At 54.0% G+C, this 104878-nt stretch overlaps 5 protein-coding genes and 2 long non-coding RNA genes across 12 annotated transcripts in view; 4 read left to right on the forward strand and 3 right to left on the reverse strand.

Annotated features, from left to right (window-relative positions):
- Positions 1–3510: 3510 nt before the first annotated feature.
- Positions 3511–29764, forward strand: EIF3L (eukaryotic translation initiation factor 3 subunit L). Its single transcript, XM_079141192.1, has 13 exons — positions 3511–3632; positions 4111–4159; positions 5149–5359; positions 9134–9213; positions 12636–12697; positions 15501–15570; positions 15769–15842; positions 20248–20419; positions 22456–22610; positions 23499–23669; positions 25395–25892; positions 28659–28739; positions 29562–29764. The coding sequence occupies exons 1-13, from the start codon at positions 3600–3602 to the stop codon at positions 29598–29600; spliced, it is 1695 nt and encodes a 564-aa protein (XP_078997318.1). The 5' UTR covers positions 3511–3599; the 3' UTR covers positions 29601–29764.
- A 10958-nt stretch (positions 29765–40722) lies between these two features.
- Positions 40723–66468, forward strand: MICALL1 (MICAL like 1). Its single transcript, XM_079140716.1, has 16 exons — positions 40723–41016; positions 45240–45288; positions 45606–45747; positions 50941–51032; positions 51621–51763; positions 52988–53430; positions 54602–54659; positions 55420–55784; positions 57268–57674; positions 60729–60863; positions 61357–61483; positions 61561–61651; positions 61744–61817; positions 63615–63729; positions 64379–64425; positions 65828–66468. Exons 1-16 carry the CDS (start codon positions 40871–40873, stop codon positions 65947–65949), a joined length of 2556 nt encoding a protein of 851 aa, XP_078996842.1. The 5' UTR covers positions 40723–40870; the 3' UTR covers positions 65950–66468.
- A 922-nt stretch (positions 66469–67390) lies between these two features.
- On the reverse strand, positions 67391–74117 carry LOC306661669 (UPF0193 protein EVG1). Of its 5 annotated transcripts, XM_079140763.1 has the most exons (7): positions 73943–73978; positions 73709–73817; positions 72559–72621; positions 69499–69681; positions 69178–69309; positions 68972–69072; positions 67391–68792 (listed from the first exon to the last, which is right to left on the reverse strand). In XM_079140763.1, exons 2-7 carry the CDS (start codon positions 73749–73751, stop codon positions 68721–68723), a joined length of 594 nt encoding a protein of 197 aa, XP_078996889.1. In that variant the 5' UTR covers positions 73752–73817; positions 73943–73978; the 3' UTR covers positions 67391–68720. The 5 variants fall into 5 exon arrangements, with proteins under 5 accessions (XP_078996889.1, XP_078996885.1, XP_078996886.1 ...); XM_079140759.1 differs by having other exon boundaries at positions 68972–69309; positions 69499–69705; positions 73943–74117; XM_079140760.1 differs by having other exon boundaries at positions 68972–69309; positions 69499–69705; positions 73933–74117.
- A 146-nt stretch (positions 74118–74263) lies between these two features.
- On the forward strand, positions 74264–82148 carry POLR2F (RNA polymerase II, I and III subunit F). The gene is made up of 5 exons (XM_079140764.1): positions 74264–74410; positions 75498–75567; positions 77252–77382; positions 81654–81725; positions 81977–82148. The coding sequence occupies exons 1-5, from the start codon at positions 74391–74393 to the stop codon at positions 82065–82067; spliced, it is 384 nt and encodes a 127-aa protein (XP_078996890.1). The 5' UTR covers positions 74264–74390; the 3' UTR covers positions 82068–82148.
- Positions 77876–81647, reverse strand: LOC306661679. Its single transcript, XR_013763935.1, has 2 exons — positions 79159–81647; positions 77876–78505 (listed from the first exon to the last, which is right to left on the reverse strand). It is a non-coding gene; the product is annotated as an uncharacterized lncRNA (long non-coding RNA).
- Positions 82149–83941: 1793 nt separating the features above from the next.
- Positions 83942–95339, reverse strand: SOX10 (SRY-box transcription factor 10). The gene is made up of 4 exons (XM_079140736.1): positions 95145–95339; positions 94198–94703; positions 89693–89961; positions 83942–87481 (listed from the first exon to the last, which is right to left on the reverse strand). The coding sequence occupies exons 2-4, from the start codon at positions 94623–94625 to the stop codon at positions 86778–86780; spliced, it is 1401 nt and encodes a 466-aa protein (XP_078996862.1). The 5' UTR covers positions 94626–94703; positions 95145–95339; the 3' UTR covers positions 83942–86777.
- Positions 95340–96246: 907 nt separating this feature from the next.
- The window catches only part of LOC306661678, a 43035-nt gene continuing 34403 nt past the window's right edge, over positions 96247–104878 (forward strand). The window contains exons 1-2 of one of the 2 annotated variants that reach the window (XR_013763933.1): positions 96247–96382; positions 96878–97038. This is a non-coding gene — a long non-coding RNA (uncharacterized lncRNA). Of the gene's footprint in view, positions 96383–96866; positions 97039–104878 lie in introns of both variants that reach the window. The other variant, XR_013763934.1, reaches the window with a different exon arrangement.

The following is a 104878-nucleotide window of genomic DNA, read 5'->3' on the forward strand; positions in this document are numbered from 1 at the left end:
TCTCTTTTTTTTTTTTCCATTTCCACCCCCGTCGCATCATGGGAAAGACGACGGGCAGATGCCTTAGCCAATCACGGTAAGATGATCTGCAGCCAATCGCGAAGGAAAGTGGAGAAACCACAGTACGTGTGCATATGAATGTGTTTAAAATGAGTGAAAGAAAAAAAAAAAAAAAAAGAACTTCCCGCAAAATGCATACTGCAAGTTGGAAAAGAAAAACATTAAGATCTGCCAGGTTTTGTGGCACAAGCCCCAGCTCCCGGGGAGGCCGAGGCAGGAGGATCGCCAAGTTCGAGGCTAGCCTGGCCGTTTAGCCAAACCCTGTCTCCAAAAGTGAAAAAATTAAAATGTTTAAAATTTGGAGATATTAGCACGAACTATGGAGTAACAGATTCTATATTTATTAGGTTTCCTTTCGACAGGATTCGTTTGGTAACCCCAGCATTGGTTACAAAGAATTATAATCCAGCGTCCTTACATCAGAGTAACGCTTCAGTCCAAGAGATAGTCACTGAGCCAGGTGTCTTTGCTCACAGTCCACCGGGAGAAGTCAGAGTCCCGGAAACAAGTTCTGCAAAGCAGATAAGGATGCTTTTAATTACACCTCACATCTCCTGGGTGCATCTATTTGTATGATGTCTCGCAACCTCTACCCCACAAATTGTTCTGTAAGGTAGGCCAAAAATACCGTCCCCATTTAGTAAATGAGGAGCTGAAATCAGAGATAGGAGACTCTTTAATGATTGCCCAGCTCTCTTGTGAGGAAGTCTGTGCAGAGACAAAAGTTCTTCCCAAATGCAAATCCTCTCATTCCACACAGTTAAAATGCAATCTTTCTTTGAGGGTTGGACAAGCACTTCCAGATTTTGCGGCTCTTACAGGACACCATTGTGAAAACTGTCGTTATCCAGACTGGGGGGAAATGCTGTTTTCATTCGAACCTTCCTCTTCTGCCTCATAACTTATTAGGACATATACCAACTCCACTTGTAGCTAGAAAGAAGAGAGATAAGAAACCTTGTTGAACACATAACACTTATTAAGTACCTAACATACACTATATCATTTAATTCTCCATCTCAAGGGCTTTAACAGGTATATTTCTTTTTTCTTTTGTTCATTCTGTGCTGGGGCTTGTTCATTTCCTGCATGCTAGGAAAACACTGAGGTATACCTTCTGCCCCAGATAGATACTATTACACCCACTTGACAGATCGGGAAACTATGACTCTAAGACGCTATGTGAATTATCTGAGGATAGAGTTAGAAAGTTGAAGAACTGAGATTTACCCAGATCTGTCTGAGGCCAAAGTCTTCTCCAAGACACAACTTTTTTTTTTTTTTCTTTCTTTTTTTAAGCATTGACCTGAGCAACATCCCCAGACCTTTTTTTATTTTTTATTGTGAGACAGGGTCTCACTAAGTTGCTTATAGCTTCACTAAATTGCTGAAGCTGCCCTCAAACTTGTGATCCTATACCTCAGTCTTCTAAATTATTGGAATTACAAGTGTGCACCACCATGCTTGGTTATTTGATTGATTGATTGATATATTGATTGATTGAGACAGGTTCTTGCTAAGTTGCTTACTAAGTTGCTGAGACTGGCCATGAACTTGTAATCCTCCTGCCTCATCCTCCTGTATGACAATTATAGTCATGTGTCACCATGTTCAGCTACCCCTTACCTTTTTTAAAATTTTATTTTATTTTATTTTTTTATTTTCAGTGCTGGAGATTGAACCCAGGGCCCTGTGCTTTCAAGGCAAGGGCTCTACCAACTGAGCTATATTTCCAGCCCTAAAATTTTATTTTGAGAAGGGTTTTTCTTATACTGTTTGGAAGTCAGATTTACAGCGGCTTTTTATTTAAGAAAGCAGTACATCGGAGACTTTGATCTCATGGTTACAGGAAATGGAGCTTGAAATGAATCCAGGCAGACTACAAAATATGACTAGTGACTTTCCCAAGTCAGACAATTTCCTGCCTCAAACCCCAGGCAAAAGCAGATCAAGAGAAACAGCAGCATTTCAGTTGCTAAATCCTCTATTCCAGGAGCTTTGGTTTGCTCAGTTTCCATCTCTTTGAAGTCCTGTTCTTTTCGTTAACACAGAAACCTTGCAAAGTCAAACACCCTGTGATCAGACATTTCATGGTCTGTAATGGGGTTCCATCTCATCTTCTTTTGGGTCAAAGTTGCATTTCTAAGCCAAGCCAGCTTAATGTGCTGCCAATCAATGGACCAAGTGTCAACTCCAATTCAATTGCACAAATATGGGTTGAGAACATAAGCAGGAAGCGTGAGGAGCTTACAACCATACAGGTGAGATGATGGGGCTCAGACAAGAATGACAGAGACAAGGTGGTAAGGCCGGGAGAGTCGGGACTATTTTGGAGGTTAAGCCATCAGAATTTGCAGATGCACTGAATGAAGGCTATGAGAAAGAAAGGAGGTGGTAAAATGGATGTGAAGCTTTTGGTTTGAGCAACTGAAAAATAGAAGTTTTCATTAACTGAAAAGTGGAAAACTGCAGGCGGAATAGCAAATCAGTTCAGTTTGGCCATGTTAATTTTTTTTTTTTTTTTTTCCAGGGCTGGGGATTGAGATAGTCATTTCTTAGATATTCTGGTGCTATCTCTACATTTGTGAGCTAAAGACAGAAAACTCTGCCTAGAATGGGGAAGAAAGGTAATCCTGTTTCTCTTAAGATATGGAGGAGAGGAGAAATAGGGAAGGCGAGGGAGCGCGGAAGAGAAACCTGTCCATCTTAGAAATAAATTACAGTGGCAGAGCAGCAAGGGCTATCTTCAAAGCATAAAGTGGACCACTGTTAAATTTTTCTCTAGCATTTTAGGTTTTAAAATGTTATTGATAATTTAGAAAAACTTCTTCCATCATCACATTTCTTTTTTTAGTAAATTCATGAACAAAGGGTTGGGGACGTAGCTCAGTAGCAGAGTGCTTGCTTAGCGTGAGGCCACAGGTTCACTCCCTAGTACCCTAAGGGGCGGGGGGAAGGGTCCTGCGCTCTAGGGCGCTGCCGAGGTCTGCGGTCCTCAACTACAGCTGGCCTCAACTTTGCCTGCCAACCTTAGTGTCTGAGCTGGTGGGTGGGGGGGCTCTCGATGCCTTTTCACTGCGTGGAACCGAGAATCAGCTGTTACACCTGGTAAAGTCAGTCTTTCGAAGCTATTTCTCCTGCAGGCAAACAGCTTACACCTAAATCTAAGGCCCCTGCGGCTGCATGTCCCTCTTCACGTGAGAGGCCGCTGGGGGAAGCCGACAGCCATCTTTTGTGTGGCATTCTTTGTAGTCCCTCTTTCTATCCTTTGCCAAACTATTTCATACCCTTATTTCGAGATTCACACAAATCCTCTGGAGTCCTATTCTCTTAAAGGCCTCTACTTGAAGAATGAAGGAAAACTTAGGTGACTTTTTAAAGTCTTCCACCTTCTTATCATGGCTGCCTCAATGTGCCGCTGGCTCGGAAGCACTTCCGGTTTCCGGGCGACGCGAGCTGGGCCTGACTTCCGGCCTTGGAGAAGCAGGCGCGGACCGCTCTTTTCGCTCTTTCCTGTTGTAGTGTTGAGCGCCGCAGTCATGTCTTACCCAGCCGATGACTATGAGTCTGAGGTAACGTGGCCGAAAACGCGGTGGGCTTGGCGACAGGGGCAGGGCTCTCCGGGTGCCCGGGGACGGGACGGTGTCTGGGCCTCCCTGGGAGTCTGCGCGGACGGCCACCATCGCTGGCTGCCTCCCGGCGCGGCCCTCGTGCTGCCGCCCCAGCGCCCGGCCCTTCATCGATCTGTTCCTGCCCGCCGGTTTCGCGTGCCCGATCCGCTTGCCCTCCAGTCCCAAGACCGGGCGGGTTAAGGGGTGCTGTTTCCAGCCGAGCTCTCGGGCTCCGTCTGCTCTGAGCCCCCCGAGTCCCACGCCCTGGCGCTTTGCTCCACCTTCGCTCCCGCAGTCTTATTTCTCCCATTTCTCGCAGGCGTGCGGATTCTTGGAAAGTAGGGACTGTGTCCTGTCTTATCTGCCTTTGTACCTTTAGCCCGTTTTGGCGGGTGTTTGGGTTCACCAGTAGGTGACCGTCCTGTCTCTTTCCTTACAGGCTGCTTATGATCCCTATGCTTACCCCGGAGACTATGATATGCACACAGGTGAGGCCACAGGTGTGTCTGGCTAGCTCAGTTCTACTAGGGATTGGCACCCTTTTGAGTGTCTCAGAACCAGCACTGACAGACACCTGTTAAAAAGTGCTTCTTGATGTCCAGGTATGGAGTCGGTCATTAGCCCTCAGTGGGAGGGAATGTGGAGAGCCTAATAAACCAGCCCTTTTTTTGGGTTCCGTATCAGTCTCAGAAGAAAAGGATTACTGACCTAGCTGTGGTTTCCTTGTTGATTTACTTATTAGCTGAAAAAAATCATTTGGGGTTTTGTTTTGGTGCTGGGCTTGAACCCAGGGCCTTGTGCATGCTAAGCACATACTATACCACTGATTTGTACCACCAGCCCCAAAGAAGAAAATTGTGGTATGAAAATTTTAAGTGATTCGAACTAAGCCCAGATTAAATCTTTTGAGGAGCTTTTGAAGTTTCCTGAAATGTTGAAGTGACTTGGCTTAACTCAGTGTTATGTTTTATACTTTATGTGCAGTATTTCATTTAGTCCTTGGGACAGTTCTATAAAGCATGTGCATTAATATGTGCTCAATTTGTCTTCTAAAGATGACAAACTGAGCAGAGAGAGGTTAGTAACTTGCCGCAAGTCACTTAGTTAGAGGTGACAGTTATTCATTCAAAAAATACTAAGTACCTATTATCACTTCCCAGTGTCTCCCCTCTCCCCCAACACACACTACTCTTCTGCATACAAGTACATCTGTGTACACGATGGAAGTTTCTTTACCTTAAAACCTTTTTAGATTCTAGGAGACAAAATACAGTAAGAAGTAACTTTACATTGTTATTTTAATACTGGTAATTTTAAAGGGCAATGATAGTGGAAGTGATTTGGCAGTTTTATGTCTTTGCTTTTAAAGGGAATTATACTGGTTTTTATAGACTTGACTTTGTAGGGTGGTCTTGCCCTTGTGTGCGTGACATGAATTTGAAAGTGCTCTGAAAAGTTGATTGTGTTCAACCCGTAGGGGATCCAAAGCAGGACCTTGCTTACGAACGTCAGTATGAACAGCAGACCTATCAGGTGATCCCTGAAGTGATCAAAAACTTCATCCAGTATTTCCACAAAACTGTCTCGGATTTGATTGACCAGAAGGTGTACGAGCTTCAGGCCAGTCGTGTTTCCAGTGATGTCATTGACCAGAAGGTGTATGAGATCCAGGACATCTATGAGAACAGGTATGGGCCACTGGCTGAAAGGGCCTCTTTCTGGGAGAGACTAGTCTATTGGTCCAGCTCGTACAAAAAAGGGGAATCTATAGTCATTTTTCTATAAAGAGGGCTTGGGGGGTCTTCGTGATTTTTTGGGGCTGGAGACATGTTACTCGGTTAGACTTGGTCTCCCCAGAAGCTTCTAGATGACATAAAATAATAACATTACTAATAGTTATGGTAATATCTGTGTAGATTGAGCAGTGTTCAAGGTGCTTTTTCTGTATTCACTAATTTACCTGTCACAATGATCCCATGAGGTGGATAGTATGGTTTTTCTCATTTTATAGTTGAGGAAACAGTAAAGAAATAAGTTATGTTGCTAATTCAGTGGACATGCTGAGTTTTCAACCTGCATAGTCTAACACCAGAGCCTAATTTCTGAACTATGCAACCTTTCATCGGATACACAGATAAACCAAGCTGAAGTACTTTTGAGGGGACTGTGCTTATAAAGTAGAGACTAGACAGGTCAATCAGAGATGAGATAGTCAGAAAGACTTCACTAAGGAAAGAAGCAAGTCCTGGAATGATGGACAAGAATGCAAATAGCCAAAGACTGATTGGATCAATGAATCCAAGTTGACTTCTGATCTGTTTCCTCGTTCTCTGGGTTTTTCTTATTAGAAGTGCATAATGTATTCAATAAAAATATGTTGCCAATCACATCAATCACTTAAAAAAATTTTTTTGTAGTTGTGATGAACAGAATACCTTTATTTTGTTTTATTTTTATTCAGTGCTAAGGATTGAACCCAGTGCCTCAAATGTGCAAGGCGTGTACTCTGCCACTGAGCTACAACCCCAGCCCACATAAATCATTTTTTTAATTTTTTCAGCAGCTATGTTTTTTGTTTAAAGTGAGAAGCAAAGCCAGGAGTGTTGGCACACATCTGCAATCACAGCTGTTTGTGTGTGTGTGTGTGTTTTAAATATTTTTTTTTTAGTTATAGATGGATACAGTACCTTTATTTTATTTGTTTATTTTTTATGTGGTGCTGAGAATCGAACCCAGTGCTTCACACATGCTGGGCAAGTGCTCTACCATTCAGCCCCAGCCCCAGCCCATTACTTGGATGTTTGAAGCAAGAAGATTACAAGTTTGAGACTACCCTGGGGAACTTAGCAAGATCCTTCTCAAAATAAAAAGGACTGGGGATCCAGCTCAGTGGTGGAGTCTCCCTGGGTTCTATCTGCAGTACTACCAAAAAAAAAAAAAAAAAAAAAGAGAGAGAGAGAGAGAGAGAGAGAGAGAGGTGAAAATTTATCTAAAATGTTGTTTTCTTATATAACCAGAATTTTAGAACTTTTTTTTAATTAGTAGTGCTGGGGATCAAACCCAGTAACTCAAGCATGCTGGGCAAGCACTGTACTACTTAGCTGTGCTCTCAGCCCAGTATTGAAAACTTAATGCGATGATGATTCTTCTTCTTCTTCTTTTTTTTAGTATTTTTTGCTGTAGATGAACACAATAGCTTTATTTATTTATTTATTTATTTATTTATTTATTTATATGGGGTGCTGAGGATCGAACCCAGGGCCTCATACATGCCAGGCAAGCACTCTGCCACTGAGCTACAGCCCCAGCCCTATTCTTTTTTTGGACTAAGTATTCTATGTCTCGTGTGTGTTTTACATGTATAGTACATCTTGATTTTCTTACATCAGAAATACTTCATCTTTACTTAAATTTCACTAAACTTAAGAATTGGAAAAGTAGATTCACATACTCAAGTCAGTCCAAATATAGAAATTTTCCAGTAACCAAGTTAACTGTTAGTTTTTAAATTTAAAACTAGCTGAAATTAAAAATTTCAGTTCTTCAGGCACAATAGCCACACATAGCTAGCAACTACTGTACTGGGCAGTTGGACAGATGTAGATGGTTGTTGAAGCTGAGTGTGTGGCATACCTTTCCTTAGGAGAACGTAGTGAGAAGAATGGCTGGTTCCTTGGGAAGAGCGTTCATTGAGGGGTGTGCGTGTGCAGGCTCAGTGGCACACATGTAAGCCCAGCAACGGGGACACTGTAACAGGAGGATAGCAAGTTCCAGGCAAATATCAACATGGTGAGAGCCTGACTCAAAATGAAAAGGATTGTGAATGCAGCTTAGTGGTAAAACCTGGGTTCAGTTCCCAGTACAAAAAAAAGGAGGAACCAGTAGAAGTAAATCAACAGAGAAGTGTCACAGGAGCCACATCATAGGAGGAGACTTTGAAGATGGCAATGGTCAATACATGTTTGGTTCTAGACCAGGCACAGTGGTACATCTCTGTAATCCTAGCTGTCTGGGAGGTTGAGGCAGGAGGATGACAAGTTCAAAGCCAGCCTCAGCAACTTAGCAAGATCCTGTCTTAAAAGAAAAAAGTGCTGGGGCTATAGCTCAGTGGTAGAGTCCTCTAGATTTAATTCACATTACCAACACACAAGGAAAAAAGAAGAGATGTTCAGTGCTGTAGTGAGGTTAAGGTGGGAATGGAGCTGTGTGTGGTGCAGGCCTGTAATCCAGCGGTTCAGATGGCCAAGGCAGGAGGATTGCAAAGTTGAGGCCAGCCTTGCAACTTAGAGAGACCCTGTCATAAAAAAAAAAAAAAAAAAAAAAAAAACGGAAGAGACAGAGAGAAAGGAGCCTGTTGAACTTGGTGACTTAGAGGTTCCTTGGTAATCTTAGCAAGGCCGCTTTCAACAGAATGTGGAGACAGCAGCCAGATGGCAATAGGGTGAGAAGAACTGATTGGACAGCTGTTTTGTTCTTTGTTTTGATGGGGGACTTGAGTGTGTTCGTATGACAGACTGAAAGAGCCAGAGGGGAAGGGGGAAGTTCAGATAGCTTCTGAGGGTTTTAAGAGAGGGAGCTTGAACAGTGGTCTCCTGTAGACTCATGTAGGAGCAGCATGCTGGTACTGTGGGCATCAGAGACTGATTGGCTTCCAAGTTTGGAAAGGGTCACAGTTACTCTAGGAAATGGAAATTGTACACAGGGACAGGAGTAGGGAGTCAAAAAAAACAGTTCTCAATGCCGGAATGGCAAACAATTAAATGTGGTTACTGTTTGCAATCCAGAAGTGGGAGGTGACCCTGAAAGTTTGGTGGGTGCCAAACTAACTGATGTAAAAGGATGTTGAGTGTACAAATTGAATATCCTTTAACCAAAATGCTTAAAGACCTTAAGCATTTTGGATTTCAGATTGTGAAATGTAGGCATTACATGATGATTTATCTTAGGGAGGGGACCCAAGTCTAAACATCATTTATGTTTCATATACACATAGCCTGAAGGTAACTTTACATAATACTTTTAGTATGCTTGTGTTTTTAGTTTCAGTTTCTTTGTGTGTGTTGCATGCGTGTGTGTGTTTGCACACTGGGGGTTGAACTTGGGGCTTCACACATGCAAAGCTTTCACTTTACCACTGGGCTACATGTCTAGCCCTGTGTTGGCATTTTGACGGTCACCTTATGTGAGGTCAGGTCAGGTGTGGGATTTTTCAGTATGGAGTCACATTAGTGCTCAGAAGGTTCTGGATTTTGGAGCATTTGAATTTCCAGATAGGGAACCTTAAGCTGTATTAAGGTTGTGCCAGGGGCTGAGTGGGTTAAGGAAAGTGGTAGACTGGGAGGACTCTGGCTATTTCTGTGCCATCTTCCCTGAGCCTGGGCTCTGATCTGTAAAATGTGAGGATTGGCTCTCTCAGGTCCTTCCTGCTTGGGAATTCTAGAATTTTTCTGCTTGGTTTTCAGCTGGACCAAGCTGACTGAAAGATTCTTCAAGAATACACCTTGGCCTGAGGCTGAAGCTATTGCTCCACAGGTTGGCAACGGTAGGTATGAGCTTTTTGTGTCTAGTGTGCTGAATGGGGTGCTGTGGCTGGGATCATTAGACAAAGCTCAGGAAAGTTTGTGCCTTTTTTCCTCATTTTGTTTCCCTACAACCTAGTATGTGATAAGTTGTTAGTTAAATTACTTGTGGAAAAGAGGCTGTATGATCTAAGAGGGAATAGAGTCACGTGGGACTCAATTCCTCCAGCAACAAATTGTGACAACGTATGAAATGTTGTCCACCAGGGAAGCTCATTAGAGACTCAGTATGCAGAAATTCTACCAGAACCTGGTCATTAGGTGCCCTCTGCCTGTAGTGGAATTCCAGACTCCTTGAAGGAAAACTGGTGTTCATCATAAACCTTATTTTTGTGTCGAGTCCTCCCTGCCACATCCTGCATGGAGGAGGAAAGGGTTCACTGCCAGAGGAGGATGTTGGCGGTTTTTCTATTACCGGAAAAACTTACCTACTCGATGAACACACAAGAGTCAATCAATACTCTTTATGAGAGAGGGTGTGACGGTTCTGGCCATGCCTACCCTAGCTTCTTTACAACCATGAATAGCCCAACTCTTCTTCATTTATAATATGCTGGTAAAAGGGGGCAAGGAGTGGGAGGAGCTTCTGAGATGGACAGGATAGGGTGGAGTTAGGGGAGCCATCCTCTTCGGGGGAAAATTCCAGAAGGAAACAGGGAACCACTCCTATGCAGCGCCACATACTTCCTGGCAGATCCTAGAAGCCAGGCCTCTGTTACATTGGCTCAACCTAGTTTGATTCTGCTAAATAAAGAAGGCTTCCCACTTGCTTGCCTGACAGTTCAGGGACCACAGAGCACCCTTATCTGTAGGGCGGTGGAGACCGTCCTGAAACCGAGGTCCCCAGAGGCCAGCCCTGGGAGCAGCTTTCACTCAGCATGGTCGCGGGCCTCTGCTCACTCTGCTGAAGCTTCATTCCTTAGAAAGCTGCTTCTCTCTCCTTCCCTCCTCTTCTTCCATGGGGATTCAACCCAGGGGTACTCTGCCACTGAGCCACATTCCCAGTCTTTTTTTTTTTTTTTTCCCTTACCAGGGTTGAACCCAGGGGTACTTGACTACTGAGCCACATTACCAGTCCTTTTTGTTTTGTTTTGTTTTTGTTAAAAAAAAAAAAAAATATATATATATATATATATATATATATATAATATATAAGTTGTTAATGGACCTTTATTTTATTCACTTATTTCTATGTGGTGCTGAGAATCGAACCCAGTGCCTCACACAATCTAGGCAAGCGCTCTACCACTGAGCCCCAGCCCCAGCTGGTCTTTTTGTTTTATTTCAAGACAGGATCTCACTAAGTTGCTGAGGCTGGCTTTGAACTTGGCAATCCTCCTGCCTCGACCTTCCAAGTCTTTTTCTTTCTTTTTAGTGACTGCATCATATCAATAGGACACATTCCTTTAAATAGCACTTTCTAAATCAAAGATACAAATACTGTGTGTGTGATTTTGATAGTATCATATTACTCTCTATGTGGCTATTATTGTTATTTGCTGGTTTGTTTAAACAACACAGAATAGCAGATGTCTAAATAATGGAGGAAATAACTCCAGAAGAAATCAGAATTTTGTCATCCATGTACTTTTTCCCTCTTCGGTGGTCCTGGGGTTTGATCCCAGGGTCTCGCTTGTGCTCGGCAAGAGCTCTACCACTGAGCTGTGCCCTCAGCCCCAGCATGAGAGAGTTTAGAAGTTGTTCAGTCTCTGAAACCTAAAAGGTCAAAACTGTAGATCTGTTCTGTGTGTGCACAGATGTTCATAATAGCTTTATTTACAAATAAAGCCCAAAACTGACGCCCGTGTGAGTGCCATCCATGAGTCAGTAGGTGCACAAGCTGTAGTACGACGTGGCCAATAAAGAGGACTGGACCATTGATGCACTCTATGAAATCGATGAGGCTCTGTGTTGTTTTCTTTTTTTTGCGGTGCTGGGGATTGAACCCAGGGCCTTATGCTTGCAAGGCAAGCACTCTACCAGCTGAGCTATCTCCCCAGCCCAAATTGATGAAACTCTTAATTATGCCGAACAAAAATAGCCAAAAAGTACATATGGTATGATTCTACTTGTCATATAACATTCTTTTTTTTTTTTTTTTTTTAATTCAGTGTTGGGAATTGAACCCATGATTTCACATGTGTTGAACTACGTGCTCATACCTATAACATTCTTTTTAAGAAGCAAAATAATGTCTAGCAACAGAAAGGAGATCAGTGTTTGCTTGGAATATGGGAGGGGAATGGTGGGAGAAAGGAGTGTACAGAGGGACACGAGAAAATTGTTTGTAATGGATGTGTTTTTTAACGTTGCAGAGAATGTCACTGTAGCCATTTATTTTATCAGTTCCCTATAGGCTGTTTTCAATCTTTTATTACAAACCATATTGCAGTTAATGACCTTGTACATACACCATTTCACACATGCAGGCATACCTATGGGATAAGTGTTCAGAAGTGGAATTGTTGGGTTAAACCATGCACTTTTACTCTCGATAAAGATCACCAAATCACCTTCCGTAGAAGTTGACCATTTTTCATTCCACCAGAATGACAACAGTCATTCCTTACATCTTGCCAAGAACTGGTGTTTTCCAGCATTGAATTTTTGTCTATCTACAGGTAAGAAAGAGTATCTCAGTGTATTTTCAACTGACATTTTTCTTACAACAAATGAAGATGATCATTTTTTATACAGATTTAGATACATGTGTTTTGTCTATGCAGCATTTATTCATGTCTTGGCCCATTTTTCTCTCGTTAGTTTCACTTTCCAGGTACTCTTTCAATATTAGAGAAATTTACCCTTTGTCTATATGTTATAAATATTTTTTTCTCAGTTTGTCATTTATCTTTTGAAACTTTTAGATTGTTCTTTCTTTTTCCAACTGGGTCACTCTTTTAAGAATTACTACCTATCTTTAGCTGCAGATCCTGGCCTTTTCTGGTGTGGTAGATCCTAAATTTCTCCTGTAGCTCTAGACTGCATTTTGCCACCAGGGTAATGATGTCACTCAGTTGATTTTTCTCCACTGTCCAGAGTGCCGGGAGTACATTCCCTGTGATACTTAGGATATCCCCTCCAAAACAGAGCACATAATGATCACTCATGCTCCACGATGTCGCTAAGGTAGTAACTGAAGATGTGGGCCAGTTTGTCCACGTCATGTCCGACTTGCACATCATGCTGAACCTGTCCATTAATGCTGTAAAACCCATCACGAGGATCCCCTGGGCAGTGGTGAGCTTGGGTTCCGATCCCCAGGGCTTCCTGAAGACCAGCAGGTTGGGAAGCAGCACCGCCAGCCCAGCCTCCACAGGCCACAGAGGTGGTGCCACCTCCTATTTTGTAGATTATTAAAGCATTCTTCTGCCATCTCTTTCAGATGCTGTTTTCCTGATTTTGTACAAAGAACTATACTACAGGCATATATATGCCAAAGTCAGTGTGAGTATTTTAAGTGTTACAAGCAGTTTTGTTTTAACCTTGTGCCATTTTCATCCCTAGAAAATAGTCACTAGTTTATATTGGTCTCTATCTAAAAGCATTTGGCATGTTTTCTGATCTTTCTTTGAGGATATGGTGGAAGGAAATGATTTAGCCCAGAATTCTGGGTACTGTTGCAGACAGACTAACACCATGCAGTCTCTCTGTCCTGTTTACTTCTCCCTGCCCACAGTTCTCTGATAGGGCACTGATCCCCATGCACTGGGTTACCAGCTGCCGTTCTCATAGGGTGTTTCCAGGTACCTTCTGCTCCCCCTCCTTGGGGTGCCTCTGCTGAGTCTCCCTTCCCTCTGAAGTGTATATAACAGGATCAGTGTGTGCCAGGCACAGCGCTAGGAACTTGGCACAAATCTACACATCTCTAATCCTCAGTGGCCTTTCCAGGCTGATGAGAGAAGTGCAAAAGGGGTTACTTGTCTTCAGATTTATAAAACTGATACGTGACAAAACTTCTAGAACCTAGGCACATCTTGGAGCAGTGTTCTACACACTGCCCCAGCTTTGGGCACTTGGTGGATTCTGTTCTTCCTGATTTCTGAGTTTTAGGGTGTCCCACGTCTCTTGGTTGCCATACATATTGATGACTTATTTCTCTTGTTTGCTGGTCTCTCCTCTGAAATCGAGAGTTGTGAGCAGCTGGCTATTCAGCACCTCCGCTTGGCTGTTGGATAGCCGTCTCCAGCTCGTTACTCCCAAGACTGAACTCTTACTTTCCCTTTAAACTCACCACCATTTGTCCAGTTAGGCTGAGGACGTTGGCGTCACTCTTGACAGCTCTGACCTGACGTCCACCATGCAGCACAGGCTCTTCAGCTGTCTTCAGCACACTCCTCCGCCGCCTCTCTGCTTCCCTGGGTCAGGTCCTTATCTCTTGCCTGATATACTGCAATAGTCACTTTCTGCCCTTGTCCTCTTAAGTTTATTCTCGCTTAGAAACCAGCGTGATCCTTTTGAAATGAAGCCTATCAGGTCTCACAATCGTACTGTGACTTCCCATAACACTTAGAAGAAAACCCCACTTTTGAGCCATGGTCCCGCCACCTCTGGCCCTTGACTTCTTGCCAGTTTCATTTCCTGCCTCCCTGGCTCCCAGCCTTGCTCTGTGGCACTTGAGAGCACTCAGCACTAGCACATCATGGTGGTGGTTTTTTTGAGGTCTCTTGCTTTTTTCTCAGGGGAGGGATGTCACAGAAAAGCATTTGTTGTATGAGGTGCTTTTTTTTGGGGGGGGAGTGCTAGGAATTGAACCCAGGGGTGCTTCACCAGTGAGTCCTGCCCCAGTGCCCCCCCCATACATATATAATATTTTTTAGTGGTAGAAGGACACGATCCCTTTATGGACATGATCCCTTTATTTTTATGTGGTGCTGAGGACCGAAGTCAGTGCCTCACACGTGCTCGGCACAAGTGTATTACCACTGAGCCACAACTCCAGGCCTCTTTTCATATTGAGATGCTCTTAGTCTATTTTCTAGTCTGGTCTTGCACAGGAAATCCTCCTTCCTCTGCCTCCTGAGTAGCTGGGATTTTAGGTGCGCTACCATGCCCAGCTTCAAGTGCACCATTTTGATTGAATGTGACTAGCCACGGTCTTTTGTTGTGCTTTGCAGAGATTAGCCACAACCTTTTGTGTGTGTTTACTTGTCAGTAGGGTGTGGTGGTACACAACTTGGGAGGCTGAGGCAGGATTTCAAGTTTCAGATTAGCCTCAGCAATTCAGTGAGATCCTCAGCAACTTAGACTCCGTCTAATAAGGCTGGGGATGCATGTCAGTGGTAAAGCGCCCCCAGGCTCAATCCCCAGTAACAAAACAAAAACCCACCTTCTCAGAACCCACAGTTAGAAAGTGGTGGGGATAAGGGCTGGGGTTGTGGCTCAATGGTAGAGCGCTAGTCTAGCATGTGTGAGGTACTGGCTTCGATTCTCAGCACCGAATACAAATAAATAAAATAATGATCCGTGAACAACCCCCAAAAAATTTTTTTTAAGAAAAGGTGGTGGGGATAGGACTTCAAGGCAGTTCTCTGCTCCACCATGAATATGTTGTTCACTGTGTGGTTCCTTAGCCCAGGAATTGTTGGTCTTCAGTTGCCAGCAACAAAAGTCTAAATCAAGGGTTAGCAACCTTCTCGGAAGGGTCACAGTGGCCACAATGGCTGTGTTTAATCTGCTCAGCTATACCTTTGTAGCAGTCATAACCAATATGTAGCCAGGTGTAGTGGCACATGCCTGTAATCACGGCCACCCAGGAGGCTGAGGCAGGAGGAGCACAAGTTCCAGGTCAGCATCTTAGACCCTGTCTCAAGGAGCTATAGCTCAGAGGTGAAGCACCCTTGGGTTCAGTCCCTGCTAACACACACACACACACACAGTATGGAAGCTGTGTTCCACTAAAACTTCTCTTATAAAGTGTAGGGGTGGGGTGGATTTGCTGACCTGCTGGCCCAGCCTCTTGTGCTTGGCACTGACAGGCCTTTCCATTCTTGGCCCTCTGTAGTCCACTGTGCCCGGTGCAGCCTGTTCTTTGACTCTGTTAACTTCAGGTGCCGTGTTTTTCCTGAAACACCTGGCCTGTGGTCCGGTGTTCAGTGCCCTGTACACTCACTGTCTTCGCTTTCCCTTGAGCATTTTTGCATACTAAGTGGAGGGCAGACAGAAGTTCTTGTGTGTTTGTTCTCAGCCATCATGGTAGACCTTGAATAAAACATGTAAGTATCTGTCCTGATGTCTGTTCTCTTTACAGGGGGGACCCTCCTTAGAGCAGAGGTTTGAATCCTATTACAACTACTGCAATCTCTTCAACTACATTCTTAGTAAGTCAAATTTGGCCAAGGGGTGAGATTATGATGAGGGCCTCCAGCTCTTTTTAGCACAATTTTTAATGTCCTGATGGAAAGAGGGGTGATCTTAGAAGACTTAGTCCTTAGGGGAGAGAAATTATAGAGAATATTCTGCAACCATACAAGGGTGCGAAGTCATTGCCTTAAATCTGAATTCTCTGGTCTGTACAGATGCTGACGGGCCTGCCCCCCTTGAACTACCCAACCAGTGGCTCTGGGATATCATCGATGAGTTCATCTACCAGGTATCTGGTCAGCTTCAACCTTAATTTGAAATAACTGCTCTAGCAGGGAGCAGCTGTGAACTTTGTGTTGTTTTTTTAAAAAAAAAAAAGGAAAGGAAGAACATGGTGTAAAAATATTCCTGTGGAAGTGTAAAATACCCTGTGGCGGTGGACACCCTGATCAGGTGGCTTTCTGAAGAGAACAGTGAAGCCTAAGCCATCCCACCGTGAACTTGGAACTCAAGAGAATTGAGGTCCTGACTTTAACCAAGATCTGGCCTGACCTGAGGTGGTCTGCCAGGCACACTGGTCTCAGACTTTTTAGCCATACGGAAGTAGGTTCCCATCTGGGGGGTTGCCACTGGGTATCTCTGTAACAGTGACATTTTATTTGAGCTTTCTGAGTCTCGCTTTCCTTGCCTACAAAGCAAACATGAAAACTGAAGTGTTGGGTGTCTAGATTGTGGTGGTGTGTGTTTGGGTGTAGGCTAGGTCAGAATGCAGTAGCACATTTTATCCACAGGGAGGTGCCTCGAGTGCTGACTTTGAGGTTCCACTGAGAACCTGCCAGGCGCACATACAGTGGCCGCATAGTCTGGAGGTTAAAAGTTCACTGTTGCTCTCTGCTGGCCTTGAATGTTGGGCACATTGCTTGGCCACACTGTTTCCTCATCTCCAGAATAGGGATTGTCGGGAAGATTCCTGGGATATTACATATGATATTAATGATGATGGTCAATAACATCGTTCTCTTCCATCTTCTTTTAATTTGCCCAGTCTTTAAAAACTATAGTGGGTTCGGTGCAGTGGTGTACACCTATAATCCCAGCAGCTTGGGAGGCTAAGGCAGGATCTCGAGTTCAAAGCCAGCCTCAGCAATTTAGCAAGGCTCAAAGCAACTCAGTGAGACCCTATCTCTAAATAAAAGATAAAATAGGGCTGGGGGTGTGACTTAGTGGTCAAATGCCCCTGAGTTCAACCACCAGTGTGTGTGTGTGTGTGTGTATATATGTGTAATGGGATTTGGAAAAATTCTTTCTCCCTATAAGTTTTCATTGTTTTTTTGTTTGATTGCTTTTGTGGTACTGGGGGTGGAACCCAGGGGTGCACACAGCTAACACACAGCTACACCCTTTTTATTTTTCATTTTGAGACATGGTCTTACTAACTTGCCCAGGCTAGCCTTGAACTTGACAGTCCTCCTGCCTCAACCTCCCAAGTCACTGGAATTATAGGTGTGCACCATTGCACCCAGTTTTCCGTGTTTTGTTGAGACAGTGTGCCTCTTTCTGGGTACTTCAAGAGAAATTGGTATCTTAATAAAGATGATTATTTGCTGGGCATTGTGATACACACCTGTAATTCCAATGACTGGGGAAAATCTACACTATAACAGTCATGTAGTATTCAAACCTCCCAGTCTTCAGTAGCCTGATGTATGAGAGGTACCTGACAATGAACTTCTAGTCTCCAGCAGGTGTCTCAGGATGGGATTTGCCCCACCTAAAGATGGGAGATACAGCTTCCAGGATTATCCAAGATGGCTGCTCTGGCTTCCAAACGTGTGGGCAGATGGGGAGCTGCAGCTCAGGGTGTGGGTGTGGTCAGCTGGAGGTCCTGGAGGTGGGGTGTTATCAGTCTGGTTGTGGGATCCTGGAGATGGGATGCAATCAGTCGGTCTGGGGGTCCTGGTGGCAGGGAGCAGTCAGTCGATGTGAGGGCCCCAGAGGCAGGAAGTGATCTGTCAGGCTGAGGGATCCTGGAGACAGGGCTCAGTCAGTCCAACCAGGGGTCCTATGAGTCGTGGCTGTTATCTCAAAATGGTGGCAACCATGTGTAACCAAACCTGCAGGTACTGTGACAGTGAAATTCCAGGCAACAGGCAGCTGGTGCTCCACTGGCAGTGGGGTGATGGGTAGGTGAAAGGCAGCAATGGACAGGCAAGTGGCAGGCAAATGGCGGATGGTAGGCGCCAGACAGTGAGCAATCTGCACTCAAAAAGTAGTCGATATGCTGGCTGACTGCAGGTGATCGCAATAGACAAATGGGGTAAAACAGCAGGGGATCAATAAGGTGCAAAAACTGCCTCACCAAGAAACAGATATCCTCTGCTTGAACCCGAGTTATGAGTTATGGAGGACAAGGAATGCAGCCTCTTTGTCCCTCTTAAGATAAGCTTTATTCTTCTGGCTCAGCTGGTGTGCTCCTGTTAAGAGGCACGTGGGACTTGCTGTTTCCACGAAGACTCTCCAGCGAGGGGAGGGAGCACCTCTGCGGTTCCTCCTGGCTAGGTGCATGCCACAGAGGGCGAGTGGCCCTCCTTTGATTTATCCTCTTTTACTAAGCACGGTATCTGTGTCTCACTACTGATTAGAAGTTTGTCTCGGGACGTGTCTGCCTTGCCTTTGCAGAGGCATCACCAGCTACTGTCTGGAAGGAAAGGCACCCCGTGAACTTGGACAGGGAGACTTGAGTCGTATCGTGCTCTGTTCTGCCATTTGCAGACTTGGAATGCTTAAACTTGTCTTCATAGAGACCTGCCTTTCTTTGTTTGATTTTTGACATGCTGGAGATGGAAGCCCAGGCTTGGAGGGTGCTAGGCAAGTGCTGTTCTACTGAGACACACCCCAGCCTCCTCAGTGTGTATTATGGATGTGTCCTATCTGGTAATGAACATGAGGACTGTCAGTTTCCACGATTACAGTGAATCCGTAAATATCCTTGTGTATACATGGTATATCTCTAAGGATTGCTTTTAAGTTCTTAAAATCCATCTTATAGAGGTATACTTTATTTAAAACAAATGCTCCTGTATAAGTATGTAGTTGAGGAGATTCGACTGTGTATCCTCTACCAAAGTCAAGGTGAAAAACGTTGTGCTGGGCACAGTGCCCTTCCCCCTTTGTAATCCCAGCACCTCAGGAGGCCCAGGCAGGAGGATCACAAGTTTGAGGCCAGACTGGGCAACGTAGCGAGACCCTGTCTCAAAAAACAGAAAGGGCTAGGGATGTAGCTCAGTAGTGGAGGGCCCCTAGGTTTAGTGATGTCCAGTACAGCACTCTTGAGTACACACAAAAAAGTAACATAATCACTTTAAAGTTTAATGAATAGTAACACATTACTCTTGCAAAGAACTGTATCAAAGTGCAGTATAACCAACAGTGTTTCAGAGCAGGGATTTTTCCTACTGAATGTTGTTCTGTCTAGTTTTTATATTTAAAGGGAAAGAGGTGATAATCTTAACTTATATTTTTCTGATAACTAAAGAAATTGAGCACTTTCCATGTGCTCATCAATAGTCTTGGCTTGTTTTTCTCTTGAATTGGTTTTTTCCTTCTTGATAAATGAGAATTCCTTAAAATCCTGTGCATCTTTGTATGTGTGTGTGTGTGTGTGTGTGTGGTACTAGAGATTGAACTCGGGTGCTGTACCACTGACTTACCTCACCAGGCCTTTTTTATTTTTGAGACCAGTCTTGCTCAGTTTCCCAGGCTGGCCTGGAACTTGTGATCCTCCTGTCTCAGCCTCCCTGGTTCCTGAAACTATAGGCATGTGCCACCATACCCAGCTTGGAGCTTATTCTTTAATATAAACTTGGAAACTTTTTGCCCTGTACTTTTAGAGGAAGATAATATTTTTTAAGAGCAATCCTAGGTCATCCAAGACCTAAATTCTGGATCACTGATTTACAGGCCCAGTGCACACCAGAATCAACTAGGAATTTTATTTGAAAGATTCCAATTGAGTAGGTAGGTCTGTAGTGCTATTCTGCGTGACTGATGGAGCCACTGTCCCAGATAATTCCTGTGGTGTGTCCCCGTGGGTACCTTACGGTTAGCCAGGCTCTGGTTGGTAGCGGTGACACAGACTGAAAGCTGCTGGTTGACACGCAGACACCTCCCGCTCAGTTCCACACCATCATTCATAACTCTGGCTCTGGTGGCCAGCCCACGTGCGTAGGTCCACTGCAGACATAGCTGTGGTGCTTCTGGCAGCCAGGTCAGCTGAGGGTGAGACTTGGAGGCATTAAGTGGCTTCAGGTTGTTTTTTTTTTTCCTCACAAATTGCCTCAAGTCCTCGAGATTTTTACTTAACCGTAGGAATAAGTAATATCAACAAGATTTACAGCTTAATAAAGAATGACTTTGGCAAACCACAACAGTAAAACGGTAAGCTGGGTATGTTGGTGCTTACCTGTGCTCCCAGCTACTTGGAGGACCACGGCAGGCGGATGGCTTGAGCCCAGGAACAGGAGGCCAGCCTGGGCCACACAGCAAGACCCCATCTCAAAAAAAAAAGAAGAAAGAGCAGCGTTACTAGGTGTTCAGAGTGAGAAGCGGCAGGCCCACCTCCACCTTCCCCGACAGTGTGCACACGGACTGTCACTTGGGTTTGTGCCCCTGACAGCCCACTTCTTCCTGTGCAGTTTCAGTCATTCAGTCAGTACCGCTGCAAGACTGCCAAGAAGTCAGAGGAGGAGATTGACTTCCTTCGTTCCAATCCCAAAATCTGGAATGTTCACAGTGTCCTCAATGTCCTTCATTCCCTGGTAGACAAATCCAACATCAACCGGCAGCTGGAGGTGTACACAAGCGGAGGTGAGTGCGCAGGCTGAGGAGAGCCATGCCCTCTGCCCCACGGGGCAGGTGCTGCCGTGGAGCGGGAAGCGCCATCTTCTCTTAGGCAACAACCGCCAGCTCTTGTTTGCGTGAACGGGAGCAGGGGGTTGATGCTGGGCTTGTCAAGTCATTGGTCAACAGATTGAACCAGCCCTTTTTTTGTACTGGGAATTTAACCCAGGGATGCTTTACCCCTAAGCTAATTTCTGGCCCCTTGTTTTTGGTTTTAATACAGGGTCTAAGATGCTTAAGGCCTTGCTAAGTTGCTCAGGTCAGCCTTGAACTTGGGACCCTCCTCCTGCCTGTCAGCTTCCCAAGTTGCTGAGATTTCGGGCTTTCACCGCCATGCCTGGCTGAATCAGTTGTCTTTTTTGTGACTTGAGATTAAGCCTAACATCTCAGACCCACGCTGCATGCACTCTGCCACTGAGCTATATTCCTGCCCCTTTTTAAATTATTTTGTTTCCAAATAGGGTATTGCTCAGTTGGTCACACTGGCCAACTGAGGAAAATTGGAATTTTCCTGTCTCCTTCTGACTGGCTTTACGGGCATCTGCCACCCAGCCTGGTTTGAACCCACCTTATTGAAATGTCCATTTGTAAATTCTTAAACTGTTTCTCCAAGGGCTTTTGTTTATGTTAGCATTTCTCAAACTTCATGGTGTCAAGACCACTTTATACTCTTGAAACGCTGAGATCCACATACTTTATTTTTTTCAGTGAAAATGGCATTTTTGCACATTTCTTTGATTTCTGACTTCGTAGCGTGGAAGATAGCAGTGGTCTTGTTCCTGCTTCTGCATTCAGTCTCAGTAGCCTTTTCAGTTCGTACACATGTTCTCATCCTCTGTATCAGGAGTAGTATGTATCTCTTTGAAACTTGACAAGTGGTAATTTTGTATAAGGTTAGATTAAGGTTATTGGTATAGCTGGGCACAGTGGTGCACACCTGTCATCCCAGCAACTCAGGAGGCTAAGGCAAGAGAACTGTAATTCCAAGGCCCGCCTTATCAATTTAATGAGACCCTGTCTCAAAATGAAGAAATAAAAAGGGCTGGGAATGTAGCTCAGTGGCAGAGTGCCCCTGGATCCAATCCCCAGTACAAAAAAAAAAAAAAAAAAATTATTGGTCTGTTCTGAAATTTAAATAAGTCTTACCCTTGTCCAATTTTACTAAATATTGGTATACTTAGTTATAAAAATCTTAACAATTGTTGGCACATGTTATTACACATCTTTTTTTAAAAAATCCCTTTTTGCTGGTGGTGGTGCTCAGTGTAGAGATATGCTAGCACGCTCAAGGCCCTGGGTTCAATCCCCAGCACCAAAAGAGAAAAGTCACATTTGTTACGCACTGACCTCAATCAGGCAAGTCTTTATGTGGAAGCTGTTGAACTCGTAGTGGCAGGTACACATTTTACAGAATTTTAGTTTTGCTTAAATGCTCAAATTTTAAACTGACAGAGAACACTGTCAGTTGTTTTCATTGAAGTGTGATAGGTTTATCTCATTGATATTTGAGAGACTGTCTTCTAAATAACCCAAATCTGAATAACCCTAGTTTGCGTTTGTCAGCCATTCTTTCAGTTAAAAATGGTGCTGTCTGATGAAGAGGGACTAGTTCTCTCAGGAGCAGTATAGTGGCTTCTGGCCCAAGGCTGCCTGGCTTGTGTGATGTCTTCACATCATCTGGCAGCAGCGACTTATTAGCAGCCTGGCTTTATCTGAAAGGAGGGACTGGGTGAGAGTTGAGAGGCCTCTCGAATTCTCAGGTGTGTTGGGTTGAAGAACAAACAGAATGAACTGCACCTGCCCAGCTGCTGTTGGTAAAGCTGAGATTAGCTCAAGGCCAGGCGTGCTGCTGCTTATACTCCTTCGAAGGCTGAGTCAGTCCCTGTTAATGGAAGCTTTAAAGGCTGGCGACAGGCGAGGAGTTTACTGAGTGACGTTCCAGCCACAGGCTTGCCTTTCCTTACTTGCCCCTGCTGAAGCATTCATACTGTCTTCCCTCTCAGGTGACCCCGAGAGCGTGGCTGGCGAGTATGGACGGCACTCCCTTTATAAGATGCTTGGCTACTTCAGCCTGGTGGGCCTTCTGCGTCTGCACTCCCTGTTGGGGGATTACTACCAGGCCATCAAGGTGCTGGAGAATATTGAGCTGAACAAGAAGGTAAGTGCTCGTGACTGCCAGCCCAGCTTCCCAGAGCCAGAACGTCTGCTTTGAGATGGACGCAGGTCTCTTAGGACACATTTCCAGGAGAGGACTCTCTCCCAGGCCATTTGAGAATTGAGAGTGAGTGGAGGTGTGTAAACCACTCCAGTGACCTGCGTGATTTGGGTGGTTAGTGACACGGGGTATTCTGCAATCTTTCGGTTGTGCTTTTAAGCAAAATGGTGATGGAAGCGTATTACTATTCAGTAGCACTAAAGAATTAACAAAAGGTTTAGTTCTGGCTGGGTACAGTGGTGCACGCCTATAATCCCAGCTCCACGGGATTGCAAATTCAAGGCCACCTGGGCAACTTTGCAAGACAGTCTCAAAATTTAAGAATTTAAAGGATTGGAGATGTAGTGAGCTGTGGAGTGCCGTTTGGTTCAATCCTTTGTACCAGGTGAGGGGGGAAAAGATTTACTTCTAAGATGGTGTATTTATTGATGTGATTTGCTGTGGAGTTTTTCCTGACCTCGGGAAAATGGGTACTTGTTACTTAGCATTTGGTTTGTGTGCATGTATGTGTTTCTGTCCTATCTGTCCATTTCTATATAGGAGTTATTTTAAAAAGCAAGGAAAAATAAGAAACCGAGATACAGAGGGTTTTAGAGTTAAAACATTTTAGGGGTTCCCTGGTCCATCTTCATGTCATAGCTAAGCAGACGAGGGCCTCAAGTCTCAACTTTATCAGAAACTCGGACTCTAGAGCCAGTGCTTCCTCTGAAAGTTCAGGGCCCCTGCAGAGGGAGTTCTCCATGTTCTACCCCAGCTGCCACTGGACCCTGCTGACCTGGGGGTCCTAGCGAAGTAAATTGGGCCTCATGAATCTGTCTTCCACCTCTGCAGAGCATGTATTCCCGGGTGCCGGAGTGCCAGGTCACCACATACTATTACGTTGGTTTTGCATATTTGATGATGCGCCGATACCAGGATGCCATCCGGGTCTTTGCCAATATCCTCCTCTACATCCAGAGGACCAAGAGCATGTTCCAGAGGACCACGTACAAGTACGAGATGGTAAGGGCTGCCTCTGCACGTGGCCTTTCTGCGACTGACTCCCTGGTAGTCTCCTCTGACTGGACATGTTTTTTCCAAGCCAGTTGGTGTTTTTTGTAGTCTATTTTGTAGTTTTTATTTGTTCTCTTTAGGTATACATGACAGCATATTTTGACATGTACATACCTGGAGTATAACTTCCTGTTCTTGTGGTTGTATGTAACAAGGAGAATCCGACCCAATCCCATTGTTTTAGTCCGCTTTTTCGCTGCTGTGATTGAAAGACTGACAGAACAATTGTAGAGGAGGAAAAGTTATTTGGGACTCACGGTTTCTGAGGTCTTGGTCCACAGACATCCCACTCCATTTCTAGGTGCTGGAGGAAGAATGTGGGGGAGGGAAGCCGCGCACAAGATGATCGGGAAGCATGGAGACTCTGCTTGCCAGATGGAAAATATGTACCCTCAAGGCACTCCCCCAGTGGCCCGCCTTCAGTCTCCACTCAGTTAACCCCATCAAGGGATTGATTCACTGATTGGATTAAGGCTCTCATAATCCAATCATTTCTCCTCTGAACCGTCTTGCATTGTCTCACACATGAGCTTTTGGAGAACACCTCACATCCAAACCATAGCACCAACTGTAAAAGTATGCATACTTATGAGGCACAGTGTGATCATTCAAGACATATATATAGTCTGTAGTGATCACATTGGGGTAATTTGCATTTGCGTGTTCCTAAATATTTATCTTTTTGTGTTGGAAACCTTAAAGATCCTCTCTTCTAGTTCTTTAAAAAATATAAATTGGGGATGGAGATTTAACTCAGTGGCACAGTGCTTTCCTGAAATACAGGAGGCCCTGAGTTAATTCCCAGAAGCCCCAAAATAAATACATAAGTAGATTGTTGTAAACTGCAGTTCTCCTCCTGTACCTAGAACACTGATGCTTCTTCCTCCTGCTTTGGTGCCCATTCTTTGACCTCCTCTTGCCCTTCCTCTTCCTGTTGGCTCGTGGCTATTGTGCTGCCCTCTGCTTCCATAAAGTAAACTCTTGTAGATTCTGCCTGTGCATAAGAGCATGTGATGTTTGTCTTGCTAGGCAAGTGCTCTCCCGCTAACCTACCCTCCAGCCCTTGAACAGGATTCGAGTTGGAGGGGGTGGGCATGTAGCTCAGGGAGGAACTCGTCCTAGGTTCACAAGCCCCTGAATCCACTCCCAGCAAAGGGAAGAAAAAGAATTCCATGTGGATACTGCCTCCAAGCAGTTAACCAAGGAGGAGGGTGGACTCTGGACGTGTGGTCGGGAGGCGACTTTGACGTAGGAAGGGGAGCACGAGCAGAGGGGCAGGGCTTAGAGTGTGCTGAGGGCTCAGGGCAGGGAGGAGTGGGAATTGGGGGTGAGACTGCATCCCATTACCAGGTGAAAGAGGAAGCCTCAGGGTGGCACAGACTGAGAGTAGCTTGATCCCGATGGTAGAGAAGGGGCTGACTGGAGAGGCTGAGAGAAGTCCCAGTGGGGAGGCCAGGAGATGACTGAGGCGGACTTGACCCTGGGATGGAAGCCCAGGAGAGCTGGGGGAGGACTGGAAGAGGCCGGGGAAGTTCAGTGACTGTTGTGTGCAAGATGACATGAGAAACGGAAGCTCTGCAGAGAGCAGCTAGTGGGGAAGCGGGGCCAAGAAGGCAGGGGGGACTCAGAAGTCCCTCTCGTGTGACTCCGTGCTCACATCCACCCCACCCCTAGATTAACAAGCAGAATGAGCAGATGCACGCGTTGCTGGCCATTGCACTCACCATGTACCCCATGCGGATCGATGAGAGCATCCACCTGCAGCTGCGAGAGAAGTACGGGGACAAGATGCTGCGCATGCAGAAAGGTGACCCGCAGGTCTACGAGGAGCTTTTCAGCTACTCCTGCCCCAAGTTCCTGTCACCTGTTGTGCCCAACTATGACAACGTGCACCCCAGTTACCACAAAGAGCCCTTCCTGCAGCAGCTGAAGGTGTTTTCCGACGAGGTCCAGCAGCAGGCCCAGCTCTCCACCATTCGCAGCTTCCTCAAGCTCTACACCACCATGCCCGTGGCCAAGCTGGCCGGCTTCCTGGACCTCACCGAGCAGGAGTTCCGCATCCAGCTTCTTGTCTTCAAACACAAGATGAAGAACCTCGTGTGGACCAGCGGCATCTCCGCCCTCGATGGCGAATTCCAGTCGGCCTCCGAGGTCGACTTCTACATCGATAAGGTATGGCCGTCCCTTCGGCGCTCTGTTCTTCTTCTCAGCATGACCAACCAGGTGTCGCGCTGCGGCCAGCTCTTACAGGTTAGACATAGCCAAGGACCAGGTGAGGCTGGAGCCGGCCGAGGCACACCGTGCTCAGGAAGGTTTGCCAGGACAGGGAGTTACAGGGAGAACGGCAGGCCAGGAAGTAGCTGGCAGAGAGCATTCTGGGCAGAGGGCCCAATGAGAGCAAAGGGCCAGGGCAGGAGTGCGCCCTTGTGTTTGAGGGACAACTGCGTTGTGGCCATGTGGCCCAGGAAGGGAAGCTGTGGCAGGAGACAAGGTTGGGAAGGAAGAGGGGATCCTCTGTGGGCTAGCAGAAGCACTTTGCAAATGGGCCGCTGTCGCGACCGTAGCCTGGTGCTGCCTACGTTGTGTATGTGTGGTGGACTCACAGCATGGAGTGCTTCCGTGACGGGCTTCCTTTGCTCAACATTGGCTTGGAGAAGATTACCCTCCATCATGGCTACGTGCAGCTGGGATTCAGCAGTGGTCACTGCCCGGCTTGCAAGAGTCCCATATCAACGGCCGGCTGTTCATCCCTGTTGAACCTTGGGTGATTTGGGGCTATTGCAACAAGTATGCATAAGATCAATTTAGGAGGCTGAGGCAGGAGAATTGCAGGTTCAATGCCAGCCTGGGCACTTAGGAAAACCTGTCTCAAAATAAATAAGACTAAGGATATAGCTCAGTGGTAAAGTGCCCCTAGGTTTAGTCCCCAGTACTGACAGGGTAGGAGAGGAGTATATATTTTAAAAAGAGAGAGAAACATGGAAGTCACAGTGAGTTCTAACATACATTAAATAAGTATTCTGCCCAACAACTTAGGAGGCTGAGGCAGGAGGATCACAAGTTCAAGGCCAGCCTTAGCAATTTAGTAAGACCATGTCTCAAAATATAGAAAATAAGTAAAAAGGGCTGGGGATGTAGCTCAGTGGTGAAATGCCCTGGGTTCAATCTCCCCGAGTCCTCCCTCAACCCCACCAAAAAAAAAAAAAAAGATGCTAGGAGGGGCAGAAACAGTGTCCAAGAGATGTTGGCTAAGACTATCCTAGAAGAGACCACAGGTGCCTGGTCCACTGATTCTCTAATTCTCATGAGCCTCCTGAGTGTGAATGGGGAGGCAGTGCTTCACAGAAAGAACCATTCCAGCAGTGTAGGGTATTTGAAATCTGGAAAAACTCTCACAGAAAAACAGAATGACTTAATTTTGGTTTTATTTTTTTGGTACTGGCAGTTAAACACAGGGATGCTTTGCCACTGAGCCACATCTCCAGCCCCTTCTATTTTTTGAGACAGAGTCTCACTAAGTTGCTTAGGGCCTTGATAGTTTTAAGGCTGGCTTTGAACTTGTGATCCTCCTGCCTCAACCTCCCCACTGGGGTTGCAGGAGGACCACCACGCACAGCTCCAACAGCTCAGTTCTTTTGTAAAAGTTCCGTAGGGATCTGGAGGGATAGCTCAACAGTAGGGCTCTCCCCAGCATGCTGGAGGCCCTGAGACAGTCCCTTGTACGGCAGTGGTGACAAAACATCTCATTAGGACAAGAAATGCTAGCTCAGTGGTGGAGCACTTACCTCGTGTGCAAGGAGATTCTCTCTATAGCACTGGGAAAGGAAGGAAAACGGTCCCACTCAAACATAAAGTCACAATGGTGGAAACCCCTGCTGTGTTGCTTCATGTCCTTCCAGGAAAGAACACAGTACATGCACAAGCATATGTGTATGATGAAAACTTTCTAAGACCCTGTTTATACTACACCCACCCACACGCACAGATTACACTGTATCTGGTTTGAATATAGTTTCTGGGGTTTTTTTAGTACCAGGAATTGAACCCAGTGGCACTTAACCACTGAGCCACATCCCCAACCCATTTTTATTTATTTTGAGACTGGGTCTCACTAAGATGCTGAGGGCCCCATTAAGTTGCTGAGGCTGACTGAACCTGGAATCCTCCTGCTTCAGCCTCCTGAGTCACTGGGATTACAGGCGTGCACCCAGTGAACACACGTTTTTGATTTTTTTGAGTGTATATCTAATTATAGATTTGCTGGTTCAGTTTGGATCCTTTGGTTTTTTTAAAGCTCATGTTGTGCTAAACTAAATAACTTTCATTTAGATTTTATGGCTTTTGAACAACTTGGGTTTTGGCAGAACTTAGCTAAACCTGACACGAGCAGACTCTCCAAAAGCGAAAACACATTTGTAGTGGAACTTTTTCAGTGTCGTTTTAGATCGTGCTTTCACTAACCAAATAAAGCCACCTCTCCCGCTGTCTGTTCTGTCGGTCACCTTCCATCCCTTCCTCAGTGCCGGCGAACCGCCCTTGGGCACTGTCAGTATAACCTGCTACATCCCTTTGTCACCTCGGTGACCCCGCCTGTCTAGCCCAGCCACCCAGATGGTTTAATAAGGTGCTTCTGCCAAGAATTAGCAATGTGGTTATTACAGGTAGAATTTTGCTCTGACACTGTATTCAGTTAAATGAATACTGTGTCCCTGGTTTCAAGGCCCCACATAAAAAAAATTTAATTGCATGTTTTTACTGTTCTTGCCAGCTGGCTGGTAATGCTCTTCAGACACCCCACCCCACCAACACACACCCTTGCTTTTGAAAAGTACTGTTGGGTTTTATCTAGCACTTGGCTTCGTCACCCTTCTCAGGTGGCTGTGCTGTAGGTGAGCCTGCCCGTCCACCATGCTCTTCTCCTACTCCCTTTTCCCACAGGACATGATCCACATTGCAGACACCAAGGTGGCCAGGCGCTACGGGGATTTCTTCATCCGTCAGATACACAAGTTTGAAGAGGTGAGAGGTCAGAGAGTGGATTGTTGGCTGGGAACAGCCTCTAGGAAGTGGGTGGGGAGCTTCTAAGTTTTTATTTCTCGTGTCTGCTTTCAAGAAAGCTTGAGATTGGCCCTTGAAGTGTTGGCGCTGGCTGGCTGCTCGGGGCTGGGGAGGGGGCGTGCCCACAGGACTGCTGCCTCAGCCCTCTCTGGGCATCTCTTCCCAGATCTCCTCTGCCGTGCGTGGCCGCTCTGCTCGCCCTCCCTGGTATTTCCTAATATGGGTGGATTTGCTGCCTGCTCTCGCCCATCCCTCTCCCCTCCCCACTTGTCCAGACAGGTCTGGCCAGTTCCTGCAGGCTGGAGGACAGGCTGCTCTGTCCTGACAGGCTGCTTACGTTCTGCGTCTTGCCCTAGGACAGGTCTTTGGGGTCAGGCCAAACAGCACAGAAGTGTGGGGTCTCCTGTCGTGGCCACCACTGGAGCCACTGCATGCTGGTGTGCTGAGTCCAGCAGAGGCTGGGCTCCTCCCACAGGGTCCTGAGAGGGCCCAGTGCTCTCTACCTTCCTTCCAGTCGTCAGGGGCACACCTGTTGGGGCAGTGGGCTGACTGGCTTCCTGCCAGGATCCTGAGGCTCAGCTGGAGAGTAGCCAGGCGGAAAGTGGACAGAGCAGCGTAGGGTGTGGGTGTGTTGAGTGGCAAGGGGACTTGCCACATGTGGTGGGCACCCACCCAGAGACACCTCTTCCTGGCCTCAGGGGCATCTGGGAGTGTCCCGTTGGGTGTGCACACTGCAGGAATGGGTTGGGAAACCCCTGTCTAACTCTGCATTTCTTCTTCTAGCTTAATCGAACCCTGAAGAAGATGGGACAGAGACCCTGAGGACACTCGTGCTCCGGTCATTCGGAGCCTCTTGATTTTGTAGGTGTGTTTCGTCACCGTGAAGCCTTTACCCAGATCAGTCATCAGCTGAGTTGAACTCCATTCAAATTAAAAGAACAGAAATGCTGGAAATAGGTCTCAGTAAAGGATTTTGGGAGCCAGTTTGTCGTTTCATCATCTCGTTATTGTGGGGAGAGACAAGGCAGTATTCCTGGGGTCCCGCTTTCCTGGTGCAGTGGTGACCAGCTGCCCTGAGGTCTCCGTCCCTCTTCACAAAGCACTGTATCCACAGGTGCCTTCACATTCCGTATCTTACATGAGATACAAGTGACCTGCTGTGATTTTCAGGGCATGTTGGTGGCATGCTTGGTCCTGGGAAGAAACTTGTAGGCACCTCCCCCTGCCAAGAACTGTCAAAAGAGGCCTCTAAAAATACTGCCTCTTACAGCTTGACCGTAGTAGTCATTCCCTGCTTTGCTGATGAGGAAATGGACCCCTAGGTAATTAAGTGACTCTGTCAAGGTTACACAGCTACAAAAAGGCCAGGAGTTGGCACCACACCACCACTTTTTCCAGTCCTCTACAGGTTGGCACCTGCTGCTGGGCAGAGCTGGGCCTGCTCTGGATGAATGTGTGGGCTCTTTTTTGTTTTTTAATGTGCCAAGGGAATGTAGCAAGAAGGCCACTTCTGGGGCTGCAGCTGTGGCTCAGTGGTGGAGCACTTGTCTGGCCTGTGTGAGGCACTGGGTCTGATTCTCAGCAGCACAAAAAAATAAATAAAGGTATTGTGTCATCTACAACCCCAAAGTGACCAGTTGGGCCCCAGCATAACGGCACATGCCTGTAATCCCAGCTTCTCTGAGGGGCTGAGACAGGAGGCTCTTCAAGTTCACAGCCAGCCTCATAAATTTAGGAAGACCCTCAAAAACTTAGCAAGACTCTTTCTCAAGATAAAAAGGCAGGTGTGGTTTTACATGCCTGTAATTCCAGTGGTTTGGGAGGCTGAGACAGGAGGATCACCAGTTCAAGGCCAGCCTCAGCAACTTAGCAAGACCCTGTCTCAAAATTTTAAAAAAGGGCTGGGGGTGTAGCTCAGTGGTAGAGTACCCCTGGGTTCAATTCGCTGAACTATAAGCAGGGAAGGGTGGGAGTTACGGGTCCAGGGGGAGGGAGACACAAGGCCGGGGACCCAGCTGAGGATCGTACATGGCAGTAAGGGCCAAGACTGAGTCTGAGCGAGGTGGAAAGCCACCCTTCACTGCAGAGGTGGCAGAACTTGTCCAGGTTCCCAGAGGGAAGGGTAGGGCTAGGATTTGAATCCAGGTCAGCCCAGTTCTAAGGCTGAGCTGTCTGAGGCACAGCCCCAAACCGCAGAGGAAGAAAATGCGTCTTCTCCCTTCATATGTAGCAAATCCAACTTCTGTGAAACCTGGCTTTCCAGTCTTCATCTCTACCCGTCGGAGCCTCGTGAAGGCCGTCGGGACCTGCCAAACGTCTTGACTGCCTGCTGGAGCCCCCAGCCCTCTCCCTGGCAGGGTAGGCGCTGTGCACTGACTGCCCAGAGCGTCCCGCCCTGCCTAACACCAGTCCTGGCACCTGACGGGTGTCATAAGCTCAGACTCACCTGAGCAGCTCCCCGGCCCCACATCAAAATCCCCTGCTCACGTCAAGGTCCCCTTTCTGTACCTCAGTGGTGGTAAAGTGCTGGCGGTGGGGCCTCGCTGCACTCCTACCTTGCTGGGAGACAGGCCGTCTCAGGAGCCCAGGGCCACACAGGCCCAGTGTGTGTGAGGGCCTGGCTCCAGGCCACCTCCCGGCCCAGCAGTGCTTGGGAGGGGGCAGGCACCGCTGCACTCCGCCTGGCACCGCGGGAGGAACGTGGTGCACTCAGCAGCTGCAGCGCGCTTGCTCCGTCTTGCCCAGAGCAGAGCAAGCAGGTCCAGAATCCTCCCATGCATGATGAGAGCAAGAGCAAGGCGTTTACCACCAGGAAATGGGGAGCACCGGGTGGTGTGTGACCAGAAGTCTCTGCGTCAGTACAGCTAGTGGGTGTGCAGGCTCGGGCTTGGTCGGACCCGGCTCTGAGTCGACGCCACGTACCAGCTGTGTGTGTGGCCCAGACGACCTAACTTCCCAGTGCCCTACCTTTCTCCTCTGTCAGACGGGGATGGCACCTGCCTCAGGATCGTTCTGTTGATTAAATTATGTGAAGTTCTTAGCGCAGCACCTGGCATGTAATTAGGGAGTGGAGGTCATTGTTAGTTGGCTATGACCTTGGCAGAAAGGTCATGTGTGGAACAGCGGGGCAACTTCCTGGTGCAGCTGGGGCTTGTGACCTCCAGACACCAGGCTTCAGGTGAGTCAGGTCAGGACTGCAGTGTCCGGTGGTAGAGCACCTGCTTAGCCTGAGGGAGGCTCTGGGCTCAGTCTCTATAGCACAGGGAGGGCCAGTGGAGAGGGAGTGAGTGCAAAGACCAGTTCACAGGTTGACACTTAGCTAGAGCAGCCCAGCCACAGAGGAGCCGGGCTTTACGCACAATGGCACAATGGCGGCAGCAGGCGTGGAGATGGAGGACAGGGCTTGGATGTGGGGCTACAGGTAAGGGAGAAGCCTGGTTCCCTAGCCTTTGCAGCTGGATGGTGGCAGGGCAGAGTCCTCTGAGATGGGAGCAGGTTTGGAACAGGAGGTTCGTGCAGGTGGGTAAAGAACTAGGTTACAGCGGAATCTGAGGAGCCTGTGGCACAACGGTGGCTGGGCTGCTCCAGACAAGTGTCTTAGCCTCTCTGAACTGGCCTTTGCACTCCCTCTCCACTGGTCCTCCCTTTGATTTGTCTGTGTCCCCCGCCCTCCCTCCGTCTTGCTCACACACTAGACTGTGAACTCAAGATGGGGCTTTCCTCCCAGTCCATCCTGGACCCTAAGTGACTTCTGACCACCTCGACTGCACCAGGAGGCAGTGGGCCAGGCCGCCCGAGGGCTGCAGCCCTGCCGTAATAGAATCCTGGGTGACCTCTAGGATCTAAAAACCCTGTGAACACCTCAGAAGAGGGAGGCATGACCTGTAGCCATGACCCTGGCAGTGCAGAGGGACCTTGCTGCATGAATGATTGGGGTAAGTGAGTGGGGACCAAAGGGGACATCTGGGGTCTGCGTAGTGGCGGAGTTGCCTTAAAAGCCTCTGGACCCCAGAGGCGTAGGCAGAGTGGGGTGCCTGGGCAGATGGACGGTGCCCTCCCCAGCACAGCCTTCAGTGCAGGAAAGCTGTGGCTGCCTGCCTGGCCCTTCCTCATGGTGGCTGCCCCTGCCCCAGCCCACCCTGCAGACTGGACACACGGTGTGCTGTGGCCTGGGGTCAGGAGCTGGCCTCCGGTACAGGGGAAGGGCTTCAGGGAGAGGCTGAGAGGAAGGCAGGGGACAGCCAGTGGTGAGGTCCAAAGCTCGACCGGCGCTTCCTGGGGTCTTCCGGGAGGAGGGGGTTAGGGAAGCAGCGACTTGTCCTGGTTCCTGTAGCTCCGCATTCCTACCAAGCCGGCTGGCAAAAAACTGGCTTTTCATTATTTCGGGCCCCTCCCTAACCCTACCCAGTCACTTGATCAAAATCAGGGGCTACAGCCCGACATCTTCCTCGGGCCAGGTGCTGGGAGACCTCGGTCAAGGCTGGGGGCTGGCAGGGAGCTCCTGTGGGTGGGGGTCCAAGCCCGGATGCTGCCCCTTACCGCTGGGAGACTTGAGGCACATGGCTGAACTCGGCTTCTGCTTCCTTCCGGGCAAATGGGGCCAGCCGTCCTCCCACCAGCGCCTTTCTAAGTCCCAGCTCCTGACACTCGGGAGGTGACAAGGTGCTAACTCACATCCCACCACAGTGCTGTGCTGTGTCACCTGGGGGTGAGGTGTGGCCAGCTAAGCGACTCCCAGAGCTCCAAGGCACAGAAGTCTCACTTTCTGTTTCTCACAGCAGTGGCTTTGTGACAACCCTCCTGTTGCTCAGTCCCCTGAGAGGTGACCAGGCTGCATCAGGAGGGCTTAGGAACTGCTTCCGCTCTGTCCACCTCTCACCTGCCAAGGGGCCAGGTGGAGAAGGGAGGGCTCTAGTGGCCTGAACCCCAGCTCCACCCTAAACCACAGCCAAAGCATAAGCTTGCCGTGCAGACCAAGCCCACACCAGGTCCCTGGGCCCCTTTGCTCTCCTACAGAGCAAGAGCAGCCCGACCCTTAGGGCCCAGAAGACCACATTAGCACCCAGGCCTCAGACCTGCTGCCTTGCTGGGAAAACCCCAGTACTAACAATATGTGTCACGTTTGAAAGGGAGATGGGATGTCCCCAGAAGACCAAGGCTGGAAGCTCCAAGGCTGGCTGTCCGGGTTGGCCTTCAGCATCATGGGTCAGTGCCTCTGTGCTGTGGAGCTGGTGCGTCTGGCAGGGACACATCTTGGTGGTGAAGACCATTTGTGAGCCCAGAGAGAGTTAGGCTGAGTTGTGACTGTACCTTGTGACGTCATGTCTTCCTGCGGGCTGTGTAACCTCTCTGAGCGCATTCTCACAGCAAATGGATAGAATGTGGTGGAGTCTAGCTCAAAGGGTCGGGAGGACTCGAGGCAGTTCACGTAAGGAGAAGCCGCACAATAGGTGAGAGGCTGGTGCAGGTAGGGTTCAGCTGTGTTGTGGGCACCTCACAACCCAATGGGCTCCGTGCCTACCTCAGCACGTTCAGTCCCTTGTGAGCAGCCCACGGAGCCTTGGGGTGGGAGGGTTTAGAAACAGGCCTTCTGGAAGCCCCGTAGCACTTTGCCCAAGTCTCCATCACTTCCTGTTCGTTACAGACTGTCTCCACCCTGGCTGCCGGTCCCTCCTGCACTCAGCATGGCGTCCCCCTGAGGTCGTAGTTAATGTGGAGGATGGGATTCTGGGGGAAGCCAGCGCTGGCTGGCAGGGGATCGGGAAGGAGGCGATGTCTGGCCAGGTCTTCGATCCTGTGTGGGCTCCCCTCCCAAGTGCCTCTGTGACCCTGAGTGGCCACCTCCCCTCGCTCCAGTGTCTCCTCTCAGCACACAGCGGGAGCTTTGCTAGATCAGGGAATGTGCCAGATCTGACCTGTCAGTAGCTTCTCCGACTTGACTCCATCGTGAGACAGCTCCAGAGGCAACTGGCTTGCTTATTCCCGTGACAGGCAGCACGTGGTCCTCTGTTCCCCAGGGCTTGTTGGAAGTTGTTTTTTTTTTTTTTTGGGGGGGGGTGGATAAGGTGACGAGCCCCATCCCAGGAGAATGTTTTAGAATGTGTACATGTAGAGGCAGGGGGGCCTGGGGAGAGAGGCCACCTGTCCTCAGACACAGCTGCGATTCCAGGGACCCAGGCCCATACAGATGCAGGGTGCTGTGCTGGCACGCCCGGCGCTGCCTCTGGCTCAGCGAGGCAGATGCCACTCCTGCCCCCAAGCTTCCCACGTCTTCCACTGGTCCTCGCCCTAGCTGGGGAGGCCCCACAATGCTCCCATTGTCCACTGCCCTGCCAGGCTGCCCCCAGGGTACAGCTCAGAGCCTAGGCAGGGCCTGGTTCCTGGGGTGAAAAACTAGAGCGCTCAGACCCACAGGGGAAGCCATGGACCTTGGGGGATCCTAAGCCAGGGTCCTGGAGTCTGACTCTCAGAGACAGACTTAGAAAGATGCAGTCCTGGATTAGAAGCCACAGGTGCCGTGGCTCCAGTCTGTCCAGCCCTGACCTGTGGCCTGAGCGTGGGGCCTACACCCTTATCTCTTTTTCTCATCATAAAAGTTATACTTGGCCCTTCCCTTGTGAGCCCCTTGTCTCAGCCTCCGGAGCTGCTGGAATGATAGGCATGTGCCACCATGCCTGGCTTAAAATGCTTTTTTAAAATGAACTAGTGCTTACTACTGTAGCCAGAGCAGAAGTTTAAAAATTAACTAGTGGTGAATATGAGGTCCCTAAAGTGGTTGATTCAGAGACAAAGTGGATGGGCTGGGGTCATGGCTCAGTGGTAGAGCGCTTGCCTAGCACGTGTGAGGCACTGGGTTCGATTCTCAGCACCACATAAAAAAATAAAGATATCGTGTCCATCTACAACTAAAAATATTTAAAAAAAAAAGAGAGACACAAGTGGACTGGTGGCTGTGGGGGCTGGGAGAGGGCCCCGGGAGCAAGTGAGTCGTGGGTGTGGGGATCCGGAGAGGGCTGGAGGTGAGACGGCAGGACAACGTCAACAGCGAGCTTTGGCTGGAGAAAATGACAAATTCTATGTCACTGTACATTTTACCACAATAAAAAAATGATTACTAAAAGAAAGCTATGTTAGCTAATTGTTATGCTAGCTAATTATGCTAAGTGAAAAAGCCAGACCCAAAGACCACATGTTGGCTGTAGGATTCCATTTACATGAACTATTCAGAGTAGGCAGATTCACAGAGACAGAAACCAGATCAGGGGATGCCAGAGGCTGGGGAGGATGTGTGGAGGGTGGGGGACTTAGGAGTGATTAGTAATGGGAACATAGTTTTCAGGGTGACGAAAACACTCTAAGATTAAATAGTGGTAATGGTTGCACAACTCTGTAAATATATGAAAAACAATGGAACCGTATGCTTTAAAATCATGTTACACTATTGAATTCTATCTCAGTACAGCTGTTATTTTAATTTTTATTTGGTATGGGGATAGAGCCCAGGGCCCAGGGCCGCTCTACCACTGAGCTACATCCCTACTCCTTTTTTTTTTTTTTTTTGATGCACCTTTTATTTACTTATATGCGGTGCTGAGAATTGAACCCAGTGCCTCACACATGTGAAGCAAGTGCGCTACCACTGAGCCACAGCCCAGCCCCGATCCCCACTCCTTTTTATTTTTATTTTGAAACGGTCTTGCTAAGTTGCCCACACTGGTCTCAAAATTGGGATCTTTCTGCCTCAGCCTCCTGGGTTCCTGGGATTATCGTGATCCACTGTACACACCTAGCACTACAGTTGTTAATTTTAAAAAGTCAGGGCTGTGGCTCAGTGGGAGAGCACTTACCTAGCATGTGTGAAGCGCTGGGTTGCTCCTCAGCACCACATAAAAAAATGAAGGTATTGTGTTCAACTACAACTAAAAAAATAAATAAATAAAATAAAGTTAAAAAAAGTTACACCTTTTGGTTGTTACAAATTAAAACCATAATTACAAAAATAGAGTCTGCCATAACCCTCGATATCACTCTCAAAGTTAAACACTGATAGCATTTGGACAATTAATCCTTTTTTCCAGATGTTTAAAATTCTCTCTGTATTTAAGTGTTTAGATACGTAAATATACATTATATATATACACACACACACACACACACACACACATATATATATATATATATATATATACACACACATACACATTTTATACACATACACACACACACGCACACGTGGGGTGAGAAAGAGAGGGAGGTGTGTGCAAACTCAGGATTCTGCCGGATATGGTGGACAGGCCTATTATCCTAGCTACTCCAGAGGCTGGGGCAAGAGGATCACTATTTTTGGGCTAGCTTAGACAATTTAGCAAGACACTGTGAAACAAAACAAAAAACTGGGATCCTATGATACCTATTACATTGCTTTTTTTTTTTTTTTTTTTTTTTTTTCACTTCTTTTGAGGATATATTTCCATGACCTTTTTTTTAAAGCAATGGTGTCTGGCTGAGCAACCGAGCTGGCCTTGAGCTGCAGGGTTCAAGTGATCCTCCTGCCTCAGGGACTGCAGGTGCTCCCCAACCCTCCTGGCCCTTCCCATGACATTCTTAACAGCTGTGTGATTTGGGGGTTTTTTGGGTCTAGCTGTATTGAAGCTTAGTCACCCAGTACCTTACTAAAAAACACACATACATTCAGAAGCCTGAGGCAGGAAGATCACAAGTTCAAGTCCAGCCTGGACAACTTCGCAAGACCCAGTCTCAAAATAAAATTTAAAAAGGGCTGGGATGTAACTCGGGGTAGAGCGCTTGCCTGGCATTCATGAGACCTGGTTTGAACCTCAGCACCTCCATGCTCAGGCTGTTCCCAGTGCTTTGCTGTCAGTGGGTAAAATCCCACCCGCCTTGTGCTGGGGATGGAACCCAGGGCCTGACAGGTGCCAGGCCAGTGTTCCACCACTGAGCCACATGCCCGCCACCATAAACATCCTAGCATGTAAGTCGCAGGACCCCTGGACAGCACTTCTAGAAGACAGAGTCCTGGGAACAGTGGACCTGCTGCTTCACAGTGGCAAACCTTCCCCTCTATAGATGCTGCTAACATTGGACCTTGGGCAGGTGACCTCCAGTAAGTCAGTGGCAGAGAGTAGATGGTGGGAGAATAGGTAGGCGGGCATCTGCTCTCACCCCCAGGAACACGTATCTTTGTCCCCCGCCTCTCCCCCTTCAGGGTGGGTCCTCTCCCTCTTTCTCCCCTGTGCTTGGCAAGCGCTCCACCGCTGAGCTACATCCCCAGTTTATGAGTTTACCACATCTTCTTTCCTTTTTACTTCTCTGATCTTACCTTTGGATCTGTGTGCGAAAACAAAAGCCAGCGGCAGGTCCTGGTCACGGTGCACTCATTCATTCTTACCAGTGCTCCTTAAATGTGAGCTTTCTCCACCCTCCATGGGTGCTTTTCTTCTTTTCTTTTTTGGTACCAGGGATAACCCAAGGGTGCTTAACCACTGAGGCACATCCCCAGCCCTTTTTATATTTTACTTGGAGACAGGGTCTTGCTATGTTGCTTAGGGCCTCTCTACGTTGCTGAAGCTGGCTTTGAACTTTCCACCCCACTGGCTCAGCCTCCTGGGCCCCTGGGATCACAGGTGCACCACCGAGCCTGACTAATGGTACCTTTTTCATCTTGCCTACACTTCCTCTTTTTAAACCCTCCTGCAAAGAGTGGTGGCTGCAAGAAGGGTGCGCAGAAGGAAAGTGCAGCCCCCTGCCTCCCACCAGAACCAGCAGCCCCCTCTGGCTCCCACCGTCAGAACCCAAGGCCTCACACATGCCAAGCAAGTGCTCTCCCGCTGAGCTACACACCCAGCCCCACTTAATGACAGTTAAAAAATAAAACAGAAAAGCACTGAATTAAGGGCTCAAGTCCCTCAGTCCTAATCCTGAAATGACAGCCTGATTTCAGGCAAGTGGCCTGACTTGCCTGCCTGTGGCCTCTGGCCTCCCCTGTGAATAGGGACCCGCCCTCCTCCTGAACCCTGGTTCACAGTCTGCCCAGTGTCCTCACATCCATTACCTCACCTGTTTACCCACAGGTTACCCTGGGAGGCAGGCAAAGATTATCATCCCCATTTTACAGGGTAGGAAATTGAGGTTCACGGGGGAGAGTTGTCTGGCCTGTAGTCACCCAGCTGTGGTCACAGAGCTGTGGTGATGCAGGTCCTCCCTTCAGAATGTGGTGAGCTGACTCAGGCTGAGTTTATAAAGCCCACAAGGGCTAATGGGGCCCAGAGGGCTGTGCTGTGTAAGCTGTTATTAAGGAAATGGGAGGGATCCAAGTCAGACTAGGAGCCCTTTAGGACAGGGGTACAATTCCTTTTGGGATTTTTCCTTTTGGGGGGTATTGGGGATGGAAACCTGGGCTTTGTGCATGCTATGGATGTGCTCTGCCACTGAGCCACATCCCCAGGCCCTCCTGGATTGCAATGAGTGTCCTAGTTGGTCTTTGAAGACCAAGGTCTGATATCAGAATCCTGAGTCTAAATTCATGATTTAATGGGTGCACCTGGAACTTTGGTTTCCCGGGAGCTGCTTTCTACAGTGGACAGGACAGAAGGTGGCAGCTCAGGGTTGGTAAGGAGCCAAGAGGACTGGCTGGGCATTTGAGTCCTGGCAGGTCTTTGCTGAGTGGCCTGAGAACCCACCTCTGGGCAAAGATAGTGGCCTTCCGGCTTTGGACAAGTCCAGGGGTATGAGGCTGGTCCAGGTTGACAAGCTGGGGTCCCTAAACTCTGGGTCATAATTATACTCTGGACCTGGACTCTGTTGACTTTGAGAAGGTGGAATTCCCCAAGTTGACCTCTCTGATAATTTGCCCAAAAAGGCTCAGATGACAAGTTGGGTAGAAAAGGATTCAATCGATCTCATCACATGCTTACCAGGTACCAGGAACCAAGTTAGAATGTAGGGGGATCGGGCATTTTATATTTCCATCCTCTCAGCCACCTTTTAAAGCAGGAACGATCCCTACTTTCAAGAAGATCCCTACTTTCAAGAAGCGTGGCAGCTGAGATCCAGGCAGGCACAGGACCACATGCTGGGGAATGGGAAAACCAGGATCTGAGCCTGGGAAAACCAGGATCTGAGCAGGGGTCGATGACTCCCAAACCCACTTCCAGATGACTGAGACCTGTTCCTTCTCCTGGAAGCTGGTGACAGACCCATTCCAACTAGCCTTTGCACGGGTCAGAGTGATGTCACTGCCTGCAGCTGATCATCTGCCTGCCTGTGGTCAGCAGAGGCCTGGGGGAGGGGTCCTCCGGCCGGGTTTTGAAGGGGCCAGCGGATGGACAGTGGGGCTGGGGAGCTTCCAAAGCAAGATATGATGGCCTGCTTCCCACAGGTCCCTCCAGGGACAGCCAGCTCGCTGCCACTCTAATCAGGCCAAGGGACCCCAAAGGGGTGTGGGAATCTTCTGAACTGGCACAGGGGTGAGGGGAACTGTGCAGGATCGGCTGCATGGACACCTGGGTAGAAGGTGGCGGTGGGGCCCGGCAGGCCGTCGCGGGAGGGGACGGAGGAGGCCAGAACTGGCTGGCTGGTGGTCGGGGTGCTTTACGGTGGTGGGACGGGATGAAGAAAGGGGGCGGCCTCCGGGTCTGCAGGGAGGCCGCCTCAGGCCGGGGCGGGTGGGGCTCTGGAGGAGTCCGCGCGGAGCCGGCTGCGGGCCGGTGGGGAGCGGGAGCGGCCGGCGGGGCAGGCGGGAGGCGGGCGCGGGAGCGGAGCGCGGCGGGCGGGCGGGCGGGCGGCGGGGCATGGGGCGCGGGCCGGCGGGGCGGGGCCGCGGCGGGGTGGGGCGGCCGCCTCGGCTCCCCGCGGCGCGGGCGGGGACGCAGGCGACGGGCGCCGGCGGCCGGCCCACAATGAGGGCAGCGGGCCGCGGTGAGTAAGCGGCGGCCGGCCGGCCGGGCCACGCGGGCGGCGGCTGCTCGGGCAGGTCGGGGCAGGCCGGCGGGCGGGGCGGCGGGAGCCGAGCCGCGCCGCGCGGAGCCAGCGAGGACAGCGGGCCCGCCCGCCGGTGCCTCACTCCCGCCGCCATGGCGGGGCCGCGGGGCGCGCTGCTGGCCTGGTGCCGCCGCCAGTGCGAGGGCTACCGCGGCGTGGAGATCCGCGACCTGAGCAGCTCCTTCCGGGACGGCCTGGCCTTCTGCGCCATCCTGCACCGGCACCGGCCCGACCTGCTGTGAGTGGCGGGGCGCGCGGGGCGGGCGGGCGGGTGGGACCGCCGCCCCCCTCAGTGACGCGGTGGCAGGCGCCGCCCCGGGGACGCAGACCCGACCCCGCCGACGGCTCCGGACGCCGGGCGGGCCGGAGACCCCCGCCCGGCCGCCCCTCCCCCACCGAGCCGCGACCCCGCCCGCCCGGACGCCGGCCGGCCGGCCCGGGGCGAAAGGTCGCCCAGCCCCGCAGGCCCTGAGCCGGTGGAAGGAGGAGGGTCCGCCCGGGGACCCGCGGTGTCTTGGACGCTGAACTCCTCTCTCTGGACACACGGAGTCCCCCTTTTCCCTGTTGGTGCCCAGGACGCACCGCCCCAAAATCTGAATAGGAGATCAGAATCTGTCCGCCCAAGATAGACTTCTTGGCAGGTTTGAGCGAATCTGAGAAACTGCGGACTCTGGGGTCCTTTTGTAAAAGAAATTTACATCTGTTAGGGAAATCTGCATCTGTGGGGGCAGACTACCGGAGTCCAGTGGCTCTGGGAAGGAGGCTGCTGACTGCTTGCTACCCGAGGGACCTTCTCTGCACGACCTTCAATGCCTCCCCTCCCCCAGCCCCAGAAACCCCAGCCCCAGTTCCTTGCCGTCTCTGGATGCTAGAGAAGGCCCAATCCCACTCTTCTTGGAGTCCCACATTTTGTGGCTGACATATGTCCCTAAATATAGTTTCTCTTTTGTTCAACTATTTTATGTCAATTTAATGCATAGGCCAGCCAAACCATCTAGAAGCCACCCTCCTTCCCCACACTCCCATAAGGCACTTAGGGCTGATCACCCTGTGGGACCTCTTGCTCTGGGAGGATGGGTGAACCCTCACTTCTGATGCCCCAGTGCACCATTTGGGCACAGAGGAGCCCCCTAAATTAATGATTGCTGGATAACAGGAAGCACACCATGCCCAGAACACCTCCCCTTGGGAATCAGACCTGTCTCCCCAGCGTGAGCCCTGTGCCCCTACCGTCCTCAGCAAGGCATGAGGTGGGACAGGGAAGAAGAGCTCGGCATGTGCCTTGGGTTCACCAGTTCCCGTTGAGAGCCATCAATCAGCTTTTCCAGGCTTTGAAGTGGCCCTTCCTGCCTGGAGCTGCCCAGTGAGGTTCTAATAGGAAACTATTCAGAGCCCCAGAGCAATTGACTCAGGCTTCTGCCTCTACCTTCTCTGCTGGCCTGAGACCTGGAACCCCTTCCTTCATTTCATTCATTCATTCATTCATTCATTCATAAAACGATGAGTGAAAGTTTATCTGGTGCCCACCATTTCTTTTGCTTTTGGTCTTTTCTGCAAATTGTGAATCAAAAGCCCTGGTCCTGAGCTCTCTGTGCTTACAGTCCCCTGGCAGGACTCCCTCCTGCCCTGGCCTGGCAGGGCCTGGAGTCTTTCTGTGGTCTTTCACCTCCAGCCTGCCCTGGCAGGGCTCTGGAAGAGTTGGCTGGTACATGCTCCCAGTTTACTCTGTCGTATGTACAGTGTCTGTGGGGTGGGCTGGGCCCTGGAGGAGAGGATTTTGGGGGTGTAGATGTAGAAGGGAACAGATGAGGTAGGGACATAGGTGGCCTGCTGCTTGCTGTGGAGCACGTGACACTGTGCTAATGGAGTTCAGGAGCAGGGGCTTGAGATGGAGGAGAAGGGGGCCAGGACTGGATCCTGTGTTGGAGCAGAGACTCTAGGGCTCTTCTCTTCTGGCTGGGGACCGGTGGTGAGACAGGAGGCAGGGACAAAGCCTAGAGTGGTAATGGTCTTGGGTGTCAAGCTAACCTGTTTGGTGGCCCTGAGCCTGTTGGCATCCTTGCACATGCAGGCTACCTGGTTCTTTCTTTTTTAATTTTTCTTTTTTTTTGGTACCTAGGATTGAACCCAGGGGTGCTTAACCACTGAGCCACATCCAGAACACTTTTTTATATTTTTATGTTTTATTTAGAGACAGGACCTTGCTAAGTTGCTGAGGCTGGCTTTGAACTCGTGATCCTCCTGCCTCAGCTTCAGGAGCTGCGGGGATTGTAGGCATGCAGCCCTGTGTGGGGCTAGACGACCTAGTTCTTAGGTCTAGGAAGTGTTTGGGTTCCTCCAGGCATCTGTAAGGTGGGATTGATTCATAAGAAGATAGATAATAGGGATTGTTGTGAGGATGAAATGAGATAATAAGCATTCAGTCACCATTAGTTATTATAAGCAGTGTTATTAGGCAGCAGGGAAGGATGACAGTGTTTTTACTCCTTCATTCAACAGTATTTAGAATGGTCTGTGCTGGATACTGTACCAGTTAATAGAGACACCAGCCTACAAAACAACACAGCTGGATGTGGTGGTGCACACATGTAATCCCAGCAGCCTGGGAGTCTGAGGAAGGTGGTTTGCAAGTTCAAGGCCAGCCTCAGCAACTTAGCAATGCCCTGTCTCAAAACAAAAGTAAAAGGGGCTGGGAATGTGGCTCAGCGTAAGAACCCCTGGGTTCAATCCCCAGTACCAAAAAAAAAAGAAGAAGAAAGTGTGGAGGAGAGAGCGACTTCCCTCCCCAAGAAGAGACCTAGAAGTAAATCTAGACCTTCATTTGCCAGGGAGGCCAGTGCTCAGGTGACCAGCCTGTTGCACAGAAGGGAAGCTGAGGCCCAGGCCCCACAGGGGAGAATGATGCTAGGGGCCGGTCTCTCTGTGAGAGTAGGCGTGGGACCAGGGGTGAAGGCCAGAACGGTCTTGAACAGTGGGCCCTGCCAGGGTGGACCCAGTGCTGGCCCAGGCCTCTGTTGGGGAGGAAGGCTGTCCATGCCCCTCTCCCCAGTGCAGGAATTTCTGAGCTCCCCTGAGGCCAGGAACCATGTGGGTTTTATTTTTATTTTTGTTTCTTTAGCTCTCCTAGAGTCTAGAACTTTCCAGTTGTCACAGACAAGGAAACTGAGTAGAGAGAGGTTAAATGACTTGCCTAAGGTCACCTATAAGTAGACTTAGTGAGGTGACCAAGGGTCCAGGCCAGAGCTGGCCTAGGGGGTCTGAGCTCACACATGGCCCCAGCCCATGAGCCCACTAGGGTCCTCTAGCAGCCATTTCTTGCCTTCACCCAGGGTCCTTGGTCCCTGGACTCTGCCTCAGAAAGTATTGGGGCGAGGGGCGGTGGGTGGGTGTGCTTACCTGCTCCCTCGCCTCTGGGAGGCCTGCCCCTCACCAAGCCCAGGCTCTGCTAGCCCTCGTGCCAGCCTGGGGCTCGGCTTCCCCAGTTTGCAGATGGGACAGTGAAGGCTGGAAGGTCTGCTGGCCTGCTGATGGTCACACAGCCTGGCCTGCAAGAGCAGGGCCTGAGGTCTAGAACCTGGGCCACCTATCTCTGGGGCGGCTTTCACCTACAGAAGGAAGAAAGGCCACGGTGGGCGCGCCCAGGAGACTGCCCGCTGGGCTGCCTCCACGAAGCCTGGAGCAGGGGCGGTAGGGGGCAGGTGAGGGCAGCAGGGGGCCAGCTAAGGCCGCCTCCCACCTGGCCCATGTTAGAAAACTGGGGAGCCCTCACTGCTCCACATCAAGGGACGCTGTCCCCAGGAGTGGCCCAGAGTAACAAGCTAGCCCTAGAGGACCAGCAGCTCTGGAGTGTGCCCTATTTCCACTCTTGCTCTGTTCATTTCATGCTGTCCTTTCCCTGGCCCAGTTGAGAAACGCATTCACCCCGGGCGGGGCAGGGTTCCATTCAGGGAGTCGTGGGACTGCGTGGATCTGAAGAGAGCCGGAGGTCTGTACCCGGGGCTGGTGGCGTCTTCTCTCCAGGCCTCAGTGACCTCATTTGTGGACTAAGTGCCTGCCAGAGGGTTGCTTGCTGAGGATCAAGTGAGACAAAGGAGCTCAGAGGGGCTCAGCTCGGCATCGCACTTGAGGCCCCGGCCAGGCCCTGGCATTGGGCGTTTGTCCTGGCCTAGGTGCATCTTTGCCACTGACTCGAGAGGCTTCCAGGGAAGAGCCTCGGCTTGAAAGCTGGGTCCAAAGCCCTCCTTTCCCAGTGATTCCCCAGCCTCTGCCTGGATGCCCCCAGGGCATGCGTCACCCTCTGCTCCCACCTCTCCTCTGGTAGCAGGTGCTGGCTCCTCAGGGGGCCACAGGCCCCTCCCCCAGCACTGCGGAGGCTGAGGCTGAGGCTGAGGCTGCCTCCTCTTTCTGACTCCACACTCACTCCTCTCTGACCAGTGCTCTTGGTTGCTTTGCCTCTTGCAGAGATTTTGATTTACTTTCCAAGGACAACGTCTACGAGAATAACCGTTTGGTGAGTCCCCGGATCAATGCAGCCCAAGCACCTGTGTTTGTGTGTGTGTATTTGTGTGTTGGGGGGTGAGGGCAGCTGCTTCTGCATGTGGGGCGCAGATCCTAGAAAAGGCCCCGGCCGCCTCTGCTCCCCACAGCTTCTTGCTGGTCCCGGGACCGGGAGCATCAGCCCCCCGCAGGCCATCCAGAGGCGAGCGCGTCTCCCTATCCTGCTGCGTGGAGTTGGGCCTGGGCTGAGGCGTGCCCACTAACTACCTCCTCCTTGTCCTGTCTGCCATGGCTCTTCTGCTCCCACCCCTGCACCTTCCCCCACCCCAGGCCTTTGAAGTGGCTGAAAAGGAGCTGGGGATCCCTGCTCTCCTGGATCCCAATGACATGGTCTCCATGAGTGTCCCTGATTGTCTCAGCATCATGACCTATGTGTCCCAGTACTACAACTACTTCTCCAGTCCTGGCCAAGGTGAGAGGAGACCTGCCTTCCGGGAGGTTGGCGCCGGGGGCTGGTTCCTTGTGTTCTGGGTGTAAGCAGGCGGCTGGAAGGTGGGGTCCATTCACTAAGTCATCCGTTCTCAAGTTTGAATAGTTAGGGAGGGAAACAGCGCTGTGCCAGCCTTGGGTACGGCGCAGTGCGATCGCTGCTTCTAGCCTTCCGCAGCTCTCGCTGGAGAGAAACCAGAACCTGAGCAAAACAGTGTCAGGAGACAAAAGAGCGTGCGCTCGTCCGCCCGTGAGTTCACTTCCTGGCGGGCGCCCACCCTGACTTCCACCCCGACTTCCTGTCTGCAGATGCTTCCCTGGCTTTCCTCTAGAAAGACAGTGGCCCTGTCCTGTGGGGCTATGTGCAGTGTCCTCCACAGAGGGCCTCTAAGGCCTGAGAACGGAGAGCCCGGGGAACTGGGCTGGGGGCTATGCGGCTGCCTCTCTGCTCCAAACCAGGTGGCTGGGTGTCCTGTGCAGAAGCCTCTCCTGGGGCAGCTGGGCCTCCCCGTCTGCAGAGAGGAAATGGGCCCAGAGAGGGGAAACAGAGAGCTCAAGAACACACAACAGAAAAGCTGAACAGCTGGGAGGAGAATCCAGCAGCCCCAAATCCTACTTGGAGTCACTGCTGCCCATGGGTCCTCAGTGTCCCCACGTGGGTCCTGTCTCCTGCCTCTGTTCTCCATTATGGACAGCCCCATCCCATTTGTTAAGAAAGAAGAAAAAGGTGTTCCTGAAGTCAGTGGTTTATTTTCTTACTATAGAAAGTTTAGAACAAAGAAAAAGCATAAAAATTAAAAGAATTTATTATTCTCCTCCCCCATGCAACACTAGGGTTAATATTACAGCTGGACAAGTAGCGTTGTGCGTTTTAGTAGAAATCAGAATGAAAGTACAGCTGCCCGTGTGTCCTCAGGTTCCGCACCTGCAGATTCAGCAAACGGTGGACCAAAATCATTCAAGGGGCTGGAGGTGCAGCTCAGTGGTAGAACACTTGCCTTGTGTGCTGGAGATGCTGGGGTCCATCCCTGGCACTGTAGAGAAAAACACAGCACAAAGTTTGGTCTTTGAGCAACTACAGGTCTTTCTGGTCGTCATTCCCTAAAGATATAGTATGACAAGCCAGGCGAGGTCATCCCAGCTACTTGGGAGCTACAGCAGGAGGATGGCAAGTTTGAGGCCAGTCTCAGCAATTGAGCAAGGCCCTAAGCAATTTAGTGACACCCTGTCTCAAAATAAAAAGGGATGCAGATGTGGCTCAGGGGTAGAGCACCTTGAGATCAGTTCTAGTACCACAGACAGGCCAACGAAGAGACCCAGTGTGACAGCCACTTTCACGTTGTGTTATGTGTGAAAAGTGATCTAAGGATGATTTGAAGTATACAGTGGGATGTACAGACATGTACACAGGAGGCTGTACATAGCTTATATGCCTGTATGTCACCATTTTATTTAAAAAAATACTTTTGGTACTGGGGATTGAACTCCGGGGGTGCTTTTCCATGGAACCACGTTCCCCGTAGCCAGGGTCTCCCTAAGTCAGCTGCATAGTGCCTTGCTAAGTTGCTGAAGCTGATCTTGAACTTGAGCTCCTCCTTTCCTCTGAGCTGCTGGGATAACGGACGTGAACCCTGCACCAGGGTTCTATGCACTGTTTTAGATAAGGGGCTTGTGCATGTGGGAGCTTGGGCATCTGCACATACCTAAGACCACTGCACTTCTAGACACCACAGACTTTGGTGAGGCAGTCTAGCTAGGGTGGAGATTAAGAGCTTTACTCAAAATGTTTCCTCTGCCATTTGCTCTTTGAGTAATCATGGACCATCTACCTAACTTCTCTTTCTCAGCCTCTGCCTCCTTTTTTTTTTTAATGGTACTGGGGATTGAACCTGGGTGCTCAACCACTGAACCACATCCCCAGCCCTTTCTAAATTTTTTATTTAGAACAGGGTCCCACTAAGTCGTTTAGGGCCTCCCTGAGTTGCTGAGGCTGGCTTTGAACTTGCGATCCTCCAGTCTCAGTCTCCCCTCCAGTTGCTGGGATTAAGGCGTGCACCACCATGCCTGGCCTCAGTTTCCCCTTGGCAATGGGGATAACAGTGCCCATGTAGCCAGGCACAGTGGTATTTGTCTGGAATCCCAGTTACTCCTGAGGCGTAGGCAGGAGAATGGCAAGTTGAAGTCTAGCCTCAGCAACTTAGAGAGACCCTATCTCAAAATAAAAAATAAAAAGGGCTGAGGATGCAGCTTAGTGGCTGGTAGTGCAGCCCTGGATTCAACCAGCAACACTACCAAAAAACCAAAAAAACACCCTAAAAACTAGATTATTGACGACCCCCAATGTAGGATGATTCAACTTGATTTTTCAACTTTACTGTGATATGAAAGAAATATGCATTCTATAGAAACTTTTTCTTTTTTCAAAAAATATATTTAATTGTAGATAGACATATAACTTTATTTTATTTGTTATATGGTGCTGAGGATCGAACCCCGTGCCTCACACATGCTAGGCAAGTGCTCTACCACTGAGCCACAACCCCAGCCCTACAAATGGTTTTTTTAGTTTTGAATTTTGCCCTTTTCCTGGGCTGGGAACAATGATACTCTACAGTGTGTTGTGTTACTAAGCTATGATGTCGTGTAGCTCAGGTGTAATCATGAATTTTTGACTTAGGAAATTTCCAAGGTGTGATGGATTTATCAGGGTGCAACCCATTTCAAGTCCAGGAACAGGTGTGTCCCTTTTGTTCCACGGATCCCTGTTTCTCTCGCTTAATGATCAGGATCTGTGAATGGACTGTGACCTGAATCTCGGCTCAGCCTTATCTCCCAGTGGCCTCCTGTAGCAAGCCCTTCCTGGTGGGCCCCTCCTGTGGGACCCTGGGTGGGCCCAGTCCCACCTGCCCTGCAGGCTTCTTGTTGAGAAGGGTACAACTTGTACCTCTCATGCTTACCACTTGGTCTCTAAATGGAAACCATTTTTATCCCATCTGTTGCTCAAGCAACAGAAACAGAGATGTGTTCCAACCCTGGAGGCAAAGCTGGCTGCTGGCTCCCCAGATGGTCCTGCACTGAGCTTTCTGGCCAGGGAAGGGGTTTCAAGGGTGATTTTGAGCAGACATGACTTTCCCTGGACTTGGTGGCTGTGGAGTCTGTGACCCTGGCTGAGATCCAGCTCTGTGCGTGTTCAGCTTGTGCAGGCTGCGGTGCCAGTGACCCTGGGCGCTGACCCCACCTGGCCAGGGAGCCCAGCAATCATGGAATGCCTCAGAGGGGTGCCTGTCCACAGGGTACAGGGCGGTGTCCTGGGGATGGAGCCCAGATGCCCTGTGGCCTCACTCCACGGCTGGACCACTCCCTGCCCAACTGCAGCCCTATTGGGTCTCCTGCGCTTCCTTGAGCCTCACATCCCATCACTGCTGAGCGGCTCCCTCCCTCTGACCGCCTCCTGGGGACTGCCATCCTGGAGTACAGGGGTACATATTTTTCAATGCTTGGGTGGCACCCAGGGCCTGGTGTGCAGTAAGTTTAGGCTCTACCGTTGAGCCACGCCTCAGGCTCCGCAGACCGCTGCGCAGCCCCAGCACCTGGCACTTTCTCACACATTTAAGCCAATATTTATTGAGCTCCTACTGTGTGCCAGGCCCTGTGCCAGCTTCTGGGGAGACCACTAAGAGGGCGACAGGCCCAGGACTTGCATTCTCATGAGGGGGAGAAAGGAAGAACAGGTAGTATCATTTCAAAGGAACTAAGATAGGGGGCAGGATAAAGAGCAATGGGGAAACTGGGTGCGGGGGCTCATGCTTGTACCCCCAGATACTGGGGAGGCTGAGGCAAGGGGATCCAAAGTTCAAGGCCAGCCTGGACAAGGTAGTGAGGCCCTATCTCAAAAAGCAAACAAACAACAGGCTGTACTGAAAAACAGACCAAAAACAGTTTTGGGAGGCTGAGGCCAGAGGATCAATTGGTGCCCAGGAGTTCAAGGCCAGCTGGGTAACATAGCGAGATGTCACCTCAAAAGAAGGAAATGACGCTGGGCAGAGTGGTGCCTGCCTGTCATTCCAGTGGCTTGGGAGACTGAGGCAGAAGAATCGAGAGTTCAAAGCCAGCCTCAGCAACTTAGAAAGTCCTGGAGAACTTAATGAGACCCTGTCTCAAAATAGAAATAACAAGGGCTGGGGTTGTGACTCAGTGGTATCCTAGATGGGTGGTCAGGGGGCCCAGGTGGCCCTGTGAAGATCTGGGGAGAAATGTTGCAGGCCAGGGTCACGGGGGTCATGTGCTGCTGGGGAGTGATGTGGGAGGCAGGGACGGGGCAGGCGGCAGAGCCAGGTGGTGGAGGGACCTGCTTCCAGACCTTTGAGGGTGACTCACAGTGAGGACCTTTCCTACCACACTCCCGTCCACACACGTATGCAACTGAAACAAGTTTCAGGAAATGGTTCGTCCCCTTAGAACACGTGATGCTCTTCGCAGTGCACGGATGTTCTCTGTTCTGTCACATCTCATCGTCGTGCTGCTTGGCATCTCAAGGATCTGAGATGTGGCTTGAAGTTGGGTCAGTGCTGTTGTTGACAACAAGGCAATTGTACTAATTTTTAAATTACCACACAGTGGGCTTTGCTTGGGGACACAGTTCTGTGGGTTTGGGGTTTTATTTGGTTCCTGGGGTCCAGAACAGGTGTTCAGTTCAACGTGTGCTGTAGCAGGAAGGAGCTGGGTCCCCGAGGACCCCTGGCTGGGGGTTTCCTCTGAGGGGCAGGGGCAGCGTTCGGAGCTGCATCTGCTCACTTGGGGAGAGAGCAGGTGGCTGCGGGAGAGGCCACGTCCCGCCTGCCAGACTTTCCCTCCTTCAGCCCTCTTGCTGGGCTGGCAGGGAGCTGCTCTCCTACCTCGCAGCGTGTCAACTCTGACCGTCCTGCTGCTCTTATTGGCTGTGTGCAGTAGTAATGGCTGTCCCCCTTCTGTGGGGGCTCAGTGACGTTAGCGGCTTGCCCTCGGCACACGACTCGGATGGCGTCCCTGGCCTGTGATGGGGGAGCCTCCTCCTCTCCTGTGACCTCGGGCGCTCTGCCCGGGGCGAAGGCTGCAGACTGCAGGCTGTGGGCAGCTCGGGTCCTCCTGGGACTGCAGGCCCCCCACCTGCTCAGGCGCCTTTCCTGTCTCATGGCAGCTGGCGGTGTCTCACCACCCAGAAAGGACCTGGCTCCCTCCCCGCTGCCCTCAGCAGCACCCACCGTGGCGGAACCAGGAGACAAGGTTCAGGTATGCAGGCACCTGGGTGCGGAGTGGGCTGGGGGACGGCTGCCCTCACATCATCGTCACGTGCTCCAGAGAGAGCCAGGCCCTTCTGGGTGCCCAGGCAGGCTGCGTGGGACGGAGACTGGCAGGGGTTCTGCAAGGTCATTTCGTAGGCGGGACCCAGGCCTCAGAGACACCCGAGGTCACAGGGCTGGGCAGTAGGCACTGCGGTTCAAATCCGCAGCTCCCGGGGCAGACAGAAGGCAGAGGGGAGTCGGGAGAACCCAGCCTTCAGGGAAGCCCCCAGAGGGAAGGAGGAGAGGCCACAGCCGCCACGGAACTGCCTTTCCGGGGGGCAGGGACCCTCAGAAACCAGAAGTCGGGATTTTGTGTTTCCATTCTAGCTCGGTGACCGCAGAGCTAGTCTTTCCTCTTTCTGGGCTTTGGCTTCCTCATCTGGGAGACAGCGACAGCTCCTGTCCTCTGCCCTCCTAGGGTTCCTTATCTGTTAGCACTGTGAAGCTCGATGTACACTTGAGGGAGCGGCCATGACGGAAGGAGAAAGGGGTGTTCTAAATGGCATGGCTGGTGACTGTTCCCCGTTCCCTGCAGGGCGAGGTGCTCTCCCCGGGCAGCCTGTTGGAGCAGGCGCCCCAGCGGGCCCCCAGCAGCACCTGTGCGGCCTGCCAGCAGCACGTGCATCTGGTGCAGCGGTACCTGGCCGAGGGCAGGCTGTACCATCGGCACTGCTTCCGGTGAGTGTGGGCTCCGGCACGTCCCTTGTCACCCTGACTCAGCCCCCACAGTGTGCTGGTGCCTTTATTTTTTTGAGTTAGGTCTCACTAAGTTGCCCAGGCTGGCCTTGAACTTGGATCTTCCTGCCCCAGCATCCGAGTCACTGGGATTACAGGTGCACACCACTGTGCCTGCTTTGTGCAGGCATCTTGATGGGCTCTGTGCTAGAGTACCTGGCTTATCCCCATTTTACTGAGGAGCAAACTGAGGCATAGGGACAGAAAACACCAGCTCAGTCACATAATTGCATCAAAATCTCGTGACCGACAGGGCTGGAGCTCAGGGTTTCTGCTATAGGCCTGAACTCTTGGGGGTAACTACTTGACTAAGGAACAGCATCTACCTGAAAGCTATTCAAAAAAGAAAGTTTTTAAAAATCACAGTAACAACTTGCTTTAAATTGGCTCCCTGGTACAAGCCGGGCTTTAAGGAAGTAGAATATAAAAACAAGGAAAATGTAAAACTTAGTGGAGCCGTGTTTTGTTGCTGTCCTGGGGATGGAACCCAGGGCTTTGTGCAAGTGCTTTGAGGCAAGTGCTCTACGGCTGAGCTGCACCCCTGGCCCCAAACATTCCATGTTACAAAAAAGGAACCAGAAAGGGAAATTGAAAATACGCAGGCAAGGGCGGCCAGGCACGGAGCTTCAGCAAGTCCTTGACCTGGGTTGGTGCCTGTGCACAAGTGGGGCAGCAGCTGGAACTAGGGCCCTGGCACAAGGAAACAGCTACGTCAGTACGGTCACTTCTGGCCACCTTGGCAGTGTTGAGAAACTTTACAGTGACTCTTAGTAAGACATGCATTTGACATTGGTGACTGGGTGTAAATACCTGGAGTAAACTTGTGTCGATAGATGCACATGCAAAGTAAGACTTTCATAAAGCTGTGTTGGTTTAAAACCACCAGATTGATTCCCTGAGCCACTAGCAGGTGGCAGCCCTGCCCCTGGACACACCTCTGGGGCAAAGCTTCGCTTCTTCCTCTTGCAGCACAAACTCAAGTTGTGTTTCACAATTTCTTTGCTGATTTCCTTGTTGCCATGTGTTTCCGACAGTTATCGTTTTCTGTTTTATCTGGGGAGCCCCAAGTCTTGGGCTGGGATCCACCTGGCGCTGGGGTGAAGGGAGGGGTCAGCCTTGGCCTCTGGTAGAGCTGCCTGCCTGAGGGAACCCGTCCTGTCCTGGCAGGTGTCGGCACTGCTCCAGCACCCTGCTCCCGGGGGCTTACAGGAGTGGGCCTGAGGAGGGCACCTTTGTGTGTGCAGAGCGCTGTACCAGGCTAGGCCCAGGGGGGCGGCCGGGGACCAGACCTGGGCCCTCCTCACAGCCAAAGCAGCAGCAACTTGTAGAAGCAGCCAAGGACAGCGAGGGAGGCTGCCCCAGCCCGCGTGTGGCTGCAGGGCCTGACGCCGATGGACCCAAGGCCAGCCCCGAGGACCGGCCGCAGATCCCCACCAAGCCCCCGCTTCCCGGCAAACCCCAGGAACTGGCCAGCCCCCCAGCTAGCCGGCCCACGCCTGCCCCCAGGAAGCCCTCTGAGAGCACAGCCTTGATGCCCCCCACGCCCCGGCCCCGGTCCAGCCTGCAGCAGGACAGCCCAGTGGATCAGGGCGGCAGCGACCTCGTGAATGGTGAGCCCGGGTGCCGCGGGGCAGGGCGGTCCGAGTGTCCAGGTGCACCTGGAGCATTAGTGAGCCGCTTTCTCCACTTGGGCCTGTGTGCACCGTGAGTGTGCCGGGATCCCCCGATCCGAGGCTAATAATTCCTACGGCAAGTAGCTGCCGTGTCCCTTTCTGAGCCAAGCTGTCCCCAAGCCAGTGCAGCTCATGATAGTCGAAGAGGTCCCCGCCTCTGGGCTGCCTGTCCTACGTGCGTTGGGGAGCTGTGTTGTGTGTCGGCCTTGTGTTCAGGGTGGGCAGTGCGTGTTCACTGTGTGCCCGTGTCCTGAGTGTCCTGGGACTCTGTGCATGTCCTGGCTAGTCCTGAGGCAAGCTCCCCAGTGACCTCGCAGGCCCAGCCTGTGTGCTTGACCGGCTCTGGCCTAGGAGCGCTGCGGCGCTGGGGGGGCCGAGGGTCAGGGCAGCTCTGAACTGCCTGAACTGCAGTGGAAACCCCTGCCCACTCGCTCTCTGGGTCCCCCTCACCCCAGCTGCTCATGGAAAGGAGGCTCCTTGTAACTCAGATGGGCTGGGCAGCCCTTATTGTGAGGGCGTTGGAGGCCTGAGGAAGCAGGGTCTCCCTGGAACTCACACCAGAATGTTCTGTTTGCTCACTCCTGCTCTGCACTCCTGAGGGTGGGCTTAGGGGCTGGGCACTGGGGACACAGATACTGTCAGACCTCCGTGCCCTGCGGTGTTGAGGGGAGACAGGCGGGCGGACGCACACCCAGCAGAGCGCAGGGGCTTGCTGAGATGGGGAAGGAAGGAAGCAGGGGCTGCCGTGGGTTTCAGGGGGGACACTGGGAGCCAGGAGGCTTCTGGGAGGAGCTGGTCCCTGGTTAAACTGACGTGCTGTTTCTGGCCACACTGGGGATGATCCCAAGGGATTTGGGTTCCTACTTCTCAACTGAAATGTAGATGGAGTGTCAGGAGGCCTGGCCTCGTCCCCCTGACTGTCCTCCTGGTCACCCCAGGTGCTTGTCTAATCTCTGAGGGCTGGGCAGGGGAGGTTGTCATGGCCACCTGGGGTCTATGACCTCCCAGGTGGGAAGGAAGGGCACTCCTCAGCAAGGCCGGCTCTCTGGCTGGCTCCGGGGGCCCCCTCTGCCCATGAAGTTCTGGCTCACGGTCCTTTCCCATCTAGGAAGATTGCAGGACCCTCCTGTCCCCAAGCCGAGAGGGACACCCAAACTGTCAGACAGGTATGCTGGCCTCTGAGAGGCTTTCTGGAGGTCTTGGTGGTGGGAACAGGGTCCCTGGGGCCTGGGGGAGGGCTGGGCTTCCTGGGATGCTCAGGAGGGAGGCTTGTCTGGGTGGGCAGGGGAGCCGTGCCCATGGCCCCTTCCCCCACGGCTCCCCCGGGATTCCCACTGCCACTGCCTCCTGTCCCCGGCTGGGGACAGCTGCCTCTGGAATCCCTCCACATCCTCCACCACAGGGAGGCCTCAGGAGACCTGGGCCTTGTTCACAGGGTATAGAAAGGCCCGGAGGACTCAGCTGTGGTGCACGGCTCTCAGTACCCCCGCCCTGTAGGCAGGACATCAATGTCCAGCTCTCCTTCAGGAGCCTTTGGGTGGCAGGTCTGGGAGGGAAGGTGGGCCCCCTGTCCTCGGGGTTAATGTCTGTGGCGCTCCTGGTCACGGGATTCATTGGATTCTTGCACCAGCCCCATGAAGTATTACTGTCCCCATTTAGCAGATGAGGATGCTGATACAGAGAGGCCAGGTGACTGTCCCAGTGTCCCCAGACCACCCCCATCTCCTTTCCTGGGCTGTGTGGCAAGAGGATTTTCCTTTTCTGGGCCTCAGGATGCCCAGGGGATGTGATGTCCCTTTTAGCCCCTTGGGCTGCGAGTGGGAGAAGGGATGGAACCCTCATCCCTCTCCTTTGGTGTGGACCTGAAACCGTCCCCGTAGGCAGCAGACTGACCACTGCCCTCACTCTGCTTCCTCTGGCCTCCAGAACACCAGCCCCCAGGAAGGACCCCCCATGGATCACCCTCGTTCAGGCAGAGACAAAGAAAAAGCCAGCCCCGCTGCCTCCCAGCGGCAGCCCTGGGCCACCAAGCCCGGCCCTGGCCAGCAGGCGGGTAGAGAATGGGGCCATCGTGGAGGGCCGCGAGCCCAGGCCCTACAACCCCTTTGAGGAGGAGGAGGAAGAAGAGGAGGAGTCACTCCCTGCGGCCCCCAACCCAGCCCCCAGCCCTGCCCTGGCCCACCCAGAGTCCACACCCAAGTCCCTGCACCCCTGGTATGGCATCACCCCCACCAGCAGCCCCAAGACAAAGAAGCGCCCTGCCCCCCGAGTGCCCAGCACGTCCCCCCTCGGTGAGTACCTGCCCTGCGCTGCCGTAACCCTGGGGTGGGCCCAGGGCTAGGTGGGTGTGGTCCAGGGGGCTCTCTGGGCCAGGGTCCGCGTGGGGCGCACCGTGTCCTGTTGAGCCTGGAGCAGGCCTGTGAGTAGGTGTCAGCACTGCTGGCAGGCGGGGGGCGCGCACAGCGAGGACTAGCCGTTTTCCCGAGGCCTCAGTGCTGAGTGGAGGCAGCATGTGAGGCTGGGCAGTCTCACTCTAGGGGCCTTTTTTTTTTTTTTTTTGTGGTCCTGGGGATGGAACCCAAGGCTGTGCCCATGACAGGCAGGCGTTCTCGCCTGGCCTCTGTCCTCGGCCCTGTTTAAACTTACTTTGAGACAGTGTCTCCCTCGGTTGCCCAGGCTGGCCTTGAATCTGCACTCTTGCTTCTTGCCCACTCCAGAGTCTGAGTCCCTGCTCTTGCTGTGGGTCCAGGGGAGTACTTGGCACAGCCCAGTGCTGGCCCCTGGAGGGCACTGGTCAGGGTCAGCTCTCGCGCTGCCTCGCTCAGTCCCTGTCGCTCCGGTTGCCAACTCCATAGCTCTCGCTTTTAGACTCGGAGAGTGGCCATGAGCCCTCCCTTCTCTGTCTTCTGCCTCCCACCTGGGACTCGGCTGGCCAGCTCCGGGGTGCTGGCCTCTGCCTTCCTCACCTGGGCATGCTGCATCCTGGGGCTCTCCTGGTCTCCCGGTTGTCTTCTGTTCTCACCGCCTTTCTTCTCTGCGGGGGTCGCTGCCTCTGAGAGCTCGAGGGACCACTCAGATGGTGGGGTCAGGAGCACGTCAGAGATGTCACAGGCAGGTCACCGCTCAGGACTCCGAACCCTGGGCCGCACCAGCTGCACTTGCTCTGCACTTGCTCTGCCCAGTCGTGGACAGTGGGCAGGCTTGGGTGAACTGAGGGGCATGAACTTGGAGTTGGCCACTGCCGGGTTCAAGGCCAGCCCTTGTTGGCACAAGTGCCCTCTCCTCTGAGTTGTTGCTTCTTTTGGAAAGTGGGGACGAGGGACTTGGAGACTTGGTCTGTGTCATCGGCAGGAGGATGAAGTGGTGCTGGCTGTGGCCAGTGCTGCTGCCCCCCCGACCCCACACACACACTGCAGGTTGGAGGCAGGGAAACCGACCTCACTTTTCTGGTCTTCTGCTGCAACAGAATCACCTCCCCTGCGCTGAGCTTGCCTTGGGTGGCTCAGGCGTGGGTTTGCTGTGGGGCAGTGGGGAAGTGGAGGCAGCAGCCCTGCGGGAAGGGAGGCCAGGGTCACAGCGTGCCGTGAGGCGGTACCCCAGAGCACAGGCCGATGACGGGGTGCACTTGGGACTTGGGTTGGGCCATGGTGTGCTGTGTTGCAGGCTTGCTGTCCCCTGGGGAAAGGCCTGCTTTCCCGGCCACCTGCAGCTCTGGGGAGTGGAGGCTCAGCTGGCCCAGTGGTGGCATGAGCTCACCCTGCACTCCTCGCGCAGCTCTGCACGCCTCCCGCCTCTCTCGCTCGGAGCCCCCCTCAGCCACACCGTCGCCGGCCCTCAGCGTGGAGAGCCTGTCGTCGGACAGCTGCAGCCAGACTGCCAGCGGGGAGCTTCTGGAGCCGCCCGCTGTGCCCAAGAGCTCCTCGGAGCCCGCCGTCCACGCCCCCGAGGCCCCCAGCACCCCTGGGCACTGCGCCAGCCTCTCTGCCGACTCCTCCCTGTCCTCTTCTGGGGAGATGGTGCAGCCCAGCCCGGAGCAGACACCACAGGCCAGGGCCAGGGCCAGCCCAAGTCCCCTGCCGGCCAAGCCCCGCAGCGGCGCCACCCCCACGCCTCTGGTGCTGGTTGGAGACAGGAGCCCTGCGCCTTCCCCTGGAAGCGCGTCCCCACAGCTGCAGGTGAAGGTGAGTGTCCACCCCACTCTCCCTTGCCAGCTGCGTCCTTTCTCATGGACGTGGGTCTGGTTTCCAGGCAAGAAAGTCCAAGTCCTGCTGTCTGTGCTGGTTCCTGACTTCTTGAGTGGCCTTGGCTGTGTCCACCAAGCCATTCCTACCCCGTGCAGTGGGATGCAAATCCATCCGTCTGTCCTCTGTCCATCTGTGCACCTGTCCATTCATTTGGCCATCTCGTACTAGGTGCCCCAGCACTGGAGTACCTGGTGTCCCTGGACCTGGGCGCTGAGCCTCTGGGACCGTCGGCCCCACCCCCCCCTCCATCCACCCGGGCTCTGGCTGCCGGACTGTGGTCATGGTTGCATGAAGACCCTGACCTGCCCTCCGGGGGCTCCTGGTCTGCTCAGGGAGGCCCGAATGTGCTTGTTCTAGAAAGTGATCTGGGCAGAACAGTGGGGAAGGGACCCACCTGTCACAGGATGGGGCAGCTGGGCTCGGAGTCCTGCAGGCCAGGTGCTCCCTGTCCTTGAGGGGCCCTCGGCCAGGTTGGGGTGCTGGCAGGGCTCAGCCCAGTTCCCAAGAGCCTTGGCTGTGCTCCTCTGGGTGTTTGGGGGAGGGAGACCCGTCGTCCTCAGGCCCCCTTAGGTCCTGCTGGGCCCTGTCCTCTCGGGGGCAGTGCTGGAGGAAAGCTGTTTCCAAATGCTTGAGAACCAGGGAAACCAGAGGCTCACTGGTTTCCCTGCCCTGAGCCAAGAACCTGGGGTCGCCCAGGATAGGGATGTGCTCTGGGCACCTAGCTCGCCCTGCTGGCCTCTCAGCCCCCAAGGCTTGTCCAGTCCCCAGAGGAGGCTGGCAGGGCTGCTCGTGTGGGGCAGCTGTTGTCATGGCCTAACTGGCCACTCTGGACCTGCCTGTGTGCCTTTTGGACACCACTGGACCTTGCCTGGCTTGGGCCACAGCCTCTGCTGCAGTGATCCCGGCTCTGCCACCTGCTGTGACCTCAAGAAGGCCCTGTCCTTCTCTGGGCCTCAGGTGCCCTTGATAGTGAGGGGCTGGGCAGTACCAGGTTTCCAGGTTGCTCTGAGGAGCCCCTGGGCCTGCTGGTGGTCAGAGGTGGGGTGGCTCAGCTTGGGGTCCCTGCCCAGGCCTCTGTTCCCAGCCAGTGCCGTGTGAGGACTGGTGTGAGGGTGGCCTGTGGCTGTCAGAGGCTGACGCCCCTGAGGGGCTCTGGGCTTCAGGCTGCTTGGCTCTGCTGGGCCCTCTGGGTGTTCCTGGAGGCAGGAGGCAGAACCCCAAGTGACCCTCCTTCTGGAGAGCCCACCCCACGGACGGCAGGAGAGGGTGGGATATAGATGGGCTGCACTCTGCCTGGCACACTCCCTACCTCAGTGTCCCCGAGGGACTCCCCGCCTCAGAGGCGGCCTCCTGAGCTGGTCCCTCCCTGCCCAGCCGCTGGGAAAAGGCTGCAGGGGCCACCCCCACCCCCAGCACTGCCAGCCTCAGGAGTGGCCCCAGAAAGGCCTGCGAGCGCTCCTGTTTCCCTCCCAGGAGCCGCGGAGAGCCGCTGGGACGCGCTGGCAGTGCGCGTGTTGGCCTGGGGCAGGGCTCTCCCCAGAGGGGCAGAAAGACACAGGGCCCGAGAGCCGGTGTCTGACGGGCTGCGAGCAGAGGGTGGGGCTCCTTCCAGCCAAGAAGGGAGCTGCCCTTCTCCACCTGCTGCCAGAGAGAGGGTCACATTCCTCCTTCTGTACTTCCCGGCCGGGTGACCCTGCGTGAGGGTCTTCGTTCTGAGTGTCAGAGTCTCCGCGGGGCAAGGGCGTCTGCCGTGAGGCCGAGGCAGCTCTTCCCGGGCTCAGCCCTGCTCCTCAGGGCTGGAGGCCTGCGGGCCTAAGCGTCCCTGCTTGGCTGTAAAGTGGCCTGTAGGGTACCCACCTTGTGGGGTGGTTGGGAGAAGACTTTTTTTTGCGGGTGGTGCTGGGAGTAGAACCCAGGGCCTCAAGTGCTAGGCAAGCGCTCCCCCGCCTCATGCAGCCCTGCCTGGAGAGTCGGGCAGGAAGGTATCTGGAGGCTCCAGCGCGGTAGACTGGCCACTGGAGGTGCTCTGGAATGGAAAGTCGGGGGCCGCAGCTCAGGGGTGAGCCTGTGCCGAGCAGGCACGAGGCCCCGGGTTCTAGTCCCAGCCTTCCACAAGATAAGTAAGAGCTTTAAGAAAAAAAGGCAGCTGGGCAACGGTGGGCACGCCTGTAATCCCAGCACCTTGGGAGGCTGAGGCAGTAGGATCGAGAGTTCAAAGGCAGCCCCAGCAAAAGCGAGGCACTAAGCAACTCAGTGAGACCCTGTCTCTAATAAAATACAAAATAGGGCTGGGGATGTGGCTTGGTGGCTGAGTGCCCCGGAGTTCAGTCCCTGGTACCCGCCCCACCCCTGCCTCCCCCTCCCCCACCAAAAAAAAAAAGAAAAAAGAATAAAAGAATGAATGCTGAGTATGCTGGCACATACCTGTAATCCCAGCAACTTGGGAGGCTGAGGCAGGAGGATCAAAAGTTCGAGGCCAGCCTCAGCAAAGAGCAAGACCCTGTCTCAAAATAAAAAATTTGAAAGACTGGGATGTATGTAGTTCAGTGGTTAAGTGCCCCTGGGTTCAATCTCTAGTACCAAAAAAGAAGAGAGAGAAATGGAAATGTTTGTTGAATGAGTGTATCAGAGGTGGAATTTGGGAACTTCTGTCCTTCCTGGGCCTCCCTCTTCTGAGGTCCTGAGTTTGCTTTCTCTTTCTTTCTTTCTCTTTTTGGTACCAAGGACAGAACCCAGGGGCACTTAACCACTAAGCCATATCTCCAGCCCTTTTTGTTTTTTATTTTGAGACAGGGTCTTGCTAAGTTGCTTAGGGTCTTGCAGAGTTGCTGAGGCTGGCCTTGAACTTTCAATCCTCCTGCCTTAGCCTCCTGAGAAGCTGGGATTACAGGCCTGCACCCACTATGCCTGGCTCCTGGCTTGCTTTCTCTGTTCCCCTTGTGATCATGCTGACCTCTTCCCAGACTTAATCTGTTATGTCCCTGCCTTTAGTCGTCCTGCAAAGAGAATCCTTTTAATCGGAAGCCATCACCCGCAGCATCACCAACTGCAAAGAAGGCCACCAAGGGATCCAAGCCAGTGAGGCCACCGGCCCCCGGACATGGCTTCCCGCTCATCAAACGCAAGGTGCCAGTTGGGAACCCCCAGAGACACAGCCAGCCTGGCCCATCACTCTCCCTGTCAGCCTTAGGCTGAATGTCTGGGCTGCTGCCCTGAGGTTCACGGGGGGCTCCGGGCAGCTGTGCTGGAAGCCCAAGCTTAGCCGGGGGGATTCAGAGCAGACCCGCCCTGCGCAGCTAGAGCAGCCCCTCTGTATTTTTTGGTTGCTGACAGCAGTTCAGCCGTCAAGCGCTCCTGATGAGACTGTCCTCCAGGACACCCTGTAACGGGCACTGTCACTCCTGCTGTGAAGTCCTTCAGGGTGGCGGGGAGGGGAGTTTCCACAAAGCTGGAAACTGGGGTGTCTTGGTGCCGGCCTCACGGCGTGCGGGCCAGCCTCCTCCCTTGCCCATCCTGCTGCTTGCCACGCTGGCACGCACAACGGGGCCTGGGACCCTGAGCCAGGAGGAGGGCACGCGCAGAGGCCAGCTGGCCTTAGGTGACCAGGCACTCGGGGCAGGTCCAGGCTGACCAGTACATCCCCGAGGAGGACATCTACGGAGAGATGGACACCATCGAGCGCCAGCTGGATGCTCTGGAACACCGTGGAGTGGTGCTGGAAGAGAAGCTGCGAGGCGGAGTGGACGGTGCGGGCCGCGGGGGTCTGGGGGGCGGCAGAGCCTCCCTGGGGGAGCCCTGGCCTCAGTGGGTGTCTGGCTTCTAGAGGGCAGCGAGGACGACACGCTGGTGGACTGGTTCAGGCTCATCCACGAGAAGCACCTGCTGGTGCGGCGGGAGTCAGAGCTCATCTACGTGTGAGTCCAGGCCTGTGGGGTGGTTGCTGCCAGGCGCCGCCGGGCACCGCTGGGCAGGCAGCATCCTCACGTCCCTGCTTCCTGCCCGCCAGCTTCAAGCAGCAGAACCTGGAGCAGCGCCAGGCCGACGTGGAGTACCAGCTCCGGTGCCTCCTCAACAAACCGGGTGAGACCCTCTCCGAGCTGTGATGGGCAGCATGTGGTGGGCTGGGTACAGCCAGAGGAAGGGGCTGGTAGGGGCCCCGAGGCCTCCCAGGCTGGGAGCAGTTAGGGTGGGTGGCAAATGGCGAGTGCCATGCAGGGAAGGGACCACAGGACCGGCGCGGTTGGGGTGTCCATGGTGTCCGGGTGACGGCTCTCGGTGAACGACGGGATAGGAGCAGCCTGCCCACTGACTCGCTGTGGTGTTAGGCTGGTTGCTTTGCTGACGGGGCCTCGGTGGCTTCATGTGTGACGTGATGATGTGACACATCTCATAGGGTGTTCTTGGGACGGTCAACGTGGAAAGCTCCACGTGCTCCCGGGACCAACTGTCCCACTGGGGTCTGGTGACGGCGGCGCCTCACAGCAGCTGCTGGCAGAGACCTCGGGACTGTGTGAGCCAGAGCTCTGGCCTCCTCCGTGGCGGGCTTGGTGCCAGCCCCGCGCGGTGGACCACGTCGCCCCTTAACAGATGGGGGCAGAGGGCCTTGCCCCTGGGTGTTGGAGCTGCCCTCCCACCCACATCTCTGGCCTGCACCTGTGTCCGCACACCCAACCCCTCCTGTGGTCCTGCCTCTCCATTGACTGGGGAACTTGGGAGGCAAGTGTCCCTGGGAAAGTCACAGAATGTCCCAGGCCTACTACCAGCTGTGAGTCACTCCCAGATCTCCAAGAGGCTGGGGTGTGGCCACTCAGAGGGAGCCACAGCGACAACCCTGTGGCCAGTGAGTGAAGGACCTCCACTCCCTGACCAGCCTGGCCCTGCATTTTCTGTCGCTGGTCCAGCCTCCCGTCTGTGGGCAGCAGCATATTCTGGACTCATCCCAGATGTTGCTTTTGGAGGATGTGACTGGCTTATGGAGCCCTAGGAGGGCTGGAGAGCCACAAGGCACCATCATGGCCGTCCCTTGGGGGTGACATGCTGTCCCACTTCAAGTACTGGCCCGCCTTTGCTGCATATGCTGGCCAAGGACTTAACTTCCCTAAGCCTCAGTTTCCCCATATGTAGACGAGGACTTAAGTGACCCAGGATCCAGATTTGGGCAGTGATGGAGTGGGACATGAACCCGGATGGTGACTCTGTCCCTAGAACTAGGTTGGCCCCTACCTGATCCTTGGCAAGGTGAGGCAGTGGCCCAGAGGCCCAGATGTCATTTCAGATGTGTGGGAGATGCTGGGGAGGGAATGCCAGGTGGGCCACCACACTGCCACCTGCAGGCTCGGAGAGAGGAACCAAGGGCACGGCGGGTCCGAGGGTGGTCCTGAGGCGAGAGGAGGCCAACAGGGCAGCAGGTGTGCACTTCAGGGGAACCTCCTAGCTGGGCTCCTGCCCCTGTATCCCCTTCTCTTCCCTCTTCCATGGAAGAGAAGTGACTGTCGCAGAGTGCCCCTTGGACCCCTGGGAGTCCCCTGCTGGCTCCATACCCTATTCTGCCTCCTGCAAGAAGCTGTCTCTTGCACATCTATTGCCCAGATGCACGAACTGAGTGGGCGGCCGTGCGAGGTGCTGGCCTCTGCTCTCAGAGTTCGTGTCCCGCTTGGCCCTCCTGGGCCCTGGAGGGTGCTGCTGGCGAGCAGCCTTGGTCTCTTCTGTAGCCGCCGACATTTCCCCCGAATGCTTCTAAGGCCTGCCCTCCGGGCCCTCCTTCCTGTGCCCTCGGCGTGGGCTGGCCTGCAGCTGGCCGGCCGCACTCGGGTAGAGCTCCTGTTGTGCTCGGGGGAGGAGGGTTCCCACTCACGCCCTGGCGCTTCTCCCTGGCAGAGAAGGACTGGACGGAGGAAGATCGGGGCCGGGAGAAGGTGCTGATGCAGGAACTCGTGACCCTCATCGAGCAGCGCAATGCCATTGTCAACTGCCTGGACGAGGACCGGCAGAGGTGACAGGGCTGGGAGAGGGGCCCAGAGCGGGCTAGGCCTTTGGCCCCATGGGTGGGACAAGTCCCCAGCAGAGCCCAGGGCCACACCAGCTCTGCCTGGACCACCAGTGATCCGGGCACACTCATGCTCTGCCCTGTGGGGCTCGGAGCCTGGAAGGGACTTAAAAGAGATACGGTGTTAGTCAGTTTGTCACTGTGATCAAAAAACCTGATAAGAACAATATTGAGGAGGGAAGATTTATTTTGGTTCATGGCTTCAAAGAATTCAGTGCAGCAGATTCCATTGCCTGGGCCTGAGGCAAGGCAGGGTGTCACTGCAGAGGGCGGGCGGGGGAGAGCCGCTCAACATGTGGCAGCTGCAAGCAGGGGAAGGAAGGGGCTGGGGAGGACGAGCCCTTCCAGGGCATGTCCAGGGACTGCGTCCTCAGCTGTCCTCCCCATCCCAGCCGTCAGTGGATTAACCAGCGTGGATTAATAAGTTGGTGAGGTCGGAGCCTTTACGATCCAGTTGCTGCCCAGGAGTCCCAGCCCAAACCTTGCTGCACTGGGAACCATACTTCCAACACAAGGCTTTGGGGACACATTGTAGATCCAAATCATGACATGGTCCTTCCTCCTGTGGGTTCTCAGCTTCCTTTTCTCATTTCAGAGAAGAGGAGGAAGACAAGATGTTGGAAGCCATGATCAAGAAGAAAGGTGAGGCTGGGCCTGGCGGCACATACCTGTACTCAGCCAGGAGGATCTCAGGCTCAAGGCCAGCCCGGGCAGCTCAGACCGTCTCAAAATAAAATCAAGCCAGGCACGGTGGCGCACACCTGTAATCCCAGTGACTCTGGAGGCTGAGGCAAGAGGATCATGAGTTCAAAGCCAGTCTCAGCAACTTTGCAAGGCCCTAAGAAACTCAGTGAGACCCTGTCTCAAAATAAAAAATAAAGGGCTGGGGACGTGGCTCAGTGGCTCAATCCCTGGTACAAAAAAAAAAAAAAAAAAAAAAAAAAAATTGGATTAAATTAAGAGGGGTGGGGGCATAGCTGTGGCAGAGCTTGCCTAGCATGTATAGAACCTGAATTTGATCCCAGGACTGCAAGAAAAAGATACATAATACAAAAAGAAGCAAGGTGAAGCCTGCCACCTGGGGAGGACAGTGCTGGTCCTGGCCCTCTCCAGCTCGTTTTCAGCTTTGGGGTGCAAGGTGAGGGGCGGATTGGAGCAGGTGCCCACAGATAGGGATGGTTGTGTGCAAACTCACAGTCTGTTTTCTTGGGAAGGCTGTGTGGAGCAAGGGAGGCCAGCCTACCGCCAGGGGGACATTTCCAACCCCCAGCATGGGTTGCCCTCAGGGTGTCTTCCTCCTGGTCTGCAAGCTGGTGTGTGTGGGGTCTGTGGGCCCAAATGGCAGTGCCTGCCCAGGATCAGACAGTGCCTGGAATGGCAGGCCTGCAGGTTGGGTCTGGGTCTGATCTTGGTTCCATCAGGGGCTCACTCTGTGGCCCTGTGGCTAAGTCTTCACTTGGGCTGGAGTCTGACTGCCAGGATCCAGTCCCAGCTGTGACATGAATGAACTGGGTGACATGCAGCCAGTCACTCCAGCCCTGGCCTCACTTCTGTATCTGCACAGTGGGGGCACTGAGGGCTGTCTCCCTGGCACGTGCTGAGGATCAGAAGGAACCTGTGGGAAGCATGTAGCCCAGGGCCTGGCACCCACAAAAGCTCTGCCGGGATTGGTTCATCTCAGAGGCCACGTTTTCCTTGTTGCTAAAACTAGGAGCTGGGACAGATGATTTTTGAATTTCCTCTGGCTCTGCTAGTTGGTGTTTGTGTTGTAGCCCACAGAATTGTGAGTCCATCTAGCTGAAGTGTCTGTGTGTCAGGGCACCCAGATTGTCCTCGTGGTCCTTGCCAAGACACTGGGAGAGGATGATCCCCATCCTCTAGGGAAAAGAGGGAGGCCTGGAATGGTGAAGTGATTTGCCTACAGTTTCACATAGGCTGGTGTGGGGCTGAGCCCTGCTGGCCACACACTGGTCAGTGACACAAGTCACTGGCCCTGGCCTGCCCCAGATGTACTCGAGTCAAATCTTTCCCTTTCTCTGCTCAGAGTTCCAGAGGGAGGCTGAACCTGAGGGCAAGAAGAAGGGGAAGTTCAAGACCATGAAGATGCTGAAGCTGCTGGGAAATAAGCGTGATACAAAGAGCAAGTCCCCTGGGGACAAGAGCTGACAGCGAGGGAAGCTTCTGGGACCGTCTCCTCTGGGATCCTCATGGGCTGGAGGGAGCACCCTGCTGCCCTTGGATCCGTCAAGGAGGAAGGTGACTCAAGGGGCGGGTGTCTCTGGGTGAGCCTCCCCCACTCAGGGTCCTCCGGCTGGTCTGGGCCAAAGAGTCTTCTTCCCTCTTCTCTGCACTCCAGACAGCTGTGACTCAGCCCTGCCCAGTCAGATTGTGACAATTCCAGATGCTGTGACACCCAAAAGGCAAGCAGGGACTCCAGGTCCAGGGAGGGGCAGTGGCCAGGCGGACACACGCACTCACTCCACATGCGCTGCACGACGGGGCAGCTCAGCCCTCCCTCTTCCTCTGGAGGCTCTGGCCTCCCTCTGCCCCTCAACAGGCCACAGTGGGGTGGCCTGTCCTGGCTCGCTGTGCCCAGCCTGGCTCTGAATGCGTCTTTCTGTCCAGTGCAGGTGCCCAGAGCCTCACGTCACCTTGCTCAGGAGCTCTGTTTATAAAGTCTCGGTTACGTCCAGATGCGCTAGCGAGTGGCCTGTGCTGCCGGGGCAGCTCCCTCCTCTTGTCCGACTTCTAGGAGCTCTGCTCGCGTCTTCCCTGTTCCACGGAAGACTCGCTTCCCAGAAGCCACAGTGCCCGGGTGGACATGCTGGGACAGTTAGGTGCCCGTTAGCTGCCCCAGTGCTGAGTGCCCTGGGAAGGGCCTAGGGAGGGCGTGCTCCAGGCAGGTGCTGACCCAGGTTAGGCCCATTTCCGTACGTGCTTGTCACCAGTCTGTCTCCTCTGTTGTATGTCCCCTCCCAACTCATTTCCACCCAAGGAATGACGACCACATGCTTACTGGGTGGCCGTGGGAGAGGACAAGTGATGGGATCGTCACTTTTGCCCAGGGACGTGCGTGGCAGCTCTTGGTCAAAGCACTGTTTCATAAGCTCTCTGGGGCCTCCAGGCCCCCTCCCTCCATGCACCTGGGGGACAAGATTGCACTGTGTTAACTTGGGGACGTTCCTCAACAAGTCAATGGGGACAGCCTCAGGCCGTGGCCACATTTGCCATCTTGCCTGCCTGTGCCACACCTCCATGGCCAGGTATCTGCTTCCCTCAGAGGGTCTGGGACTGTGCTGAGGCTGGCCACCGAGTGGGACCTTGGCTCTCACTGCCTCCACGCGGCACGATTCCCTTCCCCTGCAGGGAGGCGATTCCCGACCCTGGGTAGCTCCTGCCAGTCTCTTGCTGATGTGCCTGTGGACCCTGAGCTGGGCCCCCTCTAAGGCCTTTCAGGAATCTGGCAGGTAACATACGTGACCTGAGTTGGGTGTAGACTGGGGGAGGACTCCCCCAGTGTCAGGGTCCCTCACTGTAGTCCGCTGTAGCCTGTGGGAATGAATGTGGACCCAGGGTTGCCCAATGTTTTCCGTTTTTTTCAAAAGAAACTGGGAATTCAGATTTTATATGTAATTTGTGGACGCCTCCTCTGAACTGGTCAAGGTTGGGCTGAATTTGTCCTGCAGGCCCCTGTTTGGCTGCCCCTGGATCATGTGACAATGTAGGTGGTGGTAATGCTGCTGTCACGCTGCAGCTTCTGCTCTGGGCTCTCGTGGGTGTGGACGCACATAGGGTCCCCATGGGGGTTCCTAAGCCTACCCTTGGCTGGCTGCCGCACAGCCATGTTTGTTCCGCCCACGAAACACGGGTTGAGTGACCTGATAGGATTAGTGCCTCCTTCCAGGCTCAGGGGACAGCAGGCAGGGGTTATTTGTGGGGTTAGGAAAATGACAGAGCCCTTGAGGAGGTGGGCCTTGTGGGCGTCAGAAGCCTGAGGGGAGGGGTCTGATGTGCTGTGGTGCCAGGCCAGCGTGTGCTCTCCTTGTCAGGTGACTGCTCGGTCCCCTTCAGACCAGGGCTGGCCACATGCGGGAATGGAGCTGAGGCTGCTGGTGCCAAGATCACATGGCGCCTGCTAGAGCTGGAACTCCAAAGCCAGGGCACACTTGGTTGCTCCCTCTCAGCTGTGTTTCCTCTGTGGTCTGCATAAAGCTGACCTAATCCTGAGAAGGCTGTTTGCTGGTTAAATGCCCTTGAACTTTAGTTTTCAAACAGGGATAATGAACCCTCACAGCAGTCTGTGATCATTAACTGAAGTTCACCTGCCATGGCTGCTGGCCATGGGACACTCGAGTGTCAGTTCCCATCTCCTCTTGAAATATGGCAACAGGCAGCTGGAAGCCATCCGAGTTTGACAAAGTCTCACTCTCTGAACAAATAAGCGTTATCCCTCTGAAAACAAGTGTACATGGAATGGCCCACGGCAGATGTGTTTTATTGGTCAATTAATCATCGTGGTTAAATATTTGCCCCAGGCTACAAGTCATCTAATAGGTCCTACGACAGGTGGGAAGAAAGGCATCCTCTTCATCCCTAAGTTTGGAAACTAACTGAGCAGGACACAGAGGTGGAGGTGGTGGGAGAAGAGCTGTCAGAGGCCCTCAGATGCACTTCAGGAGACTTCAAGACTCGGGCCTTTTGCTGCATCTGGGACTCTCCCCTACAAAAGGCTTGAAGCCCTGTAATCAGGTGGCTCAGAGACTCCGTGGCCCCCAGCATTCCTGAGCAGCATCTGGAGTACCGTGTCTGTGCCTGGGCCACCACAGGCCAGGACAGTGCCATGCTGGGCAGCCATCTGACATGGCTATGGCCAGTATGAGTGGGTAGCCTGGGGTGATGCTGCCGTGGTCGGGGTGAGCTGCCCTGCCCGCCTCTGATTAAGTGGTGGCAAGAGCCTTCCTAAGTTCCTCACTCCTTTTGCGGTCGATGTCTTCCATTTCCCGTAGCTTCTGCAGAGGGCATCAGGGAGGGTTGATACCAGGGTTAGGAACCTGACGACCATCAGGATGAGCTGTGGCTCACCTCCCGAGACCCTCGGCACCACCCACCATCGGCCTGGGGTTTCCCCTCACATCTGATTCCAGGCCCTGGGCCCACCCCTTGCCCGTTTCCCAGGCTTTCCTCCTACCTGGGAGATCTCAGTGAGGACAATGCCTTGGTATTTTTTGCCCTGCCCCAGGGCCTCCATGGCATCCAGGAATTCTTTCCTCTCCTGAATTTCCTTCACAACTAGGCAGAGGGAAAGGGCTGTCAGAGCGGGGGTCCTGGGGGTCCCAGGCTCCGTGGGGTGTGTGGCGGGGGAGGCAGGGGTTCTGCCCCGCCCCAGTGGCTCACGTTCTTCAAAGCGATCGGGCTCAGGGGCTGGGTCCTTCTGCTGCACGGGGGCAGCCTTTTTTTTCCATTCTGGTGGCTCCTTCCCAGTGGCAAAGATACTTTGGAGTCTTCGTTTCTCCTTCTCCAGATCTCCTGTAGGGCCAGAAATGGCCTGGCTGAGGCATGAAGGTCTCCCCATTCATGTGTCCCAGTGGGCACACAGCCTGTCTGGCAAGGGACAGGGCTTCTGCAGATGCAGCAGCCTCTCTTGGGTGCTCCCAAGCTTGTCAAGTTGATAGTCTCCAGCCCCTACCCCAGCCGAAGTGGGTGGCTTCAACTCACTGGTGGCTCGAGGCCTGAACTGCTCGCGGCTATAGGCCCCGTTGGCTCGGCACAGGCTGGCAGGCCGGAGGTGAGACCGGGCTGCCAGGGTGGGAGGCAGGTAGGTGGCTGGTGGCCGCTGCTTGGAAGGTGCGCCCTGCTGGCTGGATGTTGGGCTGCACTGTAGGGGCAGAGAGTCTCCTCCTGGGGATGGAAGGGTCTCGTGGCCTTTTTTTTTTTTTTTTAATAAAAGTGACATCTTCTTACAAGTCAAATGGTGCAGCAGTCTTCTTGTCCCCACCAAGCCCACCCCTCTCCAAAGAGCAGTGGTAACAACAATTTGGTGGTCTCTTTGCTTTTTGATGCTTATATAAACAGGCTCAAAGATGTGCACATATATTTTTTATGTGCACATGATTCTTTTTTCAAACACTGGATCATATTGTATAATGGTCAATAACAGTCCCTTTTCACATAACAATTTATTGTGAACATCTTTCCAGAAAAATCCATTTATATATAACTTATTTTTTATAGCTATATACTAGTCATTACAATGGTCACCTTATTTATTCAGCTAGTCTCCTAGTTTTGGAAATTCAACTTGTTTCCAGGTTTTCTGTTGGTCTTTTACTACTACAAACAAAGCTGCAATAAACACTCTGTACACTGAGTCTCTGTCCTGGCTTTTACTTGTTTTCTCTTTGTTTCTTGGTCCATGGACTAACAGGAACAGTCTGGATGGTAACAGGCATGTGTGCCTCCTGCTGTCCACCCGCCACTGCCCCGTGCCTGGGGCTCCTCCCCAGGCCATCCAGGTGTGTCTCCTATCTGGTCTCTTGGCCCCTTTTCTCCTCTACCCCATCCATTTTTCGTTTTTTTTAAGTTGTCGATGGACACTATACCTTTATTTTATTTATTTTTATGTGGTGCTGAGGATGGGATCCAGTGCCTCCTAAGTGTGAGGCAAATGCTCTTCCACGGAGCCACAATCCCAGCCCCCGCACCCACTATTTTGACGTGGCTCTTTCTAGTTCTCTGGCTTTCAAATATGGATAGAACTTCTCCTCTGCCAGGTCCCAGCCACTGGGGGAAGTGAGATGCAAGGCCAAGTCCTGCCCTCCTGGGACGTGGGTTGCAGAGGGGTGGGGGTGGTGACAGCATAAATAACAGAGTGTGCTAGATGGCTGGGGCACGGGCGGTTACAGATTGTCAGTCCTAACAGTGTGGCCAGGCAGGACCTCACAGAGAATCTGAGAACTGGACATCTGAGAAAGACCAGAGAGTGAGGAGGGCCAGCTCTGTGGATATTCTGGGGAAGAGCATTCCAGGTGAAGGGGACAAAAGGAGCAAAGAAGGTGCTGACCAGAAGTGTTGCAGGAACAGCCAGGTGGCTGGGGTGGCAGGAATGGATCACAGGGAGCAGAGGTCAGAGTGACAGAGGCCTCTGAAAGATGCGTTCATTTTGTGCAAGGTGGGAACCCATTAGAGGGTTTTGAGAAAAAGATACCCTATGTGGCTGCTGTTGAAAATCCCAAGTCCAGGGCTGAGTCATGGCGGCAACGGGGGAGTGGGGAGAGGCAGTCAGGACGTGGTTTGAAGGTCAAGTAGAAAGGGTCGCTGATGGGGCGGATGTGGGGTTTGGGAGAAAGAGGGGAATCAAGGGTGACTCCAAGGAACTGCAAGGACAGGCCCTCTACTAGGACTCTAGCCACGCCATGCCTTTTTCTTTTCCCTGAAGAGATGCTGTGCTTCCCGGAATGTCCCTCACATTTCCCAATCCCCAGTTCAACCTCTTCTTTGGCCCCTTCTCAGCAAATAATTAATTCTGAGGCTAAGTAGTTCTGGAATTCCAGTGAGGGAGGGATTTGTGGCTTGCAACAGTATTTGAACTAAGACTTGAGCAACTGGTAGGATTTGGTTAAGAGAAGAGAAGGAACTCCAAGAGAAGACAGATTCAACACCGAGACTTGAAGGCACATTTCTAAAAAGAAAACATCTAAGGAGAATAAAGCTGCTAGGCAAAGCAGTCGCTTGTGTTGGCCAACCACTGATGTAACCAGCAGTTCCATAATAATTGGGCACCTGTGCTAGGTGCTGGTTACTGTGCTGAACAAAGGAGGCCATTTGGTCTCATGGGATTTACTCTCAGTGGAATTTCTAGCACAGTCTCTTTATGGCTATGCTACAGGGGACACCACACTATTAGACTGTTGGACGTGAAGGTTGAGTTGTGTGACTTACGTGTGATGGCACCAGCCTTTGCCAGTCTGAGTTGTCCTTGTCCACAATGAGGAAGGAGATCTTACCCCTAATCTAGTGGAATAGAGCTTCCCTGTCCATATTTGCCTCTGACCACTCCCCCTGCTTGTGTCGATCAGGTGCCCTCCCAACGTGCACTTGTCTTCTTTAGAGAAGGCAGCAGTTTTGGCAGATCCAAGCAAAATTCTGCAAGCTCGGACCTTCTAGCATGTCTTCCCCACCTCTCTCCCCCCAGGGGAGTTTTACTGATAAGCTACATACCCAGCCCTTTTTATTTTGAGACAGGTCTCACTAAATTGCTGAGGCTGGCTTGAATTTGTGATCCTCCTGCCTCAGACATGCAGACTGCAGACACCCCAGAGTTGAGGGATCGTAGTTGGGAAGGAAGTCTTGCTTGGGCCACAGCCTGACTACAGGGGCCTTATTGTGCCAGAACATGTCAAAAGCAGCAAAGGACACACAAAAGGTCAACTCCCAAGGACCAGGGGCCAGGAATACTATATGTTCAATTTTATTTTTTTTGGTCTTTTAAAATGAGGTCCTGTCCCCCTTAACATGGAGGAGCTTTAAAAATGTGGCCCCAAGCCAGATGTGGTGGTGGCACACCTGTGATCCCAGCAACTCAGGTGACTGAGGCAGGAGGATCAGCAATTTAGTGAGACGCTGTCTTGAAATGGAAAAAAAAAAAAAGGCTGGGGGATGTAGCTCAGTGGTAAAGCACTCTGGGTTCAATCCCCAATACTGGGGGTGGAGGGGTAGGAAGGGGAGTGTCCCCAACCCCTCCACCCGGGCAGCCTCTGTGGACTGAGTGCCTCTTACTTTTCATAGCATCCATGATGTAGCGCTGCTGGAAGCTGGTCAGTTTGGATTCCTTCATCATCGCTGCAAAATAAAGCACTTGCGTGAGGCCACGTGAGCTACAGCAGGCGACTTCATCTCACCCTATGAAACTTTATCTTCTCCTGCTCCCATTCTGCACTGCGCATGTCCCTCTTCCTTTCTTGCTTTTTTCATTTGTGGTCCTGGGGTGCTTTACCACTGAGCTGCATCTCCACCTGTTTTTATTTTTATTTTTTGCGACAGGGTCTTATTAAGTTGTCTGAGGCTGCCCTCAAACCTACAGTCCTCTTGCCCCCACCTCCTGAGGGGCTGGGTTTACAGGTGTGTGCTACCATGCCTGGCTCTGGCTGCCTTTTTAAAAATTTATTTGCGGTACTGGAGATTGAACCCAGGGCTCATACATTCCAGACAAGTGCTCTACCACTGAGCCACATCTCCAGGCTGTGGCTAAGTTCTGTGTGTGGATATGTTTGCACACTTGTGTGCACATGCTGGGGATCAAAACCAGGGCCTCATGCATGCTAAGTACATGCCCTACCACTAAACTACACCCCGGTCCTAAATTTTATTATTTATTAGTCTCCTACTATACTGTTAGCTCCGTGAGAGCAAGAATTTTTAGTCTTTTTTTTTTATTGCTTATCCCCAGCAGCACCTGGAACCGTGCCCAAAGTACAAAGTAGGTTTAAACATTTTGTGTTGTTGAGTAAATGACTAAATACTTGTTCATTCATGTGCCAGGGGCTGGGGCTACAACTGTGAGCAGAAACTGACACACTCCCTGCCTGATGGAATTCACCATCAGGCAGGTGTAGGTAGGACACTAAATATCTGACTACGGGTCGTGCTGAGCCCAGTGAAGGGAGATGTATCTGGCACTGTGAGGGCACTTAACCATTGGTCCCGCTGTGGTGGTGTGGGAGGAGGTAAGACTTCCCCGGGAACGCTGAGTGTAGGTAAAGAATGCGTAGAAGTAAACTACTCCAAAGTTCTCAGTTCTTTGTCTTTTGGCTCCTGGTCAGCAGCTGCACACTGAGCCTTTCTGAACCCCAGGCCATGCAGAGACGTGAGCTACACGGGGTCACTGTTAACTACTGCTCCCCCACCTGTGTCCTCTTAACACACTCACCTCCGAGCAGCTCGCAAGTCCCTGGGGTGTAAGCAGCCGCCATGGGGCAGCGCCAGAACCCTGTTCCTTTGGTCACTGCCTCCACTCTTCCGTGAGGCCACGGGAGGCCCTAGAAGGGAAAGACACGCGCGCGCACCCCGTTTCCCAGGCCCAGCCTCTGCTCCTTCACCCCCAACATCCTTGCATCTGGGAGTGGGGTCCAGCCGCTGAGAACCGGGACACACTGGTTAATACCGCGACAGCGCCGATCCACCGGCTAGATACAGAGCGCTTACGCGGACCCCGGTGCCGGGGGCAGGTGAATCCTCGGGAGGAGAGAGCGTCAGACGGCCGTGGTCCCCACTGGGTGATATGCTAACGCCGAAACCTCCCCCTAACGGAAGGCCCCGGCGGGCGTCCCCTCCTCATGGAGAGCGGCTGCCGGGCTCCGAGGGACCGCCGCTCTAGCGCCGGCGCCGGGCAGAAACGCGGCCGGATTCTGACTGCTCGAGCTGCGGCTCAGGCTACTATGGTAACCACCCCGCGGCGCATGCGCATCTCTGCCGCACCGCCCGCTTCCCGGAAGTGGTTGCTTCGGGGTCACCGCGCAGGCGCAGGATACGCGGGTAGCGCGCCAGGCGGAGGGTCGGTGTTCTTGGGTCTGCGCGCGTGTCCCGGGAGCGAAGCCGGGTCGCTGAAGCAAATGTCTGACAACGAAGACAAGTGAGTGCGGGAGCGGAACGGCCTCTGCTGAGCCTCGGGAGGGACGGGTGAGGCGGCCTGACGAAGGCGGCTGGGGAACCTGCCTTCGGGCGGTGTGTCCAGGGGTCGGGCACCGGGAGGGAGCGGAGCCGCGGAAAAGCCGGCCTTCGCAGACCGCACTGAGCCAGGCCGTGTCGGGCTGGGATCTCTACGTTGAGATAGTTCAGTGGACCTCCGCTCTCCAGGCGCTCACTGTCTGGAAGAGGGACCGACCCGTAAGCAGCATAGGGGGTCGTGGTTGTGGAATTAGCCAGCGAGGAGTGTCATCCAGAGGCTGGTGTGTGCGGTGGGACCGGGTGATGTAGTAGAGGTGGTAAGAAGTAGGTCTGAATTCTGCATAGTTTAAAAGGTAGAGCCAAAAGGATTTCCTGATGGATCGAATGTGTGCGGTCAGAGAGATCAATTCTGAGGGTAAAAATATGGGAGTCGTCAGCACATTAGTCAAAACTAGAAGGATCACCAGGGGTGTGAGTGCCAGCAGAGAATAGATGACTGTGACCATGACAGCATTTCAACCTTGAGTGTTTGGGGGGAAAGGAGGAGAAACCAGCAAAGGCTAAGAAGGAGCCCGCCAGGGGAGAACCCCCAGATCATGAGGTGTCCCTTGAAGTCAAGGGAAGAGAATGTATGAAGCAGGAGGGAGGGGCCTAGTGTGTCAGCTGGTAGATTAAGCTGAATGAGTGAATTATTGCGCATTGGATTCAGCAACCGAAAATCATTAGTGAACTTGAATAAAGTGGTTTTGATGGAACTGTGAAAGGGAAAATTTTTTTGTTGTTGTTACTGGGGATCGATCCTAAGGGCTCTACTACTGAGCTACATCATCCCCAGCCCCCCCCCCCCCTTTTTTTTTTTTTTTTTCTTTTTTGAGACAGGGTCTCACTAGGTTGCTTACAGTCTCACTAAGTTGCTGAGGCTAGCTTTGAACCTGTGATCTTCCTGCCTCAGCTTCCTGAACCACTGGGATTTCAGCTATGCACCTCTGCGCCTGGCTCTGCTTCTTTGATTCTGATAAGGCTCTAACAAACTGATCTCTTCTCCTGTACAGTTTTGATGGTGATGACTTTGATGACGTGGAGGAGGATGAAGGGCTAGATGACTTGGAGAATGCCGAGGAGGTCAGTATTCAGCCCCCAGCCCCTACCTCTGCAGCCCGGCTGCCTGACTGTTTCTGCCTCTTCTTTGTGGTCCAGGACACTGCCATAATCATTCCCAGTTGAAGTGTTCCAGTCCTGGGTAGCAGAGCAGCCCTGTGGGGTGGCCTCAAGGCTTTTGCCATTTGGTCCATAGCCCAAAACTAATAGTTGAAACATCACCATCCTTCACTGAGCAAACACGTGGGATGTTTGTTATCTGCCAGGTGCTCTGCAAGGTGGCCTCTATAGGGTGCATGAGGGAGAGCAACCTGGGATGAAGCTGCCTAGGTCAGCAGGGCCCAGATCTGACAGGATTTTGTAGCCTAAAGGCAATGGGAAGCCAAGCCCTCTGTTTGTATTTTCTTTCTCTGCATGACGCCCTCAGGTACCCATTTTATTCACTTGAGTCAGAAGCTTTCTCTACCCTTTTGGTCCCCTTTCCATCCCTATCCTTTTGATTCTGTCTCTTCGATATGGTTCCACTCTGCCTGTCTCTCCCCTCCTGGTTCCTTAGCCTGGCTGAAGTCACTGCTCTTCACTCACATTCCATCAGAAGCGTGTGGCTGGCTTGCCTGCCTGCGGCCTCACTCAGCTCTGCTGTTCCCGCTGTTCTGCTGCCAGTCTTTTCTTGTACCTGCCTATGTGGTTGATTACTAGTGGGCCTCCTCAGGGGTCTCTGCTTCTGCCCTAGACATGTTCTCAACAGAGCATTCAGAGCCTTCCTTTTATTTATTTATTTACTTTTACTTTTTTTTTTTTTTTTAATTGGTACTGGGGATTGAACCCAGGGGTGCTTTACCACTCAGCTATATCCCCAGCTCTTTTTATTTTTTTATTTTGAGACGAGGTCTCACTAAGTTGCTTAGGGCCTCACTAAGTTGGTGAGGCTGGCCCTAGATTCTCTTGCCTTCGCCGCCCGAGTTGCTGGGATTATAGGAGTGGGCCACCATGCCCAGCCACGAGTAGTTCTTAGTGTGGGAATATATAGCTCTTCCTGCCTTCACCCTGACTTGGTCCACTGGCTCAGTGACCCTATCTGAAAGAGGGGGTGCTTTTGCTTAGCTTTCTGCTTAGGGTGTGTCATGGATTTCTTATAGGGCCACCATTCTGGGACCATCCCATCTGGTCCTAGAAGCTTTTTGTTTATCCCTCTTCTGGATGAGGTACCTAACTTTGGAATACTGCTTGTAATTCCTCTTTTCTATTACTAGGTTTGAGGTTTTGGCCAAGTTAGCTGACTCTCCAGAACTCTGAAATGGGGACTGTCAGTCTTACCTCATAAGGTTATTGTGGGGATTAACAAGATATTAGCAATCACATGGCCCTTGGCATCCAATAAGCATTAATGGTGGTGGTAGTGCTGGGGGCGGTGCTGCCCGCCCAGAGGCTCAGGAGGTTAAGGCAGGAGGATCGAGAGTTCAAAGCCAGCTTCAGCAAAAGCGAGGTGCTAAGCAACTCAGTGAGACCCTGTCTCTGGGGAAAAAAAAAAAGTAGGGCTGGGGATGTGGCCCAGTGGTCTAGTACCCCTGAGTTCAATCCCTGGTACCCCCTAGTCCCCCCTAAAAAAAGTGGTGGTGGTGGTGGTGATGGTTGTCATTGTCATCATTCACCCTCCCCCACTTAAGGCACGTACCCTGAGGTTTTCCTTTTTTGTCTTGGTGGCCAGGAGGGCCAGGAGAACGTCGAGATCCTTCCCTCTGGGGAGCGACCACAGGCCAACCAGAAGCGAATCACCACCCCGTACATGACCAAGTACGAGCGGGCGCGCGTGCTGGGCACCCGAGCTCTCCAGATTGCGTGAGTGTGGGCCCCTTCACTGTCTTCTCCATCTGGCAGGCTGCGGTGAGTCCCCACGCTACTGGTCCTGCCCAGCCTGGTGCTTGGGAACGAAGCTCCCTGCTTTCAGATTCTGAACAAAGTGGTGCTGCCCGTGTGCCGGGCATTGTGCTGGACTCCAGCCCTCAGCAGCCTGTCATCTAATAGGAGGGCATGAGAAGTAACTGAGATGTTCCCGAGAATCAAGCGACAGGACGGGAGGAAATTAACAAAAAGCAGCTAGAGGATTGTCCGTTACATTGGCGAAGCAAATGAGTGAATTCACCCTACACAATCGTGGGTCGTTGGTGAGGCTGAGGCAACACCTTCAGGCTTACGCTGGTCCTTTCTTTCCCTTCCTGGTGCTGGGCTGAAACCCAGCACCTGTGCATTTAACTGGTTCTTGATTCAAGAACCCAGAACAGTGATGGGCTTTAGGGACTTGAAAATTAGCAGCCTTTCCTTTTATCCCAAGTTTAGAAGAACAAGATCCAAGAAGAGACAGTAGCTCGTTGGAGAGTGGGCTGTCACCTAATGAGCGCAGGCAGTGCAGGTCTCCACGTGCCTCTGAGGTCTTGGTCACATGGAGAACAGACCTCTGCTGGCAGATGTCTTTGAGCAAGCAGTGCTCTCGAAGAGGCAGGGCACAGGCCTGCTGTTCCCCTGGCTCACCTGGGCATGAGTAAGGGAGGGGACAGAGCGAGGTCAGGAGTGTTAGTGGTACTTTAATGTAATGTCACCACAGGGATATAAGGGGATGCGTGAGACAAGGAAAGGAGTCCCTACCTCAAACTTCTGACAAGCTGGTCCAGAGGTTGTGGGTACCTGGAGGAGGGGGTAGCTCAAGGAGGGAATCAGGCCAGGAAGAACAGCTGGGGCTGCATGAAGGAGGATCAGTGGTCTGTCCAGCACTGGACTTCATCTCCTCCAGTCCTGTGGATAAACATGACCACCTGTCTACCTTCTTGAAGGTTTTCAGGGGAAGGCAATATTCTTACCCGTTTCTCAGCAAAGGCCCCCTTACCAGTGTGGCTGTACTGCATGCTTTTCCAAGTGAGATGAGAGGCATTGTGCATTGGTTCCATTGGGGTCAGATCCTCTAGGCCTGCAGTATCAAATATGGTAGCCACTAACTGCATGTTGCCAGTGAAATTCAGTAAAATCACATAAAATGAGAAGTTTGGTTCCTGTCTCACTGGCCACACTATCAAGTGCTCAGTAGTCCCAGGTGGCTCGTGGTCACCCTAAGGGGAGTACAGATCCGTCTCCCTCATGGCCGAGTGTTCTGCAGGGCATATTCCTCTAGGCTAAAATGGCCTAGCAGGAAGAATTTTTCCTAAATTATTTTTCAAACAAATAACTAAAAGATATGTGCAAGTCAGTCTTTCAGCCTGAGGAGCTGCTGGCGCCGTCAGGTCCGTCACAGTGGTTAGGCTGTAACTTCCAGCCTTCTGGGTGTTTTGTGGCAGGAGGGATGGACCTGTGCCAGCACCCAGGACCCAAGGCAGAGGTGGGAGGTGGTACTTTACGAGGGGTACGAAAGAGAGATGGGAGCCCCTTAAAGGTAGAATTTCCTCAGGGATGGGTAAAGGGAGGTGGCTTGTGGGCATCCCAGGTAGGAAGTAGCACCAGAAAGGTCCAGGTGGAGGCAGGCGGGCGTGGGTTATGGTGGCAGGTAGCCTGGGCCACACCGCTGGAAAGATGCACTAGTGCCTAGAGTGACTGGCGTTGGTCTGGCAGGCAGTGGGGAGCACTTACAAGTGTTGACGCCCACATTCAGATCACTCCTAGGTCCGAGGGCCTGTTTTTCTTGGGGAGCAAGGCATGGTCTACCACCGAACACTCTGTTGCTCCCCGCAGTTAAGGGACGCCATGCCATCTTGTGCCCTTGGGCAGCCAGGCTTGTGCACTCCATGCTGCAGCTTCAGTTTGGTTGGTTAGCACCACCTGGTGGCTGGTGGTGGTGGCTGTACCCTCTTCCTAACCAGATGTCTCAGGTAGAGGCTGTGGTGCCACAGATGACTTAAGGGTCCACCTGCTTTGCATGTCGTGGGCATGTGTTTGGTGCTGGATGAATGAATGGCCTTGAGTTATTCATATCTTCTTTTTTAAAAGATATATTTTAGTTGTAGATGACTTGATGCTTTTATTTTGTTTATTTATTTCCATGCGGTACTGAGGATCAAACCCAGTGCCCCTCACACATTCTAGGCGAGCGCTCTACCTCTGAGCTTCAGCCCCAGCCCTGAGTCATTCTTGTCTTGAATGTAAGAAGGCAGTGGAAGATCAGGACAAGCATTTGGCCACATTCTTTAAAACTTTATATTTTGGGGACTTTTGTTTGATTTTTTTCTTGGTATTAGGGATTGGACCCAGGACCTCACTCATGCTAGCACATGCTCTACCACTGAGCTAAATGCCCAGACCTTTTTATTTTTTATTCTGGACAATGTCTTGCTAAGTTTCCCAGGCTGTCCTAGAACTTCCAATCTTCCTGCTTCAGCTTCCCCAGGAGCTGAGATTATAGGTGCTTACTGCTGCTGGCTAAGTACTTATTGAGAGAGTTTATAGGGAAAGTTAAACACGTGGTTTCTATTCTTGGGAAATATTCAGACTTTTGAAAGTAATGGGAATCAGAATATTTAGTAATAAAATTACTAAGTAGTGGCCTTTAGACTGGCTGATTATCAGAGTCATTTTGAATGCAGATACTCAGGCCCCTTCATGACAGATTCTGTTCAGGGGACCTGGAGAAGGACCATGAACCTGAATTTTTATTGTGCTCGCCTAGTAATTCTGGATCTATTGGTATAAATTCAAGCTGGAGTAATCAGGGCAGGCTTCCTGGAAGAGGTGGTAGCCTGGAATTGGTTTTCCCTTCTGTGTGTTTGGAGCCTCTGCTGTGGGTACGTGTTGGCTAGGGTCTGCCCCATCTCCCCCTGTGGAGAGTCACATGTAGTCCTGGACCCCAGCAGTGAGCCAGTGAGAGGAGAAGCGCGCACAGAGCAGGTGCTGAAGGTGCAGCAGGTGCTTCCAGGAGGCAGGCAGCTCTCTGCGTGGGCAGGCAGAGAAGGCGCTCAGGGGACTCGGAACAGACACAATGTGAATGTCCAGGATCCTCAGCTGAAACAGAATATCTGAGACTGGGTCATTTGGCTGCATGGTGTGACATCGGGCAGGCCTCGTGCTGCATTGTCACAGAAGAGGGCGTTGTGGAGAGAGCAAGTGAGCTCGCTCAGGGCCCTTCCTCTTCTTATAAAGCCACTAACGCCATCTTGGGACCCACCCTCATGACCTCATCTCATACTGATTACCTTCCCGAGGTCCCACCTCTAGACCACTAACATGGGAATTTGGGGGATACTTTGAAACCAATGCACCAGGGAACCGTAGTAGTTGGTATGGCGCCAGCGTGGGATAAATGAGGGCAAGTGGCATGAGCAGCGGCTGCAAAGGTTAACAGGCCTAATGGCCATGGGGAGTCCTGGGCGGACTGGGAGGAGCCAGGCTGAAAGGGTGGGACACACGGTAGGTAGGGGAAACAGGGAGCTGGGCACGGAACAGGGCGGTGGCGCTGGGTGGGGTTCCAAGTAGTGCCCTTCCTGGTGGTATGTTCTGCCCTGGCCGCAGGGCTCGGCCTCTGCAGTAGGAGTGGGGCAGGGTTCTTGGAAGAGAGCTGACAGGATGCTTGTCATGTGGCCTAGTGATTAAAGCTTATGCTTGTCTCGTTTATAACACCTTATGTTTATAGGTCTTGAGCTTATTACGTGGGAAGCACGTGGGGCTCAAATCTTGGCTCTGCCACTTCTTGGCTGTGTGACTTGGGCAAGTAACTAACCACTCTGTGCCTTAGTTTCATTGTCAGTAAAATGAAAATCAATATAGTGCTCACCTCAGGTGAAGTAGTGTATGCAAAGAACAGACAGCAGCAGCTGGCGCGGAGCGAGCCCTCGCCCATGAGTGTCGCCAAGGCCAGGCAGGGATTGTTTCCTTCATCTTCAATGGGGACTCTGAGATTTGGAGAGAAATGAAGTGACTTGTCATTTACATTTGCACAATTTGAATCCAGTCTGCCGAGTCCCATTCTCTTCCCCTGGGGGCAAGTCTCTGGCAGTGCCCTGTACACACTCCCGGCCCTGCCTACCTAGAAGGGGACCTTGCTAGGTGAGGACTTGGATGCCAGTCCCATGCTTGCTGCCCACTGGGCCTTCCCTACTGCGTGCAGTCTCCCGACACCTGTCCTGTGCCTGCAGGATGTGTGCCCCCGTGATGGTGGAGCTGGAGGGGGAGACAGATCCCTTGCTCATCGCCATGAAGGAACTCAAGTAAGTCACCCAGCTGGCAGTCCCTCCTCCAGAGCCCCGGCGGGCATCCCTTGGGCTTCCCTGGCGGGGATGTTGGTGCTTGTTCCTAGGAGCTTGGTTCATTCAAGAGTCACCCCACCAGGAGGGAGGAGGGCGAGGGAAGGGGGCCCGGCTGAGAGGAGGGCCTCAATGAGACGTGGGCCTCGACACCGTCCCTTCTGCCGCAGCGCTGGAGGCACCATCTCATGTGCTTGTGACTTCTCCCGCCACAGGGCCCGAAAGATCCCCATCATCATTCGCCGCTACCTGCCTGATGGGAGCTATGAAGACTGGGGGGTGGACGAGCTCATCATCACCGACTGAGCTGGCGGCTCCTGACCTCGCCCCACGCCCGTTTCTAGTCCCATTTTCTACATGTAAATAATAAACTAACCCGCCTCCCCACCTCCTCCTCCAGCGTTGTGATGCCACCTCCTGTGGCTTCTCCAGTCCCGCCCTGCTGCCTGGAGCTCACATTTAGCACTTACCACACTGGCCCTGTGACCGTCAGCTCTTTAAGAAGCATCAGGGCCCCTTGGCCCCTGTGGATCCCCCACTTCCCTCCCTCCATCACCCTTCACCAGAGCAAAGGCGGCTGCAGGGGAGATACCTCAGCTGCCTTCCCAGCAGACAGAGAGTCTTTGTGCCCAGGGAGCTGGTTGCCAGGGAAACCCCCAATTTCCTCTCCAGTGGGGACTGGCTGCAGGGGCTTCTCCCTTCTCAGGAGTATCACAGAGCAGGTCTCATCAAGCCACCATTGTTTCCTAAGGACCTGCCTGGGGCCCTTATCAGGTCGGATCCCCTTTCAGGAGCAGCGCCCCAGCAGGAAGCTTGGGGTTGCTGGATTGCCACCCTCCTGAGCAGAGCCCTGCTGGGCAAGTCCGCAGCTGGAGCAGGGGCTGAGCACCTGCTCACCAGCCCCTCTGTCCCACTTCTCAGGCTGCTGTGCACACTCCTTCCTGGTGCGCCTCTGGTCTGCCACACCTGTGCCCTTCCCTCCTAGGCTGCAGTAAGAGGCCCTTTCCCTCCTGTGGGGCGTGGGGGCTCCAGGTCCTCAGGCTTGGGCGGGTCAGCCGGAGCTGGAGCTTCCCTCCCTTGGCCTCAGGTGCTGCGGGGCTGCCTCTTCTCCCCAGTACTCACCCTCCCCGGGAGCCCTGTCGCCTTGGCTCCTCCCTCTTCCGGGGGCAGGGAGAAGGTGTGTGCGCACACCCACCTAGACCAAGGGAAGGTTGGCACCGAGTGTTCCAGCCTGGCCGGGCCACTGTCAGCTGCCTTCCAGGAAGAGGAGGAGCCGGCTCACCTCACCTCTGTACGAGGCAGGGCCCCCACTGTCGCGCCCAGGTTGGAAGAGTGGCCACCAGCGTGGGCGGGGTGCTTTCTGCTCTGGAGAAGGGTTAATTCAGGGAGCGGTGGACTTCGCACCCCGCCACCCTCCTCCAAGCCTATGGAATCCTTTAATCAAGTTGGGTGCTGAAATTTCAGCTCTGAAATGCCGCCTTTGTGCCGGCATCCAGGCAGCCGCCCCAGAGTGCGGGGGTCACTTTCTTGGCCCTGTTTCTCTAAATGGCCTCTTTGTTCCCTGCTGGGCCGCTCAGTATCAGATGTGATTAAAGGGAGATGGGGTTGGGGCGGGAGAGGAGGGGAGTTAACCCTTGGGGGATAGGGCAAAAGGAAACAGGAGGAAAGGGGTATTCTCTCGCCTCCCCCTTCCCATTCTCTTCTTTGAGGAGCCCCTGGTTATGCAGCCGGTCAGGCCTGGTTTTCACTTCCTGAGGGTAAAGTCACCTGCCACCACTATTGGCTCTGTATTTTCTTAGGGTTTGGGCATAGTCTTTTCCAGAAACACCTGGATCCTGCTCTCCTTACAGATGGAGCTCCACCAAACCAAGGCCCAGCCACACCCAGAACCTTTGGTCTAAGGGCTGTGTACAGTCCAGGTCTGGCTCCTGTGGGGTCAGTTGTCCTTTCCTGGGGTCATGGCTCTCCCACAACTCTAGTGGTTCCCAACCAGTCTCCTGAGGCGCAGGGTCTCCGAGGTGGCGCGAGCCTCTCCATGTGCACCTCCAGCTCCGTGTCCACAGCCCCCCGCCAACAGCAGGAGCGGTGAAGACTGAAAATGGACAAGTGTCCTGTCTTTGAATAAAGGTTGAAGGATGAGTTTTGAAAACCAGGAGCACCTACGGTTTGTACCGTAGCAGAATTCTAGAATAGACTGTTACATGTCTGAGCACTCGGATCACACTGCAGGAATCTGGTCCAGCAGAGGGTTTCTTTTTCTTTTGCTTTTTTTCTCAGAACTGGGACGGACCCAGGGCCTTGCATATGTAGGCAAGCGCCCTAGCACTCACTGAACTGCAGCCTGCGCCAGGATAGTATCTCTAAAGGTCAATACTGCTACAGCAGTTGTCCTTTTTTCCAGTGATTTCTGGTCTCCGGGTCTAAGCAGTGCCACATATCAGTGACTCTTGATTTCAGCACATCGCTACATCGCTGGGCAGTCTCCGGGCAGCTGTGGTGGATGGAGGCTGTGCTGCGGAGTGGTGACATGAAGTGTCTCAGAGCTGACTAGACAGTCCTCCCCCGAGACTGTAGGGAAGGGAGCGAATGGGCAGCAGTACTGAGTGCTGTACGCAGGGCCCTGTCTCTCTTCATTTTGACTTATTAGTGCCTTAGAGGAGGATATTCAAGTTCGCAGATACATAAAGCTCTGAAGGAGAGCAGAGTTCTGGGACTTAACATAGGTGGGGAAAAGGGTCAAAGCCAACAGGATGACATCTGTTAAAGATCAGCATAAAATTCTGCATTTATCTACAACAAAATAAAACACCAAAAACAACTTATATACAATGTGGGTGGTGTGACTTTGCAAAAGATACTGATGGAGAGAGAAGGGGTTGCAGTTACCAAACTTCGTGAGGCCAGCAGTTTGGGGAAGGTGACCTGAAGAGCTTGGTGCAGCTTCCAGGTGGGGTGTGGCCACCCAGGGAGGACTGGGTTAGTTCCTGGGGCCGGAGACCACAGAAGGAAAGGAGGAGCTCAGTCTGGAGCAGCAGATGAAGACTAAAGCTCCAGATTTGAAGTGGAAGCAGAGCCTGAAGCCCTGGACAGGTGAGGGGTGAGGGAGAGCTCAAGCTTTGGAGTCAGTGCTGGGTTCAGATTCTGCTGCCAGCACTTCTGAGCTTCAACCTCCCAAAGCTTTAGTCTCCTATCTGGAACTCAGGGACATGCACAGGACCCACTCCCATCTAGGTCCAGGTGACATAAACGCTCAGCAGAGCCCTTGACAGAGAGCACGTAGTAAGTGGTAGAGAACTTACAGGCATCAGAGCTGCCAATCAATAGAGCAGGACGGGAAGGGAGTTCCCTTTCCTTGGCGTGGGCCAGAGGGGTTCCTGGCCCTGCAGAGGACAGAGCTCTTGGGGGTGAGCACCCAGGGATGAGACTACACGCGACGCCCTTGGTTCACACTTGGGCACAGGCTGCTGCTCTGAAGGCTCAGCTGGAACCTGGCTTGTGTGACCTCTGCTGGAAGTGACAGGTGGAGGGTTGTGGCAACCGAGGACCATCTAGGCATTCCAAGGGACCAGGCTTGACTGCAAGTCAGACTCAACCCACCTCCCTTTTCAAATAGCTGTCCCTGGATGTCTTTCCAAACTCTCCCCTGCTGTGAGCAGTGTGTCTGAGCTGCCGCCCTGGTCAGTTCTAGCTGGTCTGGTCAAAGGCTTCCCTCTGAGCCTTAGCCCCTGTGCCCAGTCCCACCTTTTTGGGGCCAGCTGCCCTTACCCACTTCACCCTCCCCACTTGCAGGAGAGACAGACTCTTGGGTTATCTCCCCTTTACACCCTCCTCCTAGCTACTCCCAGAGTCTTTGAGGAAGCCCAGGTATAAGGACAAGAGATCAAGAAACAGGCCAGGTCGGACCCACTAAGCAGGTAACCGGAACCTTTAATTTTATTACTTGGAATGCTTAATGCAGAGTTAATAGGGGCTGGAGTAGCTAGGAGAGGGGGGAGCAGGCACGGGGACTACTGAGATAAATAAGGGGTAGTAACGTGTTACGTGTGGACTGGGGGCTGCAGAGCGAATAGGGCAGGTAGAGCTACATATTTCATTCAGGTACCACTGGAGGCCAAGGGCAAAAGGCAAGGGCAGACTGTATGTGGCAGGATTTCAGGGTCTTTGACCTGCTGCCAGCAACCTGGTGCTGGCCCAGGGCTCCTTCTGGAGCCAGGGTTTGGGCCTGCGCAGCTCTTACTCCGGAGCCCAAGGAGGCTGCAGACAGCCAAGTGAGGAAGAGGGAGCAGACCGGCAGCCAGGGAGGAGGACTTGGGGAATTGTCTCTGAACTCTTCCCTGGAGGGTTGGCCTCAAGACCTGGGAGCTCATGGTGGGGGACCAGGGGCTGTCCTCGGTTAGACAGAAGATGAGGTTATTGGCACAGAAATGGATGGGGGTGGGGCTCTGTGCCAGTTCCTTCCTGGTTTCAGGAGGGAAGGGGCATTGAAGGGATAAGAACTTCCACTGAGCTCCACTCCACCCCACAAGGCTGTTAAAAGCTGTCCTTGGCCCCTGAGTGACAGAGCCAGGGGCTCTAAGCCCTGATACAGGTCCCTGGGTGGCCTAGCTTAGGCATGGTGGTACAGGGGCCTGCAGACCCTCACTGTCGGTGAGAGGAAACAGGAGTGGCCAGGCTTCCCACGCTGTCCAACCCTGGATGCTTCCTCCCTTCCCAGGGCTGGGCGGACCCTCCTCAGATCCTGGGATAGAGGGTCATTTCTGGGGAGGTACAGCCTCATCCTTCAGTCTGGGGGCATCGGCCAGCTCCCTCCTCCTCTGCTCAGGCTGTCAGCCAGGGCCGTGGCAGGTCATGAGGGAAGGGAGCAGCTGGGCAACCTTCCCTCCACTGTCAGCCTCAGCAGCATCCTCCACGGCCACCGCCAGGCTGGAGACTGGTGAGGAACAGGGCACACAGCTGGGGGAAGGGGCTTGGGGCCCGGTGGGGACCAGGCCCGGGCTGGTGGCGACAGAGCTCCCTTTAAGGTCGGGACAGCGTCGTATATACTGGCTGCTCCCAGTGTGTGGGGCTGTGGGACTGGGGCCCTGAGGGGCTGGGGTCAGAGATGGCTGTGTAGAGGGGCCGCTGAGAGGGCCCCATGTAGGAGAAGGCCGAATAGAGGCCAGAGGCCTGGCCCGAATGGCCATAATAGGGTCCTGAGGGCTGATGGTCAGAGTAGTCGAACTGGGGGCGGGAGATGGAGGGGAAGGCAGAGCCGTAGTGCGGCAGGCTGAGGGGGGTGTAGGCGATCTGCGAGGTGGATGGCTGGTCGGAATAGTGCGGGGGCCCCTGAGGGCCTGCGGTCTCTGTCTTCACCTGGGCTTTGGCATCCACACCAGGTGGTGAGACCGTGGGCAGGGCCACACCCGGAGGCTTGGAGATCCAGGCGGAGTGTCCACTGGCCACGGCCAGGGCGCTGCCCAGCCCGTAGCCAGCTGCTGAGTAGCTACCCACGTGGCCCGGGTGCCCGTTGGGTGGCAGATATTGGTCCAACTCAGCCACATCAAAGGTCTCCATGTTGGACATTACCTCGTGGCTGATCTCACCGATGTCCACATTGCCGAAGTCGATGTGAGGTTTCCCACCCTCCCCCATCGAGCGCCCATCTCGCTTGGGGTCTGCCTTGCCAGACTGCAGCTCTGTCTTTGGGGTGGTTGGAGGGGTGGGCGGGCCGTGGCTCTGGCCTGGGAAGAAGGGAGACAGAAGAGCAAGGAGAAAATATGTCAGAGGCAGGCAGCAGCAGTGGCCAGCGGCCCACTCATGCAGAGAGCCTCCTGGAAGCTAGGGTCCGACTTCCGCGGGCTGGGCGCACGTGTTTCATCAGCAAGTCACCTCTGTTTGGCTACTGGCCTCTAGTTGGTAAAAGTCTCGAATCTTCTGGATGGTCCTGGCTCCCACCCTGACCTACCTGGCTTTGCTCTGGTGGCAAATTCTCCTCTCACTGAGGACAGTCGCTGCGAAGCTGCCCTTTCCTGTTCCTGCTGCACCTCAGCTGTGACCCAGGACGGTCTGTGGCCCTGTACCTGCCTGCTCTTCTCTCCACTCTGTGCCGTCTCATTAGCTGGCTCCTCTGTGCTCTCACCACCCTGCACCTCGAATGGTGTGGCGTCCCTCCAACCCAGCTACTCCCCCAGAATCTGTCTGCTCACCACTCCCAGCTCCATCACATGCTGGTCTGTGCTGCCCCACTGGCCCTCGAGCTGCCTTCTGTGCAGAGGGGACCAAGATCCATTGGTCCCTCTTCTTTGTTCATTTCCTCATCTACACACTTGGCAAACATTCGGGCACTGCTAAGCGCCAGGCGTATGGGGCTACAGACAGTCATGAGACAGGGCGTCTCTCCAAGGGCTTATCATCTGGGGAAGAGCAGAGACCTGCGCACATGGAGCAGGAAGCGCTCTGATGAGGGATATATGGAGGACTTGGGAGACCAGAGGAGGAAGCCACTCCCCACCCTGGCAATTTGCGGAAGTCTCATGGAGGAAGAGTGTCTGGAAGAGAAAAAGTCCACGGCACAGTTTCATTCCACGGTGGTGGTTCTGTATGTTCGTGTGTGTGTGCGTGTGCAGGTGTGTGTGTCCCTGGATCTCCGAAGGCGAGGAGGACAGGTATGTGGGAGAGAGGGTGGCGCTGGGCTTCCATCACAGAGATGTGTTTGCGGCCTTATGAGAGTGGGAGCTTCTCGAGGCAGCCTGCGCCTTCCCCTTCAGGCCAGGGGCAGCGCTGAGTCCTGCCCTGGCCAAGGTTCTGGACTTGCAGATGCGTGCCTGGGTGAGGGTCCTGGCTGCCTTACCGCATGACCTGGGAAGGTCCCCTGTCTTCTCTTAAGCAGTTTCCTTATCAGTTACACAGTGACGAGAGCAAGCAGCGTGGACACTGCCACCTGCCTTCTCGGATGGTAGTCTAGTGGGTCGTTGGGTGTTCCTGGAGACCTGACTAGCTGGAGGGTGGGGACATGGCTCCTGCTCAGAGGCTGCCACCTCTGGGTGTACTTGTTTCATCACTTGCTTTCATCCCTGCTCCTCCCTCTACACCATGGGCTCCTTAGGCCAGGGACTGTGGCCTTCCATTGCTGGTACCTCTGGTGTCCCCTTCAGTGCCCGACACAAAGTAGGACTCAGTGTGTCTTCTGCAGGCAGAGCTTAGGCAACTGAGCACTTGCCGTGTGCCGGGTTCAAGTGTGGCACTTTCTGTACGTCAGGAAGGAAGTGAGGCAGCCGTAGGGCTAAGCAGAGCCCAGGAGCTCAACTGCCTGGACTCGAGTCTCGGCTGTGCAGTGGTTCCTCTGTCTCTTCCTCTGTGTTGACAGTAACCTGCCACACGGCTGAGACCCCAGCTCAGGCAGTGAGGTACCTCACCACATGGCTCAGGGCTGATCTGACTGTTGAATGAGTTAGTACATATAAGGCAGTTAGCATGGTGCCTGGCATACAGTAGGTGCTCAATAAATGTCCCCTCTCATGATCATTAAGGAGAATTAAGCAAGATACCGTGTGTGTGGCTCGTCCATGGCACGTGCTCAAATCACATGCACGTTCCCGTCAGAGCAGGAGGACCAGAGGCAGCGACTTCCTCTCCTCCACTCCATCTCCCATTTCTCAAAGTACCTTGTGCTGGCTTTTGCTTGTCGTAACTGCTCAGCCATGCGTGTCCATGGCGTCCGTGTTCTCCTTAACCTGCTCTGTGCCCCGCAGTAAGCTTCCCTCTGTCAGCCCTGGCCAGCACCATCTTGCTCCCCGGCCCCGGACGCCATAAGCTCCCTCACGACGCCTACATCCAGAGCCCAGGGCCGCTGGGGAGTGTCTCCCACCACCCGCCTCTCCTCTGCGCTGCCCAGCCTCCCCAGCCAGCCCAGGCCTGTCCTCAGCACCCTGGCAGCTCCAGCCCGCGCTCACCTGAGGGGTGCTCAGGGTTCCCGTCCGACATGGGAGAGCCCTCTTCCGGGTGCCGGTGCTCCAGGTGGGCACTCTTGTAGTGGGCCTGGATGGCCGCGGCCCCGCCCTGATCAGCCTCCCCGCCGGGGCACTCTGCCTCCCCTTGGGCCGCCTTCCCGTTCTTGCGCCGCCGGGGTTGGTACTTGTAGTCGGGATGGTCCTTCTTGTGCTGCATCCGGAGCCGCTCGGCCTCCTCAATGAAGGGGCGCTTGTCACTCTCATTCAGTAGCCTGGGCGGGCAGTGAGGACAGCAGGGCCACCCTGAATGTCAGATTGCCCCAACCAGCTTCCCAGAGCATTTGCTGTGGCAGGTGTGAAGCCGAGGCCCTGGAGGGAGACTACCGAGGACAGCACCCTTGTGGGGACTGTGCCCTGGGACTGGAGATGGAAGGTGAGAGGCCCGGGTACTAAGAGAGCTGTAATCTCTGCCCCCAGTCTCTGAGAGGCTGGAGGCGAGAGGGGTCAGCCCCAAGGATGGGTCAGAGGTAGGCATGTAGGTATGGCGCAGGTGACAGCTCAAGGAAAGGAAGAACATCAGCGTCGCCAAAGCCTCTGCCAGTGGGCCTGGCTCGGGGACTGGAGGTGCTCACCAGAAGCAGCTCTGCTGGGGGGGCGCCCCGTTTCTGCTGCTCCCGAGCTGTGTGTGACCTTGAGCAGGTCACATCTCTGAGCCCGAGTTTCCTCACCTCTGAAACGAGGATGAAGACTACTTCACTGGGGTGAGGCATCACCTGGGAAAGGGATGTGAAGTGCCTCGCACTGGGGCCTGGGCAGGGCGGCACCTTGAGAAACAGGCGCTGTTCTAACGCGGCTTATGGTACCCTAGGGGGCCCCTTGACTCTGGAACCCTGATTTGGTGAATTCCAGTGCGATGGGACTGAGGGGGACTGGGTGTGAGTCCTCTTCACTGTGGGGGGCACTGTCTCCTTACGGAGATCCTGTATCCTTGTCCAGGGGTGACAAGGGGTAGAGAAGGCTCTGGACCTACTACAGCCCATGGCGGGCAGGAACCCTGGAGGTGGTGCCCAGCCTCAGGCCAGCAATGGAAGGGCTTAGCTGCCCCAGGGCGAGGAGTGCACATGGGATGCAGAGGGGGTTGAGGGGAAGGTACAAGGATTTATAGAACCCCAGACACAGGGGCCAGCAGCCCAGTAGTCTTTGTGGGAGCAGCCTGGGCCCGCAGTCCCGGGGCCCTCTCTCCAGCTACCCCACCCCCACTCCCTACCGGTGGGTGCTCTCTTCCCAGGCAGCAAAGGCCGAGCCTGCTCCGGAGGCTGGGAGGGGGCGGTCATACCAGGCACCTCCTCGCCGGCGGCAGCATTCCTCGGCAGCTTAGCCTGCCCGTTGGCCCCTGCTCCTGCCCCAGCTGTCTCCAAGAGACCCTTTGGCCAAGCAGGACTATCAGGGTCAGAGACACCTTCAGGATGGGCAGAGGAGCCAGAGGGTGGGATGTGGGCACCTGCCCTGGAAGAACAGTTCAGCAGCGGCCACAGCGGAGGCTCTGTGCGGCTGGCCATACTGAGCTCACTCTGTACCCCAACCTTTACCTGGGCCCCTGCCCAGCTGGCAAGCAGCAATCAGCAGAAAAATGGCAAGGGATGTAGAGGGGGCTGCACAAGCCAGAAAGGAGAGAAGATTCCAGCACTGGATCCTGCTGTCGCCTCCCACGCTGGTTCTCGCAGTACCATATGTAACCCCGACAGAAACCTAACCCGGGCCACAGCCAGCCCTGACCCCAGCTCCAATCCCAGCCGCACTCTGCCAGCTGTTACTTCCAACCCCACGCAGCTCTGCCAGGCGCCTACCCAGCAGGCAGACCCAGCCTACAGCTGGTCACGATGCCAGCACCAGCCCTTGCTGGCACTGCCACCCCATGTCACCCCCAGCCCAGTGCTCATGTGCACCCTCACCAGCCCTTTTCCTCCTGGTTTCCAAGATTTGGAATAAGCCGAGGGAGAAGGAGGGCTGGTTCCCCACTCAAATTGGAAACCCTAAGTGGGGGTCGCCATGGGGGACACTGGCTGCTGCTGCATCTGTTTCCCCTCCAGCCAGGGGAAGGGGCCTGTGGAACTGGGGGACAGGAGAGGCCAGCCTGCGACTGCTTTCCCAGTGTGTTGGTGCCGGCTGTTCTTCCCAGACAGGTCAAGCAGCACACAGCCACCCCATGGATCCATGGCCGACGGCTCCTCCCCAGATGTCCCCAAGGTTAGCGAGCCTGGGGGGCTCACCCAGCCATGTTGCACCTGTACGCCTGTGCATGCGGTCCCCGTCTGTTCAGTTTAGGATCCCAGCTATCCCCTTTTTTGATGTCCTGGGAGTCACAAACTTGGGAGAGAGTGTTCAGAAGCCCCTACAATGATTGGCCAGCCAGCCCACATCCCAGGGTCTCTCAGGACCCCCATCTGGGACCTAGGTAGCCACTACCTATCAGCACAGCCTCCAGTCCTTGCCATTGTCTTGCCACCTCCCAGCCCTGGGACTGAGTCCTTAGCCAGCAGGGTCTGCTCTCCTGACTGCCCTGCCCCAGGTTAGCCCCTTGGTACACAGCCTGAGTGGTGGCCAGGAGCAAGTCCTGCTGAAGGGGGCCCAGCCCTAAGGTTCTGGGGTGGGGGAATTGGGACAAAGAAAATGGAGGGCCCATCTTAAACCCTTGGCAATGGGGGTGAGAAAGCCAGAGTCCATCCTTGCTTTGTCTCTCATTGGTCTCCTCACATGCCCAGGCACCCAGGGCCTGTTCTGCCCACTGCCTACCTCCCTCCTAGTCATCTGTCTCTCACTTCCTCTTCTTTGTCCCATAGCCCCAAAGGCCCTAGCTTGGGCTGAGCCCCACTGGGATCTAGATGGACCCTAGGCAGAGAGTTAGCTGTGACCTCTGCTCTTGGCAGATCTAGACTCTCTGGGTCCATACAGCAGCCAGCTACTCAGCCAGGGCCTGCCCAGGGTAGGCCCAGGGCTGAGGGCTGAGAGGCTGGAGGAGAGACCAGGCCATCAGCAAGCACATGGCAAGGACAGGCCAGGGAGATGGACTCTAGGGGAGCCTCCTGCTCAGTCCACCATTCCAAGCCTTTGGCCTCCTAGACCCATTCGACTGACCCACATCTGTACTGTTCCCAGCCAGCAAAGGGCAGGGACGGAATGAGGGAGCAGACTCCTCTGCAGACCCCAGACTTCCTCAAGTCCAGATATGCCTCTCTCCCGCTCTCCTCTTCTTCGCCCCACCCTCGTCACCTCCTGACCACTCTTTAGAGTGAAGGGTGTCCCACCACTGTCATCAGGGACTAGATAGGGAAGATCTCTGATGAAGAGTTGGGAGACCTGAATTCTGGCCCTGACTCTGCCACCAACTGCTTTGTGACCTTTGCAGTCCTTTTCTGGGCCTGTCTCCTGGGCAGTCTAGTGGGGATCAGGTAACCTCTGAAAACTGGCATCTGCTGGAGCCTCTGTTGTCTTTGGGACCTGCCCTGAGACTCCTAGGGTGGGATGGGGGCCGCCCTGCTTCACACATCCCCAAGGGGTCACGCTGGGCCCCAGAGCCAAGAGTCGGAGACTTCCCCCCAGGGAAATGTTTCTCCAGAAGTTACAGCTCGTCCCAGCAGCCTGGGACTCTGAAGGACCCTCAGTAGGGAGGAGGCCAAGGTTTCCTCCTGAATAGGGCACTTAGCTCTAGCTCCCAAGCTCTGGTGAAGAGGTTGCTCAACACTGGGTGGGGCCCTGAGAGGGAAGATGGCGCCCGACTCAGGGTGGCAGGAGGGAGCAAGAGAATAGCCTGTGGTTGTAGGGAGCCCCTGTCTGTGTGCCCCTCCCTCTGGGGAATAAAGAAGCCAGCCATCAGCCAAAGGAGAGTGGTGTCCTGAAGGCACCAGAAGACAGTAGGGGCAGGAAGAGACCCTGAAGCGAGCACAGTACTGTAACCCTCACTTCCCAAGACTTTCCTCTGAATTCCTTGTTTTCCTTGCTTCCCCCCAGTTCTCCATCCAGCTGCCTCAGTTTCCTAGGCCTTCAGCCATGCCTTCCCTTCTTTCCCAAGCTTTTCCCTAATATCCGCCTGACTACCGGAACTGGTGACGGTGGCTCCTCGAGTGTGTGTGGAACATAGGAAGACTCAGTGAAGGCCCCAGGCCTTCCGGAAGAGTCAGGGAAGCGCTCCACTGTCCCTCCTTCCCTGCTTAGTAGGCAGCCCCAGAGGCCCTGCGTCTGCCACCGACGGAATTCCAACCACGAGGGGGCGCCTTCCCGCCCTCAGCCCCAGGTGGCGAGACCCGGCCTAGCCCCTGGAGTTCTGAGTTCCAGGGTGCGCAGTGAGCCGAACCCCAGAGGGCACCTGAGGCAGATGGGCTGGCATGGTCCCCACACCTGGTCTTCCAGAGTTGGGCTCCCCGGAGCGGGCAGGAGGCGGGGGCTGCCAGTCTAGGCGAATGCTCCCGCAGCTGGGGCCCGCGGCGCTCCGGGTGGTTCGGGGTGCTCACCTCCAGAGCTTGCCCAGCGTCTTGCTGAGCTCGGCGTTGTGCAGGTGCGGGTACTGGTCGGCGAGCTTCCTGCGCGCCGCCTGCGCCCACACCATGAAGGCGTTCATGGGCCGCTTGACGTGCGGCTTGCTCTTGCTGGCGCCGTTGACGCGCACCGGCATGGGCACCAGCGTCCAGTCGTAGCCGCTGAGCACCTGGCTGACGGCCTCGCGGATGCATACGGGAAACTTGTCATCGTCCGCCTCGCCATCCTGCTGCTCCTTCTTGACCTTGCCCAGCTCGCCCGGCCCGGGGCTGGCTCTCAGGCCGGAGCCGCCGCCGCCGCCGTCGGGCCCCAGCGAGGGCGCGCCCCCCGGGGACAGGCAGCGGGGCTCCTCCGAGCCCACGGGGCTCAGCTCCACCTCGGATAGGTCCTGCTCCTCGGCCATGTCGGCCCCGGTCGCCGCCGCCTCGGCCGCCTCGCCCGGGCCCGCCGCCGGGGTCCTCGCAAAGAGCCCAACGCCCACCTGGATGGGAACAAGGGCGCGATGGAGAGGCGGCGTGCGCGGCCCCGAGGGCGGCCCAGGGCGGGACACGGGCGCAGCCCCGAGGTAGCGGCCCTCCTGCTCGCGCTATACCCTCTCGGGCCTCTGGGCCCCAGCACATGCCAGCCCCTAGGTGGGTGCGTCCCACCCGCTGGTCCTAACCGTCTCGTGGTGTGGGTGGGTTTTTTTTTTAAACCTCCTTTTGGGTGGAGGTTTGTTGATGGAAAGGAAGAAAAACGGACCCTTTATTCTGCTCTAATCCCGGCCCCTGGAATTTCCCACCTTTTCTCTCACCTCTCCTTCTTCCCCTCCGCCCACCCCTACGGGTCTGGAGGAATGGGGGGAGCGAGCGGGCGAGGTATCAGCCTCTTCCCACAGGGGGGCCCAGGCTGGCCGGCCAGGGAGGAGCAGGCTTGCACTCACCTCCTCCGACCTCTCCTCCAGTCTGGGGCTTGTCCTTAGGAAGTGGAAAACCGTGTCCCAAGGTGTGCGGTCCAGCTCGGGGCTGGGGGTTGACGCTGGTGGACTGGGAGGGAGGGGCTGGGGGGCCCTGAGCCTCAGGCCACCTCCTGGTTAGGACGGAGCCTGAATCCTCACCACCAACCACCCTGGCTGGACAGCCTGAGACTGACTGAGCGACTGAGCTGCTGCGGAGGGCTGGGGAGGAAGGAGGGGAGGGGGAGGGGGAGAGGAGGGAGGGAAGGGCAGAAGGTGGAGCCTCCGGCTCTTGCCTTCATCCCCAGCACCCAGGGCTCCACCCCGCCCAGACCCCCCCAGCCCAGCTCCTGCCCTGCTGCCCAGGCCCAACTCCTTGGGCTTAGCCTGGGTCTGGGCCGGCAGGCATAGGCGTGGGGTGGTTAGGCCAGGGAGGGAAGAAGTGCTGGCGGCAGGGTCAGAACCTGTTGCTCAGAGGAAAATCAGACCCAGCGGGGAGCCCGACAGGGTCCTCAGGTGGTAGGATGGGAGCTTGGCGAAGGACTGGGGAGAGATGTGAAAGAGGCAGGGAGGTCCCATAGACCTGTGGGGCCACAGGCCTGGGTCGCTTCACCTGGTAAATCACGATGAGTGTCCCCTGGGTGCCAGGCACTTCGGCCAGCCAGTTTCCCTCTGCCCCCTCCCCTGCCTTCTCTGCCTCAGCTTGGTAAGAGTGTGTAGGTCCACGCCTGGCAAGGCAGGGGGCAGCGGGACACCTCGGCCGGTGCAGATACCTGCTCAGCCCCTGGTCCCTGTCGCCCAGGACAGGCAAGCGGGGCAGGCCTGGCCCAAGGTGAAGACACAGGAGGCTGGGCTGGGATAGGACTGGGGTGCTCTTCAAGTAGGTCTCAGAGACTTTCTGGGGTCCTACTTCCTGGGACCCAACCCCCTACACACTGGGCTCAGTCCTGCATGTCCCAAAGCCCCCCACTCCACCACCTTGAGGAAGCTGGTGCCCCTGGCTCTGCCCCTCCTCCCTGCCCCCTGCCCTTGCTTGTTCTTCCCCCGTCACCCAGGACGCCTTTTCCTTTCCTCTCTCCTAGGTGTCCGCCCAGAGGTCACAGGTTCATTCTGTGCTCCATGAAGGCAGTCCCACCTGGGTGACTAGGCTGAGGTGGGAGCACGTGTAGGGACAGATGGAAGCGCCTGGCTGCCTGGTGACCTTGTGTGTCCCAGTTCCTCCACAGGTGGGTGAGGCCCGGGCCCACCCCAGGGGCTCCTGTTTGGAGTGGGGCTGGAACAGGGGTCTGGGGAGGCAAGGCCTCATGCTTGGGAAGGCCCAGGGGGTGGAGGGGGTGGGTAAGGGGACACAATGAGGTAGTCACACGAGGCAAAGGCATGTTGGGGGGGGTGGCGGACATTGGAACACACACACACACATGCTCGCACACACACAACCAGCCAGACAATCGGGCCAGTGTGTCTGGGGCCTCGGAGCCCAGTGAATTAGGAGTTTGATAAGGGTTTTCTCTTTCTCTCGCTTGCTGGCCTTGGACAATCTCCCCCCAGTTTTCCTCGACGCCACCCCCGGCGCTGCCAACCCTCCTCCCCCCGCCTCCCTTCTCTTCCCTGTGCCCAGACTCTTGTTCGGGGCCTTGAAACAGTGAGCTGTCTTTGTTCGAAATACAGGTGAACGGCAATCATGTGATTAACACACACACACATAAAAAGCTTTTTAACAGCGCCCGCCCGGCCTCAGAACTGCCCGGAGAGGAACCGCCCTGGATGGACAGAGGGACGGAGGGACGAGCATCCAGCCAGTCGTGTCCCAGCAGCCCCACAGCGGTCTCCAACGCCCGCTGCTGCCCGCCCGCCTGCCCGCCTGCCCGGCATCTTGCTCCCGGTGGGTCCCTGCTCATCTTCCCACCCCTTGGTCCCTCCTCTTGTGGGGAAGGACCTCCCTGCTCCCTACTGTGTCTGTGACTGGGCCTGAGACCCTGGGGCAGGGAGGGGTGCTATGGAGGGAGAGGGCCCAGGGTTAGTGAGCTGGACATGGGGTCTCGTGGCCGCTCCCCTCTCCAACTCCCTGCCCCCTTCACCCTCCTTGGCCCCACGGCCAGGAGGGGGTGGGAATAGCAGTGGGCATGTTGGTCCCCAGGGAAGCCCTGCCAGGCCAGGGGCGGCTCGCCCTCTCTCCCTCTCCTCCATACTCCTGAGCGTTGTGCCTGGGCTCTCTGCGGAGAAGTCTGGGGCGAAGCAGGTGGGCCTGCCGAGGATCGGGGAAGGGCTCCCCGACAACCAGGGCTGTGCTCGTGGTGGGGGTCCCCTGCGGGAACACATCCCTGCCCACCAGGCTGGCAACTGGGATCCCCTCCTTCCCACCCCAGGCCCTGGGAACCCAGTTTCCTCCCACCATTCATCCCTGCAGAACAGGGAGTTTGGAGAGTGGGGGTCCTGGGCAAAGACCTTAGGCCTTGTCCCTGGAAAGATGGCCAGGAGAGCCAATGCCACCTTCTGCTCCTTTCCCTGCTTGTGGTGTGAGGGGTCTCTTTACCCCTCATTCCTGACCCTCCCCCAGGGATGGCCGTGTCCTTACCACCCCCAAATCTGCCCTGAGAGGAGGGCTTGTCCTCACCAAGGTAAGGCACTGGCGGGCTCCATGGCCACCTCTCTCCTGGTGTGCTGGGAGCAGAGAGGGGCTGGGGCCTGAGGCGTGCTGGGGTTCAGGCCTCCTTCCTCCCCTAGGAGGACTTTCAGGAGCAGCAGGGTTTCCTGGGACTCAGCCTGGGTCCTGTCAGGCTGCTCCCAGATGTCCTTAAAGCTGGCCCTGGGGGCAGGAGAGGAGATGCAGTGCTGCCAGTCGGCAAAGCCCGCTGACCAGGTCGGAGTGACCCTTAACCCCTCCCTCCCAGCCCTCTGTCTCACTGGTGCTGCCTTGTGGAAGGCCCAGGGCCCCAGGTCCCTCGTCTGTCACATGGGACCATGATTCTCCTTCCCACCCAGCCCTCGCCCTGCCTTGGGCACGTATGAAGGTCAGGAAATCTGCTTGGTAGCAAACTGGGGTGGGGGTTGCGGAGGAGAGGGGTGAGCGCCTCGGCCCATCCTGGCGTCCCCGTCCCTGCACTCACGAGCCTCTCCTCCTGACCCCCTGTAGGACAGGTGAGGCTCAGAGGAGGGGCCAGGGGTGTCACCTGGGCCCCGCTGCCCTCTTGCTTGTCTCCCCAGGCCTGTGGCCCTGCCCACCTTCCTGGGCGCAGGGACTGGCCGTGCCTCTCAGACACCATTCTCTGTGGGCCCGAGGGTCTGCATTCCCACCAGCCCCTGCCTGGGAGGGTTCCATTCCGGCTGCCCTTCAGCGTGGTGCGTGGAGGTGTCTTCTCCCTTTCTTCCTCCCTCCCGTCGCCTCCCTCCGTCCTTCCTTCTTTTTTCCCTTCCTTTCCTCTTCTTTTTCTTTCTTTCTTCTTTTTCTAGACAGGGTCTCACTAAGTTGCCCAGGCCAGTCACACATTTGCAATCCTCCTGCTTTGCTTCCCAAGCTGCCGAGTCACAGATGTGATGTCAAACCCACTGAGGTCTGGATCCCACCCCAGACGGGTTAATTCTGAACGTCTGGGGACAAGAGGCAGATGGGGGTCTTTGTAGTTCCTCGACAAGACTTGCTATCCCTCAGAGGGGTGTCTCTGCAGCCGGGGAAGGGCCCTCCGCCAGAGCCAGGATGCCCAGGGAGAGGGACTGGGCTGAGGCTATGGACCCCAGGACTGTAGGCCAGGCCTACAGGTTACACTGAGGTATGCAGGGGGTTTGGGGGTACGGCACGGAAGGGCTGTGCATTGTGGAGGTGCAGGACCGAGGGGCAGGGTTAGCGATCAAGAGTAGAGTTGAGGCAGTGACAGAAGCCATCCTGGGGAGCCTCAGCGTGGCCTGGGGGAGTTCTGGGGGCTGAGGCCCTCCCTTGAACCCTTCCTAGGCCCCCTCCATCTCTGGCAAGGCTGTCTTCCTCAGTCTGGGGTGGATGGAATAGAGAGTGCACTAGTATCCAAGTCGCCTCGGTCGAATTAGGCTGTGAATCCAGGACTGGGTTGTGTGTTTTAGACGTTGGTGATTTTGTGTATCCACTATCTCCCTGAGTGGGCAAGAGGAACACACACACTCAGAACCTAGCTTAGTAACTGCTCAATAAATGTTAATTAGAGAAAATAACAGCGTTAGGCAACGGAGGGAGGCGTGGAGGGGTGCTCACGCCATCCAGTGCTGTACCTGCGGAGCAGCCACCTACCTTCAGAGCTCAGACCAGGTGTGATAAGCTCCTCCCTCACAGCTGAGCCTCCCTGCCTGCCTGCACCTCTTTAATAGTGGATTTGACACTTCCAGGGCTTCCCGTGGGTCAGAGGGTTCCTGTCCTTTGTCTCCATCTTACTAACAATCCCGTGTTTGGGAAGGAAGCTGAGGTGAGGAGGTTCTGTGTGGGCCTGGGCTCACCTGACTGATGACAGGGCCTGGCGTACCTCTCTCCAGCCCAGCCCCCGAGCTCTCTGCTGCCTCCACCGGACCCTCCTCCTGTCCTGCTGGGCCTTGGCACTTGCTGTCTTTCCCTGGGGTCAGGAGTCTTCTGTGCCTGCCAGGCCTGGATTGCTGGCCCGCCCTCTTCAGAGCGGTGTTCCGGGGCGCCTTGGTTGGATTCTTCCTGCGGCCTTGCCCAGCAGGGTGCCTAGGTCAGATTCTACTTCCTGCTGGAGCACCCTGAGGACAGGGCTGTACCCTCCTCATAGGTCTCGGCCTCTCCGGAGCCCAGCGTGACCTTGGGTCATCTTTCCTGAGTAGCAGTGCAAGGAGGAAAGGGCACGGGAGGCCAGAGTAGGAGGAAGTGACTTCCTGGAGGCTGCAAGGGTCTGAGTTCTGGGGCAGAAGGAGGTGTCAGGGCCTGGCCCAGAAGGGGCCTGTTTCTGGTCTTCTCTGGAGGCCATTCCAGGGCCCTGAATCTTCCTTCTCTCTCAGCCCCACCCTCTCCGGGAACAAGGAAGCTGGGGCCAGTGCCCGATGCTGCCTGGGGCAGCCTGGCCTCTCTTTTCTTAGAAGCCTTCAGAGGAGGCTGCTTGTTCCTGTCATCCAAACCCAGCTGCTGGAAAGCCCTTCCTGGGTCTGCCCTGAACCTCTCCTGCTGCTGTGAACTTTTGTGAATGTGCCCCTGTGCAGGGCACTGGGCCAGGAGCTGGGGCTGGGGTGATGCAGACCAGGCCCTGCTGGTGAGCACCTCAGGGTTCCATGGGTAAGACTGGCATGGAGACCAGAGCCTGGAACAGCTGACGTCCTTCACAGCCGCATGGGTGGCTGGGGCTGGGCTTCTGGAGCCCCAGGGATGGGTCAGGTCCCGATGGCTGCAGAGGCCCTGGGTCGCCCGCCTCAGTTTTCCCATCTATAAACTGAGGAGCAGGTTAGAATTTCCCTCAGGGTGTTTGCAGAGTTGAGGGCCCATGCCTTAGATTTCAAACAGGAGGTCATGCCTGACCCCGCCTCACCATGGTGGAGCCTCAGAGCCTCGGCGTTCCTCAGGACATCATTAGGCCTCTCTCGAAATGCATTTCCTGGGAAGGTTTGCTTGGGAAGGCTGCTTTCTACCAGAGATGCAGGGCTTATTAGTGTGGTGAAAGTCCTAAATTTTGTGGGTAAGAAATTGCCCTTTGAGGGGCTGGGGATGTAGCTCAGTTGGTAGGGCACTTGCCTCACAAGCACAAGGCCCTGGGTTCAATCCCCAGCACCAAAAAAAAAAAAAAAAAAAAAAAAAAAAAAAGAAAGAAAGAAAGAAATTAATTTAATACTGTTTTTAACACTTACTAATGTCTGATAGTTTTATGGAGAACGGCATCACCCTATTCCAGACAGGAATAGCTGAGGAAATGACCTCGAGGCACCTTGGCACCCAAGTGAGATGTGCCCTGGCTTCTAAATCTCTTCAGCTGGGCTTAACACTTGCTGGGTGACAACTTGGTGTCAGGCCTGGAGAGGGAGTGGGCTAGGCAGACTATGACCCTTGTCCCATAGGGTCCCAAGTCCCATGCCACCAGAGTCCTCACCCTCCTGCTGGTGATTTTCCATCTGCTCTCCCCTCAAGTTCCTTTCCTCTGACTTGGGGGGCCTCCTGCTTCCTTTGCTCTCCCTCCCTGGCCTCCCTCTCAAGACTCAAGGAAGGGAAGCTCTGACCCAGGCAGGGTCTAGGCGTCCCTTAGGGCACCGTCCAGTTCCTCGGCACTTCCAATTCCAGAATAGCTCACAATCCCACACCCCAACCTGCAGCCGTGTCCACCCTGCTCCCCGTCACGGCCCCCGGCCCCTTGCAGGCAGGCCCAGTGCTGACTGGGCCCCTCGCCCATTGCCAAGGCCTACACACCTTCCTGCAGGCTGTGTCCCTGTCCCCTTCTCCCAATGCCTGGCCCCGGAGGGTTGCAGGGGTGAACCAGACACACACAGGGAGGTTGCAGGTAGTGGGGGGCGGGGGGTGAACAGGTGCTCGAGTCTCACAGCTTTGGTGTGGCTCCCACACCCTGACTTGGTAGGCGTGTGTCCTTGGCAAATAGCTCAAGGTCTCTGGATCTCCATTTCCTTCCAGACTGTGGCAAGGGGTACGCCAGACATGTCTGTGAACCTTAGCACAGCGCCTGGCACCTGAGGGGCCCAGGGCGCGGCAATGATTGTTGGGAGCCCCTCCAGGTGGCTGTCGGTTGACCTTGAGTTTGTAGCTGCCATTGCTTCCCATCCTGTGGAAGTGCTGTCATCAAGTGTGTCCACCAGCTAGTCCTGCTAACCCTGGAGGCTGGCAGAGCAAGGGCAGGGTTGCCAGTCCACCGAACCAAACAAAGGGAAACAGGTGACGGGGTCATGTGACCTTTGGTCATGGAACCGGACATGTTGCATGACTTTTGCCTCCAGCTCTCCTGAAGTCACACCCTAGGCATGGCCCTGCCATCGGCGGGTGAATGAAGAACTTATTGCGGGCTGGGAATATGTTCCTTTGTTCATCCATCCCCAGACCCGTGGGCCACAAGGGGCAGACGTGTGAGGATGGAGAGAGATGGCGGGAGAGGAGGGAGGAGGGCAGGCCCTGAGAGGGAGGTACCTGGGGGAGGGGCTGATGTTGCCCAGCCTGCAGGTGACCACTGGGCATTGAGTTCCCACTCCGGATACCTTGTCACTTTATTCTGCAGTCCAGGGCATTTCATAGGACCAGATCGGGCATGACCGGCCCCAGGATGCTGTCTTCTTGCTCTCCTGGAATTTACCTCTGTCCCCTAGAAGTGAGACCAGGGTGATTTGGAGGGATTTTCACACTGGCGTGAGCTTGCACATCCCTCCCTACAATGGGATTCTTTATTCTTCCATGGTGTCACTTTGTCACAAAGGGAGTTGAGTGATGTGGAACCTGGGGTCTGGAGCCAGAGAGACCAGAGTTCAAGGCCAGCCCTTGCCCCGCTTACCACAGAGGGAAGGGGCCGAATTATGCGATCTTCCTGCTCCTCCATCTCCTCCTCTGTAAAATGAGGGTTGACAACAGCTGCCTCGTGGGGATGTCCCAGAGGTGAAGAGGATCACGGGAGGGCGAGTGCGCAGCACAGTGCGGAGGACAAAGCAGAGCGATGAGTGAGCCGTGCTCAGTGGTCAGCCACCTGGCAGGGGCCGACGTTCTGGCCACAGTGATGTCTGGGGGTCATGACCCTGAACAATCCTCCCTTCCTCGGGTGAGGAGTTGAGCTTCCTGGGATGAGAGCAGGGTGCCCTGCACTCTCCAGGACCTCCAAGAGCAAAAGCAGGGTCCTGGGGCATTGCCCAAACCTCAGAGTGCAGCTGGGGCTGCCGGGCTGAGGTTCCACATGCCCACCGCCCACCGCCACCTCCGGGCTGGGTCTGCCTCATGACATCTGGTATCCTTCCAGGTGGCAAGTTGAGACACCAGAGAGTCTGAGTGCCTGCTGTTTCGAACGTGGGTTCTGGAGTTAGTCTTGGAGACTTTGGCAGGGACCATGGGACTCTTCTTGACACTGCCAAAGAGCCAGCTCTTGCTGTGTGTTCTTGGGAAAATCAGCTGCCCTCTCTGGATGTGTTCCTCATCTGTTCAATGAGGGAATTGGCCTCTGGCATCTCCAGGGACTCGGTCAGATCTCTTCTTGAGGGTCTGAGGGTTCTACAGGGAAAGACTCACATGTGGTTTTGTTTCCGGCTTAATCAGCTGCTGAGGGTTGGACACAGGGCACACAGCAGGTGCCCAGTAAGTGCTGACTGGACTTGTGGGCTGTGGAGTGACACACTGGAAGCCCTGCTCCCGTCTCTCCCCAGCAGGCCCGTCCCCTGGCCTGGGTCCTGTCACTCTTGTGAGCCTTGTGGATCCGCACCCCCCACCCCGCTGGCTCCTCCTTGGGCTCAGCCTATAGGTCACACGTGTGGAGGAGACACCTCCCTGGTCCTCCGGTACCAGTGGTTCTCCTTGCCAGCGCTCTGTGCATTCATGACAGTACAGGTACTGCCTGAGGAGTCATTGTCTCCCTACAAGGGTGTCAGCTTCGTGGTTCCTGGGGTCGCCGGAGTGTGGTGCGAGGTGCATGGGAGGGGCCCAGTGAGTGAATGAGGGAGCAAACCAATGAAGCCCATGGGGAGTGGGAGGCCGGGAGGCAGAGCCAAGAGGAGGCTGAGGGCCAGGCGAGGCTTGTCCAGGCCCCTTGTGACGAGGCGGGCGCATGATCCCCTGTCCAAAGCACTTCCTTCCCCTGGGGCTGGGGCCCGGGGGATCTGGCTGGGTTTAGTGGGGAGCCCGGCCCCTGAGAACCTTGAGAAGGGGAGAAGGGAAGTGGGATCCAAGCCCCCTCTACCCCTTTCCCCAGCAGGCAGGAAGGACAGGGCAGATCTGTCAGCGACAGACACACCACCCCAGGGGACCCCGCCCTGAGCCTAGGGAGGCAGGGCAAAGGGGGGACAGGAAGCGTGGTGTCCGCCCCTCCTCCCTCCTGCCACCCTTCTCTGGCGAGCCCTTGCAGCCCCAGGCCTTGGCACTCTTGGCACGCGGGCAGCAGGGCGGGACAGAAAGCCCATTCTGGCCAAGTGCCTTCCTCTCTCCCGTTTGGTTCCTGGGCCTTAGGATGGTCCCTGCCCTGGCAGCCCTGGAGAGCTGGACGTGGGCCCTGAGGTTAGAGGGACGGAGGGGAGCAGAGAGGACACGGCCTACTTAAGCCCTCCACGCAGGAGGTGACACTTGCAGAAGGAAGGGCCCCAGGTGGGAGGCCGGCTCTGCCGGGATTGCTGTTTGGCCTCAGGTGGGGCCTGGCTCTCTCTGGCCACTGTCCTTCTCTTTAGCTGCCAAAGTGGCCCAAACCTGGCATCAGAGCCAGATCGCTGGGGAAGTTGTAGATACTGGTTCCTGGGCCCCCTTCAAGCTGCAGCTTTGCGGGGAATCAGCAGTTTTCAGGGCGACGCGCCTGGTGGGCACTGTTGCGAGAGATGCTTCTAAGGCCCCTCCCAGCCTGAAAGCCCCTGAGCCTCCTGGACGACTCCTCACCTGGAGTCCTGGTGGCAAGACTGAGCGAGCTGCTGCGGGGACTCCCAGCCGGTGGCCCTGGCTTTCGGCCCTGCCCCACACCCCACTGAGACTTTTCCTCCTGGCCTTTCTTTCTCCCCCACTTCCGCTCTGTCTCTGTCCACGTTTCTTTCCCTCTGTGCATTATTTCAGCTTCCTCCTCTTTCTGTCCAGTCTTGCTCTGGGG

The sequence above is a fragment of the Sciurus vulgaris genome, assembly GCF_902686455.1.
Source record: "Sciurus vulgaris genome assembly, chromosome: 5".
Lineage (NCBI taxonomy): Eukaryota > Metazoa > Chordata > Mammalia > Rodentia > Sciuridae > Sciurus > Sciurus vulgaris.

Excerpts from the sequence above, each read along its gene's own strand:
- EIF3L (XM_079141192.1), top strand. The coding sequence starts at position 3,600 with ATGTCTTACCCAGCCGATGACTATGAGTCTGAG. Across the intron at positions 4,160-5,148 it reads AGACTATGATATGCACACAG|GGGATCCAAAGCAGGACCTT; the intron begins GTGAGGCCACAG and ends TTCAACCCGTAG. Across the intron at positions 23,670-25,394 it reads CCACGTACAAGTACGAGATG|ATTAACAAGCAGAATGAGCA; the intron begins GTAAGGGCTGCC and ends CCCCACCCCTAG.
- MICALL1 (XM_079140716.1), top strand. The coding sequence starts at position 40,871 with ATGGCGGGGCCGCGGGGCGCGCTGCTGGCCTGGTGCCGCCGCCAGTGC. Across the intron at positions 54,660-55,419 it reads ACACCCAAACTGTCAGACAG|AACACCAGCCCCCAGGAAGG; the intron begins GTATGCTGGCCT and ends TCTGGCCTCCAG. Across the intron at positions 57,675-60,728 it reads CCCCACAGCTGCAGGTGAAG|TCGTCCTGCAAAGAGAATCC; the intron begins GTGAGTGTCCAC and ends CCCTGCCTTTAG.
- LOC306661669 (XM_079140759.1), bottom strand. The coding sequence starts at position 73,751 with ATGGCGGCTGCTTACACCCCAGGGACTTGCGAGCTGCTCGGAG. Across the intron at positions 72,622-73,708 it reads GACTTGCGAGCTGCTCGGAG|CGATGATGAAGGAATCCAAA; the intron begins GTGAGTGTGTTA and ends TTTATTTTGCAG. Across the intron at positions 68,793-68,971 it reads TCCTCACTGAGATCTCCCAG|AAGCTACGGGAAATGGAAGA; the intron begins GTAGGAGGAAAG and ends TGCCCTCTGCAG.
- POLR2F (XM_079140764.1), top strand. The coding sequence starts at position 74,391 with ATGTCTGACAACGAAGACAA. Across the intron at positions 77,383-81,653 it reads ACCCGAGCTCTCCAGATTGC|GATGTGTGCCCCCGTGATGG; the intron begins GTGAGTGTGGGC and ends CTGTGCCTGCAG. Across the intron at positions 81,726-81,976 it reads ATCGCCATGAAGGAACTCAA|GGCCCGAAAGATCCCCATCA; the intron begins GTAAGTCACCCA and ends CTCCCGCCACAG.
- SOX10 (XM_079140736.1), bottom strand. The coding sequence starts at position 94,625 with ATGGCCGAGGAGCAGGACCTATCCGAGGTGGAGCTGAGCCCCGTGGGC. Across the intron at positions 89,962-94,197 it reads ACGCTGGGCAAGCTCTGGAG|GCTACTGAATGAGAGTGACA; the intron begins GTGAGCACCCCG and ends CTGCCCGCCCAG. Across the intron at positions 87,482-89,692 it reads GAACCCTGAGCACCCCTCAG|GCCAGAGCCACGGCCCGCCC; the intron begins GTGAGCGCGGGC and ends CCTTCTTCCCAG.